This window comes from Diplotaxodon limnothrissa, linkage group LG5 (assembly GCF_057381915.1).
Source record: "Diplotaxodon limnothrissa isolate DT_005_m linkage group LG5, D_limnothrissa_male_GT1.1, whole genome shotgun sequence".
Taxonomy (NCBI): domain Eukaryota; kingdom Metazoa; phylum Chordata; class Actinopteri; order Cichliformes; family Cichlidae; genus Diplotaxodon; species Diplotaxodon limnothrissa.
Window position 1 is genome coordinate 16,013,778 of NC_140600.1, and position 128,333 is coordinate 16,142,110.

Sequence of the window (128,333 nt, forward strand, 5' to 3'; positions counted from 1 at the left end):
TATCAGGATATAAGTGTCACAATTTAAGTATAAGAAAGAAAGTCACAAAATAAAGTTAAAGAAAACGACCAGCTGCTGAGGTTGTGTAGTCCAGCTTGTCTTGTTTTCATAGCATTGAGAATATTAATTTATTTAGTGCTATTATTAGGCTTCTTTTTTGCTGCTGCAGCAGCAGATGCACAACAATGCTTGACCTGAAGAAAAGAAAAGAAAAAAGAGTGAAAAAAGCTCAGAAACTTTATCGATTTCCTAAGATGGAAAGCCTTTCAATCCTGGACAAACACAGGCACAGACTGACAGGTGTGTCTGTGAAAAACACACATGCACACACAGATGCTCAAGCAGCAGCAGTAAAAAAAACATGAATAAATAAATAAATAAAAGTTTGAATAAATCAAGTGAGAACAGCAGTGAATGAGAAATAAGTTGTCCTTTAATTTTCCCAGTTTTAATGTCACCACTCATCCTGTCATTTGGTTACCACAGCTTTTGATTATGTTATGCTATTCTTATTATTGGTTTCAAATTATGTTGCCATGCGTTTACATGCACTTTGCTGCTCTGCACGCATAACATGTATGTTGTTCTGCACACAGCCTTTGTGTGTGTGGTGTGTATGCTGTGTGTAGGTGGATGCATTTAATGACCCGGCTCTTTGCTAATGTGAATGTCCGGTCAGTTGCTTACACAGCTGCACACTTGTAGATCCACATTCACTTCTCTCTCTCCCTCTCTCTCTCTCTCTCACACACACACACACACTCACGCACAAAGAGATGTACACACTTTTTGTGCACAATGCTTTAGCCACACCCAATTTTGCGAAACTTGTGTCTGAGAGATGCTTTGTCTGCAGAACTTCATCTGTTTTCTCTTTTTTTCTGTTGTGCTGAACCAATGTGGAGTTCGCACATCGTGTCGTTGTGCTTCACTAGCTAATACATTCAGCTTCGCTTCACAACGAGCCCATCTTCATGCTCAGATGATTAACACCATGACATTCGCAGTTGCACTTTAGCCATCCAAGAAGTTTGACTGAACCCATATTTAAAGCCAGACAGCATCTTATCAAAGTAGGGAGATCTTTCTGGAGACAGATGTGCAACAGTGACCTTTGCTTGCTCTTCCAAGCAGATGTTTTCTGGTCTGCTGGTAATAATACCTTTCGTGGAGGTAGTTGAGGACAGGGTCGCAGTGCTGCTGGAGTTGAGTCCTCGTGCCATCTGGATCAGTTTATCCTGTTAGTGGAAATAACTACCTTCACCTGGCTGCAGGGGGGAAAACACTTATCATTAGTCCCCGTTCGGTTCAAGCTTATTTTAGTGAATCTTGTCCTTTTCTAGGAGAGGCTGCCACAGCGCTTAAACTGTATGGTCAGGCGCTTTGAAGTCAACGGATGATATGTGGACGAAAGATGCCAGAGAGAGTGCTAAGAGCAAAAACAACTCTTTTTTTCCCTTCTGATCTTGTTGAGAAACAAGAGACTTTTCCTTTTTCCATCTCAAATTACAGTCATTACACAACTGCGACAGTTGATGAGATATGACACCTAGTGGTATAACACTTACACTGCAGGCTTAGATACAGAAGAAAACCCAAACAAGTCAGGGAGGCAGGCTCTGCAAGTTGTTTGATCCAAGCACGCAGGGCCTTCCCCAGGGATGTCCTTTGATGGTTCCTCTTTGGTATATTAATATTTACTATGGTGTACAACAACCACAACATAGTAAATATTAATACATTAGCATCTAAGATAAATAGTCTGTACACATGCATCTTACAGGGGAAAAAAGGAGTGGGAAATTGAGCTACCCAAATGCCAGCAGACAATACCGCTCCCTTTTTCGACTGCCTCCCTCTGATAATAATTTTCATACACTCCCTTAGCTCGTGTTTGTTGATTGCAATCACCAGCACAGTAAATCTTGCTCCCGTCTTTCACTGGACGGCTCCGTTCAGCTCTGAACCCACTGCTTTGAGGTTTGACTCTATGGTTAGCCAAAACATCTGCTGCACCCACAACCACAAACAACCCAAACACACAGACAACAAAAAAGCAAGCGCAAACGAACTTAAATTGGACTTAAAAACTGTAAACACAGTTTTTAAGTAAGGAGACACGCCTGAGTGAAATTAAATCGGAGGAGTAAAAAAGAAAGGAAATGTTGAAAGAATGCGATTGGAAAATGAAGCAGTAATAAATGGCTGGAAGTAAATTCAAGAGCATAAGTGACAAGTAAGCGAGAGAAAAACATGGGTGGGGTCGTTTGCTCATGCTCAGTCCCCAGTAGTGAATTAGTAACTCTGTCCAGTCAGAGTTCCAATTACAAAGTGATAAATCAGACAGATTAGCTGCACTCAGAGGCAGCCCACTCCCACTAGCTGCTTCTGGACTGCTTACTGTATAAAAAAAAATATCTGCAGAGGGGGAGAGAGCTAAAAGCAAGCTAAAAAAAAAGCAAGTTACGCTAATAGGGAAAAGAGAGTGACTGGAGAGATTAAGAAAAGAAAAAACAAGATGTTTAGTGGAATAAAGCAAAGGGCTGGAAGAAGAACGCTAAGAAATAAGAGAAGGTGAAGCTGTTAGAGGTGATCAGAGAGAGATGATCCCAGGAGACAAGGAGGAGACAGATACTGTGGAAGCCGGGGGAAAAGAGGGGCGGAGATAGTCTGCAGATTAGATTTACACAGACTTGTGGTGACTCATGTTTTTTTTTTTTTTTAATAAACCTCACATATTGTCTTATTAGCTCTGTCTTTCCCAACATTGCTGTTTGCTCACATGTCAAGCTGTGTGAATCACACCATAAATCCAGAGCTGCAACACGTCTCTGTGCTTCCCACTTCATCTGAACAAAAAAACTTTAGCCCTCCTCTTAATGCCAATTGTTTTGCCTCTCCTTTTTGGCCCACAGACATCGCAGTCTCGATGTAGGGGAGACCGGGGATAGTTGTAACGTGGGTCAGTTGTAACACTTCCAATTTCTCCAATCAGGGCTAAGTTTCAAATGATGTGACTCATCCTGTGCATGCCCAATTCAGTTCTGCTATCACACGTGAAAAATCAGCACATTTTGTCAAACACAGACAATTTAACACGAAAAAAAGTAATTTGTATGCCAAAAAGTAAGTTTTTCTACTGTATTTCAATGTTTAATAGCATTATCTGCTTTACAGTTAAACTCATCAAATTTAAATTATGTTATTTGTATGTCTATGGGGATATATTCTGTGTAGGTCTTTAGAGCTAGTGTTTTAGCCGTTGGCTGTAATGTTAGCTAGTTCATGGCTATAGGAGTCTGGGTCAGTTGTAACAATAATGCAGATGTTACAACTTACCACACTATTACTTTAACTTATATTAAACAAGTTGGGGCAACGACATCAGCAGAGAGAGGTTCACTGGTCGCTTTTGTATATGCGGTTAATGCCATTGGCAACACAATTACTTCACTGTTTGTGTTCCCCACACATATATTATGCAGACCACTGTGTCAGAGATGGACCAGTAGGAAGTACTGGTAGTGGAAATAAATCAGGATGGGTGCAAGAAACAGATTTCCTCATCTTTCTGAGGCACTTTGCAAACCACACCAAGGTAAGCCATGATAAAAAGTAATGGAATTGCGATGCTGGTGAACAAATACATTTTTTCAGCTTCATTGTTATGTTCAAAATTGGTGCAAGAGTTGTAGGTTATAATGCCCACTGAGCCAATGAGGCCAAACTCAAGGAAGACCAACCAAAATTAATGAAATATTCAGTTGCAGAAAATTCCATAATTTGTCTTTTTTGGGGGGTTGGAATATGTTCAAAAGCTAGATTTCTGCATTCTGTCACACACACACACACAGCTACATAAATGGCTCTAAGTGCATTCATGTGTTGAATAAACAAAGATTACATGTTAATATTTTGTCAGTACCCTTATTTCATTGTGTTACATTTCACCCCAGGATATGTTACAACTAACCCAGACTATGGGGTTAATTGTAACATTTCACTCTTTGTGTTTGAGGCCATACCATGCAATGGGTAATTGTGCTGCAGAGAAAATAGCTGCACTATTTAATAGCCGAGACATGTAAATACTTTGCATTACATTTTGAATCCACTACCTTAAACGAGCTCCAATTTACAGACAGAAATGTCAAAAATGTTACAACTATCCCCGGTCTCCCCTACTTGCGTATGTTCACTCTTAACTGGTAATGTGTTTAGAGCAAAGGAGGAGAAGCATGAAGATATCAGCTCTTTTCTCACACACACGCAGACTCACACCTGTTGCCATGGTCTTCACCTGAAACAACAATGTGTGTGTTCGCAGCAGTGTGACTCAGCTGCATGTTTGGGTCTCTCTGTTTCCCATGGCCTGGCAGCAGGCAGTGTTTTCATATGCCGCTCTCCCAAAACACCATTGTGTCAACAGCTTTGCTTAGACACGCAAGAAGAGCTGAAATTTAACCATTAAATGCTGTCGTCATGTAGTCTTTATGAGCGTGCTAATGACTGCTTGTGTCCGGTGGCTTCCTCAGAAAGCTTTACTACTTGCTGATGTGAAAGACTTATTAAAGGGACTATAAAGGTAGAGTAAGTTATGGCTTAGCTTTTACACATACGGTAATGTTCCTGTTATGTGCACCTGGTTACTTCCCGGTGGTTCCCAAGCTTTTTTTATCTGATTTACCCCACAGGCCTGTGAAATGAGCCCAAGTCCCTAATAAGCCTTTAATTGTATAAAAATGGATGCTGTTAAAATAATTCTTCATCCAATCAGAAGGTCAACATTTAGGCCTTGTAGATTACAGGGATAAAAGAAAAAGGACAAAAATAGATGCTCAACATTTTTTAAGCTTTTCCTTCAGTTTATGCGTTGCTTTAAACAATTTTACCTCATTGAGCTTTTTATTTAAGTTCTGCCAACTTAAAACAACGTAACGTAAATGTTCAATTGAAAGCGCTTAGATGTTGAAAAAGTGCTCATATGAATGAGAATGTTGTATTTAGCGCTGCAGTGCAAAAGCCCTATAAGAACCTGTTTATTTACCATTAGGTGGGTATTTCAATTATTTAATACTTCTCTCTGTTTTAATGATTTGTGCATCCTGGCTGTCTTTATTCTTTACATGAAGTTTTAACATTTAAGCACTGAAATATATTATATAGTATGAAATAATAATATTAATATATTACATTACAGTACATTGTTTGTTTGAACACAACCATATAATTGTCTATTGGCCCAACAAAGTACATGGCTGGTATCAAATAGAGTGCAAAACAGGTTACCTAGAATATTTTTGCTAGGATACAAAAAGTACATAGCTTCACTTACCATGATTCACATTTGTGTATAAAGATGTGGAATCAAAGTAAAATTAGCAGTCTGATTAAAATAATAATTACAAACTACCTTCAACCTGCTAACATGCAGTTTGTTTATAAATGGCTGTATTAATAGCCTAACAGTATCCTGGTACTGAATACCCATTAGTATGCAGACATGCAGTTAAATGCAGGTTTGCATAGTATAGTATGCTACCTCAAAATACAGGTAAATATACGTGAGTGCAACCTGAGTTTTTGTCTACTTTAACGATGGGCTGCTCAGTTTAAAAAAAAAAAAAAAGGAAAAGAAAAGAAAGTTAGTTTTTTGTTTTTGTTTTTTACATCCAGGTAGTTTTGATTCATGTCGGAGGAATTCTGGAATTTTGTTCACTTTTTGCTGCGAATACAAATAGATTTTAAAAGAAGCACATTTTAGCTGTAAAGCCCTTCGAATGAGCATTTCGTCTGCAGTTAGAATGCCGACCTTCAGCGACTCCAGATTTGAGAATAATGACGCTGTCCACAGTTATTTTCTGTCTAGCCATTTTGTTTTCTGCTGCAGAAAACGCATTCTAATCTCGCAGGGTGACATGTCTGAATAGGGTGGCTGTTAATATTGTTCTAGTCTGAATGGAAAAAGGGGGAGAAGAGGGGACTCGAGCCAAACTCTCAACCTTGCCACATTTTTCTCGGCTTGCCCTATTTTCTTTTTCCTCTGAATATTCTCCCCGTACTGTTGTGAATTTAACACCTGCTTCCTACGCTGGACTAGCACCCAGCAGTGGCCAGCTGAGGTTAAAGTCACTCGGCACTGTGGATCTCAGGAAAACACCAGGACAGAGAGAGATCAGCTAAAACATGTGGAACTGCTCTGTGGGTCTTCCGTGAGAATTTCACATATGATAACAGTCTGGGAACCAAAACCTTGAACACACTCCACAGTGATGGAAACATTTTGATTTAATTTTTTTAAAAAACACATCTGGAAAAACAATCACTTTGAAGAAGATCATTATACTGTCCTCAATTACTGCACCCGTGACATGATGTGATCATTAAAACACATAATTATATTCACTTGAACATCTTTTTAAGGCATATAGACAGAGTATGGACCAAATTTGGGCTTTCATTTTGAAAATGTTTCCACTTAGAGAAGTCTTTAATGTATCATTCTTCTCCTGCAGCACATGCACAGCCCATTATTCCCAGCATTTGATCTACTGAGCTCTCACACAGACATATCCAGGCTACATTGTAGATTGCAGCTGAGGGACATTCACTGCCAAAGCACATTGTTTTCCAAAAGGGATTCTAGCTCATATTGCGGATTTGCTATAAAAAGGATTTTGTGAAACTGACATGCAGACAGCATCATTTAGAAGTGGAGAGAACAAGAGAGCATCTGAGCTGATGCACTTTAAGCATTGCCACTGGGTTATAGTGAATGTACCGTGTATATAAATCACTTTTTAAAAGAAATGTCCCACCATTTACATTTTTTTGTGTGTTAAGGCTATTGTCACATTGGCATTGCCTTGTCTGTCTGTAGGAACCAGGAGAATGGATGTTTGCTACAAAAACGATGTATTTGTGTCCCATTGAGACCTTCTCATAATATTAAAAATGTGATGTCTCATTATAAAATCTCGGTGGGAACAAATCTATTAAAGTGGGACAGATGGAGAGCAATTTAAAGTGTTAGAGGCGCCTCTGTCCTGTCCTTTATTAGCCATAAAAATGGAGCGTGATATGTGGAACTCCACAGGCTGATGGATTTGCAGTATCGCAGGAGATGAACATTTGAGGACATATAATGTCAAAATCTATCATTAATGGCACCTGAACGAACAGTGAAAAACAAGCATACAGGTGCACAGATTCCCACGACAACTGGAGTGTCCTTGAATGCACAGCTTTGCTTCACAAGATGCTTATTTTGCCCTTAGCGCCACACGCTACTCAAAACATGCAATAAAACCACTCTTAGGGGACCCACAAATACCTGACACAAAAACACGTCTGTGGTGCAGACAGATAGTGAGGGAGAAGTTCCTTCTTGCTTGCTGAGAGAACACAAGTGTCCAAATCAACCAACCAACCAACTCCCCCAAATCCCGACAAGGTGGGGTCGAGCAGGAAATTATGTCACAGACACAGCAGCAGATCTCCAGACACTGATAAGGTTGCTCCTCCTGGGAAAGTGAAACAAGTGAGAGACAGATTGCTTCTTTGTCTTTCTCCTTCCTCTTTTCATCTTGTCCCATCAAGACAGGAGCGATTACAAGAGGAGACTATTGAGACACTGTTTACTGAGACAGAACACTTATATTAATGTCGCTGAGACATGCTTTGGGTATTTGGGTGTGCTCCAAAAAGCAGGATGCAGTCTGCTGAAAAGAAGCTTTTCCCTTGTGTTAAATCAAAACAACATGTGACATAAAGTTAACGAATTTGGAGAGCAAATGAAGTCAGGTAATTGATTCAAGGACCGAGGCTTGGGGTAGATTGCTGAGGGGAGAGTGGCTGCTTTTCTATTCTTTAATGATGCTGAAATCAGATACAAAAGATATAAAAATAGGTTAACTAATATACTTAGATTTAGTAAAAAGGAATACTATAAGAAGCAATTAGATATAAATAGAAATAATAATAAAAGATTATGGGAAATCCTGAACAGTGTTATAAAATGTGGGACTGGACAAAAGAACTATCCCAAGTATTTCATTTGTAATGACCATGAAGAATACAATATGGATGTTGTGGCAAATAGTCTCAATGAATTCTTTGTAACTGCTGGACCAAATTTAGCAAGAACAATCACTCATCCTGGGAAAGCACAGGAAAAACCGGATACACTGATTGACAGAAATCCATATTCTATGTTTCTCACAGCCGTTGATAAAAATGAAGTTTTTGAAATTGTCAAAAAATGTAACAATCAGAAATCTTTGGATTGTAATGATATTGATATGATAGTGGTTAAAAGAGTCATTGAGGCTATTATAAAACCATTTACATACATCTGTAATTTATCATTTCAAACTGGTCGATTTCCAGACAGAATGAAAATAGCAAAAGTTATACCTCTATACAAATCTGGAAACAAACACCATTTCACAAACTACAGGCCTGTCTCTTTACTACCTCAATTCTCAAAAGTTCTTGAAAAACTGTTTAAAAACAGACTGGAAAAATTTATAGATAAACATAAACTACTCACTGAGAGTCAGTACGGATTCAGATCAAGCAGATCAACATCATCGGCACTATTAGAGTCAATAGAATACATCACAAATTCCATAGACAAAAAGCAATATGTGGCTGGGTTATTCATAGACTTGACAAAGGCATTTGACACTATAGATCATGATATATTAATAAGAAAACTGGAACGTTATGGTGTCAGAGGGGTAGTTTTAGATTGGGTCCGGAGTTATTTAAGTGACAGAAAGCAGTTTGTGAAAATAAATGGTGGTTGCTCCTTATGTATGGACATTGCTTGTGGTGTACCCCAAGGGTCAGTTTTGGGTCCAAAATTCTTCAACTTGTACATTAACGACATCTGTAAAGTGTCCAAAGTATTAAAAATGGTTCTCTTTGCTGACGATACAAACATTTTTTGCTCTGGTGATGATCTGCAGAATTTATTGGAGGATATGACTAATGAAATAAGTAAAGTGATGTTCTGGCTTGATAAAAACAAATTATCATTAAATTTGAATAAATCTAAACTTATGTTATTTGGAAATAGTAGTTTAAATACAAATGCAAAGATTCAAATAAATGGTGTTGATATTGAAAGAGTCAGTGAAAATAAATTTCTGGGGGTAATAATAGATGAAAAACTTAACTGGAGAGCTCACGTAAGATATATTCATTCCAGAGTATCACGAAGCATTGCAGTACTAAACAAGGCAAAGCAGGTATTCGACAGAACATCACTTCATATTCTATACTGTTCACTGGTTTCACCATACTTAAGCTATTGTGCAGAGGTCTGGGGCAATAACTATAAAACCACATTACATTCACTTTTTACTCTTCAAAAGAAAGCAATTCGAATCATCCACAATGCAGGTTATAGGGAACATACAAACTCACTATTTTTGCAGTCTGAAATATTGAAAATTGACGATATAGTGAAATTCCAAACAGCACAAATTCTATTCAAAGCAAAAAATAAAGAACTGCCAGGTAATATTCAGAGTATGTTTTTTTTGAAAGAAGGAAGTTATAATTTAAGGGGTTTTTGTAACTTCAAAACAATGAAGGTACGTACTACAAGAAAAGGCTTTTGTGTTTCTGTTCATGGAGTGAAACTATGGAACAAACTGAATATGGAATTAAAGCAATGTCCAAACATAAAACTGTTCAAAAAGAGTTATAAAAATATGATCTTCTCGATCTATAAAGAAAAGGAAAATATTTAAATTAAGTGAATGTCTCTATTTAAAAACAAACAAACAAAAAATTCATGATGTGATATTATAGTATATAGTATATCAGAAATCTGTTCACTATTTTTATTACAAATTATATCAGTAAGGAAGCTGACTAAATATTCACTGATAATTTATGGGACAGGGGTGGGATTAAATAAGTGTATACTTCTTCCCACTCCCTTTCAACATGTAAATTAATCAGAATGTTTTTTTGTATGTAATTTGTATAGTATATATATTTTTTTCTCTCATTTCTTTTCTAAATGTACTTGTATATTGTTCACATGTTGAAATAAATTACCAATTACCAATTACCAATGATGATATTAGTGGGTATACTCAGTGTGAGTCATGCTTTATAGACTGAAGACTGTGCTGCAGTGTCTGAGTGTTCATGGGAGGTTATGTGGGCAACTGCTGGTTTGAAGTAAATCACTGCTGGGGTTCTGCTCACTTGCCTCAGGGATCTCCAGCTCACTAGCAAGGAATTACACACACTGGGAAGAAGTGGTGAGGGAGCACTGAGAGCCTCGTCCTGCTGTGTTTGTGTATATAAATGTGTGTATGTCTATATTTAAGAAATTGCAGCACATGTGTATGTTTATACGGTTGCTTAATGAACCTGTGTGGGTGTGTGCTCCAGACTTCCCGACAGCATTATCTCAGGAAGTCTGACAGTCTATCTTTGTGTATCTTTGTGTTATTTCTCTGTCTAGTTTTGTCTGGTCCACTGTGTGTGTGTATATATATGTGTGTGTGATATGGATACGCTATGATGGCCGTCGTATTTGCTGACTCATAAAAGCACTGAGCAAACCCACCCCCACTCCACCACTGGTGTTTGGACAGCCCATCTGGTTTTCATGAAGGAAGAGGAGTACGAAATCAGCATCAATCTGCTGCGGTCTGCTTTCATCCTGATGAAGAAATGACTGATTTTTCTGATTTTGTTTTAAACAGCATTTCACTACTAACAAATCAACAATGACTGCATCAAAGTATTGACTTTGGTGACAATACAGTTGCTCTTAGCAGCATGGAGCATTTTAGCTTTAGCTCAGTGTTGCTTGCTTTATAGTCTGCAACTTTTCCCAGGTAGTCAGCTGAATCTGGCTGACTGAGACTCAGTGTTTGCATGCTCAGTGGCTCACCAAAATTAGGCTGACTCAAGCCAAGCAATGGTTGCCAGATTTGGATAGTTGTTGTGTTTAGACAAGTTTGGACTGACGGTTGGCACATTTAGCTGAATTTGGAGCTATTGTTGTTCTACTGTGGCAACCTAAAAGCAAGAAACATACAGACAGACTTCACTTTAAGCACACAGACTCTAACCAGTTTACTGAGGGCAATTTTGGGTCACCATTCATTCCACGCAAGTTTGTTTTCTTGCTCCCTGCTAGGTTTGGGCCTTTATGAGCCCAGAAAAGCATAACATTATATTTTGAAAGATTGAATGGTGATACAAATCTCACAAATCTTACAAATATTGAGCAATCTTAAGCTACCAGCTTGGATCATAGGTAGTATTATTTGACATTATTTAAATAAAGTTAAATAGTAGCATTATTTATAGATTATTTAACTATGTTATCTAAAACACAAAGTTGTAGTCAGATGTTTACTTACACTCATCATGGGCATGAATACCATGATAATATGGAGCATTTAAACATTTCTTTGAGCTGTTAGCAAACATCTTTAATGACTTTAAAAAACAAGAATTGGGTGCAGATTTTTATTTATTTATATTGGATTCTGTCTGATCTACACAGGGTCATAATTATACATAAAGGCTCAAATACATATGCCTACAGCCACTTGTTGTACTAAAGGTTTTAACATTTTACGACTACACCCTATTAAGTATTTGTCAGTGATCATCACTGACTACAACTGGTAGTCTGTCTTTGCTGGCATAAAAAGGCAGCACTTATCGGATTGGGAAAGTCAAGGACCACAGTGAATATTTAAGGAGGATTGTAGATTTACGCAAGTTAGGAAGCCATTTCTAAATGACTTCAGATTCCAAAATCATTAGTTCAAACAACTGTGCGCAAGTGCACGGTATTCAGATGTGGCAGTACCTCGCTGAGGTCGGGAAGAAAACTCAAACTCTTATCCTCAGATAAAAGGAAACTGGTTAGGATGTTTAGAAACAACTCAGGAACCACCAAGGCTCAAGCCAGCCATCAACTAGAAAGTGTTGTGACACCAGCGTCACTTTCTATAGTGAAACAAGTTCTACGTAGGTATGTACTGAGACGTGTCGGCCAAGAAAGAAGCCCTTGCTTCGAAATGGACACCTCTGGGCTTGACTGAACTTTCCTCACGTGGACAAGCCAAATACCTTCTGGAAAAATGTTTTATGGTCAGATGAGACAAACACTGAGCTATTTGACCACAGTGACAAGAGATATCTTTGGAGGATTATAGGTGAGACTTTCAGTCCTAAGAGCACTGTACCATGGTAAATGGACTGGTTCTCTACACAACATGCCTCATACACCCATTCACACACGCACACAGCATCTTTGGTTTAGTGTCTTGCTCAAGGATATTTGGCATGCAGACTGGAGTAGACAGGGATCAAACCACCAACCTTTCAATTAGTAGGTGATCTGCTCTACACACCATCTGCCAAGCATGGTGGTGGTAGCATCATGGTCTGGGGCTGTTTTGTTACCACTGGTACTGGCACACTGCACAAAGTGGATAGTGAAGAAGGATACTACCTTCAAACTCCTCAACTTCACCTCAAACGAACTAGATAGTTGAATCTTGGACACAAATGAGTGTTACAGCAGGATGATGATCCCGAGCACACATCAAACCTGGTTTTGGAAACGATAAAGCAGGCTAACAAAAAGCTTCTGGAAAGGTCTATCCAAAGACTGAACCTCAACCCCTCTGAAATATATGGATTAAGCTTAAAAGCCAGGTTCATTTCAGGAAACCAACCATCCATTAATTGAGCTCTACCAATTCTGCCAAGAAGAGTGAGCAATTAAGAAAGAAAATTAAAAAAAGCATTATTGCCTACCAGCAAATTAATGACATGCTGTTTATAGAAAAGTTAGGAACTGATACTCACATTTAGTTCTTACAGTTCCAGACACACTTATCCTCCAGGTACTCGGATAGATGTCCTTGTTTCTTCTGAAAGATTCTGTTACACCATTTGCATATTGTTCTTGATCATTCAACTCAAAATCTCTGGGAAGAAAACAGGGAAGTGGAAGAGAACGTAGCAATGAGGCTAGAATGGAATCGTAAATGTTGCCAAGATAGTTTTTTGTGGTTTAGAGTGAAAGACAAATTAGCATGGCTTTCTCTTTATGAAAGAAAAACATGTGAGGAATGTTTAGGAGACTGCAGTTTCTACAGAGTGGAAAACCACACCACAGAGACAGCTGGAGAGAGCCTTTGCTTTCATAATTGCAGCTACAACTTCACCTGAACACTTGATTAAAGGAAATATATTCTACCCCTTCTTCATATGAAGCAGATATTCATGTAATGTCTGGAATCTCCATGGATAAACAGACAGTGGTCAAGGCCAGCTGTGAGGTACTTGCACAAAGCGCCACACTCACATGCTCTCCCTGGCATTCAGCCGGCAGAAATAAACAGTTTCCTTTCATTTTTCCTCAAGACATTTCTCAGTCCAACAGAAGGTCCAGAGTTTCAGACAGAATACATCTTCTGATTCCAGATGTATAATGTAGTGCAGAGGGTGTAGTATTACATTCCTCAGACCTAAAGCAGAAGTATAGCCGAACCCTTCACATGCCTGCTGCTTCTTGGTTTGGACCTCTGCAGAGAATCCCTCCTGCTCTCCATTTTCCTTTGATATGGGTTAAACACTGGGCAGTCTGACAGAAGACAACTGAGGAAGAAAGGAAATGAGAAAGCCTGGAGGAGACAGTGTAAGTCAGGGAGGGACAGAAGAAAGGTGAAAGACAGACTTAGTCTCCTAAAAGCTCCCAGTGGTTAAAATAGAAAGGAAGGGGCCAAAGACGAGGGGGCTGGATTTCTGCAGCTCTCTGATTCTGGGTCATAAAAGTGTGCTAGTATCTGTGCGTATGTTTATGTGCATGACAGAGTAGGAAGTGGGATGGCTCGAACTTTAAAATTCATTAGCAGATACTGTACATTCAGTAAATGTTTTCCTGAACGCTTTGTGTCTCCGTTTGTGACACATTGTGTCTGTGGGTGTGCTTGGTTGTGTGAAAAAAGAGAAAAAAGCGTTTGAGAAAGAGCAAAGAAACTCTGAATAGCCTCGAGGGGGTTTTCCTCTGAAAGGGAATGCTTTTCTCCACCCCCTCACAGACACCCTCTACTTCGATCTCTCTCTCTTTCTCTGTCTCACTCCCAAACACTCAGAGTGGCCGTAGAAGCGAAACAGACTTAAAAGAAGAGAAAAAGAATCAACGGGCAGCTCGACAATTTGCGTCTCTCTCTGTGCCACACACTCAGACTTGGGGAAGGTCTGCCAAGAATGGAACTGACTTTACTTACTTTTGAAACTGCTGATGAACTAAACATGGCAAGTTCTTCTGCACAAAGCCAAAGGAGGCTGTCTGGAGAGGATTACCGGGGCCAAAAAATGACAAAACCTTCTGCTTTGTAGAGGAGAAGCTCCTGCAAACATGGTAAAGTAACACCAAGTTTCCCTCCCGGGTATCCTCATTGTCCATTGTTACTTTCTGGTTTAAGATTTAAACTGCTCCACTGACCCAGTAACTCAGAGTCTGATTTCTGGTCTGGACAAGTGAACAAGTGAATTTCTTTCTGTGACTTTGCCAGCTATGTGTACATGTGTGTGTGTGTGGGCTACTGGAAGCCTGATACATTGGTTTACACGCAGGGCATCATTTTACCTTCTTTCAACTTTTGTTTTCTAGTTGGAGAGTTCTGAGCACGGTAATGATGCACACTTTTTGCTCTCGTCTTTTATGAAACTTTATCTTTGTAACACACAAAGGGAGTACAAAACCCAATGTGAGTGCTCTCTCCAAAGCTTTTTGTAAGCCCGAGCACAGTTGGTGGGACCGTTTCACATCAACAGCCAGCAGCATCTCAAGCTTTTTAAGTGTGTGCACACCAACAAAGAGAGAGTGACAGAGAGAGGCGCATTGTCGTTTGTCTCGCATCCTTAAGTCCTTTGATTCGGACTTAATTGATGCGGACGGCACACATACTTGAGTGAGTGGAGAGTGTTTCGATGTATAAATTATTTTACTGCTTTGCATGCGCACAAAATGGAATTCTCCAGTTCAGCGGTCGGCTCTTTAAAAAGTTCAAACCGTAGAGCTTTTAAAGATAGGAGGGGACTAATCTAATCCCAGTCACAGCAGAATGTAATTACTTACGATGAGTAAGCCACAAGATGGGGAACACTGATGGTGGATTTGTGGGAGGATGTGGTTTCTTTAAACTTTTATTTACATATTGCTGCTGCTATTAAATTTGTTTTTAAAAAAGGAAAGAAAAATCCCTAAATGCTTGCTTGGAGCATGGCTTTTATTTTTGGTAAACTGGAATATATTTAGTCAGTCTCACATTTATCCTTTATATTTATGGAATATACTGTTATTTCTTACATGGGAATCAGTCTGACCCATAACATCTGTCCAAGCTTAAGTGATAGCTTTACAGCAGGAAGGAAGGATGTTTAAAGAAGTACAAACTTGACTGCGAATGGCGGCCATCACTGTACTTTGCCCCCACTTCACTGCAGCGCTAGTTTGACCAGCTTTCAAAGACGTAACTGTTTGTTTTACTTAATGCCTGACTGATGCCATGAGCCTGCAGAGTCTCACTTATTAAACTGCTGCACTGTGCAAGACCTACTGTGTTTAAACTCTCTACAATATTACAAAAGCCCAACTCGTGGCATGCTGGTGTGCAATGTATTTGCATTTAGTTACTCATGAAAAGCACAACCAAGAGTCACTTATTAACTATCAAGGTCAAGAACTTTCCTCTTGAGGCCTCACAGAATCATGTGTTATGTGTTCCTTTAGTGTACAGTAAACACAGTTACCTACTGCGGGACAGACAATATTTTCAATTGTCAGTTGAAGTGATAAAATTATATTTAAAATATATGCAAATTATGAAAGTGCAGATGAGAGTTCCACTTGGGCTTTGGACTTGCTCTCGTCTTATAAAAACATATTTAGAGGCAGCAGGCGAGCAGACTTTCTACAAAACAGTAACAGTTGCAGAAGAGTAGCTAACAAGAATAAGCAAACAATGACAGGTTTAGCTTTCACAAGAGAAAAAAAATTATGCCTCTTTTCACTAAATATTTTATTAATATAGTTGCTTTAGTTGTCTGCCGTTGCTGTTGTGCTGTGCTGGTAGAGACAATTGATTTATCTGAGTTCTTATGGGTTTTTTTCATTTTGGGGGCGTTAAAACGATCAAATACTCACGAGGGCATTTATACTGGAAGGAAATAGTTCCGTTGTGGACTATTAAAATGTAACAGTGCAATGAATGATGCTCATTGCAATGTTCCATAAACCTACAGGAAACTGCAGAATTTGGTGTTTATTCACTGTTGGTTTGGCAAAATAAACAACCACAAGTTACTGGCTCTGCTCCAGGCGTTTAAGTCTATATAATATATCCACAACTTTCAGATTTTCAGGATACTCAAAAGTGCTGATTTATCAGAGTGCCACAAGCATGTACATCATCTCAAACCCTGTGGAAATGCGATGCGAGTGTCCAGATTTTGATTGATTGGCAGAAAACTGGACTTGGATTTCCTGGGTCACTCCCCCCTTTAAATTAGCTAATACTGCACACTGCTCAACTTGATTTTAATTTTTGCCAAGTCTCTGCTGAGGCTGACTGGGAAAATGAACTCATTTGATTTATGAAGAAATTATGGATAATCACAGACATCTGCCATTTGGAACTGTATGATCCAAACAGATTTCATTTTGCTTCACGTCAAGGCTCTGAGAGTTGTCGTGAAGCTGTGGACTGAATTTTCAGTGTGTCTATCATCTCTGTATCACAAAAGTGGGTCAGATGCAACAGAGGCTTTGCACTTGTATTTCCAAAACAGAGCCCCAGCCAAGTGTTCAAGGAAAAATGTCAGTGCCTCGGCTGTTTGCAGGCCAGCTTTCATCAGGCATTGTCTCTAGAAAAGTTTGTTTTTGCAACATTGCCATTTCCTCCCCAATCTGTGGCTTTCCAGTTGCATGAATTAATTTTAAATGCAGTTTGTTAACGGTACAGAAAAAAAATACAGATTGCACTTCCTCTGTTTGACTTACATTTCTTTGAACTCGCAGAAGACCCTCATACTACCTTGCAAGAATGAAGAGCAGCAGATGTTACTGCACTGCACTCCTAATACGCAAGCTCACAGACATAGAAATCCAAATTGTCACATGGCTTAATACATTTTACAACACTTCTTCTAACAGTACAAGTACCTTTTCCACACTGGGAGCCAGTATGTTGTGTTGCACTGTCTAAATACTAGATAAATTGAATTTTATGTTCGATATTTTGAAGCCAGGATCGGCTTCAGGAAGAAGGCTCAGATCCAGAAGGTTTTGCTTAGTCATGTTAAATGGGAGCGGTTCATGAATGAATCAGCTGTGGTGACATTGTGCCAGAAAAAAAGTCCCTGTGTGAACCTTTCAATCATAGATGTATTTTTTGGTTCGCTTGTTTTTACACAGGGCCGTCACTGCTGTATGTCTTTACTGGTCATGGGAAGTCTGTGCTGTCTGATCTTGTGGTGGCATGAAAGAAAAAGAGAAACTATGTCATATGGCGCACTTTAAAGCATCTAGGTTTATCCTTAGATCAGATAAGGATTTTGAAACACGGATTTATGATTTCAGCAGAGATGACGGCATAGATTTACGTAGGATTCAAACACACTTGGTTCATTGTCCTACGATATAAGCAAATATTTTCAGCATGACGGCCTGCAGCAGTGCTGTTTTGACACTTCAAGTTATAAGCTGTTGGACTTGTTCAGTCTTATATTATTTGCAGATTAAGGTTCAATTAATGGATTATCTGTGAAAGCTCTCCCACGTTCTGTGGAAACTTGCCAGTGTTCAATACTACAGCACCATGAGTAAGGACTGGAAATCTGATACACTCTTTATTGAACTACAAAATGAACAAATGTATTTATGGGACTCTACATTACTCTTAGCGGAAGAAACAAAGCGATGTAGTAATTTTGTCTCATGTGGGATTTTTCATCTTAAAAGGCTTTAAGATGGCTTATCCGTGGGAGCCCTCTGCTGAGTTATAAAGGCTTAGAGCACACACAGAGGCAGTTCTGTCTCATCACCAAACAGACAGAAGGAAATAGTAGAAAAGGAGGGGGAGTAGCTCAGAGACACTGGGAACATGGTTTTCATTAAGACATGACTAACACTCATTTTGATGATGATGGCTCGAAGTCAAAAGATCGTTTTTATTTTGGGTTCCGTGTGAAAGTAGTCAGAGTAAAGCGTACGCTGCAAAACGCAATTGTTTTTGAACTGTGAAATAAAGAGAAAGGAAGATGACACCTGCATATGAAGCTGACTCACTTTAGCTCTACTATGTGCTGTGTTTTGTCTTTCCATGACAACATTTCTTCAGTTGACATGTCACAGGCGCTCAGCCTACTGTGTCCACGCTGTTTTTGTCTTTTCTCATGGCTGAGTTGGTGGTGTGTCATCTCTCAGGTACAAGACTAAACGTGCAGAATTCAGGCAGTTGTCAGGAAATACTGGACAGTCTTAACTGTCACTTTTGGTTATGTTTTGGGTTTACCCTGGAGGTGCAGTGACGGCCGATCTCTTATGAGGAGTTCAAGAAAATGTGATGAACAGTCAGAAACGAAAACATAAACCAAACTCTTTCAACATGTCGCATCAAAAGCTGCGCCAGTTTAGTAAAGGTTAATCTCCATCACAATTACATCTTTTGACCCATATAGCTGATGACAATGCAGTACTCACCTTGACAGGTTGTTTATGCAGTAGCTCAGTTCTCGACCAAGACTTTTGTAAGCCCCAGCCTGAGGCAATATGGTGAAACCTGCCATAATGCTTGCTATTCTCTATACAAAACACTGAAAAAAAAAAAAAAAAACTCCTAAGGGGCAGTAGACAAGACAAAGAAAGAGCTAACCTTTATAACAAATGCCTCTTGTCCATGTGGTTAGGTCAGCTCAGGTCAAACAATGACCTTTGTTGTAGACTGAAGCTCTTTCTAGAGTTAAATCGCAGGCTGCAATGGACAATTATCACAAGATAGGAAATCCCCTTGTCTAGAAAATGCAGGAGAGGCAGTGTTGGAATGTTTTCAGCTGGCCACGGACCAAAAACAACAATCTCAAAATGAAAGTTCAGGATTTAAGCTTGACTGAATACCATTCACTGGCTGATTCTGGAAATAAAATATATCTTGGTAGAAAAGCAAAGACGTTTTATGGTCATATGAGCTGGTTACTGTACACTGATAGATGGTGGAGAGAAAGAAAAATGCCATAATGATGCATGAAAGAGACTCTGCCTGGATATTTAAAACAGACTGAAGGAACAGATATGAGTCTATTGTGATGCCAGGAAGGTGACACAAAGAGCGTACTAAACAGGAAAGAGACAGTAGAAAATAAACTCGAAACATGAGGATGTTGATTAAAAGCAGTGTAGCTGAAAACTGGCTTCTATGTAAACTAAAGCAACAGATACACAAGCATGTTCAATAATGCAATTTAGTGAGTTGGTGCAACATAGAAAATGCATGGCTGTCCCTCTATTGAGGTTTGACCCACCACACCTTTGGATGCATGGATCGATGGTTGTTTAACTATCATTATATTGAAAAAGATTATACTAGCATATGCTGCTGTGACTGCAACTTACGATTATGACTTCATTATTGTAATAATAATGTTTTCCAATACCACACACAGACACATTTTGCTTTGTTTGACAGATATTAATGATGAGTCTTTCACAGTTCAGACCTGTTTAGAACATTTTCTGGCACTGGTAGGCACACATACCAGTACGAGCAACACAGCACTAGAAGTGAGTTGACTCGCTAGCCAGTCTGAACTGGTTCCAGCTGAGCTATGCTTAGTAAATCTTAAAATTGTCTCTCTCATGCAAATATTGCTAGCCAAACCACCCATAGAGATGACTTCCAGTCAGGGAAGTTTTCTTTTTTAGCTGGTGTTAACAAAAACAGAGGTTTATTTCTCAATTCAACAGAAGGGACTTGGAAGGATTCAGTTGCAGTGAGGAAATGATTTAAAGTCGCATTACACAACAGTGGATGAACTCTATTAAATTTGTGGAATATAACCTGAAATCTATCATCTACATAAGAAAGAGCACATGTGCAAAACTGCACCAATTCAAATAAAGCCCTCCCTGAGAACCTGAAGTCCTCAACTCTGCAAAGTAAGTTCAGGGAGCCGTGCTTTATTAGACAGGACCACAGGTTTACTGTTAACTAACAGAAATACAGTAGTGGCTGCAGTCAGTCTAAAACAGCTGTGATGCATTACCATTTAAGAGCCTTCCTAAGAGGTATTCTGCTCTCCATTTTGTGATCTGTTGTGACAGATGTGCACAATCAGAAAAGCATTCTTTTCTACTTAGGGAATGCAAAGGCTCCATAGACTCAGAGCACTGTGAATGGTCAAATATTGGTATTGATTTACATCCAGAAATCTTGTCATGAGTCCAGTAGATCAACATTAGCTCATTTCACAGACATTTCAGTCACTTTGTATTCACTATGTATGTGCAATCCTGTTTTGTGAATGCAAAGACTAAACAGAGTTGAAAGATTTACTGAAATACCAAATGGATTATAAACAGCTGGAATTTTATGACATTTGCATGTTTTATGTCCAAGTTGCTCGCAAGTATCTGCATCTGCCAAATGGTCCCAGTGTAAACCAGTGTGAGGTCTTTGAAGCTCCTGCACTTGTGTTTACACTGAGCCGCTCTGGTCTTGGTCAGGCCATCAACCTAAATGAGGAAGGGGCTAAAAAACAGAGTCCTTTGTAGGCTTGGAGATTAACACAGCAGGCTACTGACAAGTGATTGTGTGAATAACATACCTGCTGCGATTAGCGACTGATATCTATGCAGATTCAAAAGAAGTCCTTATATTCAAATATCAACTCGGTATGAATATTATGGCTTTCCTTTTCATTACCAAACATTGATTTGGTTCTAGGATAGGATAGAAGAATAATTGTACATTTCACCTCTATCTGGCATGAGATAAGACTGTGAAGAGCACTATATTTAATAATCTTGAGACACTATAAAAATATTACATTGTATTTCATGGGGTTTCCAGCCAAGTTAGCAATGTGGAAATCAATGCCGGTCAGCCTCCCCAAGTGGTTTTCACTTTTGAAGTTCTCATTTTTCAGTCAGATGCATATGTCAGTGTATCCAAAGTGTTCCCTCGATGATTCCCAAGAATTTGGCAATCACGTGACTTTTCTTCTTTCATCTCCTAGAGGTTCACATTGCTGCACCTTTTATCACATGCTAGAGGAACTTCACTTTTGTCCAGCACTCTGGTTAATGACCAGGTGATACAGCTGCTCTGTATATAATAATATAATAATAGCATAATATATTAATATTTAATATACAATAATAGTCTTTTCTTTTACAAACTTATTTTACTTTATTTATATATTGTGCTACATGTAAATGTTACATCTGTGCACAAAACTCTGGATTCATTTTCATGCAGCTGGTGTACTTATACATCAAACCAACAGTAGAATATCTGCAGTACCAAACACTGTTGTACTAAGCCAGGGGTCAGCAACCTTTCACATCCAAAGAGCCATTTGGACCCGGTTTCCACGCAAACGGAAACACTGGGAGCCGCAAATACTTTTTGACATCTAAAATGAAGATAACACTGTATATATTGTTTTTTACCTTTATGCTTTGTGTGAACAACTAAGGTGTGTTGCTTATGAAATCCATGAAGTGCTACAGAGAAAATTATATTTTATTTATGTAATTAACACATTTTGAACTCTTAAAGAAATATAACAAAAGGAAAGACGCTGAACTAAAATGATCCATGTAGCAAACAAAAACTGTTGTGAGCCGCCATCCTTATATTGCCTTTGGACTTTTGGAGCCTTGACCTGACTTTTAAAAAATAATTGGGAAAAAAGCACTATGCTGCTGAAAAAAAGAAAAATAGATATTTGCAAAATTCTGCCTAAATATGTATTTTACCTGGTTAATGTGTGTGGCGGGGCGTGTTCTGCAGTGGCACCTGCAATCATGCCTCGCCGTCTTTACGTCTGTGCCGTCTATGCTGTTGTGTTGGTATGTGTCAGGCTGTGAGCTTTAACACAGACTCTATACGTACAGCAACCGTGTGTGAAAAGTGGTCAATAAAAAGATGCTGAAAAGCGTGTTCATGGAAACATCGTCGGGTCTGCCGTGATATCTTTACAATGGGACTTCTGCTCCTGAACCTCTGCGCACAGCGTCTGCAAATCGGGGCTGTACGAAGTCACTTTCATCTTCACGCAGGACTGTAAGCTGTCATCTGTGAAGCGTGAGCGGTGTTTGTTTTTAACACAGTTCACGGTGGAGAACAGCTGCTGACATAACATGAATCCGAAGGTCCATAATTGGCCTACCTCGGGTTGAAAGTCTTGGCGGGTACACCGGCTTCTGCGAGTGTGACGCTTATTTTGAGCGATGACAAAATAAAAGAATATAATTGTATTTTTATATTTCAATATCACAATAATCTTCCAATTTAGAACTACAAGTTAAAAAAGAACTAACAAAAATAAAATACACTTCAGCTAATTACTTCTAATTTATTTTCCCAAACCACGCGGAGCCGCACTACAAGGACTAAAGAGCCGCAGGTTGCCGACCCCTGTACTAAGCCATGTTGACAGGCTTCACGTCTCTAGTCATCACCACCTCAAAACTGGGCTTATAGTCTGGTTGGTGCACCAAAACTGCTTTGAAGACATTATCTTTTCATCTGAATAGTTTCCATGTGCTTAGATGGACTTCACTTGTGGCACAGCTGGTCCTAGTAGAATGCCCATGCAAGCATTCGCAAGATTACTAAAAGCAGACGTCTGCCCACAGGCTGCTACTTTACCTTCTGACATAAGATGGTGTCATATGCAGTGGCATCTTTATGAAACCATATGCTTCTTTGTCATTTTCAATTACATCAGATGCCGACCCAGGTCTGCTGCTAATATACCAGCTCAAATGAAGTGTATCCTGGCTAGACATGAAACAAGTTGCACATACTCATACAGGACAGACTTAATTATCTCCATAATAAAATTGAAATCCTTTTGAACAGGCTTGTTCATGCTTTCTTCTGTGCTGATCTTGCCTTTAATCATCCAAGTAGACTGAATAAGAATTCACTGACCCAACAGTGAACTCATAAAAAAAAATAATATATCTGTTTCTTTATGACAGCAAAAACTTTTTAAACTGATTTCAAACCCAGCACAGTGAAGGTGAGCAGGTCTGGAAAATCATCTGTCTCGTAATTTGGCATTTGCACAGCAATTGTTGTCGACCTGTTTTGGCTTTTGAGGCTTTTTTCTTTCAAATACCTTATTTGAAGAAAGTTGTGTCTAAACAGACATAGTTTGTAATTCATGGTCACGGTGTACTCGTTTTCCACATGTGGAACTGAAAATAGCAGCGTTTGTGAAAAGGCTGAAAATACCAGAAAATTTGATAAAAAATCAAATCCACAGTGACAGACTGAGCGACATCTGCATTACTGTAGACGTCCAAACTTCATCTGACTGCCCTTCATCTCTTTTTCTCCTACAGAACCCAGAATCTCTGGACTCGTCCATCCAGAGTGTGCTGTCGGCCCTCTTCCCACCGTTTGAGGCCACAGCGCCCATCGTCCTCTGCCAGCTGTTTCGCACTATTGAGGAACGTTATCACGGTGATGCTCTGCAGTGTTTACTTGACTTCCTGATTCCTTCCAAACATGTGCTGGAAAGTGTCCAACAGGCAGCATGTGTGAGTAGAAATCATATCTTTGTGTCTTTGTGAAGTCTTCCATATGTTAAAAGGTTGAGGGGTTCAAATAGTGTCAACTGTCCAAGTGATAAAGGCTACCCTGCAAACTTGTGCTGCTGCAAACGTCTTTTTCACTGTATAGAAGTGATTAATAAAAATTGTGATTTATAAGCTACAGCATACTGTAGACATTGTTTTGTTTTGTATAGAAAACTTAGGCTCAGTCAGAGCATCAGATGCCCACATGAATCTAAATGCCTCAAATTACACCAGTGGTAAATTCAGTTTTACAGTATGATCAAAAGATTTACTGTAGATGTCCAAACTTATAAGCAGGAAACACAGAACCAAACAATCAATACAGCAATGCAGTGAATTAAGTAGACAGTAATTTAGAAACAAAACTGCATTGTAAGAAACCTTATTTGATTTTTTCCTAGGCTGGATACTCTGATGTGGTTTTCCGCTGTGAGGGCTGGCCTCTCTGTCTCCATGACAAAACGGTCATCCAGTTAGCGCCCGTTAACCCCTTGCTGTTGCGTCCTGGAGACTTCTATCTTCAAGTGGAGCCTTTTGGGGAACAAGCGGCACGCATCGTCCTCAAATGTCTTCTTGAGGAAGGATGTCGAGAAGTGGAGGAGACCCCCATCCCTGAAACGTCTTATCCCTGCATCTTCACCGAAGACTGGCTGCGGGACATCAACGAAGGACGTGATGGAACTCCTTTGTCACGGTGTTTGCTTTGCACAGACCATGGTGTAATTAAGTTGCCGTGGGCCAAAATTGCAATTCCAGAGTTTTTAGACAAGCCTAAGATCATGCCCACCTGTCAGAAACCTCGCCCTGAGCCAAAGCAGATTTCAGTTCCCATCCACTTCAACTCCTCCACCCTACCAGTTGAAGCCACGATTCTTCCAGCAAATGACAGGATGTCAGCATCTTTAAGACCCGCAGCCTGTTCTTCCAAACTTGTCAAAATGGAAGATAAAAGAGGGGCCCCGAAATCCTGCTCCAAACCATTAATCAAGCCGGTGGGTTGGGTTTCTCCTAATACCTGGGACAGTCATAACTATCAAGAGATTGAGGGTGATTATGTAGACCTGGTGGATATCGACAAAGGGAAAGAGCTTGTGGATAAACAGAGAGACAGGCTTCCAAATCCAACCAATTCAGTTTTGTTCAAACCTGTTAGACCACCCCCACCTGTGCCGCTTGGGAATAGCGTTCCCTGCGGACGCACGCTTCAGTATACAGAGGAGCGTTTTACACCATGCAGCCAGGGGAAGCTGGAGCAGGACCTCACTGATGAAGACATGAAGTGCAGGTACAGAGATTCATACCTGGCGGCACTGACAAATCCAGTGCCTTTTGAGAAAGGGAGTGTAGACCTCCTGGCTGCCTTGGAGGAGGTTGGCCTGACTGAAGATGGGGAGTTAAAATCTAAGGCTAAAATTGGTGCTCAAAAAGACCAAGTAGGAAACTATTGTAACCACTGTAAGGAACCTGTGTTTGGTAATGAGCCCTTCCCTTGCAAACACTGCCATGAGCCAACACCAGCAAACTTAAAGCCCCACCTTCCTAGTAAATGTGAGCCGGAAAACCTCATGAAGGAGTCGCCCATAATTTTGAAATCAACCCCTGGTTTGAGCCAAAGTCAGAGAGTTCAGACAAAACTTATTTCTCACCCATCAGGACATTGTGCTTTTATGCATCCAGTATCAGATGTGTCCTCGGGGACCCCTGGTGGTGACCTGGAGTCGCACCAGAGGGGGAAGGATGTGAAACCATCAGGCAAGCACAAAGTTAAAGTGAGGTCTTTGTCCGCTGTCTCAGAAACTCCTACAGGGAGGCCACTTCTCTATAAGCTCAACAACAGGAGCCATAGTGATATTTGCCCTGCAACAGTCACGAACTTAATGCACTGTAGGCAAGAAGTTCAACTTGATGAGGAAACTCTGAAACTGGAAACAGAGAAGTGTCTAAAAAAAGGTAAGTGAGGGATAACATCCATGCGACTCAACAACATTGTTATTATTTTGTGCACACAGCCATTAAAATGATCGGTTGCTCCATGTTCAAAGGGGCTTTGAAAGAATGTGCTCCAGTGAAGGTCACAGTTCACGAAGGCTCTTTAAAAGAGGGTTCAAAGGTTAAAGATCAGGTTTGAGTATGATCTTCCTCTAGGGATTCTCCCAATGCTGTCTGGGTTCTCTGGCAGTACAGCCACATTTATGTCATTCCCATTATCAAGGGAGTGAAAGGAAATAGCATGCTGCACCCCAGTGAAAGAAAGGGCCTGAACCCACTGGGTAGAAAGAAAAAAGCAGAGCATTCTTCTAATGTAGAGAGACAGCATAACGTGCAAGAAGGCAGTTTCTCTATCCTCTGCACCCAGTGGCATGTGCCCGCAAGCCCTCAGAGGGGCAAGTTGAGATCTTGACTGGAGACATGCTTGTCACGGGCTGTTAAAGTGGCAAAGAGAGAGAGGACAGATGAGGCCTTGTTGGCTCCAAGAGGAGGCCAACTAGTAAAAGCAAGATTTAGTAGTCAGACCGCCGCTGTGTTTTGTTATAAAGACCATGTCCAGTATTTAGAAGTGGTCTGTGAATGTCTGTGCAGCTGTGTAACTTTAAACATGTTAAAGATATGGCTGTTAAAATTATTAATTGCTGTTGTTATAAAAGGGCAAAGGTTACTGGACAGAAAATGAAGCTGACAGTTTACAGGAAGGCGTTGCACGATCTTAGAATAAAGTCCCTCAATAAAAAACAGTCTAATGGATAATTAAAAATATATGATCATTTTTCATGCTTGCTGCCAAAAATCATGTTTTGAGTTGTCACATTTATAAAACATTCAAAATATATAAATATATTTTTTGCTTTGTCAGATTCTCAGCCGAGCAGAAGTGAAGCTTTGTCCACTGCAGAGGGGCCGGGTACCAAACTCCACAACTTAAAGACAGAAAGTATATCCTCTTCTGACACTCAGCATCCGTCGCAAGAGTCAGCTTTCAGGAGGATCAGTGGCCTGCTTGAACTGGGGATTGTGTGTTTACCAGGTAATTTTGCACTTGTTAGTGTATGACATGAGAATATATTATTTTGCAATGTGATTTTTCACTGCAAAATAACCATTTCTGGCATACAGTACATGTTACTGTATGCTTCAAATTTCTTTTTTGTACCTAAGAAGTCAAATACTGCACACAACATGACGACTTAGCATTTTAACAGGTAAAAACAGTTTTTATTTGATCAGAGGATGACATCAGCGGCTTCTGTGTCATTGTAAGATGTGATGGATCAGATGTTATAATTATTATGTGCCTCAAAAAGCTCAGCAGAAGCGAGTGACGCCTCAGTTTTCAGTGTTAAACATAAAAGGTTAAATTTAATGTAGCCCTGACTTCCTGTGACTGAAAATTCATATAAAGAAAACTTTTACCACTTCATGGATTTATTAAAAGCATCTTCTCCATCATGTCCATCCGCAGGCAGCAGGGACAAGACTGGCAGGGCAGTTGTGGAGGTCCATGGTGACAGGATGGGGTGGACGTCCCCTCTTGTGTCAGCACAAAGCATCTGTGAATTACTGCTCTACTTACATTCTATACCAAGGTACAGTGCTGAAAGACTGAGATGTATCTCTAGAGAAAAAAAGATAACATTTCTGCAGTTAACAAACCTGTGAGAATGGAGTTTGTGCTTTGCAACATGTGGGAAGCTGATGTCTTCAGTGTGCCAGAAGAGGAAAATACTTGCTGGCTTTTCATTTAGCGCCTGTGATTATTATGTTATGAAAAGGTTCTACCACAAGAGGGCAGCAGCATATCATTTTCAATATTTCCAGTGGTCCGCAGGAAGCTGTGAATAATATTATGCATGACCTCATATCCACACCAACTGTTCTCCTATGGGTAATTAGTTTGTATAGCAACAGTTCTACAACTGTACAGATTTGACCTCTGCATATAGCACCTTAAGATCATTTGGCAGTAACATGGCTAATGTTTACTGACCGGTGGCCAGTAAACATTAGCCATGTTACTGGTCTAGTAAAGGGCAAATTAGCGGGCTTATTTGTTTACACTAACTAAAGGTTTTGATGCAAAGCTGTTCTACCAGAAAGCTGACCTTGTGCTGTCCCCAGCAAAGAGTCACACCACAACAGTCTGCAGCCAGGCTCGCTGCCAGCAGTCTGGTATGCAGCGCATTGACAGAAATAACAGCCTTGCTTGATGTAGGCTCACATAGGGATAAACAAAGAAGAAGTTTCTTTTTTCTTTGTTTTTTTTTTGTGAATTTGTGAAAAAGTTTAAGGTCTAAGTGTCAGATGTGGGTAAGTGGGAGTCAGATGAAGAGGTTAATGTAAATCTGAGATGTGGATTACTTAAAGCCCAAAAGCTCTTAAATCTGTTCTTTATTGCTAAATGAACACTGTGATGAAATATTACATTTGGGTTCCTAATGCGCTCTAACATGACTTGTTTTCGTAGGAAAGATGTTCGAGAGCTGGGAATGACTTTGGTCATCAATGCCAGGAAGAAGCCTCCCCCTCTTCACCTCTACAAGGCTCTATTGATGGCCCAGGTTAAAACAGTAATGCTGCATGCACATGCCAGAAAAAAGTTGATGCAAAGATTATGGGGAGTGTTTGGTTTACTGGAAAAAACAGGCCTGGGGGTATAGTGTACTGGCCTTGTGTACAGTACAAATTGCACTGTAGGTCTGTGGTCATTAAGGTTTTACCGTAAGTGAGAAAAAAAAGGCAGGATACTTAGACATGTACCACTTAATAACCCTCAGCAGCCTTCCCCTAACCTGTTCTCTTTCCGCTTCAGGAGCAAGCTCTCCATGCTGTCCACAGTATCGTCATGCTGATGGATAAAGACACTTGTCAGCGTCCTGAAAAACAGCCTGGTCTGCAGGTCAGACATCAAAACATTTCATTTCCCTATTCAGTATAAAAGTGTAACTCTTATTCACAAAGTGTTTGCCTTTGTCTCTTAGATGGATTTGGTGACCACTATGAAAGCCCTAAACAAGACGGTGGAAGCTTCCCAACTAACCTCTGATTTTGGAGGTACCTTCACTTACAGTCACACCGAGTGGCTGCAGTTCCATCAGGTACTAAAAATGCACGCTAAGTCTACACAACTGCTCTACTGGTGGTATTGAATCCTAACTACTTCACTCTGAAAACCCATGGAGTGGTGTCTGGTGACTAAAGTTGCTCAACCATAATTCAACACAGTTAAAATTAGGCTCCCACCCAGCCAACCACCCGGAGCATGCATGATATCCGATGTGCTATACTTTGAGTGCAGGAAGGGTGTGGTCACATGGGAAAGGGCAAAGTCTTATCTGAATGATGAATTTGATTATTTATTATAATGTTAATTGCTCACATTAAGTAGGGGCTGATATTTTATCCTGGTTACGGATAAAACTCAACACTGAGTCTCAAGGCCATTCTGCTTTAACACACAGATCAGTTACTTTGTGTAGCACATACAATACCATAAATTACATAATATTTAACTGTACTAGTGTGCAAATGAGGGGAAGGAGGAGTATGCCAGCCCAAGAAGAAGAAAATAAAGAATTGAACTGCCTGTAGACAGCTATAGATATTTTTTTAAATACAGTTATTTTTAAACCATTTATATTTCTTAATATATCTAATACTTAAAGCAAATTGAATGTTAAAGTAATACAGCATTTAACCACAATGTGGACTAGTAAATACAGTAAAACATATTCAATATTTGTTTTAGATCAGTAAGCTCCCGATAGCTTAAAGTTTCTTATATAAGTAGAAAAATTATTATAATGCGAGATATTAGACTTGATGCCCTAGTCATGTACCCTACAGTAATATTGTACGGATAGTTGAAAGCATCTAAAGTAACCAGCAGCACACTGATAATGGTGTCTGCAGATTTTTTAAAAATTAACTCAGTTTGTCTCCTTTTGCTTCCACACGGCGTTGCCTCTTCCACAAAGCTCCTCAGTTCAATACAATTGAACATGTTTTATTTCAGAGGCTGGTTTCATTTATGACTGACCTGCGAGGAGCTGACAGTTTGTTGCAAAAGGCCATTAAGAGGGTGGATAACAGAAACCCAATGGACACAGCTCAGGTAACATATATATATTTATACTGTATTGTTATTAAATTGGTGTATGCACCACACGCTTATATTTTGGCTTTGTATTTTGCATAAAACAGGAAGTGCAGCAATGCATTGAAGAACAGAGGATTTCAATGAAAGAAATGCTGGAAGATGCTAGACTGGTGACTTTGCAAAGGGAAGGAGGGGCTTTTCTGGCCAGGATGAAGAAAGAAGAGTTCAGATTTCCACAGTCTGAGGACTACAGGTGTCAGATATGATTTGTCACTGAATGATATTCTTCTTTTTTAACTTGTATTAATCTATATAACATGCTATAGAAAATCTAAGGGCTGTTTTATTTGCACTTGCCATACTTGGCAAATTTATGTGCACATTGCATTTGGAAGGGTAATGGGTGAAGCCATCCTGGGTATCACCAAACTTTACTAATCGGAATGATAACATGTAGGATTTCTCCTCCCTAATGGGAAAAAAACGACATGCATTTGAGGTAGAAGTCAATTAATGACCATTTTTAGATGCCTACACAGTCCTGGGAATATCTCTACTGTAATTATTCCAGCTAAGTGAAAACAAAAAACTGCTGGCTGCATGGCTGTGTGGGTGGCTGCAAAATGTTGTTTATATTAAATATTAACAACTAGTTTCATTTGTTTTACTTACCAGCAGGAAGCATAGTAAGTTATCCGTGAAATGTTACCATAAATCATAGAATAACGACTATTAAACATATTTATTTTAATTGCTTTTTGCCTTGTTAAAAAAATAAAAAAAACACACCCCAGTAAAAACTGCATGAATCTTATTTGTGGTTTTAAACTAGAATTAAAGAGCAAACAGATTTTATTTGTCTTAACTTAAAGGCCCAAAAAGAGATGTGCAGCTACCACTAAACTCGTAAAAAATAGCTGTGGCAAAACAGGATTGTGTTTTAAAATACTTTTTAGTTTGGAAATTTTTTATAGCGTGCTTCTTTTATACGAACAAATTCCAAAAATCTGGTGATTTTGAAAATCTCATAAAGTCATATTTTATTCGCAAGAGAACACAGAAAACATGAAATGTTTGAACTGAGATGGATATTGAACATTTTGAATTGAATAGCAGTGACCCATCTAACACAAACAAAAAAGCAAACGTTGAGACAGCACATCTATAAAGGCACCATCCACGCTGAAAGATATGCACATGTATTAGAGCAACAAAGAATAAGTAAGTCTTTTTCAGGGAAGGCCTTTTGTATTTTAGCAAGACAATAAAAAAAATGTATGCTGCATGTCTGTCATTGTAGAAGAGCCCTGCCTGCAGTTCAGCCTTTCTGCCAGCTGTAAATGAAAAATGAGATAAAGAAGATCGAGGACTGTTGTGCAACCAAGTATTTTATATCAGATAACAATGGGTCAACATTCCTCTCCCAAAGGTCCAGCAGCCAGTGTCCTCATTTTGATGTTCCCAGATGTTTACAGACTGTTGTTAAAAGAAGAGAGGGTGTTACCCAGTTTTAAACATGGCCTGTTCTTAAATTTTTTTGAACCATGTTGCTGCCATCAAATTCAAAACGACCTTGCCTTTTTTCCTAGACTGGGAGTAAACATTTTTCTGTGTTCTAGTCTGGGTCAAATATGAGGTTGGCAAATCATTGCACTCTGTTTTTATTTACATTTTATGCAGTGTTAACAACAGTTTCAGAATTGGGTTTGCAATTAAAACAATAAAACAAGGACAGTGTCACATGATGGCTGTCAAAAACTGCCTGGCGTGATGCTGATTAAAAAGCCATTTCCCTCCCTGCATGACAAACGCAACCTCACAGTCAGTCTTAAATGTTTTCTCCTCGTGTTGCAGAGACGCTTTGGAGTCAGTGACAAGTCTTTATAACCAAGTGGAGGAGAAGCTCCACACACTGGTGATGAGATCAAACGAGTCCCTCCAACAGCTGGAGTTCCTTTTCAGGCTTCGAGAGGTGGAAGCCAAAATCAGCACGGTATGTCTAGTAATCTTAGTCTGTTTACAATATTAGAATCTACAATATGTGTTTAAACATCTAAAAGTTATGTGATGATAAACTCACAGCTGGTAGCCACATGTACAAAGTGTAACCGCATAACCAGGGCTTTGTGTCTTGTAGGCTGGGATGTGGTTCAGCACAGAAGGTGAACAGAGACTGAAGGACTCTTACCCAATTGATGATACCCAGACTTGCACTGAAAAGGATTTGGAGCACTTCCACATGTTCCTTACTCAGTCTAAGGTATCACCTAACGGCAAAGAAATTAGAGATAAGAAAACTTGCCCTCTTTTGGCTGATCAAAGTTGATATCAGTAATATCAGTAAACTGCAGAAGCGGAAGGAAATTGATTTCACTTAACATTTTCATCGTTTATCACAGGAAAAACAGCAGAATGCCTTGATCCTAGCTGCAGAGGCAGAGGGCATTTTTGAGTCCAGCGACAGCAGCCCTGCAAGAGATGTTTTTCAAACTCTCGTCAACACTTTCAGATCTAATGTAGAAGACTTCATGCTGCGTGCACAACAGAGATCCAAAGAACTGGACGCGCTTGTGCACGTTTACGCCTTTTGTGAAAAGGTTTGTGTTTTGTCATTGCTCCTGACAATTTTTATTAACGTCCCTTTCCCCCTTGTAAACATTTTTACTGATTACTTTCCATTTCCTTTCACTCACTCTCTCTGTCTAGGCATCTGCCCTGGCCAAAGAATGCAGTCATTCTTTGGAGCAGGTAGAGCAGGGGTGTTACCCAGCTCAGACTTTAAGTACACTCCAAATGTATGAGCAGAGATTAGGTGGTGAATTCTCCACCCCTCACTTCCAGGCTGTGAAAGCTAAAGCCTGCGCCTTGGGATCAGGGGCTTCGGCAGCAATGAGAGTGTGGAATGCAGCTTGGGCCCAGTGCCGAGAAGTCAGGCAGCATCTTAAGGAGATGCAGAAGAAGAAAAAATACATAGATAAGAACCAGATCCAGAAGACCACAGCTGCAAAGTCTCCAGGGGAACATGGAGAAATGGAGAAAGAGGAGAAAGGGAGTGTGATAGCAGAGGCAGAGCATTCCTTAACCCCACAGCTTAGCACCAGTGCTGTGTGCCTCAACTGCAACGACTTCAAAGAGAGCAAAAACAAAGAGTCTAAAGAGCTGCATTTACCAGAAATGCCTGATAAAAATGGAGAAAATACTTCTGATTTCTCTCTAAACACTGACTCCCACCAAGAGAGCAAGTTGAGGCCAAGAGAGCATCACAGTGAGACAGATCTAAGAGATGTAAACTCAATGAAAGGGAGCGAGGATTTTCCTTCACACCAACCTTTAAGTCGATCTCTAAGCGAAGGCTCACATGTCTGCTCTTATCTGACGAGCGTTCCTGGCTTTTCGCCTTTAAATGTGAGTCACAAGCACTGTCATAGTAAGACACAGTCACTGGAACAAAATCAGCAGCCCATCCAAAATCTCCCTTTTCCCCATAACAAGAGACTACTGCCAGGAAACCCAATCAGCAAATCACCAAGAGACAGCAATGAAGGGAAGGGTGAAGGATGTATAGACTCCAGACAGGAACCTGAAGATGTCAGGACTCCAGAGACATTACTCACACAAACAGAAATCAATGGCTGCACTGTTTTGTAAGTAACCCTCTCCCTCACCTGTAATCTAGAGCAAGATGCTGTCCAACATATGGCAAACTATATTAAATGTTTTACCCAAATGTTCCCCAGTAAGCAATACTATCGTATGAAGACATGCTACCCACGCACACACAATGTAAAACTGAGCTCACCTGGGTTTCATTTCCTGCATGTGGAACAGGAAAGTACGGAGGATCATGGAGGAGCTACTGTCCACAGAGAGGGAGTATGTGAAGGCTCTGGGTTATGTTCGAGAGCACTACTTCCCTGAGCTGGAGAGGGAAGATGTCCCTCAGGATCTCAGGGGCCAGAGGGGGAGCATCTTTGGTAACTTAGAAAAGCTCCATGACTTCCACCGACATTACTTCCTGAATGAGCTGGAGGGCTGTGTGAATGAACCCTTCAGAATAGGACGCTGCTTTCTACGTCACGTAGGTGCCATTTGTGAAAGTCTAGCTTTAAAAAAAAAAAAAAAAAAAAAAAAAAAAAAATATATATATATATATATATATATATATATATATATATATATATATATATATTAGGGGTGCAACGATACACAAAATTCACGGTTCGGTTCGATACTTTGGTGTCACGGTTCGATATTTTTTCGATACAAAAAATGTTCATGCCTTTTTAATTTGTCATTTATTAAAACTCGCCCTGTGTGTGGGGCTGGACGGCGTCAACACGTTAACGAGCTAACTGCGCTAACGCACCAGTTCCCACCAATGTAATTGAGCATTGCGTGGCACATCCGACATACTGTTTTACTTTTGTCCATGACGCGCTTACCTTCAGGGTCATACGTCACATGAAAACCAAAATAGTTCCAAATGCCAGATCTGAATGAGGGTGGGGAGGTTCAATTTGCCATGTTACAACGAGCTTAGCTTCTGTCTTGCTAGCTTGCGCTGCGCTCAGTGGATCTGCACTAGGGATCGTATCGTTTAGGTTTTATCCGATACCGGTGCCAAATCGGTACTTTTGAAACGGTGCCGGTGCTCAAACGGTGCTCAAACTGGTGCTTAAAGAATGGAGAAAACACAAAATTGGTCCAAAAACCTCTCATGTTCAGCTGGTTTTTGTAAAAAGATAACAATATTAGCCTTTTCTGCAGCTATGGGGCATATATGGTATTGTGGAGGTAAGCATCAACGACACAGCTCTCAGTTCTCACTCCTTCTTTATTCGTCTCCAACATCAACTGCGCATATCGCGCCACAAAACACAGGAACACACTTCCTCTACACTGGGTGTGAGTGGAGCCCTCTAGTGGTCCACCACACATGCCCCCCCCCCGAACACCCAGCAGAACTAGTCCAGGACCCGGGGCTTAAGCAAACGGCCGGAGCGGCTGAACTGGGGGGGTGGGGAACTGACAGAGGGCAACCCAGCCCGGGAGCGAGGCTGGCACTGGCGGTCAGAAAAAGCTGAAGACGACTCGGACTCCGTTGATTTCGGGTCGCTCCTGGGGGAAAAAACAGAATCCATCAGCCCGGTGGCAGGTGGGCGGCCGCGGCGAGGGGCCTGGGCCGGGACCACCTGATCCTCTTGCATAACATGTGCAGGCTTAAGTCTGTCAACAGAGACAACTTCCTGCCGACCGCCAAAGTCCAAAACGAAATGTTTGTTGCCTGGTTTAAGAACCCTGTATGGCCCGTCATATGGTGGACGCAGCGGAGTCCTATGGGCATCGTGCCTGACGAAAACGAAACGAGCAGAGTCCAATGAACTCGGAACAAAGGTGTCAGGCAGGCAGTGGTGCACAGGACCAGGAACAGGAAATGAGTTTCTTGGGGGGCGAAAAGGCAACAAAGAGGTATCGAAACATGGGGGAGGGCTCTCAGGTAAGAATTCCCCGGGGACCCGGAGAGGCTGGCCGAGGACCAGTTCAGCCGGGGAAACCCCGAGGTCTTCTTTAACCGCGCTACGCAAACCCAGCAAAACCCACGGAAGACGTTCGACCCAGTCGCCACTTGTCAAGGAAGCACGGAGCGCGGCCTTAAGTGACCGGTGAAACCGTTCGCACATCCCATTAGCTTGCGGGTGGTATGCTGTGGTGCGGTGGACCTTGACTCCCAGGCCGTCAGCCATAGCAGACCAAAGCTCGGAAACAAACTGGGGGCCCCTGTCCGAGGTAATGTCAGCAGGGGGGCCGAAACGTGAAACCCACGTTGACAAAAACGCCCTGGCCACCGTCGCCGCTGTCGTGGACGCCAGGGGTACCGCCTCCGGCCACCTGGTTGTGCGGTCCACCACAGTCAAAAGGTGCGTGAAACCCTGTGACTGCGGCAAGGGACCAACCAGGTCCACATGAACGTGATCGAAACGCCTACCCGGGACACGGAAAGGCTCGAGGGGTGCCTGTGTGTGCCGGTGGATTTTCGAGCGTTGGCATGGGATACAAACCGCCGCCCATTCTTTCACCGTCTTGCGAAGGCCCGGCCAAACAAACCTGGCGCTGACCAGCTTGACCGAGGCCCGGACGCCGGGATGAGAGAGGGCATGCACCGAGTCAAAAACACGACGACGCCACGAAAGGGGAACCACCGGGCGGGGGCGGCCGGTGGAAACGTCGCAAAGAAGGTGCGGACCGCCGTCCCACACCGGGGTGTCCTCCAGCACGAGGCCCGTTTTTGTTGACTGAAGGGCAAGGACGTCCGGGTCAGCACGTTGCTCGGCGGCCATGGCAGCGTAGTCGATGCCGACATACACCGGAGAAACCAACACACGTGAGAGACAGTCAGCGACGTGATTGGACTTACCAGCCACATGCTGAATGTCTGTGGTAAACTCAGAAATGGCCGCCAACTGGCGCTGCTGGCGTGCGCTCCATGGGTCAGAGACCTTGGACATCGCAAACGTCAAAGGTTTGTGGTCAACGTACGCAGCAAAGTTGCGACCCTCGAGGAAAAAACGAAAATGCCGTGTTGCGAGGTGCAGGGCCAGCAACTCCCTGTCAAAAACACTGTACTTGCGTTCAGCATCCCGGAGCGTACGACTGAAAAAGGCGAGCGGTTGCCAGAGACCTGAAACCCGCTGTTCCAACACTCCGCCCACTGCCACGTCCGAGGCGTCGGTGGTCAACGCGATCTCCGCCGACGGAAGCGGGTGGGCCAGCAGGGCGGCGTCAGCCAGCGCAGACTTGGCTGCGGAAAACGCACGGATGCGTTCAGGCAGCCAGTCAACCGGATCTTTGGCTGTTTTACCTTTTAAGGCAGCATAGAGTGGCTGTAGCAGGTGGGCAGCTCTGGGGAGAAAGCGGTTGTAAAAATTTATCATCCCCAAGAACTCCTGCAACGCTTTAACCGACGTGGGACGCGGGAAAGCCGAAACGGCCTGGACTCTGTCGGGCAACGGAACCACACCTTCAGCGGAAATGCGGTGCCCGAGGAAATCCAGAACAGGCAACCCAAACTGGCACTTGGAAGGGTTGATGATCAGGCCGTGCGCTTCCAAACGCTGGAAAACCTGGCGCAGATGGGACTCGTGCTGGCTCGCTGAGCAGCTGGCCACCAATATATCGTCCAGATAAACAAAAACGAACGGCAGCCCACGCAAAACGGAGTCCATCAGCCGCTGAAAGGTCTGGGCGGCACCTTTCAGGCCAAACGGCATGCGCAAAAACTCGAACAAGCCGAAGGGGGTAATGACAGCGGTTTTAGGAACATCTTCGGGGCGCACGGGAACCTGGTGATACCCCCGCACCAAGTCAATTTTAGAAAAAATCGACGTTCCGGCGAGATTGGCAGAAAAATCCTGAATGTGGGGGATGGGGTAACGGTCATTCTCCGTGGCATTATTTAAACGGCGGAAATCTCCGCATGGCCGCCACCGACCGTCCGATTTGGGCACCATGTGAAGCGGAGAGGCCCATGCACTGTTCAAACGCTGTACAATGCCAAGGCGCTCCATGGCTGCAAACTCTTCCCGAGCGACGGACAGTTTCGCGGGGTCGAGGCGGCGCGCGCGCGCGAACACCGGGGGCCCGACCGTGGGAATATAATGCTCAACCCCATGCTTCGTTACCGTGCTAGAGAAATTAGGGACAGACAGCGATGGAAACTCTAAAAGCAAACGCTGAAAAGCATCCCCGGAGGTCACTACATTAGCCCGAATCAGGGGCTCGGCGGCCCGAGTAAAACAGGGTAGCGAAGAAAACGAGAGAGCATCGATTAAACGTCTGTTAGCGACATCGACAAGTAGTCCATGAGCACACAGGAAATCAGCACCCAAAATAGGTACAGAGCTAGCAGCAACAACAAAGTTCCACTGGAAATCCCGGCCATGAAAACAAACAGTCACCAACCTTTCCCCAAACGTTTTGATGGGAGAGCCGTTAGCTGCAATGAGCTGCGGCCCACAGTTCGCTGCTAGTCCGTCGGCAGCGGTAGGGGGAAGGAGGCTCTTCTGGGAGCCGGAGTCCACGAGAAAATGTCTCCCGGAGCGCGAGTCCTCTATGAAGAGCAGCCTTTCTGTATTGCCAGCGGTCGCGGCTGCTACGGCGCGCTGGCGGGTCCGTTTCCCTGGGCCGTGAAAGCGCAAGGCGGCAGGCAGCGACGCGCTCTGTCGCCAAAACGCTGATGGTAGAAACAGATGCTCTTTCCGCGGTGCCAGCGTGTAGCAATCCCTGCCGTCAGCAAGGGGGCGGATGCTCCGGGGGAGGCAGGTGGAGGCGTGGAAGGTGCCGCCGGCGTGTCCGTAGCCAGGGCGTGAACGTCGAAAGTGCGGCTAGCCAGGAGAATACGATCCGCTTCTTCAGCCAGGGAGCGATAATCCTTCGCAGGCAGAAGCGGAGAGTTCGCGAGGACAGCTCTCACGGCGGCCGGTAGTTGGCGAAGGAAGAGGTGCACGAAGAGGAAACCACCGTCATCCGGCCCGAGCAACGATAGCATGTTCTCCATGAGCTCGAGCGCGGTACCGCCACCCAAGCCTGACAGGTTGAGGAGCTTTTCGGCTCGTTCGGCGTCGGAGAGGGCATAGCCATCGCGCGACGGGTGGCCAGCGGGTCGAGCGAGGCCACCACATGGTGATACTTCGTGTCGTCAGCCGAGATGCCGCGAAGGGCAAACTGAGCCTCCACGTGTACGAACCATGACGGGGGGTCATGGAGCCAAAAGTCCGGCAGTTTCAGCGCCACAGCGAACGTAGCTGCAACAGGAGGCGGAGGTACGGCGGCCGCTGATGCATCCATAGCGGAGTGTGCGTTATCTACGGCCCGTTGCATGCTCGAGTCAGGGGTCACCAATGTGGAGGTAAGCATCAACGACACAGCTCTCAGTTCTCACTCCTTCTTTATTCGTCTCCAACATCAACTGCGCATATCGCGCCACAAAACACAGGAACACACTTCCTCTACACTGGGTGTGAGTGGAGCCCTCTAGTGGTCCACCACAGTATCACTCTTGGCTGGAAGCAGTGCTTAAACAATGGAAAAAACACAAACTTTGTCCAAAAACCTCTCATGTTTAGCCGTTTCCCTCTTTTTCTTTGGTCATTTTAGCCTTTTTTGGCCAGGGTGAAGGGAGTATCTGCCATCAAACAAGAAGACAGCCGCATGTAGCTATGATGATGTTTGCTAGCTCACCTTACCTGCATTAATGTAATAACGTGGTTAGCCTACTCAACGTAAATTACACACGAACAACATTAAGCTACTCACGCAGAGAAGAACGGCTGCTGCTGCCATCATCATCCGTCATCATTTCTGCTACACTGGCAGGGCTAGGGGCCAGGACTCTATTCTTCGTGTTTTTGGGGATGTTGCTAACTCCGGGTCTGATAACAGGCACCACACCCGCAGTAGATGCGCTTGGTGTGAGGTCTCGCAGCAAGCTATCAAATACGGCGCATTTCTTGGCTTTTAAAAAAAACCGCTATGCGTCGCCAGGTGTTTCATCGGATTCGAGGTGTTACCTCCTTTGACAGTATCACAGTATCAGCTTAAAGCACTTGTTGCAGGCTGCTGAGTTTGCATATTTTGCTGTGAAGTACAGCCAGACTTTTGACCGCTTCGCCTTGGGCATTTTTAATCTGTAGCTCTGCTCTAAAAGAACGTACGTACCTTGACCCGCCTACTATCCTCGAAACGTAAAATGATTGGCTAGAAGTGTATCACAGCTCAGGAAAAAAAGCACCGAAATAAAGCACCGAAATGTGCGCTGCTTTTCGGTCTGGTTACTACCATTTATGTCAGAACCGGACACCGGTACCCATCCCTAATCTGCACTCGACAGTGCAGCCTAGGCAGAGTAGTTGAACGCATATTCACTGAGCGCTCAACACAGACAGCATCTTCAGAAGAAAAGTTGATAAAAATAAATTAAAAAATGTGTATTGTTCATACATATGCGTACCAGACCGAGAGCACTGTATCGAACGGTTCACTATCGATAGGATTATTGTTGCACCCCTAATATATATATATATATATATGTATGTATGTATGTATACACACTGTTTCTTGAATCATTAAATCATTAGTTTTTCCATGAAACAATCGGTTTAAGTTTTGGCAGCTGTTTAATGTTTAGTACTACCTCACGGTTTTCAAACACCAAGTAATTTCCCGATTGATGTGTAATAAAATTGCTTTCAAATGTGTCCTGACTTTATGCCAGTGTCTTTAGCTTCCAAGAATTTACTGGAATTATGGTACACTGCTTGGGATGTAGTGACATACTTCCACACAGAGTCCCGACTAATCATCTGCATTTATTTTCCATTTTAGAGAGAAAGCTTTGCTTTGTATGCCCTTTACAGCAAGAACAAGCCCCAGTCTGACAGTCTCCTGATCAATCACGGGCAGGCTTTTTTCAAGGTGAGATCACAAATGTGGACCTTCTCTCCAGGATGCCACAGATATGTAGTCGCTATATAGGATGCTATCAAAAAACGCTGTTGTTTCAGGAATAAAAACATCTCTTTGTATACCTCTGAACCTCTCTAGTGCTATTTTTTTTTTTGCATTTTATTTATTTTTTGTATTTATTTTTTGGTTTTTTTGTTAAATTGCCCAGTAGATGCCTCATTCTGACCACTTGCAGTCGTGCATGTGTGATTAGAGCAGAAGACGTGTCAAAACGTAGACCCTTCAAGTCTTGTTTTGGAGAAGAGATGACAAATCTGTCCTCTAAGGCAATGCTGAAATTCCAAATACATTGCAATATTGTATTGTATTGTATTGCTAGTGGACTGAATGGGACTTGCAAGAAGTGATGTAATCAGGAGCGCTGGATGCAATTCAGAGGTACACATGTAGTCATATTTAAATTAGTTAAGGTGTTGACTGCACCTCATTAAAAGTTTGTAGAGTGATATAGTTATTACAAATCCTGTAATAAGGATTTTATGAGAATTCCTTTAATAGCTATGTTGGTGGAGAAACTGACTGACTGAAGCTGACAGATTTTGCCATTATAAAAGGCATTTATTCAAAAAATGTTCTTCTAATCTCACTCATCCAATGTCCCATCACACACACGCATGATTTTAACCATGTCATACACCTTTTTTAGCCTGTACAGATATTCACCAGACCTTTTATAACAATACTGCTTTGTTTCCTCTTTTCTCATACCAGCAAAAGCAGCTGAAGCTGGGGGATAAAATGGACTTATGGTCATACCTGTTGAAGCCTGTGCAGCGCATTAGTAAGTACAGTTTGCTGCTGCAGGACATGATGAGGGAGTGCGATCCGGGACAAATCAGAGAGATAGCTGAGCTAAAGGCAGCCCTTGAGGTCATCCACTTCCAGCTTCGTCATGGCAACAACTTGCTGGCCATGGACGCCATCCACCACTGTGATGTAAGAAGGACTCTGGTAGCGTTAGCTTTAGTTCTGTGTAATTTGATTATCATGATTACAAGATGTGAAGTTTTTAAGTGTTATATGCATATTACAAAATATAGTATGAATGTACACTGGTTTGTCATGCTGTTGTGCAACATCTATGGAGTTTAAGCAGCAAAGTAGGGAAACAGGTACAGGCAGGTCAATATAAATACTCAGAAACATTCATCATTTCTTGGTTTTGTGCAATAGCACTGCTAAGACAGAACATGCATAGGAGAGGCTAGGATATGATTAACAAGGAGAATTCATTAGCCTCATTCATAGGAATCCAAAGTGAGGTGGTGTGTGTGTGGTTGCCTGGAGCTCCATTATCTGAGAGCCCAGACAGAGGGGGTGAAGATTCACAGGAATTTTGTGGGTTATTTTGTTAACTTGATGACCTCTCTCCTGTCAAAAGTAGTTAAAAGGTTCAGTATCTTGCTTTGCTGCTTAAATTTATTTGATTTTTTCTTTAGCTGAATTTAGAAGGTTGATAATTATTCAAAGGATCGTACATTTAAAATGTAGTTTTTTGCATTTTTGATGGGTACAGCACTGCAAATGACCCTACTGAGCCACACTTAATAACTCTTTTGTGTACTACAGGTTAATCTAAAGGAGCAAGGGCAGCTGATTCGTCAGGATGAGTTTTTGGTAACTTTTAGGAAGAAGAAATGTTTCCGTCACATTTTCCTTTTTCAAGAACTCATCCTCTTTAGCAAGACAAGGAAGACTGACATTGGAAATGACACATACATCTACAAACAGTCATTCAAGGTACACGTACTGCGCAAAACAGAATTTTTTTGTGATTCATCACAGCAAATGAAAGTTCATTCAAGAAACTTCCCCTTTATAACAAGTCACTATAAAATTACTTATTGCAAACTGCAAATGACTGTTATAGTGACAGATTTTCCATTTGGTGTCATAACTTAGGACAATTTCCTCTTTGCATACATGAAGGGGAAGACTCACAACGCACACAAACCAGCTTGGCCTTTACCGGAACCTTTATCCAATGTGACACATAATATAGAACTATACTCAGTAGTGTATATCAAAAACAATTACCAGTCACAATATTTTGACGAAGTTTTTCTGAATAATTCAATAATATGCGTTAATATACCCATAAACCTTGAGCTGCAACTTATAAAAACAGTCCTTTTGTGAAAATTTGCAAGTACCCTTACTTAAGAGTCACTATTTTAACACAGCTCAGCTCTTTATTTTAAGTCCTGTCTGGCACACTGATACTCCTCAAGAGGACTTGGATATTTGCCTGTGGTTTTACAAATGTACCAAAGTGCTTGCTGTATTTACAAAAACCTATAATCTAACACAAACACATTATCTTTCTCTGTATTCAGACCTCTGACATAGGAATGACACAAAACACCGGTGACACCGGTTTGTGTTTTGAGATCTGGTTCAGAAAGAGGAAAAGTCAGGACACATACACTCTGCAAGCAGCCAGCCGTGAAGTGAAGGAGGCTTGGGCCAGGGACCTGGAACGGATACTCTGGGAACAGGCTATACACAACAGAGGTACGGCACCTACATATAAACACACACCAATTACTACATTTGGAGGATTCATTTCATAAAAGAAAAACAAAAAACAAAACCCAGCGCAGCATATCTAGCTGCACAATTAGTCAATGAATGTACCATTTGAAAATTACACAAATGGTTTCACATGTTATCTTTTTAGAGGTTCGTTTGCAGGAGAGAGTGTTTCTGGGTATTGGAAACAAGCCTTTTATGGACATTCAGCCCAGTGAGGCAGCCATCAATGATCGAGCCATTGACTATGTACTGATGGGGAGAGGTGAGTATTTGATGTTTTTAAATAAATTTGTGACTTCTCAGACCCTTACACGGTTTCTTGTTGTCAGAAAACAGAGGCCTGTTCTCTGTGGGATCATGTGCATCACGGGACGAGCTTCCAGGAGGGCGGCCAAAGTCTGCTGGTTCAAGGAGCAGCTCTTCTTCCTCCTCGTCCTCTGGACGGGGCTCCCTCTCCCCCGTGGGGTACTTGTGTGGACCAAAGCAGAAGGTGATTGCAGGGGTCCTTGGACGATATGCATCACCCCCAGGAGCCCTGGAGGAGGACGATCTTGACCAAGAGAGTGGAAGTCAGCATTTATTGTGTGAGTGAAACTTTGATCAGAGTAAAAAGTAAGTGATACATTTTTATTACACAAAGTCAAATGACCAGTCAAATGAAGAGGGTATTTCTCAATGAACCAGAAGGAAAGTATATACTTTGATGTACCCCAAAACTTCCTATTGTTATGAGAGTGTTTCTGATGACCCCTGAACAGGTTTACAGTATCAGGGTATTGTGTTTCAAGCCTCAGAGAATTTCCTCTACAAGCTATGGGGCCAACGGTCAGAGATCAGGGCAGATTTCTTTTCAAGAGAGCCAAAGGTATTTCAATAGCAAAGCTAATTCCTAAAAAGCTGTTTGGCCCTCAGCTGTCGGCTATATTTAGGAACTTTCTCTCACCACTATGTAGTAGCGGGAGAAGTTTGTCCCGTGACATAATTGATGGCAGACTTTGATCATTCCTCAGTTCAACCAATCATGCACGTACAATTTTAACAAAGAAACTTTTCTTTGTTTCAGTGGACAGCTCAGAGTCGTCAGGCGAGAGCGTAAGCGGCTTCAGCAGTTCCAGTCACAGCTACCACTCTGCTATCGGAGGAGAGGTGGAGGACGTAATCACTGTTAAGGAGTCAGTGATTGCTCAGCCAACTGAGGCTTCCAGCATTCTTGCAGGAACCACAAAAAAAACCCAACCACCAGTTCCACCCAAACCCAAGCACAAACCAAAAGATCACAGCAAGAATCTGCCCTGCAGCAAGGTGCAGTACGGATCTGAGTAAAAGGTCATTTGGTTAAAACCAACCTGGTCATAAATCACTCACAGATGTATTCACCACTGAGTGAAGTCACTCTCATTTCTGCTTGTAAGCTGCTTTGTAGCTTACATGTGTGGTTTTGAATGTCAGTAATGAATCTTCTATTGTGACCAGTCTTAAATATTCCTTTTTAATTATTATCTCTCAGGTACAAAGCACCGCTTTTGGAAAGTCCACTGATGTTTGAGAGCTAAGATATATATAAGGTATAGTAAAAGTAATGCAGTTTTACATCACCTATATCTTTTAATGTTGCATAAAACACTAATGAAAGGGAGGCACGTGAATAATCCACTGTTCTATTGTGAGAAGCAGTTATTTTTACATTTCTTCTTCATTTCTTCATTTTTCTGCAGATGTCTAAGCAGCCTGCGAGTCTGTGCCCACAACCAAAGGAGACATCACTTTATTCCAGCTGTTACTGTAATGTTATACAACTCTGTAAATAAAGCTTCTTTTGATGTCACCACTAAAACCGTAGGTCAAGAAATCATCTGTGTGTTGTATTCTCACTATAAATGGTGATAAATGTCAGTTTGAAATACCTGACGTGGCTTTTTTTGCACTATATATTAGGTTAGTTTTATATCTTAAGCTGCAGTCTCTGTGTCTATGTGTATTTGCTATTCATAATACATTGTGAGATTACTGTGTACTCTGAAATGTGGATTTTATCATTGTTAAATAAAAACACAACATAATGCCGTCTTTTTCAAATCTATTGCCAAATGTTGTACGAATGATGGAAGCCTCAGCAGTACTCAAAGCACAACTAATTTCCTCTGGAAACAAATCCTTTGCTTTTTCTTTTAACAATTTTTTTTATAATTTCACATATTACCGGTCTGAAGATATTGTTACATGACTTTCATACTGAAATACACAATATAAACAGTGATGTTGCCTGTTTGCTTTTGCATGGCCTTTTTCACACCTCAATATGAAAACATTTGGTGACCAAAGTGGCGACATTAGGAGCTTAACTGCCAGGTCAGACTTACACTAGCTGGACAAAGTAAATGAGCCATCAGGGCATCATCATCATCATCACCACCATGTTTTGAGTACCTCCCTCAAAAAACAGAAATTGAGTGGTTGTTAAATTTACAAAAGTCTAACTTGTAATTTGAACAAAATACTTTCATGTTTCTAGTAAGAGTGGTTAGTTACCTTGACTCTCGAAATGCAGAAGATCCCATGAGATTTCAAACCACAGGAAAACCACTGGGGTTTAACCTGTCAAGGACAAAAATGTAAAGAGAACTCTGTATCAAGCCTTGTAATCAAGCCTTGTAACCCGCACTGTATCAACCCTGATAAAGTTGAGAGATAGATGGAGTAGAATTTCTTATAAATCCTTTAAAATGTTATGTTAACCTGATTCTAGACTTTGTTGAACACTCGAGTATTTTGTCAGACTAACGTAATTTGCATGGGTTCGATCCACTATGTCAAATTTAGTTGGGCTCAACTACAGCAAATAAATTGACTCTTTATTAATTAAGTTAGTACAACTCAAGTATATTAAGTTAGAATAACAGATTTGCATAATATGAAAATAAAGCAATTTAATCGCGTGGAAAAATTTTCCATAATTTTTTTTAATGTTCATTCAACGATTTTTTTTTCAGTGCTCAATAAAAATTACATTTACCTTTCTCCCGTGTTTCTACCACCCTGTTGCTCGTGTGTATTGACACATAAAAATTCTTTTGAAATTTACTGTTGAACTAATCGGTCTCTCTGTACCTGTGACTCATAGAAAAATTTACCCAAGCTGATGCTCATGTCAACACCACTTATGAAAAGCTCCCAGCTGTGTGAAAAACCTAAAGTGTTTCTAACATCTGTCTACTTTAGCTGGTGTTTAAGTCTATGGCAACTCCAACAATCAAAAGATAAAACACTGTAAACTAGTGTGATGATTTCTCCCACTCTCTGGTTTGTGTCCTGGGAGAAATCACAGCTGTTGTCATTCAGCTAATTGTTTAAGGATGGCCTGATGAATAACATTTGCTCTCTTCTCCCCGTCAGATAAGCTCATTTTTTGTTTTGTTTTTTAGGTTTGATTTGGGTTTATTTCAAGGGTTTAACCACTGTATCTTTCTTTTCAGATAAAATCCATGATTTATTTATTTATTACTGTTGCACTTCATTATCTGTGTGGTCTCCCTGTTTTTTTTGTCTAAACTTGGACCTGGTTTGTGACACTGAGGGCTTGTCCATTTTAAAATGGGCAAAAACTGGGTTTCCAGCCTGTTTTGGGTGACTATTAGAAAGGCTTATTTGTTGTCACTAGAGCAAGTCTGGGAGATCCATATCAATTTATGGGTTGGTGAAGAACGCACTAGTTTGGTCAGTGTTTTTGCTCATCTGGTTTATTTTCTTGTACAGCAGTTGGTTCTTTGTGAATGGTTTGGTGTTAGAATAAGATTCGTTTGCTAGGTGTTTATATAATGGGTTTCATAGGTAACCTGTAGGAATCCACTGTGTTAGTGTAGTGTAGTGGGGAACGTGTGAACAACTCATTGTTTCCAGTTGCTTTTTTAAGCCACCGATTTAGAGTGTGTAAGAATGCCATACAAGTAACTATCTGAATGCTAGGCTTGAGTTGGTTATTTCTTTTGTGAAAGAGCTTGTTTTGCTTTTTCAATTTAATTCAGTTTTGTTTATACTGTGTCAAATTACAACAACAGTTGTTTCAAGGCGCTATACATTGTTTGGTAAAAACCCTACAATGATACGAATAAAACAGAAAGGCAGCAATCATATGATCCCCTACGAGCAAACGCTTTGGCAAAAGTGGGAAGGGAAAAAACTCCCTTTTAACAGGAAGAAACCTGCAGCAGAACCAGGGTCAGGGACGGGCGGCCATCTGCCAAGGTCAGTTGGAGTGAGAGAAGAAAGACAGGACAAAAGACATGCTGTGGAAGAGCGCTGAGATTAATAATAAGTAATGCTTCAGAGAGGTGTAAACACAATCAGTTATTAATTCATGTACAAACAGGGACTTGGAAGAGAGAGACCTAATGTTTAGTTATCCACATTCAACTGTTTTACTCTTTGGTGCAATTGTGGAAACTGTATTATTCTTTCTTTGTGATTTTTTTTTATGTTTAAGTCATTTTGCTGATCTTCAGTTAGTTTTTTTGTTGTTTTGGAGCAGACGCAGTCTCTTAGGGGGTTTTGGGGGGATAACAGGTGGAGAGAAGCTGCAAAGAGGTGTGTAAGACTGCAACTCTGCTTCTTGGTCTCAACTCTGGATTGAGCAAATTGGTGGTAAAACAGATCACTTCCATAGAAAATGTTGGGGAACATGAGCCAACTGCTGCAACTAGTGAGTCACTAACAGTGCAATATGAGAAAATGGGAGGTCTAGGAGTCCAGAGGATGGTGCAATGATAAGTGCACTCTTTTTCTTCAGTGTGCTGACTGACAAAGTTCAGGAGGCTTATGCTTCATATATATATGACATGTTATCCTTGGGTGTTCTGAAAGGCACTATTTTCAAATAAAATCTGTGTGTGTGTGTGTGTGTGTATATATATATATATATATATATATATATATATATATATATATATATATATATATATATATATATATATATATATATATATATATATATATATATATATATACGGTGGTTAGCACTTTTGCCGCACAGCAAGAAGGTCCTGAGTTCAATTCCAACATCAGGCCGGGGTCTTTCTGTGTGGAGTTTGCATGTTCTCCCCGTGTTTGCGTGGGTTCCATCCGGGTACTCTGGCTCCCTCCCACCGTCCAAAGACATGCAGCTTGTGGGGACAGGTTAATTGGATAATCCAAATTGTCACTAGGTGTGAATGAATGTGAGTGTGAATGGTTGTCTGTCCCTGTGTGTTAGCCCTGCGACAGACTGGCGACCTGTCCAGGGTGTACCCCACCTCTCGCCCTATGACAGCTGGGATAGGCTCCAGCGCCCCCCGCGACCCTGAAAAGGATAAGCGGAAGTGAATGGATGGATGGATATATATATATATATATATATATATATATATATATATATATATATATATATATATATAATGCAAATTACTTAAATAAATGTAAAGCTGAAACTCATAAGAATAATTTCAGTGAAGCCTGTGCTAGGTTTTGTTTTTCTCAAATCAAAAGAAATTCTAGTACATGCAATAGTTGCCAATGTAAAGGAATGAATGTACTGCTCTTAAAGGAAAAAAATAAGGTTTCTAGTAAATTGCAAGTAAAACTTACTACCCTATTATAAGGTCATATTGTGTTCAAAAAAACATGTCCTCCAGTTTTTCCTGTTTCTCTGAGTCCTACTGTGGTTGAATCTGGACACAAAGGTGACTATATTTTCATTTCCAATGGCTGTGTCCCTTCCTGGTAAAAAGAAAGTGGTGGTAAAGGTCTTGAGAGGCACTGGAGAACTGCTTACTTTTGTCTTTGAATCCGTTCTCCTGTTCTATTAAAATATAAATGATGACTTTGGGATGTGTCCAGCACTACCTGTGGAGGGAGTCGGCATAATTCTGGGAAACAACCATGCTGGAGAAGGTGTGTACTGTCTGAACATGAGATTGAGAGGTTTCCTCTTTGTACAGTAACTAGAGCGATGTGTTGAAAAAAACAAAGTGATAATAGGACATATAAACTGTAGTTATTACAGTGTAGTTATCTGTCTCTTATCTATCTTTTTTGTAGTGAGTTGGTTCAGAAGCAGAAGTCTGATCCCCCTCTTAAGGTTTGTTTTGGACTCCTGCCCCTGCAAAAGTTTTTTAAAAGTATAGCTCAAGGGTACTTTGTGCAGTCCAATGTCCTGGTGCGCAGATGATTTGTGCAAGGAGATATTAGATATTAGGAGAATATTGGTCATTTAAGTTGTGGTCCCTGTTAAATTCAGAGAAAGTTTCTTGAAAGTATCCTATGAGGGTGTAGCATTACATTTAAGTGTCTGACAGACATGCAGATGGATCTACCATTATTTCTTTTGGTCTCATTTTGAGAGATTTGTCTCTATAAGACCTTGGCTGCATGCAGCGGGGCTAGGGGAGGGTCTGTGCTGACGGACGTGGGTTACTGACCTGGTAGCCTGGCTGCCCCGGGGTGGGTCTGGGATGGGCGTGGGGTTGTGGGGGTGCTCCGTCTCCAGGCTGGGGCCCTGGCTGGGCCTCGGGGGCTTGGGTCCTGGTTGGTGTGTTGCCGGGGTTGTGGACGGGTGGGTGTATGGGGGCCCAGCCCTGGCACAGGGTGGCGCCAGTGCATTGAGCCAAAGGTAAAGGTGTGTCACCAGGGTGCAGGGGAGGCATCCCCCCCCCCCCCCCCCCCCCCCCGTCCCCCCCGTCCCCCCCGTCCCCTTCTGGCTGCCTGTGCCTCAATTTTATCTCACAACTTAGACATTCACATTACTCACACTCTCATAACACATACATATAGGATCTTGGGGGTGGGCACGCTACACGGACTCCAAATTACCATCAGGGTGTACACCTCACCCCTGGCGTCGTTGCCCACCTCTCAATTTTAAATACACGTAGACATTGAGGGCTATCAGGGGAGCGATGCGCTTACCTGCTGCTCTCTGGCAGGTAGCTCCATGCCCTCCTGGGTTTTAAATGCACCTTAGAACACACATGCATCAACACTATATATGAGCAGGCGGAGGGAGGTTTGGAGTCTTCTCTCACCCCCGTTCTCTGAGGAGTTGGCTGTCCGACTGGGGTCTGGAATGTGGGGCCTCCCTGCTGCTGCTGAGTCGGGGCAGTCTGCATCTCCCCACCGCAAGGAAAAGGGTAACACCACCTGGGTCTGGGTGCAGTTTCCCCCTCCAGGGGCAAGGGTACCTAGACCTGGGGAGTGTGATTGTGTGTACAGTGTCTCTTTATGTCTGTCTCCACTTTGGGTGAGTGTTGAGTATTTGCATATGAGAGCATGAGGGTGGGAATGGATGTTGGTATATGTGTGTGCCTGTTTGTCTGCGTCCATATCTCAGGTTGGGTATCAGACGCCACCTCTCTGCCACATCTCAGGCCCTCCAAGGTTTGGAGGCCTATCTCCCCCCACCACTTCCCCTGCCAGTGGTGGACTCCCTCAGACATCGGTGCGTTGGTGAGTCGTTGTGTCTGGGGATGGGCGTCCAGGTACACACCGGTTTACTCCTTGGTGGCTGGTTATCGGGGCCTGGAGCCTGGGGCTCGCTCGGGCCACTTCGGGGGTGGGGTGCCCTCGGCCTCTCGGCCTGGGGCTCGGTCACTCTGGCACAGCTGGCTGCCGGCGGAGCTCACGGGCGCGTCACTGCAACCCCCCCCCCCCCCCCCCCCCCCCGGCTTCTGCTCCGCGGCTGCCCTCATCTGGGACTCTCCTCAGCTCTTTCTGGGACAGTGGCGCGGCTGCCCCTCTGTTGGTCTTCCTTGGTCTCTTGTGTTCTGGGGGCCTCTGGATGTCTGGAGTTTTGATCTCCTCCATACCTGCTTCATGCCCTGGAGGACGGGGCTGTGGCTCCCCACACCCTCTAGCAGATCATTACATGTAGGAGCCTTTTAAAAACAAGCGTGTTCATGCTCACAGGCGTACACACAGGTGCTCACACACACAAACTACACCCTTTTTGGCTCCTACCTCAAAGCACACTGTGCACTGTCGATCTTACGTGCTGCACAACAATGTTTAATATTTAGTATTTACTGTTATATTCACATAGATCATCATGATGCTGTTTATTCTATTGCTCTAGTCTTCTTCTGTTTGTTTTCTTTTTTCTTTCTCAACAGGTGATCCAGGAAAAGAAAAAGAGAGAAAAAAAAAGGACACAAAGACAAAGGTGATGAAGCAGATTTTCATTGTCTTTTCTTTCTATCTCTTTTCTCCTTTTTCCCCCTCTCCTTCTGTTAACTTTCTTCTGAACTTTTCTTCTTGTTTTTCTTTCCCGTTCCTGAGTCCAGTCTGGCCTGATTACAATAACTTAGAATAAAAATAACTAATAAAGATCAAATAAACTATGAAAAAATAAATATATATATACGACCTTGGGCAGTTGACAGGTAAGTGAAACCAGTCCATAAGATCTAATCCTGATGTGTCGCATTACATAATAGATCTGCCATTTGGGTATTTAGTTATGGACTACATTGGCTTGCTGTCTCCCTCAAAGTCTGGTAACTTGTGCCAGGCTATCACTGTCAAGCAACTTAATCTTTGCATTTCATTGCAACCAAATCAGTGGTAAAAACATTACCATCCACAAACCTAAGGTGCTCTAGAGCGCTTCCATCAAACAGTTGTTTCTTTGCCGCTCAGATGAGGGTAAGCGCCAACAACAGGTTTCATTGATCACAGTTTTTTTTCTAATACCTTATCACACCTCATTGAGCACTATATAGATGTTAGAGATGCTCAACACATCAAGCAACGCTTTTACTGTGTTTTCCCTGATAAGAGAGAACAGCTGGAGAAAGCGATACAACACATGCTAGACAACAGAACAGAAAACTCCAAATCCATCTGGATATCTCTCAGTTTACTAGTTAAAAAAAAAAATCCACATTTAGACAGATTTCAGAAAGCTAAACACTGTTACAAAAGCAGATGTGTTTCCATTGCCATTCATGGACAATTGCATTGACCACGTTGGTTTAGCCAAATTTGTGAGTAAATTTAAGGATGCTGGCAGGTCCCTCTGTTTCCTAGAGCCGAGCCGCTCTAATAACATTAACCAGTCTCACTTCCTACAAGGTGATGCCTTTTGGTTTGCGCGTAATATCCCAGCAACATTCCAGTGGCTTATGAACCATGTGGTGACTATTCTCTCTGATTGTACTGCGTAACTTGATATGGTCATATGATTAACGGAAAAACATCTGCAGGCAGCACGTGTATTGACTGTGAATTTGGCCAAATGTGAGTTTTCTATTGCTACAGTTACCGGTCTGGGATAAGTTGTTTGTCTAGTGGTAGCAAACGTCCTCAAAGACAGAACTTAGCATGATGGGGTATTGCAGAAGCTTTTTAAAAGCTTCTCTGCAGCAGTTGCAAATCGCATTGACCCTCAATGACCTCTTGAGTTCAAAAGTTAAGGTTTTTGAAAATGTCAAAGCTCTCTTGCATTCCTCACCTATACTGGCAGCTGATATGACATGTTTTTGACTTTTTTTTTCCTTTTCAATATGTTTCAGTTGAAATATTTGATTCTGAGATGTGTATCTTGGATCTGTCAGAGTGTATACTGACTGTAATCCCCTTACTTTTTGTGTTCCCTCCAGCCCTGCTGTACTTGTGATTCTGTGATTAATTTTCCCAAATTGATACACATGTCAAGGCCACATGTGAATTTTTAAAGGCTGGAACACAGAACTCCCAGCTGTGTAAGAAAGTGTTTCCAACATCTCTTATTTTCTTCTGCTAATGAAGTTTAAGGCAGCCCCTACAATCAAAATGTAAAACACCTGGATGATGTAGGAAACACAGTAAACAAACAAGCAAATAAATAAATGAATGCTTTATTTACTGGATAAAAAGGTGGAGTTCTAGATTATCAAAAATACCTGAATTTCATTCATCACAGCTAAAGCATAAACTTCTTGGAGGTTGTGTTAGAACAGTTAACCACACAACCAGCCATATTGTGGCATGTGGGAACAGTTTGTTGTAATCTCCTGCCTTGGAACACAGTTTGTTGTTGAGTTTAAGGGAATTGTGTTTACTGTGCCTGTTATAGTTATGCAGCTGTTATAGTTGTGTTACTGCCAACACTACAGTGCTCTTTTATGGTTTGCAAGTGTTGTTGAAAAGAGATGTTGCACCATCGGTGAAGCTTTTGCAGGGTTAATGACCACCTTGGAACTGCAGTGTTAAAGTGCACATGAAACACTTTATGTATTAAGGCTAATTTACAACACGGAGCAACTCTAAAAAAGAATGCAGCTTAAATCTAGCTTCAGTGTTAACTCTATGATGATTTTTTTAGAGTAGGGTTCTATGGTATAAATTAGCATTAACACATGAACTGCTTAATGCCACCTTAAATGCAGGGGTTATCGTGACACCTGAAGCTCGGGTGTTTCTGTGAGTTCTTACCTTAGTAACTCCTAACCTCACCACAATATTCTTAGTCTGAACATTCATGCCCCAAATGCTCCAGAGGACATGAAAACTACAAACATGGCAGAAAAGTCTAAATCTGTCACCCCAAATTGTAGCTGTGACACTTACTGCTGTGTCTAGACACCTGCCAATCAAAACAGCCATGTCCCTAACAATATCATCCATGTGGAGGGTTAGAAAAGCCAGCCAGCCTATGATGGGAGAAATTAGACTTAAACTGTTTTCATAGAAGTGTGTAAAATATGCCTTTTAAAGCTATAAATGTAGACATTTTAACATAGGAGTCTATAGGCACTGATTCGGTTTTGCTGTTAGCTTCAGGTGGTCTTTATAGGAATTGCAGTTTTCTGGCATTTCCTCAATACCTTTATTTTTCAGCTGGTTTCGGAGGCTGTTGCTTAACTGGGAGGGTGTAGGGGGATTGGTAATATTCAAAATATCAATTTCAAGCAATCAGAGTTTTATGAAAAACACTGAAAAATGTTCACAGGTCAAATTAGTTTACAACTGTGGACAGCAATGGACTTATTTTTCAATATGTGCGAGTCAACCTCGGTTAAACAAAATCTGCACAAACGGAAAGGGAGAAGGGGTTTGATGTATAAAAACAAAAGCTGGACAAAAGCTGGCAATTTTGAAAAACAAAACAAAACAAAAAAAACAACCCCAGAGTGTGTATTGTGCTAAAATGCATTCTGGAGAAAATAAATGATACATTGCCATGACTTAATAACTCTTCTCTGTGGAAATTCCAGAGAATTCTGAGAAGACTTGAAGGGGAAAAAATGAAAATTTGTCTCACCGTGCTGACTGACCTGCTGTTATGTATTTTTTTCAACCTACAATCTTTGTTTAGATTGGCAAAGGTTATCTTCTGAGGAAATCTCACAAACATTATCAGATGATGACAACATATTTCCCCAAACGTTTTATCTGCTGGAACATGTTTTTCTCAGCCAATTGGCTTACAACCCTGTTTAAAAGATGATTAGATGAAGCTGCCATGGTCTCTGTTACCTGCTCAACTTCTTTGTTATATATATGCTGCCTGAAGCTGTATTAATTTTTCTCTCTTTTTTAAATGTTTTTGAAACTTTTTAAATACGATAGCTCGTAGTGCACTCGGTAACCTGCTGTTGTTTTCCAGTAAACTATGCTGATCATTGCAAAATCACTACAGCACTTTACTATTCGTTCAGCCTACTTGACATAGGGTGTGTAATGAATCACTGAAGAAGTATAGTAGTTCCTCTGTTTGTGTGTATGTGTGTGCGTGCGCGTGTGTGTTTTTGTAGCAGGCGCTCACTATTGGTCTTAGCTAAGCTCTCTCTCTCCCTCTCTCCCTCTCTCTCTCTCCCTCTCCAGGGGAGGGTCACGTCACACCCACTACCAGACTGTCAAACACAACGAGGACTACAAATAGGGCAGAGAGCAACAGAGACACACATAAAATTCCTCTCTCAGCTGAAGACTGCCTGAATACACAGTTTGGTCAACAAGCACAGAAATAGTCATGGCTCAAGGTAAGTTGTATGGTGCCTCCTTACTAATTTTATGGTGATGTTATCTTTTGCACGAAGAGGTCTTTAATACGTAGAATTTGATAGAAATAGTTAAGACCTTACTCAGTATAAAAAAAAAATCAATATTGTTACATGTGTTGTTTTGAGTCATTCATTCGGGTCAGCATGGGTGTTCATTATTATCCCACTATGTCTATGTTAATGTGACTGTGATGTTTAGTTACAGAGTTTTGTAGAGAAGTGCATGTTTAGGAGGTGAAACTTTCACTCTTAACCTGCAGGCACGGTGCCAAAGATTTCCACTGCTGTCTGAAGTCATCACTATTCACTTCAGCACCGTACTGCTGTATATAGCGATGTCACATTTTCATCAAGGATCTGAAGATCTAAAAAAATGTTTCACCTTTATATTTGAGAAGATGATTGCCTTCTAAGGTCCCTAACACTTAATAATAGCAGCTGAGAGAAGCTGGTGCTTCCATTACTTAACCAGTGCTATCTTTATAGGCTCACAGAGGACCAAGAAAGAATTCGGATGGTGCTGCTAAGAAATTCATAACTCCACAAACAGCACGTCATTTCTGTTTAATAGGAATCCCCAATAATTCAAAAACATAAAAAGTTGCCCACCTGTGTGTGAAGTCAAACACCGCAACATACCAAAAATATCTGTGGAGGGCAGCTGGACACTTTAATAGCAGCCTAACCGTCTGCCAGCGCACCTCCGAACAAATTGTAGTTGGTCATGCTTACACTAACTTCTTATAAATAAGCAACATTTGTTTTCCATATGCTGAATGTGCACAGAGCATTTATTTAAATCTGAATGAACTTTTGAAGGAGAACCTCAGTCAACATGGGTGTCTCCTTGAAGACTGAAAAGTTCAGAGTGTTTTTCCCTGTTTATTTCTCCAGGATTTTAAACAGTGTCGACTGTACCAGCTCATGCACACTTGTCCCCAGCTAGACTTTGTGTAATTTTCCTTTTCCTTATGAGGCTCATAGTGGCCTCAGTGATGCTAACCATGATCCACACATCACGGGGGGGGGGGGGCGACTGTGGCGTGTGGCTCATGGTTGGTAGACTGGAAGTGGAGAGTGGGTGTGTTCAGTATGTAAACGTTAGAAAAAGAGGGAGGGTCGAAGCTTAGGAATTTTGGCCCGTTCAGTTTAAAATGGAGTGCTGTCCTTATAATTTACGCAACCCTGCAGGATAAACTGCAACCCAGTGACATGCATTCAGTTTGTCTTCACACCACACATGCATACCATATGACATACCAAAGCTGCTCCGCTTTAAATGAAACATTATGTTCAATTACGGGAGCAAATCAAAATACTTGCCTTTTGTACTATCAATGTAGCCGCAACAAGCCTCCAGAGCCCTGCAGAGAGGATGATGTCAGTTCCCCACTGCACCATTAGCCTGTTGTCTCTAAAGGTTTAAGGTGACAGACATCCATGTGTTATTAATCTAAGTAATTGTTTTCACATTGTGTAAGCTGAGGGCATGTTTTATTGGACTTCCTTGTCTCCAGATGGCTCCTATATAACTTGACATAATAATTGTGCTTCAGTGCAATGCTTACATTTTTTTTTCAAATATGTGTTGATTGGTTTGGGATCATGAACAGACTAAACAGAAAAGCCCTCATTATGCTCTGACTACACTCTCCAGCTGTGTCAGAATACACTGCACTAACGTGTCTTCAGTTAAGACCGGACTAAGTTCAAGATCAGTAAAACATCAGAGCCATGCCAAATACTGAGGAATGAGCCCCTATGGATTTCATGTAAAACCGCAGGAACTTTTTCTAGTCGAGCCTTTGTTTACTTAAGTCTCTCCTAGCCTTGTGACTACCACCTCATGTCTGTTTCAAGCATTAAGTTTGCAAGGAATAATACATAGGGAGAGGCTAACATGACATGTCACAGTGCAGATGACCAGTGGTTACACAGCAGCAAGAGAATCTCTGAGTCATCATATAGGTGGGCCTTTAATCAAAGGGTGGGATTCTTTAAGTTACAAAGGACACTGGAGCGTGAAGGGAGTGACTGTCTGGGTTTAGCTTCTGGTAAATTAATACAGGAAGATCTGTCAGATAATATCATCCTTGAATGTTGGAAAAGACAGAGCATCCTACAGTCTGCAGTTTAATTTCAAAGTGAAGTCATCACAAGCAGAAGGAACAAACAAAGCAGTTGTTTTATGTTTTTTAGATTATGTGCCACATCCACAGCTGCGACACAGGAAATCCAGACCTTGTTAACTGCACTTTTTCAGTTAACTGATCATTTTTTTAAAAGTATTTGTTGGACACTTTTGATTTTATTAGAGTTCCCGATGTCCTACACAGCAAATAGGTTTCATAAAGCTTCCACTTTTTTGCGACATTGCATCATGTGCTCCATATGCATAGAGGTATATTTTTTCCTATCATTATAAGAAACAAGGCCATGACTAATGAACTTCACAAATCTAAATGATTATTCTGGACTAAAAATCCAACTTTTTAGGTCAGCATTGAGAGAAATTACTAGGTAAGAGATGTTTTTAGAAGTAAAAATTGTAAGTATGGATATGTCAGTATTGTTTAATATAAATAGCATTTACACTGTATAATTTCTGTCAGTAGTTGTGTAGTAGCTGTGTGTGTACTCAGCTAAATGTGCTGCAGACAGTGTTTGATTATTGTAAATATATTATATGCAGATACTCTTTTACTCTTTGTGTTTTTTTTCTTGATCTGCATTTTTATAAAGAATAATAGAAACTCTCATTACCAAATGGTTCTTTATAGACTATACTGCATATTTTAAATACTACTTAAATACTTTCTTTTTTTATTCACGTTTTTTTCCCTCCCTCTCTCCATTTTAGCTCTGGACATCGATCGCTGGAACTTGGAGTGCGAGTTCAACAACACTGACCATCGCACCGATCTCAATGGCATTGATCGTCTCATTGTGAGGAGAGGCCAGCCTTTCTCAATCAGCCTGTACCTTCGCTCTGGAAGCTACCAGCCAGGAGTCAGCTCACTTGATTTTGTTGCAGAAACAGGTACTGCTCCTGTTTCTTGTATTATAATATTTATATCATATACATGTGTTCTTTTATGAAGTTTATATGGTCTGTATCAAAACAATTGGAAAATTGAATGAATAAAACTTTCCCTACACAATAGGAATAGGAAAAGCATTGTGTCCTCTCATTCAGGAAGTTAGCAGCAACTTGAAACCATTTATTACCATGTGTTTCTGCTGTCACTATTTTCATTGTTGCCTATTCAAGAATGAGAAGGGAAAGAAACAAAGTTTATGGAAAGGGAAGTCATGTTCCCGTCTTCAGCGATCAGCAATAGTGCAACACCCTTTTCACACTGGGCTCAGTTACAGTAGCTGAAAGATGTTTCCATTTCTATCCTCTATGACCTTAGTTGTTATTCTTTGCAGCCCTAGAAACTATATCTTAAATTTTTTGCAGTACAAACAGTGAAAGCTCTCTGTCTCTTATCCTCTTCTAATATTTGGATAAGTCTCTTATGAAGAGCACGATAAGTCAACTTGTTGCAGACCATCGAATGAAACTCTTTAAACAGGAAATGTTGCTCGCCAAGAGGAAAGCGTGTGTATAATCACAGATAATGATATCAGCCTTTGAAAGTCGAATGTGCTTTAATGGATAAGAGCGGCACCGTTCACCCCCCCAGTGTGTGAGCCCAAAGCTTGCCCTTGCTTTAGCTGGCTGAGTGGGAGATGTCAAAGAGTTGGCTCTGTGGATTAAAGTGAACACAAATGATTTTAAATTCGTTTAACACAGCAGAATTTAGGAATGAATTACTAATCTATTATGATATCCACAAATCAGAAGACATACTGTAAGTTTACATTCCCTAGCTACGACTGTTTCACTAGGATCTCTGCCTCTTCTTTCAGACTCAGACTTCTAACTATATTTGGGGTTTCATGCAGGTCCTCAACCCTCTGAACAGTATGGCACCAGGGCCTCTTTTGGTCTGTCTGCCAGCATTGACACTTCCTGCTGGAGTGCTGCTGTCACCAGTCCACCCGGAGACACGGTGGCCCTGTCAATCTGCTCTGCACCAGATGCGCCTATAGGCCGCTACACCCTGACCCTGGGGCACTCTGCGAGGATCGAGTTCATCCTGCTCTTTAATCCCTGGTGTCCAGGTGGGTAAACAGAAGCTGTCGCACAAGGGGCTCTTGTTAAGACTCACTTTGATGATCCTGTTTATTGCAGGAACTTTTCAGTTGCACGAGTGAAGAGACCATTTAAGGGAACGGTTGCATAGTCAAACAACTATGTTGTGATTTTTAAGCAATAGTTCAGCCTTGAGCTGAATATTCCTTTGTTGGAATAGTTTTGAAGCACTGGATTGAAAGTGAATGAAAGAGAAAGATTGAAAAAGAGGATTATAGACAGAAGACAGCTGTAACATGTCAGCTACTTCACTTGTGTTTACTTTTGAGCTGAGCTAGCACTAACCTTTCCAGCAGCAGCCTGTAGTCTTTCCTTTGGTACATAATAGTATTTTACACTCTTGTGTTTTCAATAGGCAGTTTCCAATAGTTAAAGACCAGCAGTACATCATTTACACCCTAGTTAGGACATGTATTAAGGCATGTATTAATGTTTGTAATGTCTCTTGGCAACAGGTGATGCAGTATACATGGACAACAAGGAGAATTTGGCAGAGTATGTCTTAGCTCAGGATGGGATCATCTTTCGAGGAGCCTACAAACATCCCATACCTACTCCCTGGAATTTTGGACAGGTGCCAGCAACAACACTGACACAATCAGCCTGCCTACATTATCCACATAATCAGTTATATAAGTTCACACAGTGCCAGAGCGGTGAGGGAGTGAACCGCACTCATTCTGATAACAGAAAAATACATCTAGATCTGGATACATAAAGAGGGTGGACAGCATGATAAAGTAGTATTTTCTTTAGTAGGATCCTGAGAGCCAGAAGATAATGTTTTCCTATTCTGATTTTTTAAGCACTCCCTTTCTACAATTCAGTTTCCAGAGGACAGTTTCCCTTCTTCCCTTATTAGAGAAATTAGGATCATTTGTTACTTTGATGGACTGTCTAATCTTAAAGAGTCTCTCCTAACCTATTGAACTGGCTGTAACTGGGACCTGGTACATTCAGATGCTAGGGTATTCGGATCATGCCATGAACACAGATATTTCAGCCCAGTTTCAATAGAGTTGATTTCTAGTGAAAATACTCCTATTTCCCCGACTAGATATTGTAATGAAAAACTTCAGAGCCCTAACAAGCTTTTTTGCGCCTCGGACCGGTTTGTGTCCGACAATATATATTGTTGTGTTACAACAAAATAAAACCAGTGGAGGTACCAAAAAGAAGATTTATTCATAACACAGGGGAAAAGACCCAGGGAAACTGAGTTAACAATAAAACTGATAAAAAAAAAACAACCCAATAAAAACCCTGAAAATCATGAATTTCACACCCAAGCCTCAACTCTTGCTACCTGGTAATGAGTTTGTACTTTCTCGGCCAACTCCTTTGAGCTTTCACTTTACTGTTATAATATCAGCCTCTTTCACCTGGCAACTCATCCCCAGACAGCTATACGTCTGACTCCCCTTCTACAAATGAGAGCTGGAAGTCCTGCTGTGCACTACAAAGACACTGAATAAAAGTTTTGTTTTGAAAGTGCTAAAATTACTGTAAATTTCTGAGCTCTTGGTAAAATAAAGACAAGAATGTAATAATGAAGAACCAACTTTTAACAAAAGAATAATAATATCAGATCACTTAACCTCCCTTGTGGCAATAAAATGCAGCATCAATAGAAAGCCCAGGATGTCCTCTTTACACTGCAGCAGGCCTGAGATACAACACATATACTTTGGTTGATGTATAGGTCTCAAACTTGCATCCCTCACATAGGGCAAGAATGAATTGTTGAGTGTTAGGAGGTTAATGGATGGTGCGTTCCATCAGTTTTTCCATGACGTGACTCTTCAAAAGCTGGTATCTCTTCCTCTGAATTTTTACCTTCCTGCTTTAATGCCTGAATATCCTCCACATCATGCCCTGCCAGAAATCAGTCTGTTTCCCCTTTAAAATTCTGAGTGAAGTCCCTTTAGTCCTCTGCTTCCTGAAGTATGGACATAGGTTGAATTTGAAGGCAGTAAGCCCTGCTGTCCACTACAAAGTATACTTTAAATCACTGTAAATGTGATTTTTAGCAGCAGAAGCACAATATCTGCAAAAATAAAGGATAACCTCCCTTGTTATAAAATGTGGAAGCCTTAATGCCCGTCATTCTGAATGAAAACAGTATTGTATATGAATGATTGGGTATGCTCAAAGTTTTGACTTGCATTGTATTTCAGATTTGTTGTATTTATTTATTTTTATAAAGCATGTGCCTGCCATGACATGCCTAGTTTTGTTATTTTTCCGCTCACACTTAATCTGCAGTTATGTGTCTTATGTTGCGGTACAGTTTGAAAGTGGAATCCTGGATGTCTGTCTGAGGATTCTCGATATGAATCCTAAATATCTGAAAAATCCTGGCAAGGACTGCTCAGGGAGAAGAAATCCCATTTACGTGTCCAGAGTGCTGAGTGCTATGGTTTGTCCTTTTGACTTCTCGATATTCTTTCATTTTGAGAGAGTATTGTTTCTCTTTGTTAATTTTCATAGACACGTTTCTTTTGCCTGGCAGGTGAATTGCAATGATGACAAAGGGGTGTTGCTGGGAAAATGGACAGGTGACTATGAAGGAGGCGTCAGCCCCATGTTATGGAGGGGAAGTGTGGAAATCCTGCGCAACTGGGACACACAAGCCTGTCAGCCTGTTCGCTATGGACAGTGCTGGGTGTTTGCTGCAGTGGCCTGCTCAGGTAAGATAGCACAGAGCCAGGCTTGGTAGCCTATCTCTAAAAACCGCTTGCTTAGACTCAAGCAGACAAAACATTATATCCTACATATAAGCACATATTTATGATATGCATTTTGTTCATCTTTTAAATATGATAATACTTAAGTTATTGTTAAACCTTGTCAGTTTCCAGGGCCCTGGGCATCCCCTGCCGACTTGTAACCAACTATCTGTCTGCACATGACACCAACAGCAACCTGGTGATTGAACGCTATGTCAATGAAAATGGAGAACTCATTCAATCCAAAGAAATGATCTGGTGAGAACTCTTTTAAGTTGACTCACAAATGGTGGGACAGCTCACAGATTCAATTTAAATCACTGACTATCTTGAAATGAGAGAATCCACAGGCTATACTCAGCGTGAATCTGTTGTGTCATGGGGCAAGTGTGAAGACCTGAGTTACTTTGGTTAGGGCAGCTGGGTCTGGAGTAATGAAGAGGTGTGGCAAGGGTGGCCATAATGTTTTTGCATGTGATGCATGGTTGTAATACATATGACCATGCAGTATGTTTCTATTATGCATTTTATGGTATGCATTGTATCTACAGGAACTATCACTGCTGGGTAGAGAACTGGATGACTAGACCTGACCTTAAACCTGACTTTAATGGTTGGCAGGCCTATGACCCCACGCCTCAGGAGAAGAGTGAAGGTAAGAAAGACTGTCCATCTAAAGCATGTTGTTTTATCAAGTAACGTGCTCACTGTGTCTTTCCCCCCGTTTCCCTCAGGGGTGTACTGCTGTGGCCCCACCCCTGTCAGAGCCATTAAGGAAGGTGAGCTCACGTTCAAGTACGATGCCCCCTTTGTCTTCGCTGAGGTCAATGCTGATGTGATCACATTCATGAAGAAGAAGGATGGCAGCACATCGAAAGTTTCTTCCAATGCACTCGTTGGCCAAAAGATCAGCACCAAGAGTGTGGGCAGTGATGCCAGAGAGGACATCACTCATCTCTACAAATACCCTGAAGGTAGATCAAACTTTTAGCACTCCAGCTGAATCAAATAAGTTCTTTCTCTTTTGAAAAAAATAGATATTTACCCAAGATGTACTATTTAAACACTTGTTTGCAATGCAAAGAGGGATTTACCATGCACGCCTCATCCAACATGGTCTCACATGTTTGCATTCATTGCACTTTTGCCCAGTTTTTCACACACCGTAAGTGTGCGTGGAAATCATTCCCTCATACCTGTAGGTAAAACCAGGGTCACTTTCTAGCTACATTCCTGAATTGCTTATCAGTGTTTGCATTCCCCCTATTGTACATAAAGTCAACTCAGAACACCCTTAGGCTCATTTACTCCTACACACACTTTATCACTTTGGTTCAAATATACTGTAGAAATTGATTATACAGCATGGCAAGGCATATGGGCCGAGGCTTCTGTTATTTAAGCCATGATGTCGCTTCAATACTCACAGGATCTGCTGAAGAGCGGGAGGCTTTTAAGAAAGCTGACCATCAAAACAAGCTGCTCCAGCAGCAACAGAATCAAGGCCTGCACCTCAATATCAAGGTGACATCAGATATGAGGAAGGGCTGTGACTTTGATGTGTTTGCTGTGGTTACTAACAACACACAAAGTGAGAAGAAGTGCCGCCTGTTGTTTGGATCCTGCGCGCTGTCCTATAATGGGTTTATGGGAGGGAACTGCGGCTTCAAAGATCTACTCAATGTTGAGCTTTCCCCTGGAGGAGGTAAGTAAGCTCACCGCTGATAGAGAAGGTTAGTACAGACTTTTCTTTTCACTGTAAGTTTAAAATATAATGTCTACGTCCTTCCAGAGAGGAAAGTTCCACTAAGGCTGAACTACTCCAAATACGGTGGTCAGATCACTGAGGACAACCTAATCCGTCTGGCAGCTCTGCTGCTGGACTATACCACTGGAGATACAACACTGGCAGTGAGAAATGTTGTACTGGACAACCCTGAAATCAAAGTCAGGGTGAGTAGCAAGATATGTGACAAAATACAAACTTTTGGGGTCTTTAAAACCCAGAAGTGACCTGAACAAATATAACCAATGTCATGCATGATTGTTATGAGATAAGCAGCATTATGAGCTTCATCTGAGAGTGATCATAATTTTTGGCCTGTTTCTGAACAGATCCTGGGAGAACCAAAGGAGAATCGGAAGCTGGCTGCAGAGATCACCCTTCAAAACCCTCTGCCAGAGAGACTGGAGAACTGCTGCTTCAGCATCGAAGGGGCCAACCTGACAGGGGGAGGCATCATTACTGAGAGGTCATTAAGCCATTAAGATATTTGTCTTTTTTCAAGACAACCTTTTAAAAATTATTACTGTCTGTAATGGAAATGTTACTTCCCAATTTGAATTATGAGATTTGTGTCATATTGTTTCACGTTTTGCTGCCAAGTCTCCGTTCAGCACCCGAATGTCTGGCTGAATGTGCTGCTGTTTAGTCAGGACAGGAGGTCACTGGAGCAGGCAGGAGAGAAAATAAATTACCAAACGGATTCCTTATGATTGCTCAACAGAAGAAGATAGGAGGAGTATCTCCTCATTGAGTGTTTGAACAGTGTCCAATAATTTACTTTACATAAATCCAGCTTTGTGTTTCTGACTCCATGACTGATGAGCAATGTGCCTGCTATTTTTTTTTACCACGACTATGTTTAGCCAAACTCTTCAGAGCAATTCAAACACTTCAACTCCAACTGCACCATTGCCATAAATAGTCACAAGTATCATGGTTTGTTTGACAGCAGGAATTATTGAAATGTCTATGCAATCACAGGACTGTGATATAAACCTTCTGGTGTTGCCTCAAAAGTAATATTTAAACTTTTTTCCTGCAGGCTGGGACCAGTGGGACCTGGTGAAGATGCCAAGGTGAAAATCTACTTCACACCCACCCATTCTGGACTGAGAAAGCTGGTGGTTGACTTCGACAGTAACAAGCTGTGTCATGTCAAGGGCTACAGAAACGTGATTATTGGAAAATAAAGCCTTTCAATGTCCGTAATCCATTAAATGGAATTATTCTTACTCTTTTTTTCAGACCAGGCATTTAAAGATTAGACAATGAATCGAGTTTAGTGCCTTTCTGCTCCAGTGCTTTCTTACTGTCTCCTCTCTTGTTTATTAGGGATTACTATGTGGATATATACTTTAGTCTGAGCCCAATTTTTTTTTTACTGTGATTTATGAATGCTTTGTACTCACCGATGCCAGCCACAGTCTGATGATTTTAGGTATTATGTGTTATTTGACAAAATTAAAAATCTTGTTTGCCAGTCAGTAACAGCCTTTGTTTCCACGTGACTGAGAATGCAATGTGTAGGTTTTTGTTTGCGTATTATATGACAGTCAACACATTTGGACTAACTACAGCAAAGGCAATATGGAGGAGCTGTGTTTATGATGCTTTTTCTCTTGTTGTTTATATACAGTAAATATTTCCCTGGCTAATCACAGCCAATCCTGAATATTTTATTTTACTCATGGGATCCATTTCCACATGCACACTGTGACTCTGCAAATATTCCTTTTATGGTAGCATCTCTGTCCCTAGTAAACATGCTGGCATTAGTTCCCCGTATGTACTGAGATTACAAATGAATACTTCAAACACACTTTGGAAGCTAATCTTTTGTCTCCTAACACATTACATCATTTAATGACCCTCTGTTATTACTGCAATGAAAGCTTTACTTAAAACAAGGATCATCATAATCTCCTCTCCCCTTTTTTGCTCCTCCCCTTTGTGAGTGTGGACACTTCATCTCTTTGCTCTTGAATGCTTTGCTTCTTATATTGATTTTTATGCTGATTTTTTCCCTTTTTTCCGTGTGAGCTTACCTGCGATAACTTCTGGACACTTGTAGATCATTAGGACTAGAGTGTTCTTAACAGAAACAGCAACATTTTATGGTTACCTTATCCTCAGCGCTCCGTGTGTCTGTGGCCTAGACACAGCTGAAGCCTGATTACAGCGTCTGGGCACCGAGCAGCCTCAATAGCCTGGAAAGGTGCTAACCGCTAGGCTAACTAGCAACAAGATGCCTTCCCTCTCCACAGATGACTACCACAGCCTCCTGCAGAAGATTGCAGTACTGGAGACAAAAATTCATCGCTTAGAAGTAAACGTGGAGGTAAATGGACTGTGTGGAAATGAAACAACCTTGCCTTTGATTCAAAACAATGGCGATGAGCAAGCTAGTACACAGCTAAGGAGCACAGATAACATGACCAAGAAAGTAGACTCTGTGCATTATTATAAATCCTCAAGTGATAATCCCCCCTTAGACTGTCTTGGTGCAAAACCAAGACATAAATCATGTCTCCTGGAAGGGGGAGGACGTATCACAGGCAGGGCACAGCGAGCTGAAATCTCTGAAACCGACTGGCCTTCACTTCCTACGAGACAGAGAAGCTCTTCTACCCCTGTATACAGGAGGAAACAGGACTGGACAACCGTGAATAGGAAGGTTAACAACAAACCTCCAAAACAACTGAATGTGAAACTGCAGAACAGATTTGCTCCACTATCAAAGGACCCTGGATCTATATCGGACAACCATCCATCTAAAAGCAGCGAAATAAGGTCTGAAAATCTGTTGAAAAGTGAAAGGCCACAGGGAAAGCTAAAGGCTAGGCCTGAAACTCTGATTGTGGGTGACTCTGCTGTAAAGGATGTACAAAGGATGTGCGGTAAGAACACTAAAGTCCTCTGCTTTCCTAACGATATGGTCAACAACCTGAAGGAGAGAATTCTTCAAATTGCAGATGAATATCCAACTGTGACAAACATTGTTCTGCATACAGGGTCAAACGATGTGTCCAAACAACAGTCGGAGGTTCTGAAACGGGACTTTACTGGATTATTAAATACTGTAAACTCTCTGAATGCAGCTGTATTCATCAGTGGACCTGTACCGCCGGTCAGAGGAGGAGACGAGAGATTCAGCAGGTTGTTTACACTGAATAAATGGCTTATATCAGCATGTGCTGACCACTCAGTGCATTTTATCGACAACTTTAATATTTTTTGGGAACGCAGGCATCTGTTCAAAGCAAATGGATTTAATTTTAACAAGTCAGGGGTGAAACTGTTCACCTCCAACTTGTTTTATTCCATACGTCATCCATCTGTGCTTGGTGCCAAGGCTGAGATAAACGAGGAGTTATCTCATAAAGAGGAACAAACAGTACTCCAAGAACAGACAAAGCCCAGCAGAAACCTTGAGGAGGAGCTCCATTTGCCCCCACCCGGGAAGAGCCTCAGAAAGGAGAGACATCCATGGCATCTGAGGAAGAGCCTCAGAAAGGAGAGACATCTAAGGCAAGAAGAGGGGTCCCTATTTGCCTCCAACTCTCTCAACAACACCAACGACCAGGACAAGGGACCACGACCTTCCCCAGTCCCCCAAACCCCTGACAGGCCATCACCCTCCTCCCCCTCCCTTTCTCCCTCCTCCCCACACCTGAAATTCACTGAGGAGATGATGGAGCGGGTCAATGCTGGGCTCAGATCTACCCCCCGTCCCAATCCCTTTTTGTCCCCCATAAACCCCCCACCAGAGCGGCCAAAGGTTCGCCATCGAGCCCCACCCTCAACAGAGCAATCGAAGTCACATTGCCCAGCCTCGCCCCCCTTAGTTCCTCTTCATGCCCTGTCTCCGCAGTCTGATATGTGATATGTGAAGGGTCCGGGCTGTGAGGATTATGGCAGTGATGACTTTTCCCAGGAGAAGCTGGGACCCTGTTTACTAGAAGGTTTTAAAATTTCTGTACTTTTAGGTGACAGGAGACATGTGGCCTGGTCAAAACACAGAGAGCTGCACTCTAAAAGATCTTTAAACATAGTAAACATACCTTGTGTGCCACAGACTGCTCCCAAACACGAGGGGACAAGTAATACCTCTAAAACACTTAAGTTGGCTTTATTAAACATTAGATCTCTAGCTGGGAAAACATTTTTAATTAATGATTTAATCACTGAGCACAGCCTTGATTTTATGTTTTTAACTGAAACTTGGTTGGACCAAAGTAACAGTGGAGCTGTTCTCATCGAGACGACCCCTCCTAACTACAGTTTTATCAGTGAGGTCAGGGCGAGCAGGAGAGGAGGAGGGGTTGCTGTCTTATTTAATGAATCATTTCAATGTAAGCAGCTATCTCCTGGAAGTTTTCAGTCTTTTGAATATGTGGCTTTACAGCTGAAGGCCCCATCCAAAGTTGTGTTTCTTAATGTTTACAGGCCTCCCAAATACTGCACAGACTTTTTTAATGACCTCAGTGAACTGCTGTCTGTGATCTGTGTTGATTTTGACTGTGTAATTATTGCTGGGGATTTTAACATTCATGTGGACAACCCTCAGGACAAAGGGACTAAAGACCTGAGTAACACTCTGGGCAACTTTGGGCTGACTCAGCATGTAACAGAGGCCACACATAATAGAGGACACACTCTTGACCTACTGATCTCCAAAGGCCTGAGCATTTCAAAGGTTACTGTGTCTGATGTGGGCCTGTCTGATCATTACTGTGTTTTCTTTGAAAGTAAAATCTCAGCCCACACAAATATATCAACAACAGTGATCACAAAACGGTGTATAACTGAACACAGTAGTGCAATTTTTAACCAGGTCTTCCCATTAACACCTGACCTGCCCAGAGGGTCAGTCAATGAGCTCGTCAATAGCTTCAATGCTAACATGTTAAATGTAATGGACACTATTGCTCCCATTAAGGTGAAGGTTATCTCTGGAAGGAAAAAGTCTCCATGGAGAAACTCCACACTGGTGAAAAATGAAAAAAGAGAGTGTAGGAAAGCTGAGCGCAGATGGAGAAAAACAAACCTCCAGGTTCATTATGACATTTATAAAGAGAAACTTCACAATTATAATTTACAACTGAGGAATGCAAGGAGGTCCTACTTCTCTGACATCATCACTAAAAACAGCCATAATGCTCGGGTCTTATTTTCTACAGTTGACAGGCTAACAAACCCCCCTGTGTCAGTGGCAGCTGAACTTCATTCGACCATGGCCTGCAATGACTTTGCCAAATTCTTCACTGAAAAAATCCAAAAAATTAGACAAGCAATTGGTACATCAACAGCAGATCCAGGATATGTACTGTGTCCACCAAAAAACTGTTTAAACACCATGAAACAGTTTCAACCTATTAACAGCAAAGACCTGGAGGACATCTTAGGTCAACTGAACTCCTCCTCCTGCTGTTTAGATGTCCTGCCAACAAGTTTTTTCAAAAAGGTCTCAAAGACTTTGGAGTCAGACCTGTTACAGATCGTCAACTTTTCTTTATTATCAGGTGTGTTTCCAGAATCACTAAAAACTGCTGTAATCAAACCTATACTGAAAAAGGACAATCTTGACAAGACACAAATGAACAACTACAGGCCGATCTCAAATCTCCCGTTTTTAAGTAAGATCATTGAAAAAGCAGTTTCCCAACAGCTCAGTTACTTCTTAAAACAGAATAATTGCTACGATGCCTTCCAGTCAGGTTTTAGACAGAACCACAGCACTGAAACCGCTCTGACCAAAGTGTTTAATGACATATGTCTGAATACAGACAGTGGAAAAATGTCAGTCCTAGTTTTACTGGATCTCAGTGCAGCATTTGATACAGTTGACCACAACATATTACTCAAACGACTGGAGAACTGGACAGGTCTTTCAGGAACTGTACTAAACTGGTTCAAAACATACGTAGAAAACAGGAAATACTTTGTATCAATAGGTAACTTCACATCTGAGCAGACAAGTATCACATGTGGAGTTCCCCAAGGTTCCATCTTGGGACCCCTTCTGTTTAACATCTACATGCTCCCACTGGCACAGATTATAAACAACAACAAAATAAACTATCACAGCTATGCAGATGACACACAAATATATATCACAATGTCACCAGGAGACCGAGGCCCTGTACAGGCTCTTGGTAAATGCATTGAGGAAATCAATGACTGGTTGTGCCACAATTTTCTCCAGCTAAACAAAAACAAAACTGAGGTAATAGTCTTTGGCGCCAAAGAAAAACGATTACAGGTCACCAGAGAACTTCAATCTATACATCTAAAAACCACAAACCAGGCGAGAAATTTGGGTGTAGTGATGGATGCAGACCTAAACTTAGAAAAACACATTAAGACAATAACAAAGTCAGCTTACTATCACCTCAAGAATATATCAAGGATAAAAGATCTGATGTCTCAACAGGACCTGGAAAAACTAGTCCATGCATTCATCTTTAGTAGGCTTGATTACTGTAACAGCATCTTTACAGGTCTACCTAAAAAATCAGTCAGACAACTACAGCTCATTCAGAACTCTGCTGCTCGAGTCCTCACTAAGACCAAAAAAGTGGACCACATCAGTCCAGCTCTGAGGTCCTTACACTGGCTGCCTGTCCGTCAGAGGATAGACTTTAAAGTTCTGATGCTGGCCTATAAAGCTCTGAATGGTTTAGGACCAAAATACATCAATGACCTCCTGACCCAGTATGAACCATCCAGATCCCTCAGGTCATCTGGATCCGGTCTTTTATCAGTTCCCAGAGTCAGAACCAGACACGGAGAAGCTGCATTCAGCTTTTATGCTCCTTATATCTGGAACAAACTCCCAGAAAGCCTCAGATCAGCTGAAACACTCAGTTTATTTAAATCCAGGTTGAAGACTCACCTGTTCTCAGCTGCATTTGAATAAAGCACCAAATCCACACTTTAAGCTTAAATTTCAAAACTTACATTTAACTACTGATTTTATCTACTGTTCTGATTTTATCTGTTTTGATTTTATATACTGTTGTTTGTTTGTTTGTTAATTAGTTAGTTAGTTTATTTGCTTGTTTTATTCAATTTTAAATCATGCTTTTTATTTGTTCTTGTTTCTAATGTCTCTGTAAAGCACTTTGAATCACCTTGTTGTTGAATTGTGCTATACAAATAAACTTGCCTTGCCTTGCCTTGCCTATAAATCCTTCATCACTGATTATACTCAGACTGAGCTGTGGAATATTCTGCAAGTTACTACATGCCAGTTTCCTCCAGCTGCCTCCCTCTTCCCGCTCCTCCACAACCACCCACACATGCAGGGCCTTGGAGTGGGGGTATGTCACCAGGGTGCAGAGGAGGCTACCCCCCCCCCCCCCCCGTCCCCTTCTGGCTGCCTCTGCCTCAATTTTATCCCACAACTTAGACATTCACATTATTCACACTCTCATTACACATACATATAGGATCTTGGGGGTGGGCACAATCACGGAGTCCAAATCACCATCAGGGTGTATACCTCACCCCTGACGTCGTTGCCCACCTCTCAATTTTAAATACACTTAGTCATTGAGGGCTAGCAGGAGGGACTATGCGCTTACCTGCTGCTCCTTGGCAGGTAGCTCCATGCCCTCCTGGGTTTTAATTGCACCTTAGAACACATATGCATCAACACTACAATGAGCGGGTGGAGGGAGGTTTGGAGTCTTCTCCCACCCCCATTCTCTGCGACCTGCTGGAGCGGGAGGGCTAGTAGGAGGAGTTGGCCGTCCGACTGCGGTCTGGGGTGTGGGGCCTCCCTGCTGCTGCGGAGTCGGGGTGGTCTACCTCTCCCCACCGCAGGGAAAAGGGTAACACCACCTGGGTCTGGGTGCAATTCCCCCCTCCAGGGGCAAGGGTACCTAGACCCGGTTTGTAGAGTACGCTTGGGGAGTGTGATTGTGTGTACAGCGTCTCTTTATGTCTGTCTCCACGTTGGTTGAGTGTGGAGTGAGTGCATATGAGAGCATGAGGGTGGGAATGGATGTTTGTGTCTGTGTGTGCCTGTATGTCTGTGTCTATATGTCAGGTTGGGTATCAGACGCCACCTCTCTGGGGACACCTCAGGCCCTCCAAGGTTTGGAGGCCTATCTCCACCCACCACCACTTCCCCTGCCGGTGGCGGACTCCCTCAGGTGTCGGTGTGTTGGTGGTTCTTTGTGTCTGGGGGTGGGCGTCCGGGTACACACCGGCTCACTCCTTGGCGGCCGCTTGTCGGGGCCTGGGGCCTGGGGCTCGCTCGGGCCCCTTTGGAGGTGGGGTGCCCCCGGCCTCTCGGCCTGGGGCTCGGTCACTCAGGCACAGCTGGGGGCCGGCGGAGCTCACGGGCGCGTCACTGCAACTCCCCCTGACTTCTGCTCCGCGGCTGCTGGGCGAGCCCTCATCTGGGACTCTCCTCAGCTCTTACTGGAACAGTGGCGCGGCTGCCCCTCTGTTGGTCTTCCATGGTCTCTTGTGTTCTGGGGGCCTCTGGATGTCTGGAGTTTTGATCTCCTCCATACCCGCTTCACACCCTGGAGGACGGGGCTGTGGCCCCCCCACACTCCCTAGCAGATCATTACATGGAGAAACCTTTGGAATGCAAGCATGCTGATCCACACAGGTATGCACACATGGGTATTCACAGACGCGGACTAAAGCTTTCTTGGCTGCTGCCTCAAAGCACACTATGCGCTGTCTATCTTGCGTGCTGCACAATATCGTTTATTATTTAGTAAATATTGATATCTATGACTAGCTAGTTTATTGTGATGGTGCTTTGTTTTCTCTATTATTATGTTGCTCTTTGTTGTTTGCTGTCTCCTCTGTTTGTTTTTTTTGTTTGTTTGTTTTTTTTCTCCATACAGGTGACCCAGGAGTACTTTTTTTTTTCTCTCTCTTCCCCCCCCTTCTCACCGTCTCTTCTCCCCTTTGGTTTTCTTTCTTTCTCTCCCCCTCTTTCTCTCATTCATTCCCCCTGTCCTAATTATTAAAAAAAAAAAAAAAAAAAATGACAAAGGATGAACTGAAGCTCTGCCATCACGTAATGTCGCATACTGCTGTTTCTGATGTCATTTAGAAAAAAAAAAAAAAAAAAAAAAAAAAAAAAAATAACATCTACATGCTCCCACTGGCACAGATTATAAACAACAACAAAATAAACTATCACAGCTATGCAGATGACACACAAATATATATCACAATGTCACCAGGAGACCGAGGCCCTGTACAGGCTCTTGGTAAATGCATTGAGGAAATTAATGACTGGTTGTGCCACAATTTTCTCCAGCTAAACAAAAACAAAACTGAGGTAATAGTCTTTGGCGCCAAAGAAAAACGATTACAGGTCACCAGAGAACTTCAATCTATACATCTAAAAACCACAAACCAGGCGAGAAATTTGGGTGTAGTGATGGATGCAGACCTAAACTTAGAAAAACACATTAAGACAATAACAAAGTCAGCTTACTATCACCTCAAGAATATATCAAGGATAAAAGATCTGATGTCTCAACAGGACCTGGAAAAACTAGTCCATGCATTCATCTTTAGTAGGCTTGATTACTGTAACAGCATCTTTACAGGTCTACCTAAAAAATCAGTCAGACAACTACAGCTCATTCAGAACTCTGCTGCTCGAGTCCTCACTAAGACCAAAAAAGTGGACCACATCAGTCCAGCTCTGAGGTCCTTACACTGGCTGCCTGTCCGTCAGAGGATAGACTTTAAAGTTCTGATGCTGGCCTATAAAGCTCTGAATGGTTTAGGACCAAAATACATCAATGACCTCCTGACCCAGTATGAACCATCCAGATCCCTCAGGTCATCTGGATCCGGTCTTTTATCAGTTCCCAGAGTCAGAACCAGACACGGAGAAGCTGCATTCAGCTTTTATGCTCCATATATCTGGAACAAACTCCCAGAAAGCCTCAGATCAGCTGAAACACTCAGTTTATTTAAATCCAGGTTGAAGACTCACCTGTTCTCAGCTGCATTTGAATAAAGCACCAAATCCACACTTTAAGCTTAAATTTCAAAACTTACATTTAACTACTGATTTTATCTACTGTTCTGATTTTATCTGTTTTGATTTTATATACTGTTGTTTGTTTGTTTGTTTGTTAATTAGTTAGTTAGTTTATTTGCTTGTTTTATTCAATTTTAAATCATGCTTTTTATTTGTTCTTGTTTCTAATGTCTCTGTAAAGCACTTTGAATCACCTTGTTGTTGAATTGTGCTATACAAATAAACTTGCCTTGCCTTGCCTTGCCTATAAATCCTTCATCACTGATTATACTCAGACTGAGCTGTGGAATATTCTGCAAGTTACTACATGCCAGTTTCCTTTATATTCTTTTCTCAATTCCTCTGTAGTCAGAGAGACAAAAAAAGACAGTTGATTAACTTAAAAAAAAATGCATATCTGCTTTTTCAGCCCCATTTCTCATGCACCTCTTTTTCCATGTCTACTTAGGCTCCTGTAGCTGAGCTCTCTGGCACCTGTTCCCTTTCATCTGCCTCTCACGGCTCCAGTGTTTGTCCTCCAAATACTTCTAAATGAGCAGAGAGGGCTCTAGCTTTATGACACAATTATCAATTATCATTGTATTAGACAGCTGCAGATCACAGTGCTGAACTGGAACACAGCCACAGACCTGTAAAGCTTATTCACCATTTAACAGTGCAAGATACCACAGATATATCTCAAATATGCTACAAGCTCATATCACGAGCAGGCTGAACTCTTTAATTTGTGCCGTGCATTTAAAGAAAGCATCAGTATTCCTGTTTTTTTCTTCCCTCTAAAGGCACGAGTGCATGGAAGTGTCTCTGCATGTTTGTGACTTACTGCATTTCAAAGCTTGGAGGAAGCAGTGCTCTCTGCTGGTCAGGGAGATAAACTGTTAAGAAAAAGAAAGCCTGCAAAGCTTTTGAAGAATGCACTGTTTGTGTTGCACAGTAGCTGGCAGCACAACACAATCTGTCAGCCGTTTGTGGCAGCTCGGAATATAATACAATGCACGGGGAAAATCCTTTGTTTATCCCGTCTACAAATGTGTCAGCTTACACACCGTAAAACGTGACTGTATGCTCCAAAAGCACATAACACAATTCACCACTCAAGAACACGACTTACCTATAATCTTACAAACATGCAGAGTGATTAGTGTGCAGTAAACATACCATATAACTGATATAAAGAATTTAAAGCATCACTGGATCTCACGAGTAGTCAGTCTGCACACCTTGAAATGTATTTAAATTACCGTAAAACTTTATTTGATCAAACACAAGACGGAAGACCAGAATCACAGAATCAAATTTATAATTTAAAATGAAAGCATTTAACACAACAGTAGCAACGGGGCAAACACAGTCGAGGAGTGATTTGGGGAAAAAACAAAACAAAGGGTATCTTTGTTCAGAAAACTAGGACAAAATTTTAGTGTGATTTACGTACTAGCTGAGGTTTGTAATATTTGATTGGCACTGACTAACTTTGTGAAACAATAAAAGTATACAGTGCAAATAAGTGAATACACAAGAACAGATATCTCATCTCGATGTGACGAGGGCGTACACTTGCATTGTTACAGACATACTAGTTATGGTTAGAAAGCTAAATATACACTTTGCCCTTAAGGCGCCAAAAAACAAGGACTACACGATTTAAAACCAATGCACGGAAAAGTTTTCAGATAATGAAAAAAGTGTAAAATTATTCAGTTTTTTCTTACAAAGCATTCGTACTGAAATACTGCAGCTTTCAGCACACGTTTTGGTAAAAGACAATAGAAGTGGCACACTGCATCGTCTGTCTGTATCTTGGGCCTACAATAATAACATAAAACTTTGTCATTACAGCCTTACTGTCACATTATGGTAAACTTAATGCACAGAGATGAAGTCAATCAGATGTACTGTCAGTAAAACCATGAACAATCAAACCATGAAACACAAAGGGTCTCAGCCGTGTGATAAATTAAGTGTGCTGATGAGTGTCCCTCTTTACAGAGTGAAGTCATGCAAAGTGCCGGGCACATGGCTCGTTTTAAAGCACACAGGTCTCGTCACAGTCAGATTGATGGGGCAAGTGTGGGTGACTGCCCTGCGACTTATACTGGACACCCTCTGATCCCTGACTTCTCTCGGGCTTCACCTGGAGGTAGGCCCGGACGCGGTGGTGCTGCGCCACAGCACCGCTGTAGTCGATCACGCGGCACTCGTACGTGCCCTCGTCTGTTGGTTTGACGCTGGAGAGACGGAGTTTGTGGGAGATGTTACTACCGGCCACTTTCACCACCTAATGAGCAGAAAAGATCAAGTTTTCTTGTTTATGTTTAGTTTGGTGAAATGTCAAAAGAGCATCTATCAAGAAATGGAAATGAGTGTTACAAGAGTGTGATTTCTTACATGTCCATAATCGTGATTGATAATGCCTTTAATCAAACATGACTTTTCTAGGTGACAGCTGATTGATACCACATCAAACTTACACTAATTTTAGTGGCACCTCTGACAGTCTCCTCCAAAGGTACGACCTGCACGGAAATACGGATGAAAAGTTAACAGCAGAAAGCGACTGAGGCAGGTTTTTCAAAAAAAAAAATAGATCTCATTCTTAGCAGCATCTCACTGGAGGAACAGGAACAAACACGACTGATGTATCAGTATTTTTTCTTTTAAAGCAAAGGATTACTTGTTTGGATTGCTTTTCTGATGTGTTTACCTTGTTCTCCTTGTTCTCGTCTAGCTGAGGTTTATACGTGTGTGTGTGTTCAAATGTGCATGCACAAGAACACACTCCACAGTGCCAAGCATGTAAGCCTGTGAGCAGGAGAGTTTGCGTGATTGGGTATGCAGAGGCGCAGAGGTATTCTTTTGGGCATAGGTATGAATTATGCATGGAGCAGAAAGAGATTTTGAAAATCTATTTCTTTCTCAGCACCAATTATAGTGTCTAGAGGCACAACAGGGGAGCTCGAGTCCCCCCATGATGGGAGAGAGTCAACCTGTTCCCCCAGTGCTGGCAAATGCTAATCAGCAATTATACCTTGGTTTCCATGCAAGAGGGTTTGTGCCACTGCATTTCCCTTTGACTGATATTCAGTAAGCTTTGGGTTTAGTCCAAGTGGACGTGCCATAAGAAACTGTGTAAAATCTGAAAAAGTGAATGTTAAAATGGATGTTCAGCAATAAAAAAAGTGTACAGTGATTAAGGTTGCAAGAAATGATTTATATAATCTTTGCTTTGTTCTGGATGTGTTGCAATATCAGTTATATATGTACTATTTTGATCCATCTAGTATTTTTTGGAGCCATGAAATAATTTCTAGCTATTTCAGCTGTTAATTCACTACTTTTAAGCTAAAGCAGCCCTGTTTCATCTGTAATTGGAATTAAGATATATATTTTTAACAAATATTTTCTTGTTTAAAGTTAAATATAGGATGGTTGAGTTTAAGTTTGCTGAGGTATTACAGGAGTTTTTCACCTTCACTGGGCTACAGGTGACTCCATCAAGAAATCACTGTACATATACAATAAAGGAACTTCCATTACAGCTGCTTACATTATTAGTGATATAGGGAGGCTTCTCTTGCCACTCTCTATAGTCCTTGATATACCACCACTGGATCTCCAGGGAGTAGGACGGAGAGCCCGCCCCACGGAAGGAACAGGCCATCTCTACATCCTCACCACTGTGTGTCGTGATGTCGTGTGGGACCTCTGTAAACAGTGCTGCAACAGAGAGACAGAGACAGAGAGAGATGGGCTTAAAAGGACAGAAACATTATTTGTCAAAGAGCCTTGTGACAATGTGGCATTACTGCATCACACTCATACATGAGAAAAACTGTAAGCCAAGGACACAGTGTTGGAACTTAAATAAAAATAAAAATAAGGATTCAGGAAAGAGTGGTGTATTCAACCAACCAAGCAATGATTTTATACCGTAGGTCTGTTTGCACTGCAGGATGATAACAGTCATGATCAGGTTGGTGGTAATCAATCAGTTCCTGAATTTGTCTCAGTTTGCTTGGGATGCTCATAGAAACAAACGTGAGGCACAAATAGAAATCTAAAAATGAAACAAAATAAAACACATACACAGCAAAAAGTTGAATACTAAATAAATTAAACCAGTTAGTTAACCAAGGAATACTAAAAAAAAAAAAGAGTGTAGAAGTGAAATATTTTCAGCTGGTTATAGCTGCTCTAAACTGACAAGGAAAAAATACAGAAGAGGGATCATGCTCTCTTATGTTTGGGCTAAAGTAAAAGCAATCAATGCAGCAAACTGACAATTCAATTAGCTTTTCTTTAGATATCAGTGTGCTTTTCAGTTGTTTTGAGTGCATTAATAAAACTGATTATATTATAGGTAAAGCTGACCTACCAAAAGGCTGTGGAGACAATAATTAGGGAATACCTTTTGCATCACAAGCCCACACACGTCTGAGATGTGACAAATGAAGCCCGACTGCAGCAGTGATGGATTTTAAGAACTCACTGTCAATGACTGATAATTTCAATTAAATAAAATTCATTAAATTTGAAAACTTTGACTTATTAGAAGTTACTACATTACTCAGACCTTATACACAGTAATGTGTATAAGGTCTGAGCAGACAAAAACATACTGAACCCAGTCAGTGTAACACAAAATTAGATTTATGCAGCTTTAGAAATTAAATCAATACCAATGCAATTTTGAGGTTACAACCATGAAATGTAATCTAATTTCAGTCAGCTCAATGTTGTGCTGGCAGCGCATTGGCCATTAAAATTAGAATATAATTAATATGCTCCAGAGTAAAAGTATAATGCACATAAAGCATCACAGGTGATGTGTATTGATCAAATGTAAATGTACAGTTCAACATTCACTCTTCCTGTAGCTCTGTTTTGGTTTCTGCCATCACCTGGCAAAACTGTAAAACAAAAGGAAAGGTACTGAAAAACCCATCGCTCTTTGAAGAGCAATAAGGACAAAAGCCATATAGACTATCAGGTAATATTTTAAGTCTTATCGAGAAAATAACAATCTTTCAGAAAAGTGAGTAAGAGAGGAGTTTTTATTATTTGAAACTGATATTCACTCTGCTTTCTGCAAAGATGAAAAGTAGGCTTGATGGGGGAAAAAAGCTGAGAATAGGCAAGCAGAGAGAGGCTTTAGTGCCACTGGACAGACTCCTAAAGCCTCTGTGCCCTTGCACTGCTGCGGTGCAGCCAGGCAGTGGCCTCATTTGTCAGGAGGAGACCTGCTGTAGTTTTGAGACTCTCCGGGGCCAAAAGAGAAAAAGGCAGAAAAGTAGGATAGACACCGGACACTTTGTGACTAAGTTATCTGGTCTGCATGCAAATGTGCAACAGTGTAATCTTGTTTGAACACTTTTTTTTATCCATTTTCCCCAACTATGCATTCAATTTACATACAATTGTAACATTTTTTCATAGGGACACAATATCTCGATATCTGATACACTTTAAAAACACTCTAGAAAAATAGCTACATAAATAACAAATAAATGAAAAGCATGTGTTCTGCCAGTAATGATGCTATGAGTAAGTAGAAACCTGAGGTTTAAATGGTCACTTAAAGAGGAAAGAGCTCACTGCAGAGAGAAGCAAGAAAAGCAAAGACTTACAGTGCACACGTGAGAAACGGAGAATTTTCATTAATGCTCATTTTACTACAAAAAAAGCTCTTTATGTGTTAGGAGTTCTGTCTTCTCTGCAACAGGGGCGAAGCTAAAGGACCAGCACAAACACAAACAAGAGCCACAAACATTACTAGTTTTTCCAAATATTTTAACACTGCCCCCTGGTGACAATCCGCAGCGGCAACTTGCAGACAACAGCCAGCAGAGCCCTGTGTAGCAACAACGCACAACAGTTTTGGTCACCTAAGGGAGTTTACTTCTAATGAAGCTGTGTCGAGAGGCTGTTCTTTGGCACAGAGCAGTTCCGACTTCAACGCTCATATTCAAAAATGACAATCGAAAAAATTACAATAACAAAGACTTTATGCTAATGTTCAACAGTTTTACTGGCATTCAGCACCTCACTTTTGCTTTACCAGAATTAATACTTTAAATGCCATAGCAATTCAATAGTTTTGGAGACTTTTCAGTTTGATTTAAAGAAGTCTGGACTGAAAAAAATGCATTGCAATCCTTACAAAGACTGGTTTCTTGCAGGACTAATGTATTAGTGTATGGGTAGCTTCGTAGCCTTGGATGTCTTATCTCAACACCAAACATATTGGTAAAATAGCTTGTATTGTGTCTCACACGGCCACAGATAATATTGTGTTGCATGGCCCCAAGTGATTTTCTCTATACTGCCCTGCCCTTCAACCACTGCCGTGAATGCAACACATTCAATAGAGACGTTTCCAAAAGGTCCTAACATCCTGCTGTCAGTATTTGCTCAGATAAAAACTGCTTTTACATTGGCAGACCAAAATCATACATATAGACACATTTCCTTTAAGCTTTTGAGAGATCTCCTGAAAGAAATCACTTTAACATTAAAGTACTTAATAAGTTACACTACAATACACTTTATTTATGCTAAAAAAAAATAACACTTCAGTCACCAAACAACCAAATATTTCTCTACTGTCTACGTTTCATCACAGCCTAACAATCTAACAGTTAAGATGCCGGCAGATAAAAGGGCAGAAACCGCACTTTCTAATGTATGTGTTGGGCAATATTTCGTGTTAAAACAGAGAACATGCAAAAGGTTCAAGGTTTAAAAATACAAACAGTACAACAATACAAAACATGATGACATGATGAAAGACAAACTATGAATAAACCATAAGTTCCTAGCTCAGGTTGAAATGTCACTGTGGATTGCAGAAATAACAGTCTTAACAAAAGATTCACTAGACAACAGCAAATTCTATCTCCTGACATTTTCAATCGGACACTTTCATTGTAATGCAAAAGTAAAATGCCCCCATAAGAAAAGAAACATTTTACAGACATAAATGTCTTTTATTTTAAACTGCCAGCCTTTATAGAACGTTTCGGGGCAGATCAGATGTGCACAGACAGCTAAACAGAAAAACAATAGGAAGTGCAGATCTATGATAAGCAAAAGGAAACAAAAACTGTAAATGTGCACATTTTCTTCAGATTTTTCTGCACAGTAAGCTGCATCTGCTGAGACAATTTCCCGTTGCACTAACTACCCCTACACTGCCAGTGCAGACTGTAATCACAGCAGGTACAAAGATTAACTGTAACCTGATGGTGCGTGGCTTTCTTGCTAGGAAACCACAATAATTGTTCATTTTGAACAGATCAAGACATTCAGAAATAGCACCTGGGAGAACTTGTGACGACTGTTATAAAGTGAAACATTCCAGAAAATTGTAACATGACAAGGCCGATAACGTCTGGCAAAATAAATAAATAAATATTACAGCCAAGGCATGAAGTTAGAGTAGTTACAGAAATTAGAGACATCTACATCTACATATTCTATTCATTCAGCTTTAATAAGACTAAACAAATAATAAGAGAAAAGGAGCAGCTAACCTATTTACTGTCACTCTAGAAGGTGGTGCAAAGATTGACATTTCTGAGAAAAGACATTTTCTTTATGGTTTTATGCCAACGCAGCTACTTTTCATAATACTACAATATGATGCTCTGCAATGAAAAGCACTCTGTAAGAGTATACGTCTCATTATTCAGCAGTGGCAATCTTGCCTCTCAGATCTCTGACGAAGAGCACAGATGTCAGGCAAAACTAATAACAATGTCTTGTTATATTGCGCTTTCAACATATGGTGCTACAACTGAAGCCGGGGAAGGCAGAGAAGTACGTCACGCACAAAATATAAGAGCAAAACAACCAAGGGTGGCATTTCAATCATCTGGGTTTTCTTACTCAATGCAGGTTCTCACACTTTTCTGTCCTCCAGACACAGTATCAACAGCCAGCGGCACAGCACTGCAGCATCTGTCACTTGGAACAGACTGCACTACTGCGGGGGAAAAAAAGGCTGTTTGTGTGCGACATACTGTAGAAAGTAAGAAACACAAAGCAAGTAAGCACAAAAAGGAAGGTATGAAATATCTTTAAAAAATAAAATGTTTCAACATAATAAATTATTAATTGACCAATACAGGAGTATCAAAACCCTTCTGTTAAAAGCACTTGGGGAGATGATCCAACAGAGAACACTGCAAAGGCCAATGGAACCAAAATGTAATAAAAAGGTAAGTGTCCCAAGTAATTAATAATAACAGTTTACAGTTCCACTATTCATTCACTCTCTGGTGGAGGCAAGCTACAGTTGTAGCCACAGCTGCCCTGGGGCAGACTGACAGAAGCGAGACTGCCATATTGCACCATCGGCCCCTCTGGCCAACACCAGTAGTCAGCTGTAGGTGAACTGTCTTGCCCAAGGACACAACGACCAAGAAAGACAGAGCTGGGGATCGAACCAGCAACCTTCCGGTTACAAGATGAGCTTCCCAACCCCCTGAACCACGGTCGCCCGTGTTTTATGTCTAATTAACACGTAAACACTTTTACATCTTCAAGATTTTAAGTCTTTGCTGAAGAGCATAAGCTGTGAAATTTGGAACGCTTCTATTACATGACACGGCATGATAACATTACTGAATGAGCATGAGTAACATATTAGCTGAAGTAAATAACTTTGTAACATCCTAGATACACCATTGTATTTTGTGTATTTTGTGGTGTTTAGTCTGTTTTAATTGAACTCTGGTTAGTTTTCCCCTTTGGTGTGGACACACAACCACAACACAACACTCGCAGGTCATTTACAGAGTGAACATGATTCAACCACAATCTGACCCAACTACCAGGGAAGTTTGCCCAAAACACCTTCCTGTAGCCATGTATGCTTAGCATTCTGGGATACAGCAGGGCCCCACAGACAGTGTTGGGAAGGTTACTTTTAAAATGTATTCCACTACAGATTACAGAATACATGCCCCAAAATGTATTTTGTAACGTATTCCAATACGTTACTCAGTGAGAGTGACGTATTCTGAATACTTTGGATTACTTGACATTAGGTAAGGCTGCACTTTTTGCAGCGATCTCGTATAGAAAGCTATTCCGTGTGTATATAAAACAGGTCCGCGGCTCCAAGCCGTAGTAAAGGGACCTCTTGCTAATACGTCAGGTTCCGTGTCAGGCTTGTAGCAGAAAACTAGCTTTACTTTGTTGTCTGGGTCAAACATATCTTTTTAAAATTGCATTTTGTTAACTTTTGACTGTTTTTGTTTTATACCTTGTGAAGCACTTTGTGATCTTTTATCTAGAAATGTGCTATATAAATAAAATTTTACTTACTTACTTACTTAGCTAACGAGAGAGAGAGAGAGAGAGGCGTTGAAAGGCTCACAGACACATAAAGGGTATGGCAGTCCATTCTCCCTGCAACACGGACTACACTGCCCATGAGGCTACATTCTTTAGGGCTATGTCTCTAACACTCTGTCTTCATATTAAATCATTTTTTGAACAGTAATTTTTAAAAATATTTCCTCACGTCATTATGAGACACGAGATTGAGACACAGGCATTTGAGCCTCTTAATGCGTGTTTTGTTTGGGTTTCCACAGGCGTTGAATTACCAAAAATAGAGAGAGCATAGCCTAAGATATGAAACAGGAAAAGACCGCCATGTAATCCATTTATTTCAACAAAGTAACTGTTTTCTGAATACCACCTTTTTAAACGGTAACTGTAACAGAGTACAGTTACTCATATTTTGTAATTTAAATACGAAACAGCGGGACATGTATTCAGTTACTCCCCAACACTGACCATAGATGTCCAAAGGTCAGTACAGGCTAGCAATTAGCTATGAAATGGACATGGATTCTCCATGGTGTCCAGAGGTCTGTAACACGTCACCTTCTTCCTGAATTTTCCTTTGTTGCTCGTGCTTCAGCCACATGTGGCCAACAAGTGGACTGGAAATTCTCACGTGGTTTTTAATGATGTATCTTGGTTTGCTCATCTACTGGTTGTGAAAGGATTACATAAAAATGCTAAAAATAATACTTTTTTCTTTTTATCTAAATAATAGTTAATGATTAGCCAGTCAGAGTATCAAAACAGTAGCACACATATTTAGGTCAGCTTTCAATCAGACTCATGCTGAACTGGTGTTGGCTTTAACAGTCTAACTGGTTACATTGGAAAAAACCTTTTATTGAAACAGTTCTTTAAAATTAAAATCAAAATAGAGAATAAAGGAGAACTCTTGAAAAATGACCAGTTCTGAGTGTCCACAGCCATTTGAAGCCACAGCATCCGATGTCAAAGTCAAGTCAAGGAGAAAGCTGCATGGGTAGTCCTCGCGTCCAGAGCTACAGTACCAGCACAGGCTTATACCTGCAAGGTAATTCCTGCACTTTTCCACTTCCCCTGCCAGCCAATAAGACCCTGAATCTGTAAAGGTAAGATTTTTTCCTTCAATTTTTAACCTCTTTCTTTTCTTTTAAATCCTTTGCCTTCTCTCTGCTTGTCTCTCTCACTAGCCCACCGACATCTTTCTTAAAAGTCTACCCCCAATTGTTGAAAACAATAGCATCTTTACTCTCCTATCTCCCTGTTCCTATTACCCTTTCATTTTTACTTTCTACCTATTAAGTATCCTTTCTCACTTTCATTCCTCCTTTTATTCGGTTCCCCTTTGCACTTTCCGCTCGCTGAGTGGGCAATATGTGTCTGCTGGCGTTCTGGTGTCTGGCATAAAGAGATTCTTCCAACAGTCTCAAGAGTAGCTCACTACATCTCCTGGAGCCTTGCCCACTGGCTTTGGCAGGTGTTCAGCATCCTGGGAGAATTACCCTGTGTGTAACTCGCTGTGTGGCTTCAATTCAGCATACTGTGTGTGTGTGTGTGTGTGTGTGTGTGTGTGTGTGTGTGTGTGTGTGTGTCTCTGTCTGAATGTAGCTATGTAGAATTGAAACGCATGTTAAAAAGGTGCAACGCATTATTTCTTTGCCACAAGTTGACCACGTTCAGCCATGTGTTTCTGCTGCATGTTTTAATGCACACGTGTTCCCAATACAACAAAATCCCAGCTGAGGTAAAGGCAGAGAATAACAAGGCTTCTAAATCATCCTGCAGCATTTAACATCCATAAGCGTTGTCTTTATTTAACACACACACACACACACACACACACACACACACACACACACACACACACACACACACACACAAATTGCCCAGAGAATCACAACAATTCAAAAAAGATGAAAGGATAAAGTAAGAAATCTTTTACTAGATAGACGAGAGGAAAATGACAAATGGAAATAAAAAAAACAAACAAAAGTCAGTAATTTCTCACATTATCTCCTGGAAAAATAACAGAAAAATATCATCCTTTCATCCATCCATTTTCTGCTACTTATCCAGGTTCAGGCTGCAAGGGTAGCCGTCTCATATATGCATATATGTCCAGACCTCACTCTGCCCTGGCCAAACCAACCAACCAACAGATGTAATATCTTGTCTAGCCCAGGACTTCCTCCTATGCCTGGAACACCTCATTTAGGAGACATCCAGCAGGCATCCGGGTGAGATCCTCAAGCTACCTCACCTGGCTCTTTTCAGAGCAGAGGAGTAGCAGCTGTCCGCAAAGCCCCTCTCAAACGATCAAGGTCCTCACATAACCTCTAAGGATGAGCCCAGGCACTCTTTCGAGAAAGATAATTTCTGAATTAAGTAGTATCCTTCAGTTACCACTCGAACCTCGTGAGAAAGGTGAGAGTAATTCTGGCTTCTAATCAGTGATCCTACACTATAATGTATGAGATGTTTCAAGGTAGCTTTTCTCGAGGGTTTGTTGAGCAAACAGCCTAAGAATTACAACTATTGGTCATAGATTCAGGCGTTATCACCAATATAAACTCAATATGCAGTATTGATTTTAAATACAATACACTTTGGTTTGGTGCTACAATATGTATAAATATTACAGTGTACATATAAATCAAATACATTTACTTGTATACCATTTTTATATATGTGGTCCATGCAGGTATAGTGCTTTTGTGTTCTCTAAGTGAGGAAATCGCATAACTGGCATTTAATCCAGGTGAATTTCAAACATAGCTAAATGTGTTTCACACAAAAGGTGTATATAAATTAGAGATGGACCGATCCGATATTACGTATCGGTATCGGTCCGATACTGACCTAAATTACTGGATCGGATATCGGAGAAAAATAAAAACTGTAATCCGATCCATTAAATATCACGAAAGCACCTCACAAAACTTGCAACACGCCGTAACTCACCTCAGAACGTTAGCACGTCGGAGCAGTATGCACCACGTGATAGAGCGGCTGTGGCATGCGGGACCTGTCGGTGGTCTGGATAGCATTTGGAGCTTCGCTAGCAACCCGGCATTTCATCTCCGACAAAGTTATCCCGAGAGAAGTAAAGCAAGTGTGTAAGTCCATCTCTGAATGTTTGTAAAGCATTCCTGCGTTAAGCTTAACAAGCGACTGCCTCTCTCTCTCTCTTGCTGCTACTTCAATCATGAAACTGCTTAACGATCAGCTGATCGGCTTTTCTGTCGCGAGTCCGTGTCTCTGGTTTGTTTTTGGCCCACTTTGCACCAGAAAGAGGAAACCAGCGGCTGAACAACAGCAGCACGTTTAAGCTTGATCAGCTGTTGTTAGAATGTATTTAATATTACTTTCTACTCGAGGATCTTTTTCTACGTAGCTGACGCTGGTAACTGTGCAGGGGCGGATCTAGCAAAGTTTAGCCAGGGGGGCCGATAGGGCATTAACAGGGAAAAGGGGGCACAAAGACATACTTTTCTTTCTTATTCTCATTTAAAATGTCTAGCTTTTAATAAATAATTATCTGACACCCAAAGTTTTAATTTGATGTAAAATGAATAGAAGTCAATTACTGTATATAGTAACTATTAAGTCTAATATATATACCCTAGTAAGCTATAGTACTTTTTCCTTTGGGAAGGTACCATCTGTGCAGTCTGCAATTTTGTTGAAGAAAGATGTTGAATCTATTTAATATTTCTTGAAAAATAATTGATTTCTGTGCATTTTTTTTCACACTGCATCAAATTAAGGTTGATTACGTCGATTAAGCATCATGAGGTGGAGCGTGAGGGGTGGTTCCCTATTTTTTATTTATTTATTTTTGTTGTTGCTGGGAGTTGGAACCCTATTAGTTAGGTTGCTTAATATTTATGCTAAGTACTCTTTAAAATACCAGAATAGGGAGGATGGTGTAGGTTTAAGTTTATTAGATTGATCAGTATTGCTGAACTATGAAATATTTTTTTTTTGCATACAGGTATAACAGAATAGCTTTAGTGTAGTTGTTGTTTTAAACTTGAGTATGAACTTATACAAAATGCAGCAAGATATTTAAAAAACAGTTTTGTTGATTAAAAAACACTATATCGGATTCATATCGGTATCGGCAGATATCCAAATTTATGATATCGGTATCGGTATCGGACATAAAAAAGTGGTATCGTGCCATCTCTAATATAAATATCTATAAATTCTTGTGCAGGGCATACCACGCTTCTCATCCTATGACAGCTGGGATAGACTCCAGCCCTCACGTCACATTAAACTGGATAAACAGAATGGTTAGATGGATGAATCTCATCATCCACTCTGTTACTGCATTACATTTTTATACACACTCAACATTTCTTTATCCATTTCAATTTAAGAGTCCTCTAGATTTTCACTGGACAAACTGTCAATTCCTAATGAGGATTATTGAAGACATATGGTATTCAAGATTATCTATGAATGTGGCATTAATCCTTGACAACTGCTTATTACACCGCACCAGAGATTACGTGAAGGAGAGACAAAGACGCATAAGTGAGGCTGACCGTCGTACCTTTTTCTAAAGAGGAAGACAGAATGACAGATGTTATACTGATGATTTTATGATCTGTTCATTCTAATATTTGACCATGTAGTCTGCTATAGTTTAATGATATATGTAAACTATCTCTGTGCCCTGCTTACACAGGAGCCACAACTCAACAATGCATGTCCACACATTGTCAGTGTACTTAACCCTAGAACACTATCGCTGGGTGATTTACACCCGAGAAAATACATTTACATGATTTCTCACCCCTGCAGCTGTTTGCGTGTCGAGGAGCCTGTGCCTTCACCAGGGAAGTCTCAAATGTCCCAGGAATGGGTGGACCAAAGACCAGCTTTCCAGAGTCATTATTTTGTTTTAGGAGTTTTATTTTTCATTTTGTTAGACATGGCACAGTTGAAAGTAAAAGAAGACCACTCTAATTTGTCATGTGTTGTCATATTTTGATATATTCGATTACTTTTCATTGGTTATATTATATCGGGTAAAAATCACCCGGCATTAGTGATCGTGTTACTATTTATAGCGATAGTGTTCTAGGGTTAAACACATTACACCTGTACAGCTGTGGTGGTGTATCATAGCAACAATGTTTCAAACAAGAGAGAGTGCAGTCTATTTGCATATAATCCTCTATGCTGCTACATTAAATCTACATTAACTACTGAGTTATAATTATGCTTCCTCCAATTTCACAACGAACTAATGGATAGTGTTTCTTCATTTTCTAACAAAGAGCTTTTTTACTTGATTTTGACATACTGACACTTTCTGAGTATGTGCAGTCAGTCTTTTTCCACATCACCATTTTTTTTAAGTCCATAAATTACAGAGAATAAAGACATTTTTCTATACTTTTGTAAGTGAAATTTCATTTTTTTTAATGCAAGGACTGGAAACACAGAATTCAGCTTTTACAGATTTGACTTTACACACCAATCTCAAGAAAAAAATTAAATCAAAGGACAAAAAAAGCATCTGGGTGAAAATTAGATTTCACACTATAGTTCAACCGACTCAGCAACTCAATTGTGCGCATTCTGCTTTATGTTCAAAATTTATGATGAACCTTAATTGTTGTGACTGCAGGCCTGATGATCAAATGTATGAGGGGAAAATTTCACATCAAGAAAGACACGAGTCACAGAGATCATGAACTTTGCGGACAGAGGGAATTGACCACAATAAATGAGAATATTTCACCTGTATTACGTGTACATTTCCTTCATTCTCACTTAAATGATTGTTGACAAAAGTATAAGCAATATCCAGTGTTTGCTATTCGATAAACTCAGGCCCTTTGTCAGGGTTTGACTGTCCATCTGACAGTTGTCAAATTGCATTCCTGTTAGCTATGCAGGAGCCCTTCTCAGCCCTGCCTGTGAAACATGACTTGTTGACAAACAAACTGTCTGCTGGTGTGCGCAGTGCCAGTGTCAGGCCGTAACAAGCCTGCTCAGCAGACGTCCAACTGTTTCCTGACTTTAATCACACAAGCATCACCAGAAATCAATCGAATAACCTTGGTAGAATGCTAAATCAACACAAAAGCTGACTCCGTTCGTGGACTTTCACGGCCCTGAACTGGCTGAGAGTACAATGAGAGCGTGTACTTCTGAAGTGGATATTGACTCCCAGGGAAATCTTAAGCACACTGGGTTGTCTCATTTATAACGCTATATAGCTGGCAAGGAGTGAGCTTGTCTGGCCTGGCCTTGTCTTAGTATGGATTTTCATAAAGGCAGTACTGTCAGAACCATCTTTTAAGCAGAGGCAGGGGGACGCTTGTCTGAAGATGCAAAGTACAGGACATGCATTTTTAAAGTGGCCCTCCTTGCCATTTTTTACTTTATTGCTTAGAGAGCAATGATAGAAGTGAGACCATGAGAACACTGGAGCAGCTGCTCTCTAGCCACCAAAGACTCATTAAAAATGAAAAAGGGGGGAAATAATGAAAGAAAACAATCCAGTGGAGGACATAAATATATAAACAAAGGCAAATACTTTGTTCATGCCCTACAGAGACCATACTTTTCCAGTAATGGTAAATATTTTTCATCTTCAGGTCCAAGGCAAAACAAGAGGGATAAATCCAGTATGAGTGGCAGTGTAAGGTCAATGCATCGATCCTCTCTTTCTCTCCCTCCCTGTTGTGGAGCAGCTTGAGCCGTATGAGGATGACTAAATTACAGGCGCCTCATTAGCATGGATGAGAAGCAAGTGTGACAGCCGTATCTTTCCTTGTCCATGCTTGTGTACTTGTGTGAGCAAGAGAGAGAGAGAGAGCGAGGAGGCTTGCAGTGTAAGCTTGTCAGCACCCCTGAAAGCTTCTGTTTTTACTTTGTGAAACCATTAAAGGATAGGGTGTATGTTATTCTATATTCCTCTCACTGCCAGTTACTTGAAGAGACAAAAACCAGCAATCAGTTGTTTTTTCCTTTTCTTGTATTTAGGGATGTAGACCTGGTCAAGATGAAGTTTAAACTAGAGGTGATTTAAGTGACTGTGTCGTTGTCTGTACCAGGCTCTGGCATGGTATTTTAAAAACTGCAGATCTGGTGGGATTGCCCCATACACTCGCCACACAAAAAGGAGAAAATATCCATTGAGCTACAGTTCTTGGGTGAAAATGCCTTGTAGATGACTGAGATTAAAGAATGGCTAGCTGCTTCGAAGTAATTGGAAGCCAATAACTAAAATAACCACTTGGTACAACCAAGGTATTCACCAGAGCATTTCTGGACATGGGACATGAATTTTGAAGCAGATGGGCCAAAAGTTGGACAATAGAGGACTAAAAAATGCTGCCTGCTGCAATGAATCTGCATTTCTGCTGCAACATTGAGATGTTGGGGTCACAAAGTGACACAAACAATATGAAAGCTTAGATCCATCCTGCCATGTATCAACAATTCAGGCTGCTGAAAAAACAGTGTCACTGTGTATCATGTCAGTCTTGTCCTTTTTCAGCTGCTCCCGTTAGGGGTCACCACAGCAGATCATCTGTTTTCCATTTCTCCCAACCCGGCAAGCACCTGCATGTCATTTTGACAGCACACCGATTAAGTCTCCTCTTTGGCCTTTCTCTTTTGATCTTGACTTGTTTCTTCTTCAGCTTCTTTCTCCCAATCAATTTAGTCTCTCTTTATTTCTCCCATATCCAAACCAAGTCAATCTCACCTTTCCTACTCTGTGCCTAAACTGGGACTTGACATACTAATTCCTAATTGTATCACCCTAAATGCAAATCTTAGAATAATATCAGTGTAAAATATGTATTTCAGGAAGTAAGCACAAAAATAAGATTATGATGCAATCTAAAGAGGCCTTAATGGTGTGGCTGAATTTAGAGAGATAAAGTATAATGATTGACAGCAGGCTATACTTGACTGTTGAGAAAACTCGGCCAAGGACCACAGTGGTTATGTGGCTCGTCTGAGCCCATCTCCAGGGCTGCTTTCATGTGTCAGTCCAGTCCTACAGAGAGATATGAGAAATGATGCCTGGTAGCTGGAGGAATTGTAGAAATCCTTTTCTAAGTTAAGTGCAAACATTTTTCACCTGAAAAGGTGCTGCCTTACAGGGACAGCTAGTAAAATCGGGTTCATTAACTCAATGGTGCCATTTGAGTCACATCTATAGGGCACTGTAGAGAAGAAACGAATCATTAAGAAGAAGAAAAAGCTGTAAATACCAAGACACAAAAACCCAGATAAACAACATAACTTCGACCAAGGTAAATGTAAATAGCCCGTGAACAGAAACCCCCTGAGAGAAGGGATTTCACTAATTTGATGAATGGGTTTAATAATCAGGGAAGCCCCGAGGGAATCGTGGGTGAAACAACAAGAAGCTGCAGCAATAAAGAGACCTGCTGCAGATACAGATATTTATCTTGATCTTAGAAAGCTTTAATCCTGCATACAAAAAACGCCTACTGAGAGTTCTGTTAGATCGATGAATACAAGACAACCTTTAGAGATTATCGCACTTTCAAAACATCTTTTAAGTAGTCAATAGCTACTTTTCTTAAACCTGTATACATATATAAAATAAATATTAGGATCACCTAGGATATTACGTCAAGAGATTTCTGTACAACAGTTACAGTACAAGTGACAGCAAATAACCAAGTGTGGGAAATAATTATACTGATAAACAAAAAAATTGCCAGAAAGTCAATAAAGCTGTATTTGGTCCAGAATCAGCTCTGGGGCAAACAGAAAGGTATGTCCTTTGGGAAATTATCATTTACTGCGAGACCTTCAGCCTGAATTCAAGGTGGAAGTTAAAAATAATGAAATAAGGATGGAGCCGGGATTCAAGCAAGCAGCTGTCCACCTTTTGCCACTGATACACCGGGCTTACGGACTGAATTTTTCATAGCCCTTGGGACGCGAGACACGGAGGCTATTTCTGCGTTTCCTCCCAGTATGTGGCTACATGAAGTATCACGTATTGTTGACAACACATACCAGGGCTCTGAGGCATTTTCGAGATTGCTCACCGTACTCCATCTGGAGTCCACAGTAATGAAAGACAACATTATGTTCCTTTCTTCTATGTCGCCCTTGAGAGCCTTTAAGTAACGGTGTCTGTGTTTTCCTTGAGTAGAGTGCAGGAGCCCTTGCTTGGCATGTCCTGTCTACACAGTTTCAATGAACTAAACAGGACATTGAATTAAGCTGCTACATTTTCACGTTACTTTTTCTTGAATTGAAAGTAGACATATAATAATCTGTTTAATATCTGAATCATAACACACAGAGCTTGTTAAAGTAGAATATTCACTATTGTACTATATTTTCTGAACCCTCTTTATCAAAAAAAAAAAACAACAAACTTGAATGTGCACTTTGGTACACTGGGATTGTCACAATACTAATATTTAAAGCAACCCAGGAAAATACTTGATAGAACAGGGACAAAAAAAAATCCCAAAAAATTAAGAGCCCTTTTTAAAAAAAGTAAGGATTAGAACGATGGAAAGAATAACATCAGTGATAATACTAGTTTAAGTTGACTGATAATTGCAAGCTTTAAATGTATTATTAATAATAAAAATAGTAAATAATTATCATCATCATCATCTTACTATAACGATGCATTCCTGTTCCCAAACTGCTCCTACACACAAATGATTTTTATAGCACTCAAATCCTTACAAATGATATATTATGTGTAGTAGCTGTTCTCAAAATCAATGCCAACATTACGTGTACGTGGCTGGATGCAAATACATTTTGCAGGTGCATATTGGGGTAACTTTTCTCATGCACAACTGTAAATAAGTGTTCATTAAAATGATCAAGCTAATAATGTGATTCAGTTGTCTTAATATATAGCTTGCAAAGAAGAAGAAATACATGTATTTTTTGTTTGGTGTTTATGAAAAGCTGTTTTGGCCATCTGACTAGATACAGTGATATAACGAACATAAAAAAGAATAACATGACAAATTTACATTCATGTCTGTGTTGTAATGCATGAGCAAAGCAAAGAATAACTGTCTGCAGCACAGATTTTTGCTGGTAATAATAATAATAATAAAACTTTATTAATATAGCACCTTTAAAAAAACAACATTAGGAAGTACTTCACGAGACAAGACAGGAAATAAACAGCATATAAAACATTTAAGAGGAGATAAAGATGAAACATTAGGTATAACAATACAGGCAGCACAGGGAGATTAAAAGCGATGAATGAAGACAATTAAAATTAAAAAACAAGTAAATTAAAAGCAAATATAAAATAAATTAAAAATCCCTAGCAGAAGGTGATAAAGCAATTACAAAGGACAACATAGAAATAACTCAGAATGGAGGATCAGAGAAAGCCTACTTATGAAAATGCGTCTTTAAGAGATTTAAAAGACAAAAGTGAGCCATTCAGGTCTTCTCAGGGAAATTGTGGGGTAACTAGCCTTCGCTGAGGACCTCAGGTTAGACCAGGAGTGTACAATTTCAGGAGATCGGAAATATACACTGGTGCCAGTCAACAATAACATTATAAAACCAATTCAAGACATAATAGTAGGCCAATGAAGAGAAGTATTTAAATATAAAATAGAAGTATTTTGTTCATTTTGGTTCTTAAAATATACACGTCAAATATTTTAAGATGACCTAAAATAGTACCAAAAAATGTTTCCACAGGTGTCGCCACTGTGGATGCATGTTTCATTTGGCAAAGCACTGGATGCACTTCCTGATGCAACACTCCCAATAATCAAGGCTTGGGACCAGCTCTGGGAATGCACTAGCTGGTGACCCCCTGTGGCTGGATTTGTGGCTGTCGAGTAATTGCTAATAGTGAAGCAGCTCATGTTAATATACACACCAGTTAAGATAATGACAACTGTTCACTGCTTAATGTTGTTGAAAACGGAGCTTTTCTGAACTCTCGTAATTCCTCCTCAAGTGTTGTTCAGTGTTACGAACATCACCTACTTCACAGACAATTTTTCATATGCCAAAGGCATCAGGTAAAATGATCAATCTCTTGTCATCGTAATGAACCTTTTCACTGTTGTTAGCATTTAATTGGGCAAATCACAGTCGGTTATTGGAGGAAAATTAGCAGCAGATGAATCTATAATTAAAACAATCCCAACTGCTTTTTTTTCCATGAGAAATTCTTTGTTATATTTAAATTTTTATTAATAGTCTTAATTTATTAAATAAAATATGATATTTTAATGTAGCTACAAGTACTGAAAGTCGATTGTTCAAAGCTTAATTTTTGTTTGACTTGAATGTCCGTAAAGTCAGGTAGGTTTCACAGAAATATCAAGACAACTGATTGATATTTTTTTTCTTACAGATCAGAGGAGATTTCTGTATCACCAGTCATCACTTCAAGTCACGTTGTGTTACACACACTCTTGTTTCACTGCCCTTCTGTTTCCTACCAAGCCTCCACCAGCACCCTCTGCTGTGACAGCATGATTGTGCAATCTGTTGCCCCCCACCTCCTGCACTGTCAGAGCTCCATCAAATTAAAAGCCAATGCAAACTGACTGAGCTGGCTGTCCTCATTAAGAGGACACCAAGCAGAGGACTGGGTGAGGATCCTAGCCACTTTGGAAGCCTAATGAATTGGTACACTGTGAAGGTAGTGCACTCACAGAGCAGGATGAGCATTGCCAAAGAACACTAACACTGCAACATCTTATGCTAAAATTGAAAGGCTTCCAACATGTCTCCCATCATCATTATCATCACTTCCTGTTATAAGTTACCCCTGAGACCTCCCCCATGCATAACATCACTTATTACAGCTTCTGTCGCTTTCCTTACTGCTGACACTTGACCTTCAAGTACTTATGGCAGGTAAGAGTCTTATTCTGATGCATGTGGCATACAATGGGGTGAAGCTACTGATCCATTGAACGTGTTTGTCTTCAGACAGAACATATAATTTTGCGTTGCAGGTGATTCAATCTACACTTCAGCTCAAGTGGAAACTGGGGTGCAAGGGCCAGATGCACTTATCTGAAACAAATGAGTCAGGGCTAAATCTAACAAGCACTCTCCAGAACTGTGCATCCAGCCTCTCTGCTCTGCATGAAGGCTCGGCTTCCCTCTGCTTGAGCCATTTATCAAAGAGTCTGATTACAAAGAAAAGAAAAAAAAATCTTATCTAACCACAAAGGATAGTACAACTCTGTTTTCTGGTGGTGAAGCTGATGTTGTACAAATATGACAGTAGAAAGCTTCTAGGTTGTTTTCTCAACATAGTTTTTCATTCTTGTTAAACACACGGAGGCGTTCCTTCTTTTTTTTGCCTGGGAAACAGTATTAATGGCAACACTACAGTCGATTTTAATTTGCTTCCTTTGGGAAAAATGCTGCTGATTTTCTAACCTGTCCAGTACAGTCCATCCTTGTGACGCCGCTGCAGAATTTATAGTTTGTCAAGTCAAAGCTAAAATGCTAAACACAGCAAGCTGAAGGCAAACCACGCAATTTAATTATGTAACAGTAAGGTTAGGAGGTGCAGGAGAAAGGTGAGATTGCTATTAGTTATAAATGATAATTCTGTTCAAAATTTCACAATGTATGAACCACAGAAAACGAAATCAGTTGTTTTTCACATTGAAATAAATTATTAGAGCTGGTAAAATAAAATATAACAAATAATGAAACAGTGGTTTCAGTGACTATGACCTGAAAATATGCATTCAAACGTGCAGGTAAACATTAAATGTTTCAGTCTGAAGTAGGTTTTATCGTTGCCCAACAGATCCTGCTGTTGACGGTGCAAGGGTAGACACTTATCTAAAGGGAAGGGAATTTTAATGTAGGCTTTTACATACCATTTTTATGTTAGCACAGGTACAGTACAGCAATCCCAGTGAAACTACAATAAGTCATGTGTTATTCTGTGAAATACCAACCTAGAAGGACAACCGGACGACTGCAAACTTACAATTTTTTAGCCAGTTCTAAGTATGAAATATGGCAAGTTACTTGAGTAACAGGGCATCTCAAGCCTCTACCCACATCCATAAAATGCACACAGCACAGTACAAGAACTTCATTCTCCTCTGGGTGAATACTAAAGCTGTATTTTGTCCTTTAAAACACATAATGTGCACATCCTTTTGCACTTGTGTTTTACTTTATAGTGTTAGATTTTATTTTGTTGTACATCAGACTAAATCTTCAGTCCACCCTGGGTTTAATTTTCCGTATGTTGAACTACTCTGGTAAGCCTTGTCAATTTGAACAGCTCACACAGTGTGCTGTTGGATTTGTAATTCATATCTACTTTTTCATAACTCTACAGTTCTTGTTTAGCAATATTAATTAGCATTATTATTTTATACTTTTTGATGAAATACAACTCAAAATAAAGTTTTCAGAGACACAGATTTTCTAAACTGTCTTAAAATGAAACATTAATACACCACTGTAGTGGTCCCAGTAATGGACAGGCTACCATCTCACTGCAAAACTGATTTTCGAAGGGTGCCCTACACTGCACACCATCCCATCCAATCTCTCCTCACATTTTCTGTCCCTCTGTCTCTACCATCACCTATTGACTTGGGAAAAAAGACATTACCTAAAATAATTAGGAATACTGTATGAAATTACTAAAAACAAGACGTTTGGTTGGGGGTGTTGTGCCTTGGGGAAAGACCTGAGTCAGTTATGTGTAAAGTAAAATTTAACAAAAAAAATGTACTTGTCAGACCAAAGAGCAATGCATGGTTAAGAAATGAAGAAATGAAAGATGACTGACTTTATTACAGTTTATACTAGTCTCACATTTTCTCTGATATTAAAAAAAAACATTAAAAATGTTTATTTTCCGCTGACATTTAAGGATATGTAAACATTTACCAAAGTTGCAGCATCTATTTTGTGAGTGTGTGTTTGTGTGTGCTACAATAATTATACACACAAACATTTTGAAGACACTTTAGTAAGAAGACATTATGATGAAACACCTGCCTGGCTTCAAAAGCCTTTGTCCTGCCCCTGCTTGTTGTTAACCTAAGTGTGTGTGTGTGTGTGTGTGTGTGTGTGTGTGTGTGTGTGTGTGTGTGTGTGTGTGTGTGTTTGCGCTTTTAATGAGTAATGAAAAACAAGTTTCATATACAGGGATATTAAAATGCTCAAACATGGTCGAGCACGTTGGTGTAAACACAATAAAACATGATGAAAGTGCACAACTCATTGTTTAATTTAGCCCCACACACCCCATCCGTAATGTATATGAACTAATCACTGACATCAAACGTTGTTGTTCACTAAACCCCACCCAAACACTTAAGAGTCAATGCAATGAGAGCTTCACTCTCCCACTCCAACAAACACACTCATTAACACAACTTACCGTTCCCAGAGATGTGATTATCCACCTCTCCGTGTCCGTCGTTGAGAGCTGCGTTAAGTTGAATGTAAAGTCCCGCGTACTGTAAAAGCCCCATTATCACTCCGAAAGCTCCCATTGCTTCGGCCGGTATTTAAAACAGTTGTATGAAATTTTCACGTTAGATGGAGAGCATCGGTAACGATATATCCCCACCGGCGCAGAGCAGCCCTTGCAGACATACAGCTGGAGCTGGAGGACAGAGACTCGGAGACCCGCTCGGCTGTGAGAGGGAGGAGATGATGCGGCCAGCGCGGGCGGAGGGAGAAGCAGCGTGTAAACAGGTGAGGCGGCTCACACCGGGACAGTCAATTAGGCGGAGGGATCTGACAGAGCCCTTACTGTCGTTTTAAGTTTATCCCACACCCCCATTTTTGGACACCCTCCTCACTCATTTCATCTACACAGGTTAGATAATTGCCCTCAGTAAACATATTAATGTATATTTAACGTGGCGGTTGAAAAGGTGGGATTTAATTGTTTCATGCTAAGTGTTTTATGTATGCTGAGGGTGTTTGGTGTGTTTTTAAACTGGGTATCCTTGCTAACCCTTGAAGTTAAAGGAATAAAAGTAGTTCCACTTTGAGAAACGTCCAAGTTAGGAGGGCGTTAACATTAATGGTGCTTTAAAAAAATGCTGTAAGTGTTTCCTTTATGCACTAAGAGTAATGTTTGATCATTGTTTACACTGATAAAACACTCTGCATACAAGCTTGTATACAGGCTTTGTTACTAGCTGGGTGATGCCAGCTAGCATGCTATTAACTGTCTCAGAAAACTGCAAAGAAACTACGTTTTTGTAATATTTTTCTGTAATATTTTTGTGTTCGTATGGTCTGCATTAGTGATCATGTCAGTGTTTCTGACTGTGCTTTTAGATTGACCTACACATGACACAGAGGTGGCATGTGAGCCTGTGTTGAGCTGTCCAGGGCTGACAGAACAAACGCAGTCTGGGCTCAGTGAAGAGACAAGTGGCCTTTAGCCAGTCTTCTTTCCTTCCCAGTTTGACAGCCAGATGAGTCACATTAGAGCTGAAGGACGACGCTCTGATATTGGAGACATAGAGACAAGAACATTCTGTTCTGTTTTCAATGATATAGGCTACCATATTTTTTTTTTAACAATAACAGAAATAGCAAGAAATGCACCCCTTCATGCTGAAGACACGAACGCTTTTAATATTTCACAGGGCTTTTCATATTAAGAGGACATCTTCCATCTGCTCCAAAAAGTCAATTCTGCTCTTATTTTACTTGATTCAGCAACAAACAAGCGCACAATGCAAAGTAAGAAAATTACGATATGGTGCTAAGAGGCCACTGCATTACTCTGAGAGGTATAATCCCTTCACATTTAGCTTCACACATGCATATGCATTTGTTTTTGCTCGAGTGTGTAATTAATTATTATCAAAGGCAAGGGAGCCCTTTATCCCTCTTACTTTGATCCATCTGCGCGAGAGCCTGACACGTGGAGCTCACAGCATGCATTTTAAATTTTCTGCAGAGGGTGGAATATTTTTCTTTAAATTAAAGTTTGAGCACTCCTTATTGTATGAGTTGTAATAGAGTCATGTGGGGACGTAAAATCAATTTCGTCTGCTTCAACTTTAATGAGGTATTTAATACCAAGGCACCTTCTGTCATCTCCTGGTGTCAGTAATACTGGAAAATGATTTATTTGCTGTTAAGACATTTGGGACATCCACAGCTTAAAGCCCTTTTCCCTTGAAATATGAGCATGAGCAGACAGCACCATTTAAGGAGCTTAGATATAATTTTGCCGCTACAAAAGAAAACCAGTTAACCTTAGAGGTCTTTGAGAAACCCTGCCATTTTCACAATGCACCAGCTGGTCGAAAGAGGCTCATATAGCTATTTATTCTTGCTCTTGGCTGATGGTGCCTTCTGGTCTCCTCCTGTGGCTGTAAGCTTGGCTCACAAGCCCCGAGAACCGAGGGTGAAATTGAAGCTGATGTATGCAGACGTTAGCCTCTAAGATGGACACAACACCTGCCTGGTAGCTGTGAGATCAGCACCTCTCTAGCACTAACTGCCTCAGACAGCCCCAGCTAGAGATGAGGAGAAAATGCCTGTGTGTGCTTGTGCCTGTGCGCGCGTTTGAGATGATGGGCCCGTTAAATGTAAAATGAAGGGAGCGAACTGGTAGTGTGACTCAACCAGGGAGTGGATTTCAAAGCCAACAGCTTCCACAGAAGCGTCATGACATCCATTATTTATTCACTTCACTTTGACACATTCAGTTCCTTCTTTTTTACCTGCTGCTTTTAGAAAGGGAGCCTGTTTCTCCTTATGAGCAAACTATCATAATCAACAGAGATTGTAATGCACAATACTTGCTCTCAATGGGATAAATTTAATTATGTTCAGACCATTAATTATATTTAAATGCTTGCTTTTTTGTAGTTACCTTCAAAAGAAAATTACCTTTACGCCTTTCTTATGTGGATAGATATTTATGAAGGAAAAAGTACAGCAATTTGCACAACTGCCAGGTAAATTGCTTTCACATTTTCATTTTTAAAATAATAAGCACAAAAAGACAGTAGTTCCATCTCACTTTGACTGATTTGTCCTGACTCCATCTCATATTCTAGTTCCACCTACTCATTGATACTGTGCCAGTAAAGCTGAAACAATCAATAAAACTGAATATTGTGCAGTGTGCATCAGCTGTTGTACAGGACCAGGAAATTCCTAAATGTAAGTTCCCCAGCTTTCCTACTCGTTTTCTGTTACAGAAATATAACGCATCAGTGCCAAGCACTTTACCAACATTCAAATATGGTGTTACATCACTTTTAGATAACCCCTGAATCACTACCAGTATATATAATCTCTAAAGGTAATCAGCCAGTGATACATTTAAGCAAAGTGGCTTTGTTAGCGTGCTCCTCAGCGCTGCCTTTTCCACAGGTTCCTCCCAGCCGTGTCAATCAGATCAAACGGATTCAAGACAGCTGTTTGCCCTCTTAGTTCTTATCTTGCTTCTGCTGTGTGGTGTTTAGGTGTTTAGGTCTTTATCTTTGCCAGCCATAAAAGAATAGCATTATTGTTTTCAAGTTGTGTCTGCGTGTGCGTCATCAAGGCAAAAATAAAAAATCCTGGTAAATGTGGCTTTGAAGCTTTTGTCAGGTGTTTAAATCTCTAGGTTGACTGATTTTGTCAATGTAATAACATCACAATCAAAGGACTGTGTTTAGTTTTTCACTGGATGAAAAACGTGCCTTTATTTTACATATTAGAATGACAGTCCATGTGTCTGACCATCCTTGGTGGTCATTGCCATTTTGACTTTCTTGTCCATGGAAACCACCTTAGTCCATTATCCCCTGGCTTCTTGAACTCTATTGCAGCTCATGCTGCTAGTTTAAAAAGGATGAGGAAATGACAGTGGGTGTGTGATAAATGGGGTTTTTTCACTCTTTCTTCAATGCTCTGTTTACCAGGCTTCATAACAATATTTCTTTTTACTCTAGATTGTGCGGAGCTCCCAAGGTGTTGAGCACTTCATGAATATTAAACAAAGCTTTGGGAGCTACGTAACATCATCTTTAATACGATGAGGATTTAAAATGTGGGTGCATTTGCAGACACGCTCAATCATTTTTGTTTATCCGAGCACTTTTGGATTCTTTACACTATCCCCGGGGATTTAACGCTGCGGCATGTATATTTAAATCCTGAGGCATCTCTTGCTCTCTCTCACAGTTTTTGAGTGTCTGAGCTTTTCAGCATGTGGATGGTGAAGGTATTGCTTTTAAAAGCGAGACAATTTTGTGAGTCAAATGTTGCCGTACCCTTGTGAAGACGTGCAGGGCTTACACAGAGAGAAAACTCTACCTCTTGGGGGTCGAATGGAGGAGAAAACTGATGTGAGCAAAAAAAGTTAAATCTCTCAACCCTCAGTAATTACTGGACATTCAAAGTACACATTACAGGTTCATTTCGATCGCTCTTAAATATAACATTCCTTTACTAATCCCTTCCCTGGTTCAGTGGATTCAGTGAAAAATATTTGTTCAAGAATTTAAAAATTAAATGGAACGCTGAATTTGTTTTGTGGTTGAATAATCACGTTTCACAGCTGCCGAGCTATCAGACTGGAAACTGTCGAACCCATCCTTTGTAGCACCAACCTTTCTCATTTGTCTCGACAAGACCCTTCACAAACATTACAGCATGACACTAGTTTTCAATAGACGGAAAGTGTTTTCACACTCTACAGAATTCATCACCAGTCAAGCACACTGTTGCACAGCCTCTTTTCCTCTGTCTCTACCTGTCATCTCACTGAATGTTCAGGAAAAATTATATGATGGCAAGAACCCCGGCACCATTTCCTGGTTCACTGGATATGGCTTTGCGCTCCAGTAAATCTTTACTGTTCATTTCTGGTACAATTTTAACTGGCTGTCGAAGAGAAGCCTCAGCTAGTATCCCGGCAGGTGCAGGTGCAGAACATTAACCACCTCTGTCTTTACCGCCTTCCTCCTGAGGCTAATGTGGCTTGACAGAAATAGGCATAGGCAAAGCTATAGGTTTGGTAGTGATGAATGTTGTGCATAATATACGTTACAGTATATGAGGATGAGCATCAGTTGTAATTAGACTAAAAACATTAATGTTTCATGACATAAAAAGAATCAATAATCGAAAATTATTTCCTGCGTAATAAATGCCCTTTATAAGCAAATGACTCTTCAGCCAACAGCTTTGTAATCACTGGATATAAATGCCACTTCTGTGGACTCACAATGACTGGCAGTCTATGGGGAGTTGGACAAGCAAGATCTATTCTCCCTATTAAACCATGCAGTGTTAATACACCCTCATTAAAGCAAGGTTTTTGCACAGGAGGTGATGCAATAGTCTGCGCTCCTGCTCTCAGCAGCACTTGGCATTTCAGCACAGTGGGCAGAGATTGTAGTCAACTGCTTTTTAATCTTCTACCAATTTTCATCAGTACTGCAGGGTCTGGTTTTCCAGAGTTCACAATAGCCTGCCACCTGCCAGCTAAGTGACCCGTGTTTTGACAGGCAAGCAAAAGCAACATGAACTAGACAAGTGACCACATATCTGAGACATTTTAGGCCCCTAGCGTCGTCTTATGAATTCATTAACTCATCAGCTTAGCTCTAAGTTTCAATTTCACTTTCAACAAGTTCCTGCAGGGTACCCCTTCTGAAGAGACAACATAATAAAGACAGTTATCTAGAAGGCAGTGATTTGTTTTGGCAGCCGCTGTACATCTTTTAAGGAGCGTGTCACTATTTGAAACCAACAGGGAGCCCTGTTGTCGCTTGTATTTATTATGCGCCTTCATATTTCAAGAAAAAAATGAAATAATACATTTCCGAAACAAAGCTTGTACTTGGAAATTTCCCCAGGGAGTCATGCTTCTTGTCCTGCTCAGCTGGCAAACATTACTACAGCACTGCAAGGGGGAGAATTTTGATAACATTTTATCACGTTGACATGTTGAATAGCCTGAGCATTTGGCACATATAGAGTCCCTTACAGCCCATTGTACATCAGATTCAATCATTCTGTTTAAATCATGTGAACATATGCTCCCTCAGATCACAGAGATCCTGTTTCCCTCGCTTAGATTAATCCCCAGCCGACCTGACCGTAAGGACGTTCACAGACATGAAACCAGACACCGTGATAACTCTGTTTGCCGTCATACGTTATCGAGATGGGTAAATGTTTGAGTAATGTTAATGCATCTACCTGCTCGTGAAAAAGTGAACTTACAAGTGTACAGCACATGAAGAAAGAGATGAAAGATGCGCTTAATAATTCCTGAGGTGTTGCAGAATGTTGTTTTCTGACGAGACTCACCCCGTGTTCATCAGCATTCCCAAAGACAGAGCGCACATTCAGGGTACATTATGCAGAGTCAATCAATTTTGCATTTTCTTGTGTGCGCATACCTACTTAATTCCTACTCTCTGCCCTGTTGTCATGACAACATTATTATACATTGTCATCGCCTTCAAAAGGAGATGAGAGGTTCATCATTAAGCATTCACAGTCTCTGAAATGCAAGAGCTATGTAGCTTAAGAGCATGTGAGAACATTGTAGATCACAGTGTGTTTAATAGGTTGTCTTCTTTGGCTTGAACACATTCCCTTTTATTTTTATGAGAATCAAGCATAAAAACAAAGAGCATACTTTTGATTTTTCCACAAGTGTCTAAAAAATCACAAGCAAAAGCCTGACACAAACATCCAGAGGACAAGCTTCTGTTCCAGTGGACTGGCTTACCATCAGTCTTCTAACAGATGGATTTTTATTACAGTTTCATGTGCCGAGGGACCATGCTCACCCAATAAACTGGCATGTGCTCCAAAGCACCCCTCTAGCGAATTCATGCGTCTTACGAACAACAAGGGTTCTGGTGTAGTGTGCCAGGGCTGTAAAAAATCAGCTTAACAGCAGCACTGGAAAGGCATCAGTATGGCTCCAACTTTATTGTGAGGATAAAAGGCAGAAGAGGCAGCAGTTGTTCTGTCCAAGAATGAAAGATGACAGTTTTGTACTTTCTGTTAGAAGTGTCTGAAATGCAAATAACCCCCAATTTTACCACATAGTCACCAGAAAAAGGTGTGTCCTGTTTTATTGATGTGGATGTTTTTTTTTAATATTTATATTCATTGTACATTCAGAGACAGTGATATCACACCTTCACAACAGATAGATAGATATATAGATGTTTGTTGTGTTAGTGTTCTTCTCTTTGTGCGAGAGCAGTGAATCCAGTCCTGCTGCTTTACTACTCACTGTTTCATGTTTCTGCCACATCTGGTGACCGTCCCCTTACAGGAGCCTGACAGTTGGCATTACTGCTTCTTTTCAGTTGGATTTGCCTTTGCTCTTTGGGATGAAAGCGGCAGATTACTGATTGCATTTACAGAAAGGTTTGGGCTTTGTTCATATATAGCAAGAAACTGTATACATTCAACATTGTGCATTGGGGAAAATATTATTTACTGTAAGATGTGCGACTTGTTACACACTCAGCTCATTTCAAGCATGCATTGATTGTTGAAATAAAAATGAGAAAAAAGGAAAAGAGAGAAGCAATGCTTGTTTTAAGAGGTAGTCGCAGTGTCTGAGTACAATTACAATAAATGGTACAACTGTGCTAAGTGGAACCACTGGAACTATACAGAGGGGGAGCACAAATTTGTTTTAATATATACACAAAGTGGGATTTGTTAATATCTAAGTTGGATTTTCTAAATTCAAACTAGAGTGAAAAAACATAGTTACTTATTGTGTATAATAGTTCATTTATTATTTTTCATCCCATCCATCAACAGCTCCTTATCCAGGGCCAGGTTATGGGGGCAGCAGCCTAAGCAGAGATGCCCAGACCTCCCTGTCCCCAGCCACTTCATCCAACTCATCTCTTTATGCACTGAGGCATTCCCAAGCCAGCTGGGAAATTCATTCTCTCCATCATGTCCTGGATCTACTTCAGAGCCCCCTCATACTTTGGTGTGGAGTACCAGCTCTACTCTGAGTCCCTCCCAAATTACTGAACTCCTCACCCCATCACTGAGGGAGAGCCCAGTCACCATTCAAAGAAATTAATTTTACCTGTTCATATCCGCGATAGTATTCTTCCTGTCACTACCCAGGCCGCCACTGAATGAGGCTAACAGAACTACATCATCTGCAAAAAGCAGAGACAAGACCCTGATACCACCAAAGTAGAGGCCATTGATTTGGTTTTATGTAGAAATTTATGATGATGCCTGAATTAGTGATTGGTGATGCAAGTCATCACCATGTAGTGACTGCTCAGCACCTCCCTTTACCTGAGCATCCAAGACATGTGACCACAGATCTGATAAAACAATAACAAAATCAATCATCGACCTGCCATTTAGCGTATTGTGATCCCACGTACACTTATGAGCACCGTTATGCTTGAACACTGTGGTTGTTATGGACAATTCAATTCAATTTCAATTCAATTTTTATTTATATAGCGCCAAATCACAACATAAGTCGCCTCAAGGCGCTTCATAGATACAGAGAAAAAAACCCAACAATCATATGACCCCCTATGAGCAAGCACTTTGGCAACAGTGGGAAGGAAAAACTCCCTTTTAACAGGAAGAAACCTCCGGCAGAACCAGGCTCAGGGAGGGGCGGCCATCTGCTGTGACCGGTTGGGGTGAGAGAAGGAAGACAGGATAAAAGACATGCTGTGGAAGAGAGACAGAGGTTAATAACAGATATGATTCAATGCAGAGAGGTCTGTTAATACATAGTGCGTGAGAAAGGTGACTGGAAAGGAAAAACTCAATGCATCATGGGAATCCCCCGGCAGCCTACATCTATTGCAGCATAACTAAGGAAGGATTCAGGGTCACCTGGTCCAGCCCTAACTATATGCTTTAGCAAAAAGGAAAGTTTTAAGCCTAATCTTAAAAGTAGAGATAGTGTCTGTCTCCCGAATCCAAACTGGAAGCTGGTTCCACAGAAGAGGGGCCTGAAAACTGAAGGCTCTCCCTCCCATTCTACTTTTAAATACTCTAGGAACAACAAGTAGGCCTGCAGAGCAAGAGCGAAGTGCTCTAATAGGGTGATATGGTACTACAAGGTCATTGAGATAAGATGGGGCCTGATTATTTAAGACCTTGTATGTGAGGAGCAGGATTTTGAATTCAATTCTGGATTTAACAGGAAGCCAATGAAAGGAAGCCAAAACAGGAGAAATATGCTCTCTCTTTCTAGTCCCTGTCAGTACTCTTGCTGCAGCATTTTGGATTAGCTGAAGGCTTTTCAGCGAGTTTTTTGGACATCCTGATAATAATGAATTACAGTCGTCCAGCCTGGAAGTAATAAATGCATGAACTAGTTTTTCAGCGTCACTCTGAGACAGGATATTTCTAACTTTAGAGATGTTGTGCAAATGGAAGAACGCAGTCTTACATATTTGTTTAATATGTGCATTGAAGGACATGTCCTGGTCAAAAATGACTCCAAGGTTCCTCACAGCGTTACTGGAGGCCAAGGTAATGCCATCCAGAGTAAGAATCCGGTTAGATACCATATTTCTAGGCTTTTCAGGGCCGAGTACAATAACCTCAGTTTTATCTGAATTAAGAAGCATGAAGTTAGCGGCCATCCAGGTCTTTATGTCTTTAAGACATTCCTGCAGTTTAACTAATTGGTGTATGTTATCTGGCTTCATGGACAGATAGAGCTGGGTGTCATCTGCATAGCAGTGAAAATTTATGCTATGTCTTCTAATGATACTGCCTAAGGGAAGCATGTATAATGTAAACAGAATTGGTCCTAGCACTGAACCCTGTGGAACTCCATAATTAACCTCAGTGTGTGAAGAGGACTCTCCATTTACATGTACAAATTGGAGTCTATTAGATAGATATGATACAAACCACTGCAGTGCAGTACCTGTAATACCTACAGCATGTTCTAATCGCTCTAATAGGATATTATGGTCAACAGTATCGAACACTGCACTAAGGTCTAGCAGGACAAGCACAGAGATGAGTCCACTGTCAGAGGCCATAAGAAGATCATTTGTAATAATAATAATAATAATAATAATGGATTGGATTTATATAGCACTTTTCAAGGCACCCAAAGCACTTTACAATACCACTATTCATTCACTCTCACATTCATACACTGGTGGAGGCAAGCTACAGTTGTAGCCACAGCTGCCCTGGGGCAGACTGACAGAAGCAAGGCTGCCATATCGCGCCATTGGCCCCTCTGGCCAACACCAGTAGGCAAGTAGGGTAAAGTGTCTTGCTCAGGGACACAACGACTAGGACAGAGAGCCCAGGGATCGAACCGGCGACCTTCCGGTTGCAGATGCGATTCCCAACCCCCTGAGCCACGGTCAGGGGGTTGGTCAGGTTACAGCTGTAGCCACGGTCAGGTTACAGCTTTAGTGTAACCTTCACTAAAGCTGTTTCTGTGCTGTGATGAGCTCTGAAGTCTTGATTGGCACAGAAGTTAAATAACAACAATGCTCAGGGTCAGATTAGGCAGATCAGGCTCTTAATTGGACCATCTGGGGCCTCCACCCTTGACTGTTACACTTCAGCTGTCTCTTCCATGGACTAAGGCCCTTGAGGTGGTCTCGCTCGACCTCCCTCCCCAGGTCTGGAGCAGGTAAACCTGTCCAAGGTTCATGTCGGGGGAATTATTTTTATTTTATTTACCACAGTAGAATTTTAATCATGTTAATCACTTTCTTTCTGTCTTGGCTTGTTCTTCTTGTTTTTTTGGCCTTTTTTTTGTTTAGTTTTTTTCAACCCCTGTGATTGTGGCTCACGAGGTAGAGCATGTTGTCTCTTAATCAGGTTAGTGGTTAAATTACCTTGGCTCCTCCAAGCTGCATGTTGATGAAATGAGTAGGCATGATACTTAGAAAGCCACGTAGAACAAAGCACTGTGTGAATGCTGGCTCGCAGTAAAGAGCACTCAGAGTAGAAAAATGCCATTTTACTCGCCTGTTTTACTTTTCTTTCCTTTCCCCGCAGAGCTTGTTCCCTTCTTATATTGGATCATTGTTGGGCTTTGGTATGGATTTACCTGCACAGACTTTATAGTGATCTTGTGTTCGGCTTTCTCCCTTACAAGTCTTTGTTCTTTCTAACTTTAATTAAAGTTCTCCCTTTTTGCCCTAGTCCTGCATATGGGTCTTTAATCTAAACTCTAACATTTCTTAAGCGAACTTTCATAAGGCTCTGTCTATCTAGATGTCAACTAAACTGTGCCCAGGGGAACTTATTAGCCATATAACTAAAATATTTCTGACCCTGCTTTTATCATCGTTCTTCACACTAATGGATACTGACCAAAATCTTGGTCATTTCTCTGACATTCAGCTATTTGCTGTATAAAAAGTAATGAGTATCATGAATAATCAAAGTTATGCATTAATAAACTGAAATTCATGAAGGTCTTTTTACTGAGCTTTCTCGCTTGTGTTACATGGTTTATCAGCTCAAAAACTGCTTTTTTTAACCATAGTAATACTTTGTACCATGTAATTTTTTTAATTTAATTAATGTAATTTGTAATAGAGGACTGGAAAAATCCCTCAAGACAGAAAAAGTGCATACTTACATTTACTTATGAGTACTTTGTTTTTCTTTGACTATATTACTCATAATAAATATAGGATTCATTTAAAAATATGAAAAGATTTGAGTAAAAAATACAAAACAAGTGAGAATGAAATAGTTTAGTTAACTGAAAGTAAAATTTAAAAAAACTTGTCAATATCATAATAATAAACTCTCTCGTGTCATGTCATGTGGATTGTGCACATATCTTTAAGGTACTAAAAACATTAAATCATTTACGTGCTCCTTAATGAGACTGTGTAGCTCAGCATTAAAACTGAAGGATTCTTGCTCAAGCAAAATCTTTTCTGCTTGACAGATTTGCTCTTGCTTTTCCTGTCCTCTTGTGCTTAATTTATGTCCTTTTTATGCGTGAATCGTACAACCTGTGAGTTATGGACGCCTCCGTGCAGTGTTTGCATTGGAAATGTGCTCTAGGCAACCATAAAAATGTCAGCACTGTGACAACACCATTAGCACAGATGTAGAGTGTTAAAAGGTAAAACAAAGGTGATAATTTCAGAAGTTCTGCTGCTCTGCCGGCACTCTGATTAGCTTTCGCTTCCAGGTATGTAATGGCCTGCCAGTGCCAGTAATCCATTGCACAGCATCCTCCATTAACCCAGAAGGTATGTTTGGACTAAACATAGACACACTCACCTGTCACTTAATTAGTTACACCTTGCTAGTACACACGTTGGCTTTTTTGCCTTCAGAACTGTCTTAAATCTTTCATTCAACAAGGTGCTGGTCCATAGTTACGTGAAACTGTCACGCAATTACTGCAGATTTGTCAGACGCACTTCCATAATCAATGAGCAAATCTTCCAATTTACTACATCTTTACTAAGGTGCTCTATTGGATTAAGATCTGCTGACTGTGGGGGACATTTGAGTGCAAAGAACACAAATGTCCCCCACAAGAAACCAGGTTAAGATGATTTGAACTTTGTAACATGACATGCATACCAAGCAGGATAGATCCACGTTGAAAAAAATTGCAACTGGGTGGTTGTTTGCAAATGTGGACTTCATATATCAAACATGACTAATTTATATTTCTCATCTAAACATAATTTAGTTTTGCACTTTTCACATATTCTTCAAGGATGTTCAGTCTATTAGAATTCAGTCATTTCAACGTTAGTTATGATGAAGTAAAAGAAAGTGGTCATGTTTTCTTCTGAAGCTCCGCCCCCTGGAAAGATATTTTGGAGGGAAAATCAGTTCATCGTCCTCGATTTTGTCTTTCAATCAAGACATTTCAGTTAATATAGCACAGTATATAGTAATATATTGTGAGATTTTTGGAATATGATAACTAATATCATAACTATTTAATGTAAAATTAACATGAGATAATTATAAAACTCCTTGAATGAAAAACAACAACATTTAACTATTTAACTGCTTTTGACTGCTCCCTTGTAACAGGAAGTCACCAGCAGATTTTTACACTGGATGTCCTTTTGTTCCTCTTTTTACCTGATCTAACGGGATTTCTAAACTTGAAAACATAAAAATCCTTTGTGACCTTTTTATCTTGAATTAGATAGCAGTCAATGGCTTTAAAAATACACAGCAAATCCAGCATGTCCAAATTAACACTGTCGGATTTGATTTCAACACTATTAAAGTGTCTATATGGGTCCACACCAGAGTGTTAATTTAACTCTTTTTGGAGAGTTGGTACGTTAACTCTGATTTAGTGTTAAACACCAAATCTGTCTGGAGTTGATAATTTAACACTTGGTGTTAAGAGTTTATATATTAACTCTCAAAGAGTATTTTAGTTTAACTACGTAAGAGTTATCTTCTAATTCATTCTAAAAAGCGGGAATTTTACTGTTCTGAACTTCTAGAAATTTCTTTTGGAAATAAACATTTACTAAAAAGATGCAATGGTTTTTGAAAAACATTTATTCTGAACTGTGCACCACAATTTCAAAACATTTTCTGAAAGATGTAACAGTATACATGTTCTCACTTTCATTAGAATTTTGTTTATCAAAAGGTCTGACATGGTAAATGCAAATAACAGCATCTCATCACTTATTTCTTCAATACAATATGCATGTCCTTCATTCATCCCTTTGTGGAACTTCAACGCACTTCTGCTCTCCCCCATATTCCATCTTCACAAGCATATCCTGTGCGGAGATTGAATAAAAATTAGTTGACACTAATTAATGGCACAAATAATCCAGTAAACAATTGCAGCACAGTAAAAAAAAAAGGAATCCTCTTTGAGCCATTACTTGCGTAAAGTATTTTCCCAAAAGACAAAGACACAGGCAACAGGTAATACTGAACTAAATGTAAAACCTCAACCTTTTTAATTTTTACCTAAACCGTGTGCACAAAACTCTGGAGGGATCTATGCTAACGTAGAATCCAGTCAGGACGTCAGCTACTGCTGTTTGCTCGTTTTTTTGTTGTTGTTTTTTTTATGGGCGATCGTTTTCAGGCTTCAAGTAGCACCATTATACCAACATTTCACGTTCTACACATTGTTTTAGGTGTATTTGACCAAAAGTTTGACTGAAAATTCACATGCAAGCTTTTTTTCAAAGCTGTGGTATTTGCCCGCAAACAATACCTTTCAGCTAGCTAAAACAGAATATTATGCTATCAGCGAGCAACATGGCTAATGCCTTTCACACAGCTTTGTCTCAACTCCAAAGAGCCACAGAAGTAAAAGCTCATAATAATAATTGAAAAAAATGACTTACCAAGCATGGCAAACAACTCAAATATGTAGAGCAAAATGTTCTGAAACGGCTTCACTTCAGCTTCGATTGGAGCCGTGCTGGGGGCGGAGTCTGTGAATTTACTCTGTTGGTGTCATAGCCCCTGTAGGAGTTCAGAGTTAAGAGGTCAAGAGTTAATGTTTCCATTGTAACACCTCCAGATTTGACAGAGAAACACTCATTTTTAACACTCGATTTTAACTACTATCATTTTACACCTCAGAATTACATTAAAAGAATGTGACTCTGCTTAGAGTAAAATTAACTCTACTTTTGCAAGAAGACTATTAACACCAAAACATTTAACACTTTTGAATTTGCTGTAATGTTAATCATAGTCTTATTGCATATGAATCTTGTAGATGTTGTTTGTTTGTTTTTTTTAAAAATGTCTATAGTTAGTCTAAAGTTTTGTGAGGACTAGCAACTTTAACACAATACAGAGTGTAGAAGGCAAAGCTCAGCTCTGCCCTGGACATATGAACAACGGGGCTTATAAGGAGCAACTCTCTAGAGATGAGCATTTCTAGGCTTCACCCACTGTGATTTTTAAAAAGTTTGAAAGTGTCTCCCTGTGCACTAGGATTTCTGCCTGCACATTTTTACTGCTTTTAAATAAAAAAACATTTAAAAAAGCAGTGATGGTGGAGATCTCTGTGAGCAGGCTGTAAATTTAGAGTGGATAACTTTCTGCATCTGCCTCATCCAGCGAGTGACTCATTTTGAAACAAAATCAGCTGCATATAATTAATGTATGATTTAACTTATTTTCTAGAATCGTCATTGGCCCAGTGTCATTTGTAATATTTTGTAGTTGAACTAAGTGACTTTGCAAGAAACTCATAGTCTTGTAGTACTCTGAAAATGCACAGTTGTTGCCTCTTTGTCATAAAACCAACAGCGAAATGTGTGAACCTAATCAAAGATTGTGTGAAACCTGAATTTACACCATCAATCCAATCTCCAAATGATTTCATTACCTATTTTTAGATAGAAAAGAAAGATAATTGACAGTCTTGTGATATGATTGCAGAGTAATAGGCCAAAACTACTGGCATCTCGCAATTTGAATTAAATGAAACTTAAAGTAGACATTTTTGCCATGCTTGCTAATGCACCATTTTTATGTGAGACTGGGTTTAAAAAATGGACTTGCAAAGTGGTGTTTTATGTGGAGAGAATGGTGGGGAAGCAGTTACTTTGGATAACTGCAAAATTTGCACAGTTTCACATTTCTCTTCCCACATTGTGGAGATTAACCTTGTTGCTACTTAAAGAGATCCTGAAAAGCTTGTTGCCTGCCAACAGACATCCACAGGAACCAGCTATTTTATAGTGATTACATTTTTTGTTCTTGAGAGATTTTTCACATTAAATGCAACTTTTTTTTTTAACTTTCAGTTTTGGTGCAAAACGGTGGGTTGGCACAGAGTAAATGAGCCCAGAATCACATAAAGCAGAGGTAGCACCACTAAAAGTATGTTTATCAATCCCAGTATGTGGAACATTTGCTTAAGTGACCTATTGCCTAAAGGCAAACAGTCACATCTGTGGTATAAGTGTCAAAGTATGGGTAAAATACCAGACTTTCTCAAGTATAAGTAGTGTGAGAGTGTGATTAAAATGGAGAGCGTGACACAGAATACAATTCTGAGATGTTTCAAAAACCCTAATCACTCGGTTGCAATGGGAAGCACATTCCTGCACAGTTGTGGCCATGAACAACACGGATTAGAGGCTGAGGATCAGAGTGTGACGCCTCAATTGGAATACAGTCTGTCTGTCTGCATACCAAACAGCTAATTTTGTGGCCTGTGCTCCAGTGAATTCTCTCACATAAAGACTTCAGTCACAGACTGACCCACAGACATTGTAATCGCTGCTAATGTCAGAGTTCGGCTCTTAACGAGAGAAACCAGCTGGGAATGATTTCACGGACTAAACCGTAATCAGTACCCCACTGTCTCAGCAATGAGAAAATGTCATAAGGAGCTCTGTCATATCGTGTAAGAAGTTTCATCAAAGTATTTACTTTACTGTCTTGTCATAGTCCATCCACTTTTGCTGCAGGGTTTCATCAATAATAACCAGTGTCGTGGTCATTGTTTTAAAAAGTATTGTATTATAAAATTACAAATTGCTTGTTACTTTTCTTAAAAGTAATGCAGTATGTAACATAATTACTCACCATAGAAAGTAATTTTTTACGCTACTCTTTACATTACTTTCACATTTCTCCATAAAATGACCTAAAATGTACCATCTTATAATTACAGATGGCTATAACCAGTTAAAAATATAAACCTGCAGGCTACAGTCCCACAAACCGCACAATCGTTTTTAAGTATTTACATATAACCACAGTGCCAACAATGCAAAGATGAAAACCAGCCTAAGGACAGCCTTTGTTGCCTGGTGGGCTGAGGTTAACATGCACTCAACATTAACATCATTCTGAATGCTTGGCTAGCTTTGTATTAGCATGCATCTGTGCAGATGCTTGCAAAGGGCTGACGTTCTGTTACCAGTATAAAGCCATTACTTCTGTTCAGGTTGCAGATTGCAGTTGGGTTCTTGTGCTTTTGTGGCACAAAAATAAAGTAAATCCTCCTACACCAACCGATATAAGCTGATATAAGTCTGTACCCTTAGCAGAAAACCCCCCAAAGAATAATGCTTCCACCGCCATTTGACTGTGGGGATGGTGTTCTTTGGATCATGCCCAGGATTTCTCTTCCTCCAAACACGGTAGGCTGGGTTGATGGCAAAGAGCTTGTTTTAAGTTTTATCTAACCACAGCACAAGGTCTCGCATGGAGCTCCAGACAAAGGGTGATTGATAATCATTTTATATTTCTTTCATTTATGAATAATCACACCAACAGTTGTCACTTTTTCATTAAGTGTCTTGCTGATGGTCTTGTTGCTCATTCCAGCCTTGCGCAGGTCTACAGTCTTGTCCTTCACATCCTTTGACAGCTCTTTGATGTTGCACGTGGTGGTGGAGAAACTGGAATGGAAGAAACTGATTCTGTCGACAGGTTGGGAGCCAGAATTCTGGCTCTGTTGTAGGGGATCAAATGCTTATTTCACTTAGAGACATTCAAATCAATTTCTAACTTTTATGTCTTGTGTTTTTCTGAATTTCTCTCTCTCTATTGAAATGAAACAACCATAAAAATTAGAAACTGTTCATTTCTTTTTAAGTGAGGAAATTCAGCTGGGATCAAATAATTAATTCTGCACACTGCAGGTATAAATCCAGAGGTTAATGTGGCTGATTATTTAATTTTTGAAACTGTAAATAACATGATTAATTAAATGTTTATTTTATTAAACTGTTAATGCTACTTTTACATTTTCCGACCCAATTAGTGCTTCTGAGATATTAGGCTCAGACTATATTTATGTAGCTACATAACCTGTACATAAAAGCAAGACTTGTTTACATGCAAGTGCAGATTCCAAACATAACTTACCAGGCATAAACTCAGCAGAGCTGAAAATCTCTAACAGGCAGTCAGCAATCCATCAGCAGTCCTCCGATCTGCTCATTTGAGATAAAAGAAGTCAGGCCAGCTCCTCGGGGATATAGGGAGCGCCAACACCTTCTACCTCTCAATTCCACAGCATGTAATTCCCGTTAGTGCACCTCAGAAAACCTCAGCAGGGAAGAACCTGATGTATGAAAGCAAACTAAAATCAGCATAACTTGTCTGACTCTTTTTTAAAAATATATCAAGCTTGAATGTGAAGAGAGAGAAACCATAAACAAGCCGCGCCTTTACCTGATATAAATAATCTACTGAGCAGTCATATGATGCAGGTTTAATGCAACATTTACAACTAAAGAGAAATCTGACTTTTGTCATTGTTATATTTGACTTAACCTGACTAACCTCTTTCATAATAGTGATTGACATTCCTATTTACATACAAATCATATGCATTGCATTAACACAGTATACACAATAAAGCACAAATTACACACAATAACGGTTTTAGTGTGAATCAAATTTAATCTGCATATTGATTGATTTTGGACAATAGAAATATTATTTCTGTAGGACTTTAGCTTCTAACATACGGGTGTCAGCCTAAAGTATATCCTCTTTGATTACAGTGCTTAATTACATTTTAATGGTAGATGAGTTGTTTTTGACATAGACTAACGCTGACTTCTACATCATGCTGCCCAAAGCTGGCATTTACAGTTACGACAACTAACCTCACAGCAGCTGCAGAATTTAGAAAGTCTGTTTAGGATGTAACAGTCTGTGTCCTCTATCTGCACCATCTTATTTGAACCTGGCAAGACAGTGACAGGGCTTTCTTTCATTTGCAAGTGGAGCCAACAAGATCTGCCAGAGAGGTGTATCCCTTTCATCCCTTTAATCAAGCATGTTTAATGTTTATGTGTCCGGGCTCACAGTACTTGTTGTCTTTCGATTTCTAGTGCACTTAACCTTGAATGGAAACAATGAAGGAACAAAAGGGGGAGGAAGTAAAGAAAAGAAAAATGGTAACCTTACAAGAAAAATATATATAGGGGGGAAAGTTAACGGGGTTGTTACATGTAAAAGAAATGTGAAAAATTATTTTGTTTTCAAGAAACCATACTGCCTCAATTTGCAAGGATGGATCATCACACCATAGATGCCACTGTAATAAGAAACTACTTGTAATATTACTCTTGAATTATTATATATGATGAATATCTGGAAATCTTGCATTGGGCCTGTACAAGAGAAAAAACATGTTTCAGGTGACTGATGATGACCGATTTTTGTGCAGGTGGCATCTGCTGTTTAGACACCGTCTCTGACATTATAAGGATCCAAGCTCTCAAAGTGAAGCCTTGTGGTTAAAAAAACCCCTTTTTAGATTTATATAAAGTAGACAGAAATAAAGTGATTTACTCCATTGGTTTTTTTTCTGTTTACAAGTAATGAGGACAGTCCACAGTTTTAGTGAAAATGAGATTAAAAAAAACTCTCCACTCATCTCTCGACTTGTAATACATGAAAAGTGCGTAGATGCACTGGCACGATGTAAATTTGGGTAGATGAAGTGAGTCAACTGTGATTTTTTTTTTCCCCTACAAAGCATCAAAAGATCTCTCTCGCTCTCCCCAGAATTCAAAATTATCTACTTTGCATTTTCAGATGAACTCGTGGCCGCTTACAGCTGAAGAGCGAACAAATTAGAAGAGCATCAATCAAATTACATCTAATTGGCAGCCCAGTCAACTCCTCAATGAAAATCCAATACCAGATCTCATTCGGCTGCATTCTCTCCATTTCAGACAGCAAATGAAGTAGCCTCAACAAGATGTGATAAAACTCATACATTTTAACAAGTCCTCTCAGGCTCCCTCTCTCCTCGACCGGTCTCTTCTCAGATCCATCGCCTGTCCAGCCCCATCAAGCGGTGAACGGCCAGAAACTGTGGGGTTAATCAGTGTCACTAATGGAGGCTGAGCTGCCTGGAGACATGGCCATTACAAGTGGAAGAAGAGATCATGGCGTATAGGATTGTACAGTCAGGAGGAATTTAAATCAGGAATTCTTCACAGTTGTTGGAGCGGGGAAAGCAAATTTAATTGTGCGCTGGACAACTTCCTCTACAGAGGACAAAATGAGAAAGATGTGTACAAACTGGGTGAAAATAATTTGAAATGCTCTACATGTGCCTTTAAGTGCCATATTAGGAGGTTCTTACTGAATGTATTCACAGAAGTGAAAAATTCTTATAATTTTATTAATCTTACAATCGGAATCAGGCTAATTACCCTGGGAATTTGCTTCGAGGTGGTGAGGAATAACAATCACAGCACAATCCAGACCGATCCTACCAGCCATCTGTGGCGCCCTCTTGGAGTACATCCATTTGTTTCAGTCGCTTGTCCAACACTGGGCGAGAGGCCAGCTTGAACTCTTTGCTTATAGCGGGCAAGCCTGCTATACACTGACAGGCATACCTAGCGTCACCTTTAACCCTCACTAATTAACAGGTTTGACTTGATTGGATTAATTTGTAAACAAAGAGAGAAACAGGAGAATTTGTGTGTCTGGAGGGGAGCAGGGTTGTTCCTGTAGACTAAGAGAACTGAGTGAACAGTAGGACAATGGAGAGATGCTATATCTCCCAGTATTCAGCTATAAGTGTTAAAAAAAAGAACATTTTGTTAAAAGCATGCAACTTTAAATACATTTTAAATTATTCCTTTAATTCAACGTAAACCCGAAAGCCTGAGAAAGTGCAGCACGTGCCTTTACATTTGTATTCAAGGACAGAGCTATTAGCAGGGGCGACCATCATCAGCAATTATAATGATGGCTTTTTCAGTTAAAGGGCTGTTTATAAGACAAACTACAGCATATGCTTTGTATTCTCTAGTTGGATCCCATTAATAAGACAACGAAACACCTATCGCAGAGCCATTTGTGGGATCCTGAGCCAGCTCTCTGGTTGTCGGATGTAAAAGTGGCAGGGGCTTAGAAGCGGTAAAGCGCTGGCTGGCTGTGTGCGGCTGTGGTGTAGCATTAATCTAAATCAGTCAGGGCCACATTACCTTTACCCTGGCTGACTGGGATAATTAGTTTAGACAGAAAAAAGTGATTCAGAACACAAACCTCACCTTCAGCAGGGTTTTTGGCTGAATTCGAAACACTTGGGCCGTTAATATTACGACCGCCTAATCGATAATATTTGTCATATATTATTTTCACTCAGCTCAAGCCTGATCAGAGGCTCTTGTGTTCGACCCCAGGGAGTGCGAGTAAGTGAGTGGGTGAGCGTGGTTTAATTAGGATTCCTCTAAGCTGTCAGACGCAGCGAATGCTCGCCTGTGATATTGGCATGAGGACTAATTAAAATGACTTGACCCATGAAAAACACGTGCCTCATCAATAAGTGTGTAGGGAGTGAGGTGAGCAGATTGGTCTCCTGACAAGATCGATCAAATTATTTGTCAGGACATTTCAGCATAATGTAGGAGCCGGGGAACATATAAGACCACATATGTGCATTATCCTATGTGCTCTAAGAGCTTGAAAAAGCCATACAGCATCTATTGTTTTTATTCTCTGTTGACTAAACATGAGTGCTGTGAGGCAGTAAGCTGCAGAGGTCTGTGCTTATTGTAAGAAAAATACGTAATGCAGTGATGGCTGATTATATGATTCTTTTATTTTCTTTAATAGCTTATTTTAATAGCAGAACAGCAAAGTGATTGTTGGCTTAGAGAGTCTTGCTATGAAGCCATTTATCTAAAGCGTTTTCCCCAGAAAGAAAATTTGACCAAATCGGATTCAAGAGTGCTCACTGCCCACTTTGCTTCCACCTGATCCCAATCCAACCCAAACTACCGACACCCTGAAGTAGTGAGACATTATTCATGAGTAAATTTCCTCCAGTCTTAATAACTAGTTTGAGATTGTCTTTTCCCACTTATCTGTCAGCACATTCTTCATGGATAAGCTTAATACAACTCTATTTTTTTCGGCTTGGGTTGCTTGATCAGTTGTCACAAATCCTCTTCTGTAGTAAGGTGCAAAGGTACGTTGTTTCTCTTCAGTTGTCACTTCTGAACTGCTGAGTCTAAAGAAGAGTGTTACATTTTTCTTTCTTTTCTGTTGGCATTAGAAGCACACTGTATATGTGATGAGACAAGCGAGGGATGGATTAGACTGGGAAACTGAAGAACACTGCATACTCACACTGCTTTTTTACTTTTAATAGATAACATGCTGTAATCAATAAGACCTGAAATTAGGAAAAGCATTTGCTAAGACTGTTGGTCAAAGGAACTAGCAACTGGAATCGTTGCCCTTCTCTGGACATGGAGAGAAAAGAACAACTCCATGTTACTTTTACTTTCTGGTCTAAAATCTACATTTTTAATTTACACTCTGTGCTATTAAATCAGGCATCTCCTCATCAAAGTTTGGGTCAGTGGTACAGATGAGAGCAAAGAGAGCGGCTGGTGTTTTTCAGGGGGCATTCGCAGATGAGTTTGACAAACAGATGCTTTCGTACAAATGTACAATAGCTCATTTCACTAGCTGGGCCCACGTCCACATTTTAGGTTTGACAGCGTTTTAGTAGGTAAAAGTGAATGCTTTGACATGAATTGAGCTGCGGTTTGGGGAAGACCTTGAAGGGGACAGGCGATGGCTCCCGGGCCTGGCAGATCCCCACGTACTAAATAGAAATGAAGACGTTAAAGAATTGAGAACAAGGAGGGAGGGAGGGTGGGCCACGTAAACGAGAATGAACAGCTTGCAGAACTGGGGGAACCTATATAGATGACAGCCAGAAGGAGCGTGTTTGGAGGCGTGGTCCTGCTCCTGAAATTCCGATTCATAATCTCCAATACAGGGAGTGCAGAATTATTAGGCAAATTAGTATTTTGTCCACATCAACCTGGAGTACTGGTTTGGGCTGGTATCATCAAAGATGAGCTTGTGGGGCCTTTTCGGGTTGAGGATGGAGTCGAGCTCAACTCCCAGTCCTACTGCCAGTTTCTGGAAGACACCTTCTTCAAGCAGTGGTACAGGAAGAAGTCTGCATCCTTCAAGAAAAACATGATTTTCATGCAGGACAATGCTCCATCACACGCGTCCAAGTACTCCACAGCGTGGCTGGCAAGAAAGGGTATAAAAGAAGAAAAACTAATGACATGGCCACCTTGTTCACCTGATCTGAACCCCATTGAGAACCTGTGGTCCATCATCAAATGTGAGATTTACAAGGAGGGAAAACAGTACACCTCTCTGAACAGTGTCTGGGAGGCTGTGGTTGCTGCTGCACGCAATGTTGATGGTGAACAGATCAAAACACTGACAGAATCCATGGATGGCAGGCTTTTGAGTGTCCTTGCAAAGAAAGGTGGCTATATTGGTCGCTGGTTTGTTTTTGTTTTGTTTTTGAATGTCAGAAATGTATATTTGTGAATGTGGAGATGTTATATTGGTGTCACTGGTAAAAATAAATAATTGTAATGGGTATATATTTGTTTTTTGTTAAGTTGCCTAATAATTATGCACAGTAATAGTCACCTGCACACAGATATCCCCCTAAAATAGCTAAAACTAAAAACTACTTCCAAAAACATTCAGCTTTGATATTAATGAGTTTTTTGGGTTCATTGAGAACATGGTTGTTGTTCTATAATAAAATTATTCCTCAAAAATACAACTTGCCTAATAATTCTGCACTCCCTGTATATTAGCTGTGTACCTGGAGGGAGATTAGTTGAACCATCTTTAGCAGCAATAACTTAACTGAAATGTTCACTTTCTCTATGACTTTATCACTCTCTGACATCATTGTGGAGGAATTTTTTGGCCTAATCTCCATTAAAACATCACTTGAGTTCATTCAGGTTTTCAGGACTTCATTAATACGCAGTTGGGTTGAGGTCTAGCCTACTGCAACAACTTTTTTTGTTTCAGCCATTCTGTTGTAGATTTGCTGGAGTGCTTGGGGTCATTGTCCTGTTGGTGAACCAGATCCTTTTACAGCAAAACAAGACTGTGCTTGACAGCTGGTGTGAGGTGTTTGTGCTGATATGCTGTGCTTGCTTTTCACAAAATATGGTGCAATGTATTATGGTCAAACATCTCCACTTTGGTCTTCCTGACATCTTATAAACTTTGCAAACTTAAGCTCTGCTGTCATTTCCCTTGTTTTTCAGTCTTTTTTTCTGCTGTCATCATCTTTAAACATTTAAAATGCTAACAGAAGCCTGTGAAGTCTGGGATGTAGCTACTGGTTTTTTGCTGTTTTCCTGAGCATTGCACGGTTTGACCTTGGGCTGAATTTGCTTGGCTGTGCGCTGTTGGGAAGAATGTGGTGAAACCATCAACTGCCAATACTTGTGCTTTTCTAGAGGTGCTCATATTTGCTGTTGATCAGTTCGTTCCAACGTGATGTCCTATAAAACTTTTTCACATTACTTTATTAAACACTGCTCAACTGTTTTTCAGAATATCTTCATTTTAAAGGATGAATATAAAACAAGTGCTTCTATTAAAACATCTGCTCACTTATGTAAACTACACATGGAAATATAAGTAGTTAAATTCTCTTTTTAAATGTGTTTAAAATTAAAAAAAAAATGCTTTGAATGTGATAGCTTCAGTGTAGCTTCACTACTGGAAATATATGATGACAAAAAGAAAAGACAAAAAGAGACGTGAAGCTACAGCACTATGAAGTGCCTTGCCAGTGGATTGCACTGTGTGGGCTTCATTTTACACAGCTGCTATCTTTCAGCTGAGTTTAATTTTGTTGCTGAACATCTATTTCTGTTTTTGATTTTCTGAACAACTCGACTGAACTCAAGTGCACTCTCTCACACACATACACTCACAGAAGAACTGAGGAGAAAGGGCAATTATTTTTAAACCTTTCATGGACCACAGACCTCCAAGAAAGTTGGCCAAAGGCTTGTGAACTCCTGGTGGACTGGGACTGTCTGTATGACTGATGTTCTGTGGCTGGAGGAGAACAAATGGATTTTCTATATTTGTAGCTGATCACAAAGCAGCATTCAGTTCTCTCAGTCACAGCAGATTGCTGCAGCTTGCTGCATCTCATCCGACTGTAAAGAAGAGCGAGCTGATGGGGAAGCTCAGCCATGTGTTTATGGGGGTAGGTTTTTTTGCATATGCTTTGTTTAAACATAAGCTGCTAGAGCCAAGTCTTTAATAACAGTGTTTGCAGTTTCTTATGATAACCATTGGGGGTTAGTTTCACCGATACAGCTTGAGCTATGTTTGGTTTGCTTATTTTGGCCAAAGGTGAAAGATCTGAGGTGTAAATAAAAGGAAATGCATATTCAGAAGTAACTTCTAGAACTTGCAGCTGTGCGCAGACTTTGATGGTGAATGTGTGTCTATAATCCATGACTAGCACAAAAGTGGCACAAAATGAATGTAGTTTTATAGTTTCTAAGAGTGGTAGTGCAACACCTGTCCAGTAGATGTCATCAGTGACTTCTCAATCTCTGTAGATCACCTGACTGACCTTGTGATGAGTTGAGGTGATATTTCTCCTTGCTGTAGATTTTGTTTGTGTCTTTTATTTCTTGTCTTTATGGCCCGTGACCTATAACTATTATTTTGGGCTTTGAGGGTATCACAGCAATACTTGGTAAAAGTTACTATACTTGATTTGAGTCTTTGAAACTTCTCAAAAAGACAGTTTGAATTGTGAAGTTTTAAACTATGTGTGGATGACATTGCACGTCCGATCCTCCCATCCCCCTCCTCTGTTTTCTCCTAACGGAGGCAATCATTTCCCCCGATAGGTACCAACGCGTCGACCTGTCACTGCCTCTTTACGGTCCCCTCCACTGCTGGCACCCCCCTGCCAGTGACACACTATCATTTTCCCCTCCAGCAGTTTTCAATTTAGATTGTTACAACCAGCATGTTCTTTATAGGCGCCGAGGAAGTAAATCTTAAAAGCTGCTGTGAAAGCACAGTGACAGTGTTTTCTGTAAAGCTTTTCAGTTTGACCCAGGGTCATGAGCCAGGCTGATCTGATAGGGGCTGACATCCCATTAGTCTTGCATAACCTCAATAACACCACACAATTTAATCTGGTTTTCTCGTTTTCTCTTGCTCAATTTGTCTTCAGCAATAACCTACACTTTTTCAAAGAAAACACGCAAAGTTGATCAGCGCGATGTCTCTGTAGCTGCCTCCCCCCCCCCCCCGTGCAGTTAAAAAGGGCGTAGATGTAAACGCCATCAAACCTCAGCAGAGATGATAAGGTTTGATACCTGGTAGAATATTAATCAGCAACAGATACACTACAGTATTTACCATTTAAAATGAGAGAATGGTGTACAGCTGCTTTAAATAGTAAGAACGTGTGTGCAGAAAGAAGTGAGAATGCAGGAAAAATCAGCTAACTTGGTTAAATTTCAGGGCTGGGAACTACAGGTTTGCGAGACTTGTGTGTTATTATTAAGTACCTAGAAGCCTGAAAGCAACTTGTTTTTTGTGGTATTACACTGACAATAGTCTGCAGCACTGCACTTAATTTTTACAAAGTAAGGAACTATTGTTGCTTCGGTGTTCATATCTTAAAATAGGATATGATTTGAATCCCGGGAGTTTGTGCTTTTAGACGACGTTTAGTCAAATTTTGAATTGGCCGATATTCAGATTTTGTGCAGAAATAAATCATGTTTGGAAGAAAAAAGCCCAAATTTATTAGACCCCCCCCCCCCCCCCCCCCCCCACACACACACACACACTATTATTTATTTATGTGTTTTATTAAATAGATTACATACTTTAAAATCTACAAAAACACTTCTATATAACTCACTTTTTGGATTGATGAAATTCTTGAAATATCCTCCCCTGTGTTTGTCAGTGTTGTAGGTGTGTATGAAGTGATGACCAGAGGAGCTTTTTTTTTTCCCCTTTTACTGCCATAAAAAACTCTGAGGGAAGGGAGAATGAAAACACAGAACAATTATCCAACTTCCACTATAGGATATCTATTACCCGATAAGGCCGCCGCTCATTTATCTCCCTTAAACACCCCATGAGCTGTTGGCAGGCGGGCGAGCAGGGAGGTTGTAGTGTGAAGATCAGACACGATGATGAGGTGGACGGAGCGCGATCGCCAGGATGGCTAAATGATCATTGGGACTGTTTTTATCTGCACATACCAGGAGAAATCCTCCATCACCACGACAGACAGGACTCACCTGGGGGATAGCTGTGAAATGGTTTCATCCATTTCAGCAAGCGTGTACACTGAGAACTCATTTCATTGTTCATTGTGAGTTAAATATAACTCAGAAGTTTGGTTCTCTTGACCTAATTTCAATAATGAAATTAGGTCAAAAGAAACCTTTTTTGACAGATCTGTTAAGCACCTTAGAAAAACATACAACTGCAGAGTGTTAAGCAACCTCTTTGAGAAGCCTCTAAAGTGCTCAGGTGTATTTGTCCTGTTCCCTTTATTGTTCACACTGCATGTGGCTCCAGATAAATTTGATCTTACTTAAGTCAGATATGGGGTTAAAAAATTATACTAAAACTAGAAAATTTGAAATAATTTCCTCCATGTATCCTTTCCCTGCTTTCGCAAATCGGTCTGTTCTGTAATGCCTCTGTAATGCACTATGTCCTTAAGCCTAGATAGAGATTTCCTTGCTATAGATTGCAAAGTTAAAGACACCAATCAGCATTAGCAAACCCATTGATTTGTCTGATAATGAGTCTTATATCCTGTCTCCACAGAGCCCAAAGGACTATCAGATCAATACTGCATTTAAAAACTTTTCCGTTGTCAGTGCTCATGAAAACATACATACAACTTTAAGGCTGCTTTCATTAATTGGTTACACATGAAAGCTTTGCTGATACTTCATAGATGACATGTTGTGATTTAATTAACGTGGTCCTGTTCAAAAATGTATATAAAATGGTAATAAGTAATAAGCATGTGATCAAGAAAGAGCGAGTAAGACTGAAAGAAACAAATAGAAAAAAATTGCTAAAGTTAATCATTTTGCAGCTGAAAAAACGTTCTGATCAGTCACTGAAGTGTGTGCAAACTGGCCACATACAATCATCCCAGTCACTATAAAGCCGTTTGCCTGGTGGTCCTCCTTGGGTCCTCGTACTCTGGGGCCTCTGGATGTCTGGGGCCTGGATCTCCTCCATACCTGCTTCATGCTCTGGGGGACGGGGCTATGGCTCCTCACACTCCCTAGCAGATCATTACATGGAGAAACCTTTTGAATGCAAGTGTGCTGATGCACACAGGTGTGCACACTGGTGTACACAGACACAAACTACACCTTTCTTGGCTGCTACCTAAAAGCACATTGTGCGCTGTCGATCTTGTGTGCTGCACAATAACGTGTAATTTTTAGTATCTACTGTTATCTACTGTTAGCTAGTTTATTGTGATGGTGTTGTACTTTTTTGTTTGCTTTCTCTTCTGTTTTTTCTTATCTCCATACAGGTGATCCAGGTGTTTTGTTTGTTTTTCTTTTTTTTCTTCCCCCTTCTCACCATCTCTTCTCCCCTCTGTTTTTCTTTCTCTCCCGCTCTTTCGTTCATTCTTCCTCCCTTTCCTGTCCCCCAGTCATGTCTGTCCCGTCTGTAACAACTGAAAATCAAATCAAATAAATACCTAATTATAATAAAGGTCAATCAAATGGACCGATATGGCATGGTCATGATGATCCAATTGGTAAAATAAATCCGCTTGGCATCTTTCTTGGCCTTCAGACAACAATTCTCATGGCTAAAGATCCAAATGGGACAGGCAAAAAAAAAAAAAAGCTGTTTTCCAATATCCGTCGTAGTGGAAGCAAGAGGGGAAGCTCCTATCTGAACATCTTTGCTTGTGAGAGATAAAACAAATAAATTTGTCTTGATCACTAAGCCCATAGGAGTTCTGCTGCATAGAGTGCTGAGGAGTGCTGAGGTATTATATGTGTAGTTTTAAGATGTTTACTATTTTATTTTATATTAGCCTCAAGTGGAAAACTTCCCCACATGCAGTCTTGTTCAATTAGACTATCAACTAGCTTTTCCCTTCTTCCCCAAGAAAAGAGCATCTAGTAAATCATAAAATAAAATGACTCACACTAACTTATCAGCAAAGTATAAACTCTCTTTTATGAAACTACCTACATGCTGAAACCTGGATGGACGCATGAAACAGCACACAAGGTAACCTTATGGTAACCTTGTGGTTATGAGTTCTATTCAAATTATATTGCTTTTCACATTTACTTCTGTAACCCAGGAAATAAAGCCACAGGACATAATTTATGGAAAGACCATAAAGGGATTTTTTTTTCTCTGACTAGTTAATAAATAAGAGAGGAGCATTAAAGTTGCTTGAGATATAACAGAGCACATGCTTCCAATAATCTCACCAAAGCTACGAGCACTTCAAACTAATTTTCTTCCCTTTTTGGTCTAATAAGAACAAATCAAATTCAGTGGAACTCAACAATTCACTCTAACTAAAGCAGAAAATTTGTGCTTTTTCTGTTTATAAAGAATCATTTCTCAGCAAGCCAAAAAAAAAACAAAAACAAGATTAACTCTCAGCTTACTTTTATCAAAGATAAAAATCTATAAATAAATAAGAGGATAGAAAGCAGTAGTGATGGTAGAGCTCTCGGTTTAACAGCAGTTTAACAAAGAACAGCATTTTTAGTAAATGCTTATCTTTTTGGGATTAAAATGATTAAGCACTTTCCCCCTCAGGTACAATCACATTGCATTCACATTACATGTAAGTATGTTACGCCTCACAACTTCAGTTTTCAGCCAGGCTAGACTCAGAGGTCCTTTGAGCAAATGGCACCACGTTCACAATCTTATTTTATGAAGTGCTAAACGGCACACTGTGATTGGGTTTCCTATAATGCAATAAACAAAAATACTGGAGAAAATAAGAATTTGGAAATAATGTTGGCACTAAAATACAAAATAAATTGTATATTTTTGAAGACTTATGACAACCAGCACAAACAAAGACGCGCACATCATGAGGAAATATCCTGGGATATTTCATTTTCTTCTGCTTGCCTAGTGTCTCACAGGGCAGAGAGACAACCATTCACACCTACGGCCAACTGTTCAAACCCAGGACCTTCTTGCTATGAGGTGACAGTGCTACTGCAACTTCTCCACCAGTGTCCCATCATTTTTGGAGGTCTAAGCTGTTTTATTGGGTAAGTGAAAACAAGATTCTAGCGGTGCTATAAGACTCACCAGGAACCAGGATATAATGCACATTTCATGGCAGTCCATTTCACATTAGTAGTTAGCAACCTCATTATGGACTAAAATTAAAAGACAAAGATCACCAAATTCACTATTCATCCTCCGGGGATCATGTTTTAAAGTTTTTATTCAATAGTTTTTAAGGTTTTCTGGATTTCTTCAGTTGTTGCATGAATTTGGGAGGTCAACAAAAATGATTTCTTTGTCTTGTAATCAGTATTTGAAGCTGCGCTGTTTTAATATAGTATTGTTTTACTGCTGCTGCCCAAAGCCAACATCACAAGCACGTGCCCCCAATGACTCTCCACTCAGTTCAATCAGTCATTTATGCCCTGTCATTATTTATTTTATTTTTTCCGACGCGGCAGCTGAAAGGGCACCGAAAGAGTGGAGGCTCAGGTGAGTGCAGGTCTTATCTATACCCTCCAGCTGTGTCCCAGTTCCCCATCACTGCCTCTGGTAACAGGAATTTAGTTCAGAGTTTAAAATTAGTCCGGGCATCTATCATTTCCAACAGGCTGAATAGGTTGGTATAGGTGCCCTGGCACAGGTAATCTGTCTCCACACATCAGTCTGTCCCGCCTCACAGCGCCATCACTCAAACACGGTGCCTTGTCACTGACGACAGAGCCAGTGCCTGCGGAGAAGTGAAATATTGCTGTAGGATACATAAGCAAACATTCAGGCAATTGCTTCAATGCATGTTCTGTGGCGAGCGTCAAAAGAAAAGAGGAAGCATCACTTTGTATCCAATGAAACGGAACTGAAAAGACGCTATGAATTAGTTATCACTGTTTAAGATATCCCCATGACCCTGATCTGGATATGCATTCAGGAAAATGGACAGATGATTGTTTAATAAGTACAATTAAGAACTAATCGAAAATATCTGATTGTGTTACATATTTTACAGCTTAACACCCAAAATGTACATGCAAATTTTATAAAAGAATTACGAAAAAGGAAAAAATTCCTTAAGAGTGGCTTCTTACTGAGGCCAAAGCTGCAAGAACAGAGCTGACATCACTATAAATCTAACCCTATTTAAGAGCTGGAGTGTCTGAACACTGGAAAGGAGCTACAACAGA

At 40.7% G+C, this 128,333-nt stretch overlaps 3 protein-coding genes across 3 annotated transcripts; 2 read left to right on the forward strand and 1 right to left on the reverse strand.

Moving 5' to 3' along the window:
* The first annotated feature begins 14,195 nt into the window (after positions 1 to 14,195).
* Positions 14,196 to 44,858, forward strand: quob (quattro b). Its single transcript, XM_085353943.1, has 24 exons — positions 14,196 to 14,425; positions 23,642 to 23,839; positions 24,280 to 25,828; positions 26,730 to 26,900; positions 27,336 to 27,459; positions 28,338 to 28,431; positions 28,683 to 28,769; positions 28,852 to 28,968; positions 29,886 to 29,984; positions 30,074 to 30,222; positions 31,824 to 31,962; positions 32,107 to 32,229; positions 32,369 to 32,566; positions 32,676 to 33,613; positions 33,798 to 34,047; positions 40,350 to 40,439; positions 41,202 to 41,426; positions 42,060 to 42,230; positions 42,827 to 43,004; positions 43,171 to 43,287; positions 43,355 to 43,609; positions 44,089 to 44,327; positions 44,533 to 44,590; positions 44,741 to 44,858. The coding sequence occupies exons 1-23, from the start codon at positions 14,423 to 14,425 to the stop codon at positions 44,569 to 44,571; spliced, it is 5,553 nt and encodes a 1,850-aa protein (XP_085210069.1). The 5' UTR covers positions 14,196 to 14,422; the 3' UTR covers positions 44,572 to 44,590; positions 44,741 to 44,858.
* Positions 44,859 to 54,958: 10,100 nt separating this feature from the next.
* On the forward strand, positions 54,959 to 64,939 carry tgm2b (transglutaminase 2b). The gene is made up of 13 exons (XM_085353945.1): positions 54,959 to 55,012; positions 57,894 to 58,073; positions 58,985 to 59,203; positions 59,690 to 59,808; positions 61,525 to 61,653; positions 61,747 to 61,924; positions 62,089 to 62,221; positions 62,515 to 62,618; positions 62,698 to 62,937; positions 63,393 to 63,668; positions 63,756 to 63,916; positions 64,079 to 64,215; positions 64,792 to 64,939. Exons 1-13 carry the CDS (start codon positions 55,003 to 55,005, stop codon positions 64,937 to 64,939), a joined length of 2,034 nt encoding a protein of 677 aa, XP_085210071.1. The 5' UTR covers positions 54,959 to 55,002.
* Positions 64,940 to 75,805: 10,866 nt separating this feature from the next.
* On the reverse strand, positions 75,806 to 97,634 carry vstm2lb (V-set and transmembrane domain containing 2 like b). The gene is made up of 4 exons (XM_085353946.1): positions 97,520 to 97,634; positions 77,327 to 77,496; positions 76,251 to 76,295; positions 75,806 to 76,057 (listed from the first exon to the last, which is right to left on the reverse strand). Exons 1-4 carry the CDS (start codon positions 97,632 to 97,634, stop codon positions 75,806 to 75,808), a joined length of 582 nt encoding a protein of 193 aa, XP_085210072.1.
* Between the last annotated feature and the right edge of the window lie 30,699 nt (positions 97,635 to 128,333).

Bases quoted from the DNA above. Each gene is read 5' to 3' on its own strand.
- tgm2b (XM_085353945.1), top strand. The intron at 62,619-62,697 runs GTAAGAAAGACT...CGTTTCCCTCAG, and splicing joins GCCTCAGGAGAAGAGTGAAG to GGGTGTACTGCTGTGGCCCC. The intron at 62,938-63,392 runs GTAGATCAAACT...CAATACTCACAG, and splicing joins TCTCTACAAATACCCTGAAG to GATCTGCTGAAGAGCGGGAG.
- quob (XM_085353943.1), top strand. The intron at 40,440-41,201 runs GTGAGATCACAA...TTCTCATACCAG, and splicing joins ACGGGCAGGCTTTTTTCAAG to CAAAAGCAGCTGAAGCTGGG. The intron at 43,005-43,170 runs GTACGGCACCTA...TTATCTTTTTAG, and splicing joins ACAGGCTATACACAACAGAG to AGGTTCGTTTGCAGGAGAGA.
- vstm2lb (XM_085353946.1), bottom strand. From the start codon at position 97,634: ATGGGAGCTTTCGGAGTGATAATGGGGCTTTTACAGTACGCGGGACTT. The intron at 77,497-97,519 runs GTAAGTTGTGTT...TCTCTGTTGCAG, and splicing joins TAATCACATCTCTGGGAACG to CACTGTTTACAGAGGTCCCA. The intron at 76,058-76,250 runs GTAAGTTTGATG...TCTGCTCATTAG, and splicing joins GAGGTGCCACTAAAATTAGT to GTGGTGAAAGTGGCCGGTAG.